The sequence below is a fragment of the Hippocampus zosterae genome, chromosome 9 (genome assembly GCF_025434085.1).
Source record: "Hippocampus zosterae strain Florida chromosome 9, ASM2543408v3, whole genome shotgun sequence".
Taxonomy (NCBI): domain Eukaryota; kingdom Metazoa; phylum Chordata; class Actinopteri; order Syngnathiformes; family Syngnathidae; genus Hippocampus; species Hippocampus zosterae.
Window position 1 is genome coordinate 14,781,730 of NC_067459.1, and position 119,736 is coordinate 14,901,465.

At 42.2% G+C, this 119,736-nt stretch overlaps 6 protein-coding genes across 8 annotated transcripts; 5 read left to right on the top strand and 1 right to left on the bottom strand.

Moving 5' to 3' along the window:
- Window positions 1–1,120: 1,120 nt before the first annotated feature.
- LOC127607304 (testis-expressed protein 264 homolog) lies at window positions 1,121–23,615 on the bottom strand. Its single transcript, XM_052075501.1, has 4 exons — window positions 22,985–23,615; window positions 17,401–17,622; window positions 6,728–6,893; window positions 1,121–2,351 (listed from the first exon to the last, which is right to left on the bottom strand). The coding sequence occupies exons 1-4, from the start codon at window positions 23,237–23,239 to the stop codon at window positions 2,080–2,082; spliced, it is 915 nt and encodes a 304-aa protein (XP_051931461.1). The 5' UTR covers window positions 23,240–23,615; the 3' UTR covers window positions 1,121–2,079.
- Window positions 23,616–25,014: 1,399 nt separating this feature from the next.
- Window positions 25,015–28,533, top strand: brk1 (BRICK1 subunit of SCAR/WAVE actin nucleating complex). The gene is made up of 3 exons (XM_052075522.1): window positions 25,015–25,188; window positions 25,605–25,687; window positions 28,019–28,533. The coding sequence occupies exons 1-3, from the start codon at window positions 25,071–25,073 to the stop codon at window positions 28,043–28,045; spliced, it is 228 nt and encodes a 75-aa protein (XP_051931482.1). The 5' UTR covers window positions 25,015–25,070; the 3' UTR covers window positions 28,046–28,533.
- Window positions 28,534–29,419: 886 nt separating this feature from the next.
- rbm5 (RNA binding motif protein 5) lies at window positions 29,420–37,037 on the top strand. Its single transcript, XM_052075457.1, has 25 exons — window positions 29,420–29,507; window positions 29,748–29,790; window positions 30,311–30,491; window positions 31,494–31,652; window positions 31,740–31,809; window positions 32,213–32,286; window positions 32,894–32,977; window positions 33,241–33,301; window positions 33,626–33,691; window positions 33,779–33,939; window positions 34,035–34,132; window positions 34,215–34,302; window positions 34,375–34,443; window positions 34,600–34,648; window positions 34,733–34,833; window positions 34,908–35,043; window positions 35,130–35,221; window positions 35,315–35,488; window positions 35,578–35,718; window positions 35,794–35,880; window positions 35,957–36,133; window positions 36,222–36,296; window positions 36,407–36,507; window positions 36,595–36,724; window positions 36,842–37,037. The coding sequence occupies exons 1-25, from the start codon at window positions 29,426–29,428 to the stop codon at window positions 36,965–36,967; spliced, it is 2,625 nt and encodes an 874-aa protein (XP_051931417.1). The 5' UTR covers window positions 29,420–29,425; the 3' UTR covers window positions 36,968–37,037.
- A 2,247-nt stretch (window positions 37,038–39,284) lies between these two features.
- Window positions 39,285–66,003, top strand: LOC127607289 (sodium-coupled neutral amino acid transporter 3-like). Of its 2 annotated transcripts, none has more exons than XM_052075477.1 (16): window positions 39,285–39,809; window positions 45,600–45,761; window positions 46,103–46,184; window positions 46,272–46,387; window positions 48,904–48,977; window positions 49,288–49,380; window positions 50,615–50,696; window positions 59,625–59,707; window positions 59,905–59,963; window positions 60,363–60,530; window positions 60,689–60,768; window positions 60,838–60,938; window positions 61,396–61,520; window positions 61,625–61,769; window positions 63,313–63,416; window positions 63,505–66,003. In XM_052075477.1, exons 2-16 carry the CDS (start codon window positions 45,658–45,660, stop codon window positions 63,607–63,609), a joined length of 1,521 nt encoding a protein of 506 aa, XP_051931437.1. In that variant the 5' UTR covers window positions 39,285–39,809; window positions 45,600–45,657; the 3' UTR covers window positions 63,610–66,003. The 2 variants fall into 2 exon arrangements, with proteins under 2 accessions (XP_051931437.1, XP_051931436.1); XM_052075476.1 differs by lacking the exon at window positions 39,285–39,809 and adding an exon at window positions 45,946–45,966 and having other exon boundaries at window positions 45,620–45,761.
- Window positions 66,004–71,733: 5,730 nt separating this feature from the next.
- On the top strand, window positions 71,734–80,758 carry LOC127607296 (serine protease 33-like). 2 transcript variants are annotated; one of them, XM_052075489.1, is made up of 6 exons: window positions 71,734–72,076; window positions 73,572–73,592; window positions 75,519–75,681; window positions 76,736–77,004; window positions 77,493–77,632; window positions 79,308–80,758. In XM_052075489.1, the coding sequence occupies exons 1-6, from the start codon at window positions 71,749–71,751 to the stop codon at window positions 79,578–79,580; spliced, it is 1,194 nt and encodes a 397-aa protein (XP_051931449.1). In that variant the 5' UTR covers window positions 71,734–71,748; the 3' UTR covers window positions 79,581–80,758. The 2 variants fall into 2 exon arrangements, with proteins under 2 accessions (XP_051931449.1, XP_051931451.1); XM_052075491.1 differs by lacking the exon at window positions 73,572–73,592 and having other exon boundaries at window positions 71,928–72,095; window positions 75,517–75,681.
- A 2,927-nt stretch (window positions 80,759–83,685) lies between these two features.
- LOC127607295 (guanine nucleotide-binding protein G(i) subunit alpha-2) lies at window positions 83,686–118,776 on the top strand. The gene is made up of 10 exons (XM_052075488.1): window positions 83,686–83,838; window positions 83,971–84,137; window positions 101,411–101,453; window positions 104,156–104,297; window positions 109,207–109,367; window positions 114,831–114,959; window positions 115,837–115,966; window positions 116,759–116,912; window positions 117,203–117,395; window positions 117,829–118,776. Exons 1-9 carry the CDS (start codon window positions 83,735–83,737, stop codon window positions 117,391–117,393), a joined length of 1,221 nt encoding a protein of 406 aa, XP_051931448.1. The 5' UTR covers window positions 83,686–83,734; the 3' UTR covers window positions 117,394–117,395; window positions 117,829–118,776.
- The last annotated feature ends 960 nt before the right edge of the window (window positions 118,777–119,736 follow it).

Sequence of the window (119,736 nt, forward strand, 5' to 3'; positions counted from 1 at the left end):
CACATATATCACAAGCTGCGGGTCATCAGGTGGTCTTGCAGACTGCTGCTGCCATATTTATTCCGGAGAGGGGAAAAAAGAGCAATCGGACAAGGGATGGGGTGCTGGGGTGGGGGGTGGGGGCGCATTAGGTTAGGTTCTCTTAAACACCAGAACCAAATGTGTACTGGTGATGAAGAGATTGAGTGTGAAATTTCGATCCCTCCAAGACACTTTACGCTCTAAAGTGGATTCTAAAATCAAATATCAATACTTTTGGATACTACATTGGAGGTGATGTACAGCGGTGCCCTGAGACAGGAGTTACATGTGTTCCGGGAACACACTTATAATTTAAAACGAGGGCCCAACAGATTTGGTGGATATTTGTTTGCAATTTTGATATTGGCCAATTTCTTCTTGATTGTTTTTTAATTGTTTTATTTAACACAGTAACATTACAACAGGAGGCAAAGATAATTCATTCATTTGAAATTTTTTTTGTATCCACAAAAAAAATCTGTTGATTTATCTCTGTGTTGATGAATTGTAAAGGCAAATATTCTGCCTGGAATTCAGATCTTTATTGTGGTGAGCGTTCAGGCACAAAAAAAAAAAGATTTCATTTATTGTACACTGTATTTGATTTCATTAATTGGAATTGATCTGTCATCAATCTAAAGAAAGAAAATAGAAAATAAAAATTGCATCCTCCCATCATCACCATCATCTCACATTTTTATTCATTGAAAAATCTTAAATAGAAAATGGATCCCCCCGAAATAAAACCTTGTTGGAATGTTTTTCTTTTTTAAGCCCGAAATTGCTTTCTGTAATGTTGTACTTTATTTAAACACAGTCATGTCTTGAAACAGAATCACCGTTGTGCTGCTCTTTGCTGGAGAGTATGTCGAGGCTTCCTGTGGCTACATCAGCTTTGTGTTCAATTTAAACGGGTCCAGATTTCACAGGAAGTAAATTCAGATAAGATCACTTCAGTATTCCTACATTTTTTTGAGATATTTGGTTGATGTTGTACTGGGAGCCCTTTAAGGTTGGCAAAAATCCGACCATAGCATTACCATCATCATGCCTTTCAGTCTTAAGAGATTCTGGAAAGGAATCATCCATTCACAAAGCATCTTTTTCAAAAAATACATTTATTGGAACCTTTTAAGAGAACTAAAAACAGCACAAGCACTTGCGGGTGCAGGTGTTAAAATGATCAGCGGCCATCAGAAATGACAGAATGTGTAACACAACAAATATTTGAACACGGGTTGACACTAAGACTGGATCACTCAGTTGGCCCTGAATCTTGATTCTTGATACTACAGTATCAATATATTTTGGATAAGTGTACGCTTACAACTTTGAAGGAACAACTTGAAAAAGTTTTTATTTTATTTACTAATTACGTTTTTTGTGCACCAGCATCAAAATAAAGGCATTTGTGCATGAGTTTGAAGTGGAAAATCCCCACCAAAAAAAAAAAAAAAACACCTCAGGGATGACCTACAACAGATATCATAAGACAGGCAGGCCCCTCTCTCGGGTCTGGCGTCAATGACCTCTGATCCCGCTAATGTTCCCACGAAAAGAAGAAAACAGGAGAACGAATGAAAACTGAAGAAGCCACAACCAACGAATGGCCCCTCCGATTTGGGCACATCTATAAATTCCTTAGCGCAATAATAATCAGATTTAGAAATGAGCTTGAGAGGCACAAAGTGGAAAGTCAAAATTATTTTGCTCAACAAAGAGGAGCACTTCTTGAAAAAAAAGCGTGAAAATCTCTCAGCAGGAATCCTTACTGCAAGGATGAAGAGTATATTATCCATGTCATTAGGGTGACAATCGGCCAAAATTATATTGTAATATAATAAATGGTGAAAAAAATGACATTCACACATGAAGATGAGTATTTAAGATTCATGCCTCCAGGAGAAGAGTGGGCTTGTGACTTTGAATCACAGAGAAAGAAAAAAAACTTTAGCGCATCCTGAGAACTTTTTTTTTTCTTAGTTTTGTTTTTGCAGAGGAACCTTTGACACAACATGGTTCAACTGTCTAAGGCTTGAAATCTGCTCGGGTCAAACTTCACTCCTCGCCACCAACAGCACCCAACAAGTGCGGGACACGGTCAAGGCTCACCTGGCTCGAGCCTTTCTTAAACTGATCCCGTTCTTGGTTATTCCGTTTCCAGTCCGTCTCCACGAGCGAGCGGTCCCTGGACGATTTCCCTGTGTGATTTGCGTACCCGTTGTCCCGGATGGACTCGGACCGGGTCGAGGACGCCACCAGTGACGTCTCTCGACTGGCTGACAGGAAAATCCCAGTCCCTGAGCTGCATTCGCTGTTTGAGTCTGCACCTAGAGAGTGGCCATCAAAAACAAGAGGAGGAGATGGGGACAGATGGCGGGCACACTTCCATAAACAAACACGAGGAAAGCGGGGCTTCCAAAATAATCCGAGAGATTCAGACAAAATCTGTTCGCTCCAATTTGAGTTGCATTGCAACTCCACCATTATTTAACCTAAACATTGACTGCGCAGAATGCATTTATGTAACTATGGATGTAAATATTCCGACATTCGCACTACTGGTAAGATGACACTTTCATCTTGTCATTAACATAGCTGAACTGGCTAGTTCAGTTAATTGGCTGTCAATAGCAGAGTCATATTTCGCCGTTACTTCTTTGAAACCGCAGATGGAAAAATTATTCGAGAGAAAAACAATTGGAGGTTAAAATTGATAAGTTACAAGAAAAAGCCTTCGGATGAAAACATGCCACAGAGATGCTATTAAGACACTCTGCAATCATTTGAAACCGTGAAAAAAAGTCCAATATGTAATCATTCAAGTACGGGAATATTTGGCAGCTCTCTGGAGTGATACTGTGGTTGCTCGCCTCGGACGTGTGTGGGAGTTTTGACATGATATTCACCTGGTAAAATGTCGTTTTCCAAAACAAGTTGCTCACCAAAATAATATGACTATTTTCATACTCCTGCATTTACATTTTACACCGCCGAAAATATTCATTCCAAAGCTGTATTAACTCTGCCCCAGTGACATTTTGCATTGCCTCTTGGCTTAACAAGGAAGGTCAAAATTTGCACTTTTTCTCCACTAAGACATTTTACATCCACTAAATGCCTTCTTCTCTTTCATGGGAAATTTATATTACATACAGTATATGACCTTGTGATTGCCACTGTTTTTTTTTTTTCCAGTTTGCCCTTTGCAGGAAAATAAGATCAATTTTACACCTGGTTGTACCAGTCTGCTGCCCTTTTTGGCCTTTTGTGTGGCAGGGTGCGCTTTTCTCAAATCAATATGTCCAAATAAGCAACAAGTCTGTCATTAGCGGCCAACTAAATGAGGAAGATAAACACACAGTATGAACTAACCTTTCGCGTGGAACAAGAAGGGCAAGGCGAGCAAATATCAGCATGCAAACAGCGCAGATCATTAACCGACTTTAGAAAAACTCTCAATTCAAGTTTGAGATAAAGAGGGCCAGGTTGCTCCTTAGTTACATTCTAGCAATTTAGAGGTTTGAATGAGGGTCTGAAAGGTTACCTTTCTAGCCATGTGGCTCAAAGTGTCTTCATATTTTTTTTCATGTTGAACTAATGAGGAATAGTTCACTGTTGTGGGAAAATATGGGTTAAGGTTCGTAAAATGAGTGTACCGTTAAGAACTATTACCGGTATATTAATAGGTCAATGATACACTGAAAATGCATAAACTATTCTTGATAACAGATATTGGTAGTGAACTATAGTGACACAAGGGTATTTTAAATTATAATATTGCATGTAATATAGTATATTTGTAGCTATCTATCTATCTAGCTAGCTAACTAGAGCGATAGAGAGAACATTAGGACCAAACTAAAGAGAGAAATGGATCACAGGTAATGCAATAACCAATTCTAGTGTGAGTAGCATGTTTTCAACCCTATATAACAGATGTTGAATAGCCAAGAACATATGCCGTTGAGGGCGGCCTGGTAGTCCAGTGGTAGCACGTCGGCTTCACAGTGCAGAGGTACCGGGTTCGATTCCAGCTCCGGCCTCCCTCTGTGGAGTTTGCATGTTCTCCCCGGGCCTGCGTGGGTTTTCTCCGGGTGCTCCGGTTTCCTCCCACATTCCAAAAACATGCATGGTAGGCTGATTGGACGCTCTAAATTGTCCCTAGGTGTGAATGTGAGCGTGGATGGTTGTTCGTCTCTGTGTGCCCTGCGATTGGCTGGCAACTGATCCAGGGTGTCCCCCGCCTACTGCCCGAAGACGGCTGGGATAGGCTCCAGCACCCCCCGCGACCCTAGTGAGGATTAAGCGGTCCAGAAAATGGATGGATGGATGGATGGATGGATATGCCGTTGAAAGCTTAAAATAAGCCTTTGAATAATCGACATACCTGTACGTGGATACAAAAGTGTCATCAAAAAGTACAATTAAAGGTAGCTGAGCGTTCTTGATTGATTAAATCTTAATTGATCAACTTACATGTAGAGTGTATGCCCTTGATGAATGCAAGCAAGACAAAAACAAAATGAAAAGGAAAAAAAGCATGCACGTTGCAGGGTAGAAGCGGAATGAGTTATACTTCATGGTATGCCACTGTATAAATGCCAAAATCAAACCGCTAGATGGGATTTGGGTCAGAAATATAAACTGCAGGAGTACTACAGTTTTTTGGTGTGGAAATTAATTCTCTAGGCATTTTTATCCCAAATGCATTGGCTAGACATACACTCCATGAGTCAAAAGTTGGAATACAATTTCTCGTGCTATTGAATGAGATTTTGTCAAAACCTTTGACTGGTGGACTAGCGATTGAAATAATAAACTGAAATACAATATGGAGTGTTCAGTAGAACGTGCCTCAACCTGGGTCGCAAAAAGAACTGAAGAACACAGAATAAATTTCAGGTGTTGTGTGTGCCCCAGAAGATCTGCATATGTTCATGAATTTTCATACAGCAAACAGTCCGAATTAATTTTTGTGCGAACAGACATGGAACACAAAGTGACAGGAGAATTCCTAAGATGCTGTCTAACAGTTCCGGAACTTGCATCTTGCAGTTTGGTTGTATTTTGTTTGTTGCCATGTCATTCTTTTACCCATTTAGGCATCCAAAGCCCCTGATCCCACTGAGAGGCCAACAACTGCGACTGTTGGCGAAGGTAGAAAAATATACGTTCACGTCAGAGTTCGGCAGGTTTCCGAGAGTATTTGAGTTTTTGTTCTTGTGAAAAGAAAAGTACACGCGAACGTGTGGCGACTGTTTGGCAAACATTTTGCAAACATTGCAAGCTTGAACGAACCCTGACGAAAATGCAATGTTCGCTGCCTTCTACAACACTTGCGATTGGTCAGTGCCCTGCGGGACCCAGTTGTCACCGCTTGACAATTAACCACAATTGTGTTTATGACGGCAGCACAGTAGAAATTGTCTTTTCTAATTTAAGCACAAAGCGTTTTTCCACAACAATAAGTACAGTAATTGACCAATCCAATACTAAGTGAAGGCCTTTCTCTTGTGACATCCTCGGGCAAGGTGGCCATATATTGAACAAAACCCACCTCCCCCCAAAATTCAGATGTTCACAGAAGATCTATCGTACGACCTTCCACTTGTGTCGATTTCAAACACAGACTTTATTTTATGGAACTGAAAAAAAATATTCTGCCATTCCTATCACACAGGCTTCGTTTTAAACATTGCATAACAGGATGCGCTTCATACAGCAGCAACTGTGGTAAACACTCCCTCAGAAGCATAGAAGTCTCATGAGGATAAATTAGTGTCAAGTGGAATAGCGTTAAAACACTTGCGCATCTTTTACAGTGAAAGTTCCATATGGCATCCGTCTTGTTGCTGTCGGCCCCTGGGTGAGTGGCAGGACACATTCAGCGGAGACTGTTGTGTCTGCTCTTTTCATTAACACCTGAAAAGGTGTAAATCACAACACGGTGCTGCGCACTTCTCATAAATTAAAACGGATGTGGAAAAACAATGTCAGGGTCATCTAACACGGCTGAATGACATGTGGGCTTTATAATGTAACGATCGACTGACCACCTGGAAAAAACAGGGTTAATTAACCCTTTCAGGGGCCCTGTAACCTGATAACATAAGCTGTCCAATATATTCTAATTTTGAATTTTGAAAGACTTTCTTCATAATTTTTTTTATTTATCCTTTTTAATGGGATGGTAGAATCTCACTCTGAATTTTCTAAACTCCCATTTTGATTCCAGTGTTGTATGGAGTAATGTCACCTGGCCAGGCTGCCATTGTGTGTCAAGTTTTGAAACATTTCCAAAATGATATGTACCGCAACAGTAGTTATGAAATGATAACATGAAATAAAACTGAAATTGGACATACGGCCGTCCCCTGGCATACAGGTTTATTTCATTTGGTGACCAAGCTTGTCACTTACAGCAATCAAATCTCAAATCATATTTGCCAATTGAAATACATGGAAATGCCACTAATCTGTTCCAATCACTGTGTTCCTTCTAATATATGTTTCTTGGGTCACTGGGGGAAGCAGTATAATACAGTCATGCAGCATCAAACAAGAGTTTTCCGACTTAGTAAACCAAGATAATTTAATCAGGTATTGCCGAGGACAAAGGAAAATACAGGTATGTGCACATATGCAATACACAGTGCAAAAACACATTCAAGTCCATTAAGTTCCAAGGTGCAATAGAAAATACCTGAAATTTCCGAATCAGAGTCCAATTCTTCTTGTTCTGGAAGCCTCCTTTCCGCTAGACGGGCTTCCGGAACGTAGAAATCTCCTTGCCGAGCCAACGGAGCCATGAAGTGGATCACATCGTTACTGTAGATCTCGAGGAACGGGTGTGCACACAGCTTCCTGTCCTGTGATGACATCACAATGAAGTTTGTGAACTCAGACAATATAAAACAAGTCAATTTGTCTTATCTTCTTTGAAGCACATGCACCGGTTTTGCTATCAGCACCTGATAGCTTCGGAGTGAGAATTTGCAGCGTAACCTGATATGGTGTTTCCCAAATTTCCAAAGATGCTACTCCTTTTTTTTCTATTTAATTTGAAGCACAGCTTGGACAGATGTGAGGTTTTTTTTTTTTGTCAGCACATTATTCCATCACCCGTGAATTGACAACTGACAATGGAACAGAATTGTAAAATTGCTGCCCTGCAAGAGTTTTTTTTTTCTGTCCCAATCAGCACCTCGTGCTTGGACCATTTCCATCTGGACTGCCTGACACAGTGGCACACCGTGCCTTCCAGTTGGGAGTGCTGAGAGCACGCACCGGCAGTCTGAACAACCGAACGGCACATTTAAGTTTCTGGAGTGGTCCTCCTGTGTGCGTTCGGACATACATGCTGTTTCACTCAGACTGTTGGGAAACTCAAAATGTTGGTCAAATGCTGTTCGGCTATTCAGAGTGCACCTTGGAACGTAACACTCGCGATCAGTGAGGGAACACTGCATCACCGCTGCCATATTCCCATCTTTCCCATTCACGTCAATCAACCAGAGGCTCACATAACAAAACCCCGCTCCGCTTCTCACTGCTCATTAACCTTTCATATGCCGCATTTTTGTTCTTCTGCTCTTGCGACGCTCACTTCCACACTTTCGGCATGAGCTAAACATTTGACAGGGTGCCGCTCCATTGCAACAGGGCAGGGTCATCGATTAACAGCTGAAAGAACATTTGAAGGTCAACCTGCTCAAATGAAAGTTTATTCAGAAATCGAAAAATAAAAAAGAAATAAGCTCAAGCAAACCAGGAAAGCATCTTTTTGATTTACGCATCTACATTATTCTAATAGCTATCACTTTTTTTTGATGAGAGGAAAAGCCTAAAGATATTTAGTCCAAAATATTGTGATACTGACAGTCCCAGTATCAGTGGTTTCGAATGTTACGCCTTTGTTTAAATGTTAAATGCGGGTTTCGCTGCCATCGCTAGTACCCCAGTCTGAGTGTTTGGAGCCATCAATAATTTCGCATGCCCTTCCTAGACTTTCAACCGGCAAGACTGTTCTACGGCTTCTTCCTGAGAGAAAAAAGCATCCTTGCGGGCTGCGCTTATAGTCCACTTTGAATAAAGTAAAAGTCTAGACAGGAAGCTTTTTTTTTTGTGGAACACAACTTCTGGGATTCACATACACACAAAGACACAAAGACAAAACCACACACACACGCACACACACGCGCGCGCAAAGTATATTCTTGCAGGAGACATCTGACTTCTTCTCAAACTCCATCCCATCTTCTTTTTCAGTATCTGTCTCAGCTGTTGACGAGCCTTGCTCGACCATATGCAGCAACATCCATTTCGGTGATTTCAACATGAATGATCAATACCCCCAACAGCCCCAGAAGCTTGTGTATCCAACGTCATGCTTAGAATATGTCTTGCATAATGCATACTGATGTGGTACATGACAGACACAAGCCATCAGAAATTGTTAAACTAAAATAAAAAGAACGCATTAAGGGGAGCTTGCTCGGTAATGCAGTCGGTCCGTTCTCCATTCGTTATTTCTTTTGTTCTGAATAATGGAATTCGGAGAATTTGACGCAACAGAAAGGGAAGCGATGCATCTGAGTTCAAATGAACTGACAAGTAGCATTATTTAAGAGGAGACTGCAGTCTAATAAAAGACTAAATCTTCTCCAATCAACCTCTTTGTCCTCTGCAAAGGCGTCAATCATTTTTACTTTTAAACTTCAGGATGTGGGCTTTGTGAGCCATTTGCAATAAATGTTTCAAATAAAGATAGGTCATATCTATGCATGCATGCATTGAGGTCCTGATCAAAACCAAGGGAGCCGGCTGCCCCATCCCCCGCCCCCCATCATGTTTCATGTAGTCCAATCGCAGTTCAGCTTCGATCTTCTTTAGAATTGACCTAAAATGAATCCCATCTTCAAATAAATTTGTCGTAAAAAGAGCAAGAAGAAAATTAGCAGATAACAGTTTCCTATTCCTGTTCTTTTGAGATGTAGGGTGGGGTGGGGGGGGGGACCTTTTATTCGAGTAAAACTGTTGGCTCGACAAGTAAGAAAAATAAAATGACATGACCAGTTAAAAAAAAAAAAAAAGCAATCCGAAATTAATCACAACAGGAATGCATGTTGCACTGTAATACAAAGTTCAAGAATCTCAATCATGATCCTTGAGCTTTGTTTTGTTTCTTTACAAGGACCGTAGTGACAGGTAATATTTCAGTGATACGATGTGATGATTACAGCACCCAGTCTGTCTTCTGTAAAAATGGTCAATAAAATAGACCACAAATGCAAAAGCATCATATCCAGTGATAGACTTTAGCCCGGCAGCAATGCTTGTCCGACTATAATTGAAGCACCGCAGTCAGCGCCTCATTTAGGCTACATGAATAATTTAAGTGGACTTTCATTATATCCGCTAATTAGTCGTAGATTTGTTTTGTGTGTATGCATTTCCGACCAATTTGATGGGGTTCCCGGCTTCCCGGCAAAAACGCCATTCCAGTTTTGCATAGATTTATTTTTTAATCAAAAATGGCGTAGACGGTTGTTAAAGGTTGCTTTTGACTATTTTTCAGCATCGGATTAATATGAACGGTATATTAATAGCAGCACAAAGGTTTTGGTGGGATGAACCAAAAATAAATTGGAGTGCCCTTGTTTGTTGTCCTGACAGAACGCTTCGCCCGGTTCCACATCATCTTTCACGTGTTTTGAATCATTTTTGGAACACAGCGGTGATCAATGGCAAAACGGAACGTCAAGTTCTGACTACGCAGGGAACTGATGTTTGCGTGAACAAATCTAACTGCGGCTTTTTACATTTGGGAAAACTCTAAAAATTATTTTAGCTTCAGTGGCTATAAAAAGTCAACACATGCCTAGTCAAATGTGGGGCTTTTGTGATAGAAAAAACTAGCTGATGAGCCGCCCTGGTAAGGTGGTGGTTCGCCGCCCTCCGGGCGGCTCATCAGCTAGTTCCTGCGGAAGGCTGGTAAGGTGGGCCTTCGCCCCACAAAAGTGTTGTTGCTTGGTTCAACTTTTTGTTCATCTTCATTGCTTATCGCAAAAATAAAGAGATGTTTAGCTCTTCTAAATAACTAACAATTTCATTGCAATGCTTGTGGGTAGACAACATTTTTTCGCTAAGATGCCCGTGCGATCGTAGTGAGCCACTGCCTGAGCGGCGCAGTGGTGGCGCGCAGCGGCGCCGTGAAGTAGGTACGTTTTGAAAAGGGACAGACGGAAGGACAGACCTCGTGCGGGACGACGCGCAATATATATATATATAGATGGGAAGGGGACTACAGTAATCTTTTCAAAACTGTGGTGGAAAAAAGCCTTGAAGTGACTTGTTTTGGTTCTTTTTTTTTATCTTAAAAGGGTATCTGAACAGGTGTTTATCGACTTTTGACATCCACTGTATATTTAATGTATGTGAAGGCCTTAGCTGAAAATACTTCATTGAGGACTTGTTGTTGGGCCTGTGAATTCAACCGTGTGGAAAATAGGACAGGTAAGATTGATTCCTTGGAGTCATTATCTGTAAAGACTTAACCAATGGCGCCTTGCTGCTCCCTTGCTATGCTACTTCCCGGCTGGTGGCTTGGGACAAAGAGCAAAGGCCAAATAATAAGACCGACAGTGGAATTCTTGACACGCACAACACGTTATGCTTGTACAATTGGGGAGGGGATTGAGGATGGTGCGCTATCGATTTTTGTTGTATTTTCTCCATATACCGCAGGATCGAGGACCACTGGGACCAGTGCGAGGACTTAAAGGCAGAAAAGACGATCGGGTCATGGGAAGAGCATTTCTTTTCAGACTTTACACACAAATTATACTATTCGAACAGATTATACTGCGGCGCAATTAAGGGAATGCATAAGGGAAATCATTCTGGCTGACAAAATGACCGTCACTTCAAATGTCTATAAATGAAGCACTGTTGAGAACAGCTCTCTCTGCTTAGTGCGAGTGTATCATTTTTCCTCGCTAAACGAATGCTTTCAACCATCTACCAATGCACAGTAAATAAGCACCTTAATTACTGAACAAATTTGTCACGCTGCTCAAAGAAACACATTTTTGTAATTGTGCAGCTCTATTGTCCGATTTACTTTTCACTATCATGACCAAAAGACTCCACCGATGAAATGCTGCTTATTTACCGCCTATCTGAAGCACATCCCGAGGGATCTGGTGACCGATAGATGGTCAACAAGAGGAAGAGGATGTGTTTTCTCTTTCCAGGTCCCTCGCCTGGGGGACTACATCTGCATGAGACCCTACAGTGAGTGCGTCACGCTCCCTTGGATAAATAAAAGAAACACTGTTGTGTATTTTTAGAACTCTAAAACCAGATAATTCTGATCTCCCATGGTAAAACATGCCGATACACTTAGCCTATACCGCACATTATGGCTTGACAGTTGATTTCTTTTCCTAGAAAGCCAAGCAAATGCATAATGCATCGTAAAGAAGAAAGGATGTTGTATTAGCGATAACATGAATTGGGTTACATTCACCTCGCGGGACGTGATAACCAATTCAGATTTTTTTTTAAATCCGACCTTTTTAGGAACTCGGTACCATTACATAAATAAACAAATGCTTTATATAACACGAAGGCTACGTGTGCGCAATGTGACAGGCATGCGTACAAAGCACGACGTCGAGTGACATGCTCACCACGACCCCAAAAAAGACACGACGTGGCGCGGTGTTTATCGAATAAAATATGTTCCACCATGAAGGGACTCATCTTTTTATCATCTCACATCGCCAGACTGGCGAGGAGGGAGGATGAATTAGAATTTGGGGAGATGAAGCAACGATCTTCAACCTCCTTCATCCATGGAGACGTCTACTAAAGATGACGTCACGTCATTGCCGCTCGTGATTCATGAAACGTCTGCGTGGCTGAATCTCAACCATCACCGCAAATGTCCGATTTATATACAGTACTTCACGTTACAGGCGGGATTCAATTAAAGTTAAATGTTATGACAACAACCGTTACACAAAACAACTTAGCAGATTCACGTAAAATGTCAGTAGGCTCACCCACCGGTGCGGATCAGGAAATATTTGGCGTTTGATGATGTATGGGTCGGAAATGTGTGGATGAGCGTTCATACTGCAGACTCACAGCATACAAAGTACATCTCTGAATTCTATACACACATGAAAAACTGCTTAATCACGATGTCCAGAAGATAAATTGATCATGCTTTCAGATTCCAGAGGGCATTGCATCTTCTGGACTGTAGAGGGAATAAGTATTCATAGATGACACACAGGTTGTTTTATGGATAAAAATAATTGACAAATAATAATATGCAAACAACAACCCGAGTCAACAAATGCCCTTTTCTCTAGAAAAGGCCAGCATAAAGGAAGGAAAGCCACTGTTACAATCCTACAAGTTTCAATACAATAGAACCCAAGACTGACTATGGGGGTGGGGAATGGAGCACAGGATGTCATCAACATCTAATCAACTATTTAGTTCTTCTACAAATGCCAAAAAGAAAACACCATTACATTTCCATTTACTAAAAGTAAGTTAAACGCCAGTGCCAAGCCATTCTTCACACTCACTGGCTGCAAAGCAGAGTGACACTTGACTTTCAGATCACGGCGAGGCAAACCTCACACCGCCATTCTCTCATCCAAGTACAAATGATGAGACGATCTATGAAGTCTCTGGTCTACATTTCACAGAAAAGCCCTAAAGGTGCAAAAGTGCTGAAGACATGAGTGACAGAACTCACTGCCAGTAAAGTACAATCCTGCTGTCACTCAAGCCGCAATTCTCACTTCGTTGACGTGTTCAGCCATGACAATATGAAAAAGGACTGCCTGAAAGTCAGTGACCTGAATAAAGCAGTTAATTCCTAAGCCTCTTCTTTATCTTCGCAATTTTCTTTATTTCCCCCACTGGAGTCCCAGACACCTTCAACTTCGTTAACAGGACCGCATCCCTGTCACACTTATACTTGAATGGTTTAAGATGGCCTCCTCGATTGCTATTCACAAAATCCCTTGAGGGCACCGCAGCGGGGGAAGTGCTTGGTTCATCCGCCTGCCGTTCGGAGGTTGGCCGTTCACATCCGGCCTTCGTCCGTGCAGTTTGCATTGCTTCTTGCTTTTCCCCAGGCTTGTGTTGGTTTTCTCATTGTAGCTTCCATGATTGTTTCCTCCTATTTGCCAATAACATTCACATTAGCTTCACTGAAGACTCCAAATCATCATTGGATGGGAATGGGAGTGCGAACGGTTGTCTCTGTGTCCCCTGCGATTGGCCGAGACCAATCTAAAAGTCAGCTGGGATCGGCATTTGAACAAGACAACTGTGTAAAGTGTGCAACACCTACAACATACAGAGCAAACCTCAATCTAATGTAAATCTCACTCGTGGCAAGACACAATATCACATCTAAGACAGCAGTCAAGTCGTATCAATGGAGGCAGCTTTAAAAGCGCTTTTAACACACATTTAACTTGATTGATTAGATCGCCGGCAGCACGCAACCATCTCGAAACAAGTCACCTTCTTAACTCGCAATCACACTTGGCAGCATGATCTTGATTCAGAGCGACAGGGTCAAGTTTGAATCGGATCAATCAAATGCAGATGTGACATTTAACACCAACAGTAGAGTCCCAGACGCCTGGAGATGAAAGTCATGTTTGAAGGGGCAAACTCTGTGGAGCCCCCAGTGGGAAGTGTTCGCTCGCAGGCTCCTGATGCAACGTTCTCCATCAAAGAGAGAACACCGACTTGGTTTTGTGGCTTGAAATTTGATTACGGTCCATTTAATTACAAGTACCGGTAGTTAAAAATAAATAAATACATTGGAGAAACGGCAAAATAATTGAAAAAACTGAAAAAAAAAGGTTATTTCAAAGTGGTTCAGTCAGTTAGGGATTGACATAATAAATTAGGTGGAAAAAAATTGTCAATTGTGCGGATTGATCGTCAGTCTTGAGTAATGGTGCTCGCGTTTGTGTGGACATTATTGTCTCCCGAGCATACAACTCCGCCTCTATGTCTTTGTCCAGACTACCAAACCCCATGACCTTCTTTGACCTTTCTCAATTTACATCATAGCCAAATATCTGCATGTTTCATAAGCCCTGAGGACAAGCAGATGCGCCCTGGTTTGCAAGGTTCGCCATAGTGGCAAGACTAACACAAAATTGCAAGAGGCAGCACTTTGTGAGGCTTCGTGAGCATGTTGCCATATGTGTCGGTTGCTAAAAATAAGGACGTTATTGAGGAACAAAGGTAAAAATGCTTTATATTCAGCACAGAGGCTCAGTGCTGGCAATCAGCTTTCGTGCCCTCAAGCAAACAAATGTTCCATAGTCTGCCTTTCTCGAACCTTCACATCTCTGTGAATGTCAGCAATATTATCTTCCCGTTGCAGTCCTCACTGCAGGTCCGAAGACCCGGGCCACTGCGCACCAACAGAATCTCAAGACGCTGCCGCATCCGTGATGAAGCTCAACACTTGAGGGGTAAGGCACAGAAGAAAGACTCTGGGGCTGATCGATGGTCTGACTAGGCAAATATCAGGCCTGACCACAGGGTGGCAAAACAAAGGTGTCTGACCGCGACAAATCATCCTGCCGCGGCGAGCCAAATTTGCTAAATGCTGATGAGCTGCTTTGAAAAGGTCTCACCATTTGGGATATTCAATGTGTCAGACGTCAACTGCATGCTTTATTCACGGGGAACCAGCTCCGAACGGACAGTGTTATTCAATATTCCGGATGATCTGCAGCTCTAGGGGAAGACCTGTCAAGAGTTTGTTAAAGTTTGGGTTTTTGGAATGACAAAAGGCTACAACGAACATAAAAAGTCTACGCCAGGGGTGCCCATTACATCGATCGCGATCGAGCAGTAGATCAAGGACTGGTCCCAAGTCGATCCGAGGCGTGTAGAGGGACCCCCCCCCCCCAGCCCCCCATCCCTCCACAAACATTTGTGTCTCTGTGCATGTTAGTAATGTATTTTTTGTGTGAATGCACACTGCACCCTAATCATTCCATCAGTCTCACTTTGACAAAAAGTGTTTTAAAAAGAAAAGAAAGCAGGTGATCTTTAATCTACGGTGACGTATGACTGCGTCACCGCAAGTTGTTCGCGCTCAGCAGTCTGCAGTTGCAGCTTGTGATCAAAGTTGTTGCGCTATATCTTTTATCGTTACCAACATTCTCATTCAGAGTTTGTTTTGTACAATTCACCGAGGGGACGGGCAAAGAATGGGTATCTGCAGGGCCGAGAGAAGAATTTTAAAACGGTACGCATGAGCTCCGAACGTTAACGGGCTACCTCGGTGCGGCAAAGCCTTCATCGCCAGGCTATTGCTCATCATGGCATGCGTGCGTGCGTATGCGCGCGTGCGCTGTAACGGGTTGATCGCGGGAGGTTGGTTGAACGAAAAGTAGATCTCCGGTCAAAACAGTTTGGGCACCCCTGGTCTACGCCCTCCTGTTGAAATGATGGGTGAAATTATTGTCAGTCGCGAACCGGAAATGACGTTGAAGCTACAGTCTGTACAGAATTTCTATAATGTCATATATGAAAAAATATATTCTATAAACAAACAAACAAACAACATTTGTATCCGAGTACTTCACAGGTTGTGTTCGAGTTCCGACTGAATGGAACAATACCAGTGGAGCAATCCTGGGCAACTACAGTACCGCTCTTGCGTGAGTCACGCACAAAATCTCATGGGTGCACAGGTGGATAGGATGGACTGAAACAGACAGCTGAGCTATGCGAGGGGAAGCAAAGATAACAAATGTGATGCATTTATGTGAAGAAGAAGAAGAAGACCGATGCCCGGTTAGATCATTGGCTGCGTGCGTCGATCTCTTCGCTGGAGGGCAGCCAGCTTTAGGCAGCGTCCGAACAGATGGCGGCGGTAGCCAGACAGGACGCGGCCCAACATTCCTCCGACAGAAGCAGTGCAACTGAAGACAACCTGTGGTGCTGCCACCTGTTTTGAGCCTGCTGCATAATTAAACAATCGCCGGATTCACCACACAAATTAGCGCATGCCAGTGACTCATTTACACGGCATCCCTCAAGCAGCACCTAGTAAGGCCCTTCATCGTCCGGTGCTAAAAAGAATGTTGACTTTCTTTTCCTTTCTTTTGACTGCGCTACCCAAATAATACCTTCACAACTCCTGAGCATACTGGGATATGTGAAAAAGAGTACCGGTATTAAAAATACAGAAACTTCATGAGGTTACATACCGAGGACTTAATTTCCTCGGTTTGACTTCACCTCTAGCAATGATTCATTTTGTCACCCCCACTCACCCTCTTGTTTCATTTCTTTTGTCTGCACCGCTAAAATGAGCCTGTGATTCATCGTGTGTGTGCGTGAGTGTGTGTGTGTGTGTGTGTCTTGTCAAATCTCCACCTGCCAAGAAGTGAAGGAATATATTTTTACAAAATGGAATTTGTAAATGCAGGTGCTTAAGAGCGAAAATCAAAGCCTGAAGGCCTATTTAATTCTGAACTGAAACGCTTGAATTTTTTTAATCATTGTTGACGTTACTAAAAGGATACTCAATCCATTGTACATTGCACACACTAGTTTTTTGGGGCGCTTTTTGGTCCAAACATTTCAAGCTACCGGTAAATATGAAGGAGTGGCGTTCCTTGATTGAATCCCAACAAACATCCAGCTGCATTCTGATGATCTATTTTGTTTACTCCAAAGACCAGAAGGCATTTTTTTTTGCAGCTTGGACATAAGGGCTATGTTGTACGTGTTGGGAGTTTAGTCGTAGAAATTTTTGACTTTCAGAAATCAGCCGTGTGATTGTAGAGTTAACGCTGCAGTTAAGCCCAACATGATTCTTTACCCTAGACATTTTTCCTTAATTGACGGGAATTTTCCATTGTGATCCAACTGGAGCAGACACTAGAAAGTAGCACAAGGATCAGGAATGGGATTGTGAATTTTGACCAATGATAACTTTCCAATCTCAATAAAGACACATTCCACTTTAACACAAGTTTGACAGACACTCAAAAGTAGCACAAGGATCAGGAATCGGATTCTGAATTTTGATGAGTGTGATGCAATGGTAACTTTCCAATCTCAATAAATAGACATTCCACTTGAACACATGTTTGACAATGCTTCAAATATTTTCTCCATCCATACCAAATATATGTGTCCTGTTTCCAAGAGGACCTTTTTTTCCAACCTCGCATTCATATTCTAGATCACATTTCTACTTGCAAGCCTGAGATTCCAGCAATATTTGTAAGGCGATAGAAGGCAGATTGTGTTATGGAGGGGTGCACCACAAAAAAAAAAAAAAAAAAGGCTAAATACCTTGATGTAGCTTTCTAGCCGTGGATAGACCCGTTTTACTCCCAGGGGGATCGAGAAAACGGTCCTGTGGGGGAATGAGGTAGTGACCACGTGTGTGACTTCAGGGAAGGAGAACACTTTAAAGCCAGCTGTCTCGTAGCACTTCAGAAGCTCCTTGTCGGCCTTGTCCTCACCCTCGCTCACAATGCTGCCCACAGCGCAGCGGCATTGCGGTCCGGGCACCTTTGAATGAAATAAACATTGTCGGAAAAGGGGGATTAGTAAAACAGAACATGCACGGGCAAGCATCTATTTTGAAGGGTTGAGTGGCTGACTATATGAATATTTTTGTATCGTCAGCCAGGTGACAAATTTTGAGAGGAAACGCACACGGATTTGGTATTCTGGGCCTTCAGAGGAACCCGATGCCAATTAAGTAGAGGAGGATGGAGGAAGCGAGGAGAGGCAACGCTTTATACAAATGAATTCTCTTGGGGCATCCAAGCATGCCGAGTACCATTTGAAGCACAGAACACTTAAGGTAGAGGGATTTGTGCAGGGAACCTATCGCATTGATGTTCTTCTTGCGCTGTCATAATGCAAACTTTTCGTCCGGCTCAACAGTGTTGCAGAGAACTACAAATTACAGGATAATGACCGTTTTTCGTTTGTTAAACAAAATGTGTTTGTCGTGCAGGTATTTTTTTTTTTGTCCCCTGGCGTTGCCCTCCTCACATTCCACAACAGTATTTTGAAAGGCGCTTATATATAAAATGTATTATTATTAATATACTAGCTGTGACCGATCACCGCAAAGATTTGAGCTATTCATTTTGAGTTTTTGTTTTTGATCAAATTTGGTTAAAAACCAATCCCCAAACCTCTTGCCCCATGTGGACTGGCACTCAGCAGAAATTCTAGTCTGCAGTGGAACCTCGAGGAGTCAAGTCGTACAATTTGGAGTTCAACCAAAGTTTTGCTGGGAAAATAAGTTTGACAAAATTTGTACTTTTATCACACAGATAACGGTCCAGAAATACTCTTTTTCAATTGTATTCTTTGGCGTTCGACTCAGCATGACTTAGATTTGTTCTTGATTTTACTGCTTGGTGCTTTCTACCGCATTTATTACCGATTCGTCTTACTGTTTATTGTGTATGTTAAATCGCCCCATGTACAGCACTTTGTATGCAGCGATGGCTGTTTGAAAGTGCTCTACAAATACTGTTGACTTGACTTGATTTGGGGGGGTGGAGGGGAAAAAGTGTGAATGAGGGGCTGTAAGCATTTTAGGTGCGTTCACTAAATCAGGGGTGATCATATTAGGAGCAATTATGGGAAAAAAATCGAATAATTGTTCCAAATCAATCCAATTGATTCCATGTCACAGGACGCAGGACAAATAATGTGTCAAAAACAGAGTGAAATATTGAGACTGGTCGTTTCAATGTGTTCCATATTCTGCTCACGAATGATCCAACCCTGCACACTCTTGACATCACGGATGGATCTTTTGGGAGTTCACAAGTGGGAACTCTCAGCCAACTGGGTTTATCGATAACCGCAGAACTGCATGTAGAGAATCCAGGAAAAAAAGCAATTGGCTCTTGTTTTGCCTCTGCATTTACTGTGCCTAAGCTGTCGCAATTTTGCCACTAGCGCGACTGCTACCGGTGAAAAAAAAGACAACAGTGTGGGTTCATGTGACAGAACAGCGATGCCAAGTTGGGTTTTAAGTGCAAACTTAATATCAGGAAAAAAAAAACATGATCTTCTATTTAATGATGTTGTGATGTAATCATTGAAAGTGTCTTTTAAAAATAAGACAGGTTGAGGAGCCGAATCAGGTGAGACGCCAAAACGTCCATGGTGAGAATATTATCAAGCCTATTTTCATGACTTTTGTCCAAAATAAACTCTCAACACGCTTCAAAGAAGAGATCAACTGCCACGCAGCCGTAGACAACTCATCTTATATGTCTTTGGTCTCTCCATGGGAGAGTTCAAAGAGCATTTTTTGTTCTTGCTTTTGTTTTTCCATGACATTCCTAAAAATTGCATGAGTCGTCAGTACTTAATTATTTAGACTGATCGACTGCTGATCAAGGCAAGGGTGTACCCCGCCTCTGTCCTAAAAGTCAGCTAGGACGGTCTCCATCTTCGCTGTGACCCTGAACAAGATACATGACCACAACGGATAGATGGACATCTCAAACAAAACGATGACACAAAACAATTCGGCCGAGGATAAATGACTATGAATCCAATGCATCCCAGTGGCATTGAATTAAAATGTTCTTTATGATTTATGGTGAGTGATGCAATGGAAGGGGAAAGGCAACCGTTTCCCTGGCATATCAAATACTTTCACATGGACTTTCTGTCAGGCACAGCGCTAGTGAGATTGTGGACTATTTCATCAGGCTCCACAAAAGACTGCACTAATTCGCATCATCCAACCAACTCGTCCTTCTCAGCCTTCCGTCATCTTATGACCTCAACGCGGCTTGCTGAAACTTTCAAATGTCTCATCTCACCGCCGGCGATTTTAATGAAGACAATGTATGTCAAAACACTGGCCTGAACTAGCTATATGAACGTGGATAGCATGTAAACATCTTTGTCGAGGATGAAGTAAGCCACAGGGCAGAGAAGAGGCAGCATTAGGTCAGGGAAACACCGCTTGAAATTGAAGAGTTGTCAGGGAGGAGGAATTCATGAGCGGGTTCCAGACGATGTGATGGCTTTTTTTCGGGAACAAAAAAAAAGAGACACTCCGGCCCAGTATCCATGGCAACCATCACAGGAACAACTCAAGTCCTTGCTGAAGTTTTTAGTTTCCCCAGAGGAAATAATTAACGGTGGTAAACGTGAGAAAGGGGCACGAGAAGAACAAGTCAGGGGACGAGAGTAGTCATGCAGACACTGTTCCTCTGTCAGCTGCACCTTTTGAAAAATCTTCTCACCGCAAACATCAATAGCAAGTGTCTCCCCGGTTAGACACCAAATAGGAGTGCTCCTATTTGGGAGCACTCTCTGGGGTTCCTGTGTAGGACTGAAACCACCCACAGCCTTGGACACTAATGAGCTGAGATCATTACACCAATTATTTGAACTTAAATCAGGACTTGGCAGACACCGTGCAGTGCCAGCACCGAGTGCTATCCTAATTGTCGGCTTGTGAAAGGAAGATTTAAGATTGGGCAAGGAAGATTTTGTCTGAGCTATTTGAAAGGTGCCATAACTATTAAAAGGCCGCTCAGATCATGGAGGAGGCAATGATTGGCAATCACAATTGCAGTAACATGCTGCAATTTTAAATCTGATTATATATTGTTAAAGTGGCTTTCACAGCAGAGTTCCCTTTTGCTCATGAAGCTTCTTTTAGGGTACAGTAAGACAAAGGCAAGAGGCCCACACTCTTTTCCGGGTATAGTGTTAGTCTAGTTAGGATAAGGGTTAGAGCATGTGTGCCGCCACGAGAAAGGAGTTAAATTTGTTCCTGAACCGCGCTCATTACGACAAAACGCCCATACTGTATAGCTATAATCATCGCTCTCCACTCGTATCGCAAGGCACCACTGTATTCTACATTAAATTTATTCAGGTGCATTTTGGGTAATAGATTGGGGTTCATTTGGGGCTATTTAGATTTTTTTTTCAACATTTCTACACTTTGCTTTTTCTTTTTATAGATGATGATCCGTTGGACGATCTTGTAGAATGCGCATCTTTCCATAACGATGGAACTTCCAGTTCATTGACAGGAGGATATGCAGAATCTGTTTGCCTGTCTATCATTCAACGCTTGTCATTTAGCATTCCAACATAAAGGCATTTCTAAATTTCAAGTTCTGTTTGGATTAAGCCAAATGGAAAATACAGTATGTCTGGTGGATTCACAGGTGGGAAAACACACCACATGAGTTGGAAGACTGCAGAGCGTGTTCAGAATTAGGTATCAGAAGCAGTTCCAACAAATATTATTGCCTGCTGTGCGCAGCTTCAGTGATGTTTGGATAAGCTCTCATGAACAGGAGGTAGGAAAACATCTCAAAACAATTCCACCCCACAACATTTTATATGTAGTGGTCTCGGTGGAGGAAAGCCTACCAGTTTACAACACATGCACAGTGATGAAGCAGAGATGATTTAGATGCTTCAGATGATCTGTCCTATGGGCAACGGGAAGTGACAAATGACCTGGCGTTGTTTAAAACTGTCTCTTGCTTTCAATTTCCTAATATTCTTGATTACAATCATGGTTTAACTGGGGTAAATGAAAATCATAGAATTTCTAGCCATCCATTTTCTACAGTGTTCGTCTCTCTGACGAGGGCCCAACCCATAAGGATTTTTATTTTATTGACAATGACAATTTTTAACTGGAAAAAAATATGATAAGAAACCCTTTTTTAGTCTCGCAATTGAGAAATTCCAGATTACCGATTAATTGGATGATTAATTTAAAAGATATACATTCATTCATTCATTCATCTTCTGTACCGCTTGATCCTCACTAGGGTCGCGGGGGGCGCTGGAGCCCATCCCAGCCGTCTCCGGGCAGTAGGCGGGGGACACCCTGAATCGGTTACCAGCCAATCGCAGGGCACACATAGACGAACAACCATCCACACTCACACTCAAACCTAGGGACAATTTAGAGTGTTCAATCAGCCTGCCATGCATATTTTTGGAATGTGGGAGGAAACCGGAGCACCCGGAGAAAACCCACGCAGGCCCGGGGAGAACATGCAAACTCCACACAGGGAGGCCGGAGCTGGAATCGAACCCGGTACCTCTGCACTGTGAAGCCGACGTGCTAATCACTGGACTACCGGGCCGCCCAAAAGATATACAACGCCCAACAATTAAAATGTTGAAAAAAAGCAGGTGACACTTCTTGACAATGCAAAACAATACACTTTATTTATTTAGCGCTTTCACAACAGCTGCAGTTGTTACAAAGCACGTTACAAAACAGTTCACATACAATAACAAACCATAACATAAAACACGGACAGTCATGCCATTTTAACCCCTTTTCCTGCATATGCTTAGTTGTTTGAAGAAGTTCTAGATGAAAGAGGAAAGAATCCAAGTTTAGGCCACACAACATAAACTCAAGCCAGAAAAGACTGTTTGTAGTCTCCCCAAAGACCTTAATTTATGATGAGGTTTGCTACACGTCCCAGTGGCCGAAACGGAAGCATGTATAGTATTTGGTTCAAATCTGAAATTAAAAACATCTTGTCCAGATATATATAGTTCAGCAACACTCAAATAAAAGCTATATGAGTCACCCATTCCCAAATTGTTAGCTCAGTTCATTATTATGATGAGATGTATATTTCATCCCAATTCTGTCATGCATGAATTCCAATGTATTGTGCTTATTTATTTGAAATTCTGTCCATGGAAATTATTGCCCGACTGTACCTTTCTGCCGCTGTATACTGTCGAGACTAGAGAAATGTGATGTTGCCATCTACCGATGGAATTCGTGTATTACCCGAATATTAACCACCGAAATCCAACACTTCGAGGTGAAGTGCAAATCCAAACATGCCTCATATTGATTATAGCTGGTGCGTGTTTTTCTTACCTTTGTGGGATCATCATAAAATATTCCGATACAAGAGAGCTCAGGTCCGATCCTGTTGGCCTCTTTAAACAGTTCTGCACATTTTTTATACGGTCCTTCCTTAAATTTGTAGACGAACATTAGCTTTCTTATAGGGGAAGATCCAGTTAATATAATGATATCTGACAAGAGTCCGGAGTACAAAAAATAACCTGCTAATATCGAAATAGTGAGGAACAAGCTAACAGCCACACACAGACTAGTCCACTCTGACATGACAGTCGGTGATAATCTTTTACTAGATTTAAGAATCGTCGTGTATTCACAACTAGGACACGGTGTTGGATAAAGCCACAATTGGATGAACGCATGAATTTTCTTTCATCCAATGTGGACTGAAATTGTGATGCATTTAGCGATGAAACCACCTGGTCGCAGGATGAATGAATGAAAGAAACTTCCTGGAATGTACCATTACAGCCAGTAATTGGGGCGCGGGGGTAATAGTTTTTGAACAACAGTTGTTGACGACACCACAAACGAAAATTCGTTTTTCAGATGAATGCCTCATTTTCCATTTTAAACACATTTAACGTTAGGAATAACTTAAATCGTGAAATTCAGCCGAAACGTTCAAACGAGGTACACTGTGACGACTGCGTTTCCTTGTGTCCGTGTCAACAATAAGAGGGAAAGACTAGTATATATTTTTTTATACCGCGCAAGCTGGACCCGCTTTCCACATACAGTACATAACCTATCCCCTTTAAAAAAAAGAATGAATTCCACTCCCGGAATAACAATGGCTACGAGAAATGACTCTCTTGGAAGGAGTACGTCGGAGTGTCCAAAAGAAAACCAAATACGGGAATAACCTGCAAACTCCAGAAGGCCAGAGCCCGTTTTCGAACACACAATTTCAGAGCTGGCAGATGCGTTCAACACTGGACTAATGTATTGCCTACTGCAATGTTATTTCTTAAAACCTCTTTTGTCAGTATCAATAAAGCATTATTCTAAGGCAGCATGTCCAAAGTCCGGCCCGCGGGCCAAATCCGGCCCGCGGTCGAATTTCATCCGGCCCTCGGCCCCTGTCATAAAATCAGTGCCGTCTGGCCCGCAGGTTGGGCGCAATGGAACACGTGTTGCATTGACTGAGGTCTCGTAGACTGGTGAGTGATGTTTCATAGAGTACTGCTTCCCTCTAGTGGCTAAATGAGTAATAGCATTCACTAAATGAGTAATAGCATTTAGAGACTAGAGGGCATCACTCACGAGTTAACAAGACATCACTCCGTGTTTATATTGACTGATATGTCATATTTCAAATGATCCTTGCAGTTGTGGATATGTGTATTGCTTGTTCATTTCCCTGTTGTTCGAGTCAAAGGTTTTGTGACTATTGAAAAGTCATGGTGATACATTTTATGTTTCAAATCAATCAATTTGCACTCAGGAGACTTCTGTTTAAGAAAAAGTCAAGTGAATAAGCAGTTGCATGTGATATACCCGTTTCAAATGAACCAAAAGAAATTCTTAAGATTGTTGAAATTAAAATAAAAATGGAAATGTGAAACAGACTGGCTTACTAAAATTTGTTGAACAATATTGTTGTTCAATGTAAAGAATGTCAGCCAAGGTCGGCCCCCGACATTTTACCACATAAAATCTGGCCCCCTTGGCAAAAAGTTTGGACACCCCTGATGTAAAGAATGTCAGCCAAGGTCGGCCCCCCGACATTTTACCACATAAAATCTGGCCCCCTTGGCAAAAAGTTTGGACACCCCTGTTCTTAAGGAATATGAAAATGTGATTGTTAATTTCAAGTAAAACATACTTGACAGCGGTTTCCGATATACAGTAGTACCTGCAGAATACCACTAGAAAAAAAGTGCAGTACTGTATTCATTGGTTTTATTCAAATCTACATCAAAGACTCTGACATTTTTTAGGATATAAAACTGCGTTTTATTAAGCCTATGTTGTATTTTACAGTTAAATACATAAATTGGCATTTGTCTAGCTTTTGCGTTGAATCTTCAGATCATTTCCGGTTTTACACAGCTGGACGCTAGCTTAACGCAAAGCGAAACTCGACTCGTCCAACATGGCCGGCCAGGAAGATCCAGTGCAGAGAGAAATTCACCAAGATTGGGCCAACCGGGAGTACATCGAAGTCATCACGAGCAGCATCAAGAAAATTACTGACTTCCTTAACTCTTTTGGTAAACATTTTCTTTCTACGGTGTATGATTTAGGTTCGAGTTTTCTGGCGTTTGGCTCGCAGGCTGGCGATGTCCTCCGCAGCCACTCCCAGATAGCATCTAGCTTGTGGGTTTATATTGTTTTCTTCACACAAGGCACAATGATGTCGAGCTGCATTGCAGCCTGATGAATAGTTTGCTTTTTGGACAATTCTCGCATTAAACAATACAGCATCCCCAAACTGGTGGTAATAAATTGCTTTCGAATTGCCTGTTGGTACCGCTGTTTCGCCACAGCTACCATCATATTTTGTTTGGCAAATAGACTGAATATGAACGTTCCATACACGTCTGTTCATGATGTTTAGACGTCTACTCTGGTGGTGAATATATCTTTAGAATACGCTGATGACTATGCGTTAATGTGTCTCTGTTAGACATGTCGTGTCGATCCCGCTTGGCTACCCTCAATGAGAAGTTGACAGCCTTGGAGAGGAGAATCGAATACATTGAAGCAAGAGTAAGTATGACGTGTTGGCGTTTGCGGTCTTGCACACGTGCCTCACACTGTTTACTACACTGGCGACACTGTAAATAAAAACGAATCGTGATTGAGTGAATATTGGAATTCCGGCACGAAGCTGAAAGCAACAGTCGCAGACTTGCCACGTTTTTTTTATTGGCAGCACTACCTCGTCTTTCTTGATTTCACCTTTAAATAAAATAAAATCAGACATACTATCTTTCTTTAATGTCAGACGTACTATTTTTCTTTAAACATGTTTTCATCCCGCCATAATCACAAGTAGCTGTCGTGTATATGCCCAGCCCCAAGGTACTGAAATGATACCCAAAGATCTCATTCGTTATTACTCCTATAATCTTAAAGTAAGGCTGCATTCATCTTCTGAACCGCTCTATCCTCACTAGGGTCGCGGGGGAGCTGGTGCCTATCCCAGCTGTCTCCGGGCAGTGGGCGGGGGACACCCCGAATTGCTTGCCAGCCAATCGCAGGGCGCACAGAGACGAACAACCATGCACGCCCTCACTCACACCTCGGGACAATTTAGAGTCCTCAATCAGTAAGGCTGCATTATATTAGAAAAACATGCAACATGCAGTATGGGTGTTACATTTTGCAATATCAGTGATATTGTCCTGCGATTGGCTAGCCACCACTTCAGAGTGCACTCTGCCTACTCCCCGTAGACAGCTGGGATAGACTCCAGCACGCCAGCGACCCTCGTAAGGATAAGCAGATTAGAAAATGGATGGATGGATGATATTGTCATATTTAACATGTACCTAAAGAAATTACATGTGTATCATCTAACGAAGAAAACAATTTTTTTCATTCAGGAAAAAAATGAAGTTCTTTAGTGTTGGTAAGACCCCCCATCTGATTGGTCAAAATTAGATTTAAGCATGCAATTTCATATTAATTTATTGCACATCTTTTGCATTCTGTGCTGCATGTGCCATTATTACAATGACAATGTTTTTTTCCAACATATTGTGCCTACTATGCATGGGTAGAAAATAAAAGCTCCATCCATCCGAGCCGCTTCAATAACAAAACGGTAGTCTCACAATTTAACAAAGAACAAAAAAACCCCACTTTACAGGCTTTAGTTTTCTTCCTCATAATTGTTTTCTTCTCCATCCAGTGTTCGTGGGTCTAACGATGACAGAACTCGGTCAACTTTGCACTCATAGAACTCTCTCCCCATACAGTGTTTTGGGTGTTTATCCGTGTCAATATGAGCTTTGAGCTCTCCGACCAGCACCTTTTTCGGACACAAAAACATTTTCCTGCGAGCTTTGCACACTGTTCCCTTTATCCTGTTGTTTCAAAGTGGTTAAGTGGTTAACAGCGGATGCTGTTGTCCTCGTTTTATTTCAAGTACAGTGGAACGAACCTCTGTGTGATTCAGCTCTTCCCAAAAAGTCTGTGTGAAACCAACTTGTAAAAAAAAATAGAACTCATATTTCCCCTACGAAATAATGTAAATCTGAGTAATCTGTTCCAGACACCTAAAAAGATTACAAAACTATACATTTGAGAAGATGACTATAGTTTTACATTAAGTGCACCATGTTGAGGCAATTTAAAAGACAAAGAAAATGGAGAAATGAATATTAAACCACCACATTAAAACAATTTAAATTACAAAGAAAAGGAGAAATGAACATTAAACATCACACTTAGATTTATGGATTTCTGACACGAGCAGTTACGATCTCGCCAGTGATCAGCAAACTAGTATCCGTTTAGCATTCCGCTCTGTTCACAGTAGACCCGATAGACAATAGAAGCAAAGACGAACACTAAAACACAAGCCTTTCAACAGCCAGAAACAAAGGGATAAATATAACATGAGGGATGCCTGAGTTCCAGAAAAGGGTGGGTTACTCAAATCAGCATTGCTGTGTGCCATTTTGCACTAGCACTTTACACCAGGTATAATTTCAAGTTCAAGTAAATTTCCCCAGTGTGGGACAAATAAAGGATGTCTTAAGTTCAGGTCAACTTTAACGTCAAATGAGTATACAGTATATAAGTGTGTATTGCACTGTTTGCTTGTAACATGATGAGGTCCCAATAAATATGGCAGCCGTGTATAACCTCGAAGAGTAAACAGTGTCGTATAAGCCCTGAAAAAAAGATAATTTTCCGATGGCAAAACAAACGGAACCTTGAATATTATGTGCACAGTGTGGCCCCGCGAGTATTCAATTTTAGCCTTTTTCTTTTTTGTGTATGTGTGTGCCAGCCGCTAGCGATTTTCTTTTTGTAACTTTTAAATGTGCCATACTCCTGGTATATATTCATATATTTATGTTTTTACAGGTAACAAAAGGCGAGACCTTGACTTAAACATCGCCATGGAAAATTGCACTATCCCAATGCTATCCTTCCATCTCCAAGGAGCCCACTTCTTTTTATTTTTTTTTATTTTTTTTAGTTTGCGTGATGAATTCCACTCTCCTTTTTTGATGCTAATGTTTAAATTGTATCACTAGTTTTGCTGGTTTTATATGATGCCACCACCGTGTGTGTAGTATACAGGAAATGGCCATCTGAGTGTGTTACTTGGGCCTGGTATTTTTAAGAAACAAAATAACCATCAAAAACTTTGCTTATAACATTTTGGGGACTTTGGTACTAGTGTGGTAACAGAAGGTCACGTTGGACCACTTTACATAATGTTGATGATACAATACAGAATTGATGAGTGGGGACCATCCTTTTGTGCCAAGTCTTGTGTGGTCTTGTAATAAGAACTGTGTGTACAGTGCACTCTTTGCTCCTATGTCATTTAAATGCTGTAATAAAATATGAGAAAATCCCAATTGAAAATGAAACCAAGATTGAATTATTTATTTTGGGGGCGCTGGCTCTTGTCATTAATTTGTTTGATTTTTGTAATACAACCCTCCCTATACCTCCATTGCCTACTGTATAATACTTTACAGTTTCATACTGCTGTGAACTTTGGCCAAAATATGCTTTAATATAAAGTGAATAGTATGTGAAAAGTGTTTAATAATCACGAAGACATGTGAACGGTGTTTGTGACAGCTATTTCTGCATGAATTGGATTATAGTTTCCCTTTTTATTTGGTCTGATCAAGATCTAATTTGAGGCTGCTGCCACTTACCGGTAGTTATATTTTTAAACTCCTTACATTTACCCACCCAACCCTCCTCAAAAAAACTTTGTGCTCATTTGAACTCTTCCCTATTAAACAGGCAGTTAAGATTTTTAATTATCAGGAACAGCATACTTGTCTCCCCAGGGAAACAAGTTGTAGGGCACAAACAAAGTTTTATTGACTGGTTTCATGAAATGACTGAACATATTTACATTTCACCTTGGAAATGAAATAGCCTCTGCGATGTCCAAACGTACTTTTGCCCCTGGTTGGGAATCACTGTATACCATGGGATATTTAACGCAAAAAATGTGTGTGTGTGTGTGTTATTTAGAAGCCAATCTCAAAAGATGTGCCCGAATTAAGTCTCTTAAAAACACGTAAACAATATGTCAATTGTAATGTATTTCTGAATAGTATTTGTTATATCTTATCACCTCATCATATAAGGTGAAAATTGAATATAAATTATAACGATGTCTTGGAGGACTTATCCTTCGCCCAAACCTCCTGTAAGGCAAAATCGGGGGGATACTAAATAACTGATGATGCAGTGAAACCCCGATGCATCTTGGGAAGAAGAAAGCGTCGTCGTTCTTTTATGAGAGACGTCCTTCATTGTAGCTGCCTCAACGATTTCGAAAATATACAAATAACTAAGGAGCATTTGCAATACCACACTGGTGAGTCTCTGCACAATGAAAATGTCAACGTGGCGCTGTTCATTTATTCCAGTTCGCCTAGTTAAAATTAAATTCAAATGTTTGAAATCACGGAGCTTCAAATGAGTCCACTTGAGCTGTGTTGTGCGGCCATCGTGTTTGAGCCATTCAGTTGCCCCATTTTGCCTTTGTGAATGCATGTCCTGTGGTTGTTTTTTTTTCTGAACATTTGTATCAGCTTTTTTAATGCTCATTTTCTAGAGGTCGTGTGGAAACAGTCGAGACAGATGGGAGCAGATAAGAGGTGAGTTGCAGCTACATGATCGCAGTTAATTCTTAGGTCTGGGGTCAACAAACTATTGAAACTGAGAGCTGCTTCTGGGACACTGATTAATACGAAGGCCTAACCGTTTTCTACATACTTTTGGAATAGCACTTGCACAGACTATGCTATTAACAGTGGCAGTTGTCAGTATGAGGACCCCGATCCTATCAGCGGTACCTAAACAATGGTCTACATTTATTCAACAAGATGGGAGGCAAAAATATGCGTTTCTTTTTCAAATGATCACTTCTACGAAATTCCGAGGAAATCACAATTTGCGAAATTTTACGAAAAGCTCACCAGTGGCAGAGCTTTTCGTCCTTGAATTTATTTGCGCTGCCTGACGCTGTTCGCCATTGATATGTAGAGCTGAACAGCCATATTTCATAAATAGTCATATTTGAACATCATAAGTGGATCTGGATAAATGGAACAATCTGATTGTAGCGGATGTTATTTTGGCACACTTGACCGGTATTTGCAATCGCCTGTTGAATAGGATAAGTCGGACTGAACGGAGCGGCAGGTATGGATCTGACGCGCCCCGTGAAGCTTCTGATTGGCGCGACAGACGAGAAAGAGATCAAGAACGTGATCGCCGTTGGTCTGATGAGAGACGTGGTGAGCGCAATGAAGGAGAGCGAGATAGAGATCGCCGAGGATCCAGAGACAGTCCAGAGGTGATGACAGTACAGTGATACACTACACTTGTTACATAGGGCTGGTCGGAAATGCGTTGCAGTGGAGCGTAAGCAGATTTAAACAGCAAAATACCAGGCGACTTACTAAGCGACCAGAGAAAACTAAATAAGCATAAAGAAAGATACACAGCCAAATGGAAAGCTGAAATTAAGTTGGACGTTCCACCTACGTCACCTACATTCATCCAAAAACAGGTGCCAGAAATGGCCGTTTCTAAATGCAGAAGCCAGGCTACATTTGTGTTGTTGTGATTTTTATTTGACAGATAAATGAGAAATCGCCCGCTGGTGATGGCGTGAGCGAGGCAATCCAAGAATTATTAAAACAATGTTACAAAATAAATACAAAAAAGTGATCAAAAGAGTTCTCTGGTGAATTAATCTTTATAATGACAATCTGACATACCAGTTAATTTGTATTTTTCCAGAAAAGCACATTTACTTGAATTAGTATGTTAAAATCAACTAATGAATTAAAAAAGCAAGGCATAATAAGAAATACTTGAATTAAGTTATCTCTGTTATATGGAAGACAACTTTTTCAGTTAGGAACTGTAGTTCTCTTTTCACCCCAGGCACCCATTATATTTATTTTTAACCAGACTTTGATTATTGAAATGTGTGGTTTCTTTGGCCTTTTTGAATTGATGGATAGTTTACATTTTATATTGCACTTCAATGTCCAACTGGGTACTGAAGTTGTCTCTATAACTTCTTCATGCATCATATCAGCTGCAAGCTTGTACCTTTTGACTGCATTGTCCCTGTCAAATCAAGTTATTAAATTATTATTTATGTTAAAAAAAATTGTGGTGATGTACTGTGTAGGGTAGCAATTGATATAGTGATGTGAATTTTGGGCACCCAATCCTCGGTAAAACTATGTACGCATGTATATCCCATGATGTTTCACTGTGTGTCACATTCCAATTGTCGAATGATGCGACTGGAACTGATGCATTGGCCTTGTATGTGTTCTAGCCAAGAGAGCGGAAAAGACGCAACAGCGACAGATCGGAAGATGGCTATCACTCTGATGGCGACTACTCGGATCAAGATTACAGAAGAGAACCAGGAGATGAAAAGAGGAGCAAGACCATCATGCTATGGGGTCTTTCCTCTCACGTCACAGAGGAAGATGTGTGTTTATTTTATTTATTTATTTTTTTGGTGTGGAAGGAAGCCTTTTCGGATTGTAATGATCTGACCCTTTTGTGCATCACGCAGATATGTTTTGCCATTGATCAACTGGAGGGTCCCCAGCCTGCCGATGTCAGACTGATGAAAAAGAAGACAGGTGAGACTGGGATACGTGACGGACCTCGACTTTCCTCTAGCCTTTGACCCATAGGGCAAATCTGCTTCCAGTCAGACCCATTTACCCAGAACATGGTTCGATAAGTTCTTGAAAACAAACTCAAATGATGCTTTTCAAGTGTCATCCTTAGGATTCCTGTATAGGTAAGAAGAGCAGTAGGTACAGGTTTGTTACGTAGCCTGGCGTGCGCAAGGGTTTCAGTGGTATTGGGCAATGTTTTCCTTCCTCCTTTTCGTTTTACTGTGGTAAAACTCATAAGGATTGGCCTGTTGTTTACCGAGCAAGGCCTGGGTCGCGAAGCAGTTTGTGGAACAGTTTTTATAATATGCCCATGGACTCTTAACTAACACGCCTCCCGTCTATATTTGAATGCTGTCTCTAGGTATAAGCCGTGGTTTCGCCTTCGTGGACTTTTATCACTTGCAAGATGCTACCCGATGGATGGAGACCAATCAGGTTGCTTCACAATCGCCAAGTCTAGTGTTAATCTTGGAGATCGAGGCAAAATTACCCCAAAGGCAACCTAAATGCTTTGAGCCGAAAGTTTTTTTATGCCCATGATGTGAATTTTTTCCCCCTGGATGATACTGTATTTTGAGGTAGTATATTGTAATACCAGTACTATGCTGCCAATTTCTTTAGACTTGTGAGGCCTTTTTTAAATATACAGTACTCTTAATACACAGTTTACGCTGGCATTACTGATCAGACTTGGATAGCCCCATGCAAAAAAAAACAAACTTTAATCCATGGGGGATTTTTATTTTTTTTTGGTTGTCATTTTGCCAACATTTTTGTGGGGAGCTCATCTGTGGTTTTCCAGAACGCAGTCAGACTTGTCTTTTAGGGTCACGTAATACACTTTACTCCTGCTCACCTCGAGCACTTGGGTCCCAAACACTTAAGATCCTTCTACACATCACATACATCACGTCTGTCTTTAACAAAGGATACATTCCGGGGGTCCCTCCCCCCTCCTCTCCCCTTCCAAAATGGTTGCTCTGTTGAGTTGAGATCAACACACGCCACAAACAATCGGGTAACATTTCTATTCTTCTTTCAGAAACGTCTGGCCATCCAAGGGAAAAATGTGGACATGCACTACAGTCATCCCAGACACAACTACGGCGACTGGCTCTGCAATACTGTAAGTTGATGCGCGGTCTTGAGTTCACTTTGAAAAACTACCACACTCTCCATGCATGAAGATAGGTCATCAAGTTTCATATAGCGCCAGTCCTTTTTGTCTCATTTAGCTGTATATTTTCATAAGTCCGAGAGGCTATGTGGTATCCCAGGTAAGTCGGATGTGCTGCACCAATACAGACTTCAGCTTGTCTCAGGCAGCACTGTGCAGGAGGGCATTGTGCAGGGTGTATAATAAAAATGATGTTGAACGGTTACTTGCAGTGTGGCCTGTACAATTTCCGGAGGCGGCTGAAGTGCTTCAGGTGTTCAGCAGCTAAAGTCGGTAAGTAGTTAAATCAACAGGAGGCCACCGACTCCCCAACAATGCAAGCAGGCTGTGGCAACAATGTTGGGATGCAGCCCAGTGTTTATTTTGGGGACTTCTAGAAGCCGTTTAAGATGGACAATTGTTCCGTCCCGCTTTTACATTTGACTCGGCTCAGATGGGAGGCAGAGCATGCACTTCAGAGAAAATCCCGCTCAATTGGCTGAATTACAAACCTTGGTATTATCTCGAAAGACCTCTGAGAGGGTTTTAGTGATGGTCCTTTGTGTTGACTGACCTAAAAGTCACATTTATGCACCAAGTTTGTCTTTTTCTCCACAGAATGTGAGACGAGCAGTAATGCTGACGTCAATGAATCTCAGCCCGGTGGTGACTTCTGTGGGGACAGTATGGGCGTTTAATTTTACAAATATATTGCACCACTTCATTTGGAACAGAAGGACATGTGTTTGATTTGCTCTTTCTCATTCACAGCAATCATCCTTAGAAATATTGCTCCCCAGAGCACTGTGGAAGGCATCATGACCGTCCTGGCACCATATGCTAATCTTTCACCGAGCAACATTCGCTTAATCAAGGACAAACAGACGGGCCAGAACAGAGGCTTTGCCTTTGTTCAACTGTCTTCTCCTCTGGTAAAACCATTTTCTTTTTTGATGACACTTTCCCTCTCAATGACCATATTGTTGGAATATCAATCAGTACATTTCTACCGTATTTTTGGTCACAGGAGGCCTCTCAGCTGCTAACCATCTTACAAGGACTGCAGCCTGGTCTCAAACTGGATGGGAAAACAATTGGAGTCGATTATGCCAAGAGTGCTCGAAAGTGTGTCCAACTTCCTTGCTATGCGACTGATAAATGGATGTATATTGAGTGGGCGGTAATTGTTCTTTAATTGTAACTCTAGGGACCTGCTACTCCCCGATGGGAATCGTGTCAGTGCCTTTTCTGTTGCTAGCACAGCTATTGCTGCAGCTCAGTGGTCCTCAAGTCAGGTAAAAGCGTTGCCTTTTTTTCTTCCTTTTTAAATCGATCTCTGCAGATTTCTGATTGTGTTTCTTTTCCAGCCACAGCCGAACGTCGAAGGAGTTTCCGAGTACAGCCTCTTGCACGAAGGCTACACTCCAATGTCACAGGTTAGTAGAAGAGAAGAGGTCGCCAGTAGCGAACTGGCTACTGTAAATCCAGTAAATGCATCTCTAGTTCCATCTAGTGGCAGAGCAGCATATGGCCCCAAGAGCCATTTCATCACTTGTAGTGTGATTTACTGACCCTTTTTGCATTCTTTTCAGCCATACTATCATCAAGCCAGCACCTCACAGGAGAATGGGATTCTTGGAGGTATGAAACGCTGAACTTATCATCATCATCATCATGTCTCTCTGCCCTGTAGTAGTTGCCAACATTTTATCGACATAATTACAGCTGCCCCTAATATGAAGCTTGTTCCAACTGCTGCTGGGGTAGTTCTCTCCACTCCCGTGCAAGTCTACCAGCCCCATATAATTGGTCAGCCTGCTATTCAGGTATTGTGGTTGTTTGTACTGCTCATCGAGTGAACAGTGTTCCAGAGGTGAAATGACAAATGCATTGCTTACAGGCATTGCAGCTGGCTCAGCAGTTGGAAGCCAAATCTCAGGCAGGACATTTCCCAGGTGCCGATGCTGTGACTGCTGCCCCGGTAGCGGCTGCGGCCACAGCTACGACCTCGGGACAAAAGACGGACGCCGCCACTGGTATCAACATTTTGCGATTGTTACCATCTTCAGCTGACTACTTTCCTGTTGTTGTTTCGATTGATAATGCCTTTTAATTGACGCAGTTGTTCCGGATACATCGACTTATCAATATGATGAATCATCTGGCTATTATTATGACCCTCAGACTAGCTACTACTACGACCCAAACACGCACGTAAGCAGCACACAATTACAAAAGTGCATCTGTCACGATCAGTGTTGGGTCATTATCTGGCGTTTCTCACTTTGATTGTTTTCCCCTCCTCAGTATTACTACAACTCTCAGACTCAACAATATCTTTATTGGGATGGTGAGAAGCAGACATACGTCCCCGTGTCAGTCGATGCGAATGCTGCCCCGGCTCCACCCGCAGCAAACGCGAAAGAACCCCGTGAAGGCAAGGAGAAAAAGGAAAAGCCCAAGAGCAAAACTGCCCAACAGGTAACATGTTTGTCCTACAGCAGCACAGTGACTGCAATTGGGTTTTTTTTCTGTCAATGTTCTCTTTTGACACAATGATTTGTTTCCAGATTGCCAAAGATATGGAACGCTGGGCTAAAAGTCTTAATAAGCAAAAGGAAAACTTCAGGAGCAGCTTCCAGCCAATCAGTCAAGAGGAAAAGAAGGAGGCTGCTGCTGCTGATGCTGGCTTCACACTTTTTGAGAAGAAGGTACCGCAGTATATTTATTAACTTCTGTTATGTTACTCTTTGCTATTCTCTAAGTGGATATTACTAAATTTTCAGCAAGCCGGTGTACTAGACAGAATCATTCCCGAGATGATAAATATTCCTGAAGAGGACGCGGCCACCAGCTCCTCCAACACTTCCAAGGTTAGTCTTTCTCTCACTTTGGAGTTGATCAAATGAGTGTTTCAATTAGAGTGTAAAAAGTGATTTGTTCTGTTAGTGTGGCCTTGTGGCAGCCTACAGCGGAGACAGTGACCCCGAGGAGGCAGCCGACGGTGGAGAGGGAGGCCAGGACAAGTTGACCGACTGGAAGAAGCTCGCCTGCTTATTGTGTAGGAGGCAGTTTCCCAATAAAGAAGGTTTAATACGTCATCAGCAGCTGTCTGACCTCCACAAGGTAAATTTTATTGATTCATTCATGTATTTATTTACTTACCCTGATTAACAACGTCAACCTATTGCTCACATCACATGTTCCTTCCCAGAAAAACCTGGAAGTTATGCGACGATCCCAAATGAGTGAAGCCGAGCTGGAGGAATTGGAGAGAAGAGAAACTGAGGTTTGCCTTCAGGCTTTTAATGCTTTTAGGTTTTTTTCCAAGTAGCACATTTGCTTCGCTTTATAGCCAATGTTTACAAAAAGACTCATAGTAATTATTTGTGTGTATAGTTGAAGTACAGAGACAGAGCAGCCGAGAGACGAGAAAAATACGGCATCCCTGAACCTCCTGTCCCCAAAAAGAAGAAATTCAGTCAGCCAACACCAGCTGTGTAAGAATTTTTTTTTCATAACTTTTAACACTGTTGTTTACTTGTGCGTTGTAATTACATTCTAATCTGTTTCTTCCTCTCCTGCAGTAACTACGAGCAGCCTACCAAAGATGGCCTCAACAGTGACAATATTGGCAACAAAATGTTGCAAGCTATGGGCTGGAAGGAGGGCAAAGGCCTCGGTCGCAATCAGCAGGGCATCACTGCACCCATTCAGGTGTTTAGGACGGACGGGTTGCTGTGTAGACCATCAACTAGCTATATTGAAATTACAAATAGGGAGATTTTATACTGACACACTTGATTTTGTTCTCCTCCCTTCTCATTCTTGCAGGCCCAGCTAAGAACCAAAGGAGCCGGACTTGGGACTAAAGGCAGCAACTACACCCTCTCTGCATCGGACACGTACAAAGATGCAGTCCGCAAAGCCATGTTTGCTCGCTTTACTGAGCTGGAGTGAACGAGATGAACAGTGAAAGTGCTACAACACCTCCAGCGTCATTACTACTAGCCACCATGTCAAAAAAGAATTTCACATGTAGGCATATTAAATAAGTAAATATAATTTATGTTGTACATATGCACAGTCAAAGTAAATCCTGTACATATTTTCTTTTTCTGTGTGGAATAGGATATTCCTTAGTACATCAGAGATTGTACAGTTTATACAAAAGGTTTTGTCTGTTTACAGCAAATAAACTACATAAAAACCCCGGCTTGTCCCTTAAAAAAGAAATCATCAGTCACACGTTTACCTGGTGTGCAAATTATGTATAATTTAACTGCAGTGAGCATGCCAATTGTACATATCCAAAGGCTCATCTTGGTTTTGAACAGAAAAATAAGCTTCCGCTGCTTTGCTGACAGTCAAAATGAATAGTGTAAATGTATTAGGGTGCTTGTCATGCGCCATAAATGCCTCTGCCTTTGCAATGTCGTGTTGGGTCAAATCCTCAACTCAATTTTCTGGGTATGAATAACCCAGCAATGGCTTAGTCCTGGGTTTGCTATTTCAACTCCCAAATTTTTTGCTGTAGAAACATTTTAGAGTTTCTAAATGATGCACTATACAACAATATGATTAAAAATGCTATTCTTGAGTTCCTAAGCATGTCCACTGAAATATGGGATTGAAAAAAAATTCTGCTCTGGATGTTGAAGTTGTGCTTATTTAGCGTTGGCAGTGAACCTCAAAAGTGGTAAGAGTACCACTGTACTTTTTTTTTTGTGGAATGTGATTCTTTTAACCCTGTCCCCCAAAGTATTAACCATACATCCAGTTTCCGATCTGTCCTCACAAGGGTCGCAGGGGGTATTGGAGCCATTCCCAACCGTGTTCGACAGTAGGGGGACACCAGACAATTGCAGGGCACACAGACACCAAAAGCATCCGCGCTCGCATTCACACCTAGGAACAATTTAGACACGCCTAGGAATAAGTGTTCAATCAGCCTGCCGTGCATGTTTTTGGAATGTGGGAGGAAACTGGAGTACCCAGAGAAAACGTATACAGGCCTGAGAACATCCAAATTCCACACAACTCGAACTCATGACCTCTGCACTGTGAGGTACATGTGCAAACCACTGGCTCACCGGGCCGCCGCCCAAAGTACAATACAGCTAGTATTTCATTTCTCCATCCTCCAAATTTGATGGATGCCCTGTTAAGCCCACCAACTGTACCCCCTGGTTTGAAGCATCGTTAATGGTACTGTTGACCAATTGTGTTTTTTCGTTCGGTCTCACGTTGTCAACATGTGAACAGGATGATCAAGAGGACTGTTTTAAGTATCAATAAGTACCAATTGGAACCAGGAACTATCAATACATTCATGGGTCAAAGCTTATTTTGTGAATATTGCCTTTAAACTCCTTGATCGAAAAAAAAATGCTGCGTTGTTTTCCTAACCCACTTGCTGGGTATCTGTGGATTTTAAACAGCTTGGGTTACTTTACCGAGGTTGGGTTGATTATTTGACCCAGTATAAAAAAGGTGTGTGGATACCCTGATAACCAAAGTCACCAATTCTTGGACTCAACTCTGAAGTAGTTTTTCACCCTTGGTGGATCAACATCTTGACTCAACATATTGGGTCAAATCCTCAACTCAATTTACTGCGTACAGTATAAAACCCCACAGCAATGGCTCAGTTCTGGGTTTGCTATTTCAAACACAATGTGTGTTAGTTTTAACTCAGCTGTCATGTATTGAGTAGATTACGTCCTGGCGTGATGACGTAAGACGAGGATAAGAGGAAGGAAAATGGAACCTTGTTGAGAGTGGCTTGCTCTTAGTTCACCAATTTTTAATGAATTAAGAGAAAGGCGACGCTTAATGTCTTGATTCAATTGGGAGCGCTCAGCCTAATTGAGTATTACAGGAGACACGACACCAGCGGTTTTATGAGTGTTGCTAGAAAACAAAGTTGTCTAATTGAGCTAGTGCATTCAAACATTTCGAGTCAAACTAAGTTCGCTTGTAAAGGTTATCGTCTATTTTATGTTCTTGAAATTTCACCCAAAGGCCCAATATCCCTAACATTTTGTGACTTATGTATGCATTTCGTGACAATTTTGTCTTGCGGTGTGGCGTGAGATCTTTCTCACGTAAAACACGTGTCTCAATAAACCTTGTAAAACAGCCATAAAAACTGCGTCAATTGGATGAAAGCATTCGGGTGTACCTTATGTAATGGTCACTGGGTGTATATACGATTATTATTGGCTGCCCTGAAGACCTCTCGTGGCGGAAATAACCGTTCATTGTTTTCGCGTGCTTGGAAGACGTGAGCCGGAAATGTAACACTGGACTCCACTTAACAAGCTGCTGCGCCTCAATGTGGAGACCAGACCGGCATGATTTACACAACGAGGCAGGGGTAACGATAATGTCTTTTAGGAATGACGTGTTTTACCGTGACGCTGAGCAGGAACACGAGTGTCGTGCTTTACGCACAGGCCTCTCTGTGCGTAAATGGTTTTCCACTTGAGCCACACGAGGAGGCGGCGGTGCTTGTGTGAGAGGCGCTCGTGAGTGTGAGTGGGTGGGTGAGTGGCTTGCAGGGGGGATTGGAGAGCGCAACCAAAGGAGGCGGACCTTCTGCAACCCCCACAGTTTGGGCTGCAACGTGCTTCACAATGCCGACCATTTCTCAAGTATTGCTCGCCGCTATCGAGGCGAGCGACCCTTGTGCGTAAAACTCCCAAACGCATTTTAATATCGACACTGAGGAGGACAAGTTTTTCTCCGTCACGCGCCTGAGGAATTAATCCTGCCAATTTTTACATTTGAATCTTTTTTGGTAAGGCATGTTTCCTCTTTCTTTCTTTCTTTCTTTCTTTCTTTCTTTCTTTCTTTCTTTCTTTCTTTCTTTCTTTCTTTCTTTCTTTCTATTATATTACGGTTTATTATGTTTTAATTGCCCCATTGGTGCACCGCATTGGATTGATCCGGTTGAAGGGACTACTGTAGCTGATAAAAAAATAAGAAACATATTACATATGGAAGAGGCTGAAAATCTTAAGACCTATCGCCACATAACGTGAGCAACAATCTGCTGGGTTCTGTTGGGGCCATTTTTATTTTTGCCGAATAAACATTTTATTCACAACATTACAACACAAGACAAAAATAACTGACCCTCCCAAAAACGTCACATTTTTTTGCAGAATATTCTCTCTGTGTTAAACAAACAGAAAAGAACAAAGTAATATAAACAGTCAAATATTCCGCTTGTATTTGATATCTTTATTATTGCTCATATTAAATGATCAAAAAGGTATTTCATTCATCCGTTATCTGAAATGCTTTATTCTCACTCGGATCTATGATATATTTTGAGCAAAACGCAGAATTGGGATCCTCCTAAAAAAAAAAAAAAATCCAGATTGATGAAAACCCTTTTTTGGGTCATGGCCGGGCATCGTTTTTGACTTTGGCCCCCCATCTAAACACCAACAACCTGTTGTATGGATTTTTTCCTGTTGGGTCCTAGTTGGCAGATAAGCCCGGCTGCGGTCAGCAAACTCTGCACGTTCTCACCAGTTCAAGCAAACGTTGGGCAGGTGTTTGTTGTTTTTTTTTCCATCCGGCAGGGGGTCAGCTGTGCGATCGAGATCCACTTTCACATAATTGGTCCGAAATTTTTTTTTCGTTTTCTACAACTAATGTCTTTCTTTTCATTCATGCCAGTGACAGGTAGAACATTCAAATACTCTTCCACTAGACATCTGTCATGTGGTATTCCACAGGGCTCAATTCTGGGACCTCTGCTGTTCTCACTGTATCTGCTCCCATTGGGTTACATCTTAAGGAAACATGGTATTCCCTTCCATTGCTCTGCAGATGACTGCCAGATCTATGTCCCACTGAGCAAAAAAGACGCCTTCTCATCAAGGCCACTTCTATCCTGTCTGGAAGAAATCAAAACCTGGATGGCACAACATTTTTTGAAATTCAATGAAAAGAAGACAGAGGTGATACTGTTTGGTCCCAGCGGCCCTTGTACATCCCATCCTGTAGACTTGGGCGCCCTGTCTCCTTATATTAAGTCAACAGTCTCAAACTTGGGCCTTAAACTGGACTGGACAGTGATTTCAAACTTGATCGGCAAATTGGTGCCGTTGTTAAATCCAGCTTCTTTCACCTTGTAGAGCTGGCCAAAATAAAACCTCTCCTCTCTTATGAACACTTTGAGACAGTAATTCATGCCTTTGGCACATCCCGGCTCGATTACTGCAATGCCCTTTACTTTGGAGTCAGCCAGTACTCCATTAAGCGCCTTCAGCTGGTCCAGAATGCCACTGCTCGCCTCTTGACTGGTACTCGTAAGAGGGAGCACATAACTCCTACTCGGGCATCCTTTCACTGGCTCCCCATTCATTTTAGGGTTATTTTCAAGATCCTCCTCTTTGTTTTCAAATCTCTGCATAATCTCACGCCACCTTACCTCTCTGAGCTCATCCGCCCCTACACACCTGCCCGGCACCTCAGGTCTGTGGACCAGACATTATTAGAAGTACCAAGGACTAAACTGAGGCTCAGAGGGCATTGAACCTTTTCTGTTGCTGGTCCCTCTCTCTGGCATGACCTCCCACTGAACATTCGGCAAGCCTCCTCGCTGCCCATCTTCAAAACCCTCCTCAAAACTCACTTGTATTCTTTGACATTCGATTCAGCATGACTTAGATTTGTTCTTGGTTTTACTGTTTGGTGCTTTCTACCTTCTTTATTACCGATTTGTTTGACTGTTTCTTGTATATGTTCAATTGCTCCATGTACAGCACTTTGTATGCAGCGATGGCTGTTTGAAAGTGCTCTATAAATACAGTTGAGTTGAGTTCAGTCGACGGCAGTCGGTACATGAAACCCTTCGTAACCAACTCTTGCCATTCTTACAACAAGAATAAATTATGGCTTCTTGTGAGAATATCAGTTAATTTGTTGGTAAATTGAGGCAGTATTATCATAATTTCAGTATTTCTTTTTCTTGTGACATTTTTGTTTGGTGTTGTGCCTTTACATTTTCCGAATGTAAAATCCCCACCTTGGCTTAATAAATGTTGGGAAACACTGCATCAAGACATGCTAGGCTTAAAAGCAGATTGATAGCAAGCCACATCATCTCATTGGAGGAATATAAAAATTTGCACAGCCATGGCAACATCTTGTAAGACTCTCTTCAGAAGAGTGGACTCTGTTTTTAGCTTCAGTTTGCTCTTTCAAGCGTGTGAAAGCCTGATGTGATAGCCTGGTGTTCCAATAATTTAGACCAACATTTTCTACAGTATTAGCCAAGATGAGCATCTGAAAATTTGGTCAACTGTGATATGTGGACTGCTACTGGAAAACAAACTTCTCGTGGTGGTTTTGTCAACAGGCTCAATGACGTTGGACCCACATTCACTAACCTCTTTTGGGAAGAGGCTACTGGCAATGGACTTTGGATCGAAGGGAAAATATTTGCTTGTTCTCTATTTTTTTTTCTTTATGTGGAAAAAAGACTAAGTGGAAATGTACTATTTGGTATTTGTAATTTTGGCACTTCCTTGAAGTCATAGAAATGAGTAGTTTGTTTGAAATGTCAGTTCAGTGCATCTTTGTTTGTCTATGTATAATCAGAGTATTTTATTAATCTATTATATTAAATTACAATCAATACATTTGATTACAAATAAAAAAAACATGGTAGAATCTCTTGGCAATTATAAAGAAATACTCTATTGGTAAGGTGAAAATAATTTTCTTGTGGAAAAAATGTCCACGTTTTTTAAACACTATTCTTTGTTAATGAACATTTTAAATGTTAAAAAAACAGTGGCACTACAATGAAATGCCAAACTGTACAGTTTCTCATAATGCCAAACGCCTTTGAGCTCGCTCGCAGTCTTTTCTCAAGCAGGTCATGCAAGGTGACCTTGGCAAAATAGTTGTAAGTACATACCATTCCTCAGGTCAAAAGTTTGACTTTGAAGTTTGAATGTTCTCCTGGTACCTGCTTGGGGTTTCTCGGGGTACTCTGGTTCCGTCACACATTCCAAAAACATGCATGGCAGGTTAATGGAACACTCTAAATTGTCCATAGGTGCGAGTGTGAGCGCAAATGGTTGTTCGTCCATTTGTGCCCTGCGATTGGCTGGCAACCAGTTGAAGGTTTACCCCACCTATTGCCCGTAGACAGTTAGATGGGCTCAGGCACGCCACGCGACCCTTGTGAGGATAAGCGGCTTGCATAATGGATGGCTGGATGGATGGATCAAATTGAGGTAGAGGTGAGCTGTATTAGTAATGAACAGATGCTCACCACTTTCATGGGGAAAAAGAAAGAGTTAATGATAAGCTTGCATCAAGCTATACAGATTATGAAAAGAACAAAAGACTTGGGGTGCAACACTTGCTGCATTAAAAGATCCTTTTGTGTAGCCGAATTTCACCAAACGTGATAACATTTGTATATAAGTAATGAAATGTAACAATATATCACTGTCCAAAAAAAGTTAATTTTTTTATCTTTTGTACCTTGTCTTATTAACAGTGCACACATTGTCTCAGAGTAAGACACTGTCAATGTTTTTAAGAGAGTTACATTGCATGACTTCATGAAGCAGCCCCATTTTTAGCCTGATACGAATCTGTTCTTGCGTCTTAAAGGTGGCTAACCTTAAGAGTTAGAATTCTTCTGCTTCTATATCAGGGGAATTCAGAAGATACATATTCATGTAAATATTGATTTCAATATAAATGATTAAAGAATCAATTGAACTACATACGTACATCCTACAAAATTGGTGGAATTAATAAAAGGTGCTAAACTTCTGTTTTGGGGATTTTGATAATTCCAAAATAGTCTTATTGCATAATTGCCTCTAAGTAATTTTTGGATCATTTTCTGAAAACAAGAAAAAAAATTCCCACATTGTCATAGTAAGCGAAAAGCAAAAAAATAAAAAACCAAAAACCTTTTTATGGGTCAGGACATTATGCTCGAAATAGTACTCTGTACATCCAAGGTGTTTGGTCTTGAGTAAATTAATTATTTGATCTCCACAATGGTTACATGTGAAATTTTAAAGTCAAACAAGTTAGATTTATATGATCATGTTTTTTCTTTTTTTTTGTAATTTGGTTTTCAGCCTGAAGCGACTTCCTATTTGCCTATCGTCATGTTTCACGTCACAGTCACGGAGAGTTGCTATGCCCAACTTGATTCTGATCACGCACATAAAGATTTTCCATTTTGAATATTGAATAGGTTTAATATTTATGATTCACTGCAAGATCCGAGCAGGTCTGGGAGGGCAAATCACTCCTAAAACACCACACATCACAGGGTTAGAGCTCAAGTTTATCATTTCAGAGACATATGTGAACATGCTACCCGGCTCACAAGCTATAACATTCACAAGAAGTCGGCCATTTTTGTATTGAAGCTACTGTTGCTGGTTCAATGGCTATTGCCAGTTGTACCTGTAAATTGGTTCCTCATTGAGGATTTCGACTATCGAGGTTCCATTGCATGTCCCGATCAGGTTCATATAAAAATGTGCAAGTTTATAAGGGATTGTGAAATTAGCTTACTTGTCCAAACGATGTTGCAAGTCATTTGAGAGCTGCTGTTTTGAGTGGTTTTATTATTAGTACTATTGTTAAACCATTTATTATAAGTTGCACCGGCCGTTGCTCCAGCGTGTGAAACTAGTGCCGCCTCTGAAAATCCACTAGCTTGTGACACGCAGTACGCAAAACACAAGAATCCCCCCCCCCCCCCCCCCCAAAGGCCTTGACCTGAGACGGTGTGATATGTTTGCCTGGCCGAGCTGCGATATTCTGCAAAGAGCGAGCTACTAAATCACAGGAAACATTTTGCCTTCAACTTTTAAGCGAAAGGTTCCTTATGGAACCTTTCAGTGCTGAAAAGCATTATGGGGGTTATTATTTTTTTCTTAATTATCTTGGTAATGGTAAACCGCAAAATTTTAATCGAGGCCACTGGATTCCGCTTGTTTGATGAATTTCTTGTTCTAAGAACAACTTTCAAAAATGGCATGGCCAATTATGGTATCATGCTAACAATATGTGACAAATAAAAGCATCAGTAGGCTTCGCTTACTTTGTGTTGGACATTTCTTGTCAATGTTAAACATGTCTGTCTTATGAAGTCAAAGAAAGTACACTTCACCTATGTTTCTTTCACACAGCAAAATACAGTACAGGCTGTATATTCAGAATTTGGTTTTCACATACAGTATTTGCATATTTTGTGAGGGATCATCACTCCTATTACTCACTGAAAACCTCACCTTTCACTCTTTTTGAGCTCTGGCCAAAGTAATGTAAGAATTAATTTTGCGGCATCTGGCGGCAGTTTGGGATCTAGGATGTATTTGAAATGAGTTGGGGAGTTTCATTTTGACATTGGCGCTTTGCTGCCACATTGTGGCATCTAATCAATTCTAAACCTTTTGAGAGTAGGCATTACTTGCAGATTTTTGGTTTCATATTACAAAGTGGGTGTGAAATGAATAGTCCATCCATTTTATTTGTCCATTGTCCACTTTGCTTAATGTGTAACATGTGTTTCCTTCTCCATTAGAGACACAGAATTTTGCTGACAACAAATAATCCACCGAGCATCCGTGACACCTTTCACGATGGATCAAGCTCAGTCCGAGATGAATATCTTAGCCAATGGCAAAAGTTACAACCTCGGCGATGATGTTGACGTACCAATGAAGACGTCGCTCGATGATGATCAGTGAGTGTTTCTTGTACTTCACAAGCATGTCCAAGTGCATTCCCAAGCGTATTTGTTGCAAGAATTTGTCATTGCTGATGAGCTTCGTAACAGGTTGAGTGAGTGTTGACCTAATGCCTGTTTGCTTTTGTTTTCCATTATCGCATGTTTATTTTATTGCATCAATGGGTGGATCCTTGCACAGAAATGGCACTCAAACAGTCAGGTATGACAGGTTAAGACTGAATTTCAATTTAATTTACTGTTGTTGGCTTGAATGAACCATAAGCTTTAAACTATGTTGGGAATGAAATAAGCGTCTCACATTCACTCTAAATAATTGCCTTCACGTCTCACATTAGATTCGATGACCCCGATGGAGGAATGGAGAATGAGGAATTTTTGCCTGGTGCGGATGGAAAGAAACCGGTCCGATTCACAGATGTGAGAAAACACAAACAACTACGTTCCGAGTTTGTTCATTTGTTATTGTTTTATATATATATTTTTTTCGCTTGTTTGTTGTATCAGTTTGAAGGGAAAACCTCCTTTGGTATGTCCGTCTTCAACCTGGGTAATGCCATTATGGGAAGTGGAATTCTGGGACTGGCTTATGCCATGGCCAACACTGGCATACTCCTCTTCTTGTGAGTAGTACCAAAAATATTCAGTGCCCTATTTAGGATTCATTTCATCTTGACAAAAATCAAGAAAAATCGACGTTCTCTAAACCTGCCAGGCTAACTTCAGCTAGCCATTGCAGGCAGAATGAGTTGACAATTCATCTTAATGGTGAGAAAGGACTCCAGAAAATAGCATACAGACAACCAGTTTAATGGTTGCAGATACTCTCAAGAAGTCGTGTGGAAAAAGTTGTTTTGCATGACACATGGTGATAAACTACACTGGTCAAGAGCAAATTTTCATCAGCGATGGCTTGATAGGAATGTGTTCCTTTGCATATTTTTAATGCTGTTTTCAATAATGTCTATTGTTATCTAGCTCATCAGGTTTTTGAGCTATTTTATAAATGTAATCTATAAAAGCTTGCGCATACGGTTTGTACCATGCATTGTACTGCTATGGTATTTTATTATCATTATTATTATTATTATTGTTATTAAAACCGGATATGCTCGAGAAAAAACTAGGACATATTTGGAATCAGCACAAAGACTTCATCGAGAAAAGTTTACTTGAATCACTGATTGAGAGAATTGGCAAAAAATTTGTTGACCAGTGTTATTTGTAACATGGGTAGTTACAGCATCATATAGTTTTGCTACAGTATGACAAAAGCAGTAATATTAAATACGATTCAAGGCTATAGAGCCCCACACATGAATGGAAATGCCGTTTGTCATAATAAACAAGCGAGTGAACACACCGTTCTCCATTCCTATTTGGTCAGAGGGTCCACCCACATCAGATCCCCTTTCCCAAGCCCTTAAGTCCAGTCAGTATTTCAGGGTGGGTGAAGGCCTTGTAAGCTCTGACTCACGTCAGATAGAAGCTAAACCCTGAGAAAGCGCCAGCATTTACATGTTTGGTGTCTGCGTGTTTTCTCAACGGACAGTTGTTGCTGCTTCACTCACATTACCTACCTACACTTCATTAAGCACACCCGCAGGGTCTCATGAGACTCAGTACAAGAGATCAGCCAAAAATCTGTCATATAAACACAAGAGCACTCAGAGAATGCCGAACTCCGTTAGTTCTATCCCATTGGCTTGTCTCAGGTGAGGCGTGGAATGTAAGTTTGAGGCCAAACATTGAGGTAGTAAAGATTCCATACAGGTTGATTATTATACATCCAAAGAGAGGTTAGGCAAGCTTGCAGTTGTGTCCTGTAGCTCACCCGGCTAAGGCAGACATTAGACTTTTTATCAATCCCACTCCTGCCACTTGATACACCCTGCATTCAAACAAACAGGCAGGCAGACTAAAGGACCAGCGGCTACCAAGGCCACGCCTGACAGCTGCACTGTGCACATGGTAAGAGGACATAAGTGAGTAGATCCAGATGCCACATTAGGACTGCAGGTTGGACTATTTTTGGGGCTGTGGCCTTTCTAGAGTCTGTGAAAGAGCATACATATAGGTGGGTTTATTATAGGACATGATCTCTTCTGAGATGCTGGCAATTGAAACCAATGTGTCTCTCTCCGGCTCAGGTTTAGTGAACCTCTGTTTAGAATAATTCCTTCCCGAGTCCAACTGTCCCCATGATAATAATATTTTTTTATTTATACATTAACAGGCGAGCAGAAATTAACCATTTAATATTTTGAAAACAACAAAATGTTTTGATCTTTAGTCGCAAACGTGTACCTCAGTTTTTCTTTCAAGAAGACATATTACATGTACTATTATTATTATTTAACAATTTAAAACAGTTCTCTGCTGATTCAGTAAAGTTCTCTGATGTGGTTTTATCATAATACACAAATGATACACGGGAATGTTTCTATACCAAGCATCTATAGGCCATCAAATGGAATGAGCAGCTCGTCAGTGTTGCCAATTTTCTAAGACTGTATTTTCCAAGCCCTTGAATGACTAACATTTTTCTGTTCGCTTTTTGTTTTTGAGACTTCAGCCATGTTTTCCTCTCCGTGACCAGACTGCAAATCGATGGCGCTTGTGCGTGGCCCGCACAGGCTAATTTAACCTTCACCACCCACCAGCACTCACAATCAAATTCAGTCAGTTAGAACAATAAACGAACCACTAATGTAATCTGAAATGTCAACACATTCTACTATTTGATTCTAAGTGCAAAACATATGACGGTGGCAGCGAGCTAGCTAGCCAGAGGCTAACATGCGAAGCGAACATGGGAGTCAAAAGTTTTACTCAATGCCCTTTTTTCACAAACAGTTGGACTCAAAAGCATGTCAACAATCACAAATGATCAAATAAATAAATCAGTAAATAAAAAGCTCATCAATACCAGCTGAGAATCATAGCGAACTAACAGCAGCTGAACAAAAATGGGAAGTTGAACAGCAGCACTTCTCTAACATGACATGGAAAGAACTGGTAGCGCTGGACAAAATTAGTCGGACACTATCCTTAGAATTTGAATCTGCTTTCCAACCAGTATATGAATAACTGAAATGGACATGGACAGAATATATAGTTTAATTGCATCATATTGCAGGTTTCTTCTAACTGCAGTGGCTGCCTTGTCATCTTATTCCATTCATCTGCTTCTCAAATCCTCTGGCATCGTGGGTAAGAATATTTTAGCCGGTTGTTTACATCATTGAATATTCAAATGATCATTTCTATTCCCTCCGAAGAATGTTAAACAGCTATTTATAGAATTTTTCAGATGTTGGTTCTTTCACTTTTATTATACCCTCCGAAGCTTATGAGAAGGAGAATGCTTATACTGTAGTGTTTTTTTTTTTTTAAAGTTGGGTATGACAAAGCCCATCATGTTTACCCAAGAAGACTTGTGGGAGAAATGGTCCACGAATTGTAGGCAGTATCTCTGAGATATCAAGTGACAATTTATCAAGTGACAATTTTTTGGTGTCAGGAATTCGGGCTTACGAACAACTGGGCTTCAGGGCCTTTGGCACTCCTGGCAAAATGGCTGCCGGTATTGCAATCACTCTGCAGAACATAGGAGGTGAGTCATATCATAACACACTGGGCGTAGCTTTGGATTAATTGTCAATTAATGACATCATTAGCACTTTTTTTTAGGCACATATCCCATTACGGGCGGTATGGTGGTAGACTGGTTATCACGTACGCCTCACTGTGCAGAGGTGCAGGGTTTGATTCCGACTCCGGCCTTCCTGTTTGAATTTGTATGTTTTCCCCGTGCCTGTGTGGGTTTTCTCTGAGTACTCAGGTATCCTCCCGCATTCCCAAAACATGCATGGCAGGTTAATGGAACACTCTAGTCCAGTGGTTCTTAACCTTGTTAGAAGTACCGAACCCAACCAGTTCATATGCACATTAACCGAACCCTTGATTAGTCATAAATAAAAATCTGATTTTTTTTTTTTTTTTTTTTTTACAAATTCAAGACAGAAAAAAATGCATTCATTAAAAAAAGGGGGAAAAAAAGAAATACAATTTCAAGACTTAATTTTTTTTTAACTACGCACAAAATGAACCAGGCAGTGATGGTCAAGCGGGCGTATCATAACTAATTGACATGTTGACTCGGATGTGCCTTAACCTCCCTGGCAGAGGCTCCGTCGATCCCCTGAGACCGATCCACCGAACCCCTGGGGTTCAATCGAACCCAGGTTAAGAACCTTTGCTCTCGTCTAAATTGTCCCTAGGCGGCGGATGGATGGATAAATGAATAGCTCGATAGATGGATGGATATCGCATCACACACAGTGTTGGAGATGCTCATGCCTATTGCGGAAGGCTATAATTTGCTCAAATTAAGATGAAGGCTACAAAACTGTTAAGACAGTTTTTCGCAGTGCAGGTGGATAATATCGCTCTCAAAGCTCAAGAGTTGAAGCCGCTTTCACTTTATTATTCTTTAGTTATCAGGGGCCTGTTTTGGAGTGTTAAGGAAAGCAGCATTACACAAAGCTGCGGTGGGATAACTTTGTGCTGTATTACTTTTGAGAAATCCAAATCCAATTATTAGAGGAGATTATAAATAAAAACTTTATATACGTGTGAATTACCTTAAATGCGAGATGAATATAATAAATATTGGACTCTTGATAACTGAAATGGTTAGTGGGCCTGATTTAAAACGGAATGGGGCTTTTGGAATGATGAAATAGCGTCATTGACCCTAATATCTACTGTCGCGGATTTCACATTAAGAGTGTGCCAGTTATTACAATGAGGCGCACTCACGGTTGGCTATTTTCTCTCTGTTGCAGCCATGTCCAGCTACTTGTACATTGTGAAGTCCGAGTTACCTCTGGTCATCCAAGCATTCTTGAAGGCTGACCCTAACGCAGAGTGAGTAGCAGCATTAACAGCCCACCACTTGTGACTTCACAGCTTGCCTAGTCAAGGGCCGATCAGCAGGCACTAGAGGGGTGTGATGAAAATGGAAGCTTTTAATTGAACGAGCAGGGGTGGTGGGGCTCGTCTTGCTGTCAGCTCATTTGGTGTAGCCGCAAGGTCAACTTTCAGTCATGCCTAAGTTGCTTTGCATCAGTCCGCACAGCACTGCTCTGGATTCCTTCTGGCTCTTCCAATGTAAAAACAAACATGCTCCAAAAGGAGTGCTGCCACATAGCTTCGGGCCACTCCCATCCTTCACTTCCCCTGTATACTTAAAGCAACAGTACCACAGAATGAGAAGTAAGGATGTACAAGACAGACACAAGTGTTGGGACACCTCCTAATTACACTTACACAATGCAAAAATATGGTTATTTATGTTGGCTGTGAGAGAGGTGGTGGATGATGTCGCGTTCTTTCAGAGCGCTTTCTTAGCGCTTTGACTCTCTCGTCAAGCGCTAACCTGTTTCCTTGTCACAGAAAAGCACCTTATTTGTAATGAAGTCTTCCTGTCCTATGAAATCTTATTGATTTGAAGTTGTACTTTCTGCGACACTGTCCACAAATACCCCCTAAATAAGTCTTACATGTGCAGTGTTTTCTTGAATTTCAAATAAGACGTACAAATTGAAAAAAAGATGGTGTGTTGAATGTATTCAATTTTATTTTGTGAAGTGGTTGCACAAAATGAAATCATCTTGACCCAGCTCATTTTTTTTTCAAGTCGATGTCTATTCTAATCAAAAAATGTGTCTCGATTCAGATGATTAATAAGTAGATGTATAATCTACAGTATGGTAAAGAAAAAAAAATCCTGATCCAGATGATTTTATTTCATGCAACTACTCGACGAAATCAAATTTAAAACTTTCAACAAAATTGTTTTTCAGTTTACAACAACAACAAATTAAATTGCAAATTCTCCCTCTAATTCATCATTAATTTTCTCTGCTGTTGACCAAGGAAATCAGTGGAGACTTTATTTATTTTTAAAATGGATTTTTACAGTACACGAGTGATGCCCTCTTGTGGGAAAGGAGGGCCAAAGTCGCAGATTCCACTTTTCAGCTTTTTATTGAACTTTGATAGAAAAGTAAACACTCGTTAAGCACACTCACATAGGAGCTGCTGTTGACCACAGCTCATGCTCACACAATCGTGACTTGCCATAGTTTGAATTGACCGAATAACCTCCCCAACCTACCAATCCCCTCTTGAAAGCAAACGTCTCACACACTGACTCTTCAATTCACATTCTCTCTCCATTTTATGCTTACATTTTTTTCACTGCTGGATTCACTGTAGGTGAACATGTCAAGTTCATTGAGTTGATTTGAATGAGCTTTCACCAGATACACACAAACAAGTGACAGCAGCAGATGGTAACACGAGGTCTTCATTCCGAGCGCGAGGACATGTCACCTCTGCGCCGCCCCTCATCGAAGGCTCATGTCCGCCTGGCGTGCCTCCCGCTGCTCCAATCTTTGGCATCGAGCAGCCGGTGTGGAATGAGGGGCGGAGGGAGTTGTGTGCGTGTGTTTTTTTTTTTTAAATTTCCAGCCGTGGTTCTTAAAATAGATGCCGATGACTTGAGGCTGACGAACAAAATGACGCCTTCCACTTCAGAAGTAATTAAAATATTATGATATAAATGTATATATAGCAGTACGAGATGCGAACATACTATTAGAGGTAAAAATAAAGTGCATTTTTATGTGATTGGCCACAGAAGGTGAAGTTGAAATCGGGGGTGTGAACTTTCAATTGACTCTTCTGGCTTGGAAGCAAACAAAGTGTCACATTTCACTTGGTTACATAAAGGCCCATTTCAAAAGTGAAATGTAAGAACACGAAAGCGTTGCGTACATGGTTAGGTTTTAAACTGTTCGGCTGTTCTTTATACACGACGACAGTGTGATGATGCAAACTTTTGAAAATGAGCTGACGTTACGTTACATGACATTAATGTCTCCATCTAAATACTGAAAAACAGTATTAAAACTTCTATCGAAATGGTTTCACTAAGACGTGATTGTATATTTGATTTTCTGATTTAAAATGAGGCAGAATGGCTGAATTTGATTTAGAAATACAGAAGGACTCAAGGTTCTGTATTATTAATGTCACGTTGAGCCCGAGGCGATGAGAAATCGCCTCGTGCACAACAGAAAAAAAAGACGAGGTGGATCCCCGGAGAAGCAGACAACGAAAAGATCTTGTGTGAACAAAGGGATTTTAATAAATAACAAAAGGAGCCCGAACAGGGAAAACGGTAACAGAAAGCGCTGGTCAAATAAGAACCAGGAAAGAATATGGAAGATAACCGAAAACGCTCGCGAAACGATAAAGGGCGAGGAACTACCGAGAAAACAATTAGATGACAATATGAAGTACGCGAAGAATTGGGGCCGTAAGGCAATAGGGCAGCGAGAAATGGTCGAACGACGAGAATAGCAAATAGCGAACAATGGCACGGTAAGGAATTCTCCGGCAGTGAGATGACTGCCGGAGTCGCCTAATAAAGGCACGTAATCAGCCCGAAATAACGGGCAGGTGTGCCGAACAGGTGGCGGGAGAACCCGCCACCTGCTGGCGAGCACGCGACGTGACAGTACCCCCCCCTCAACGGACGCCTCCCGGCGGACTACCCGGCTTGGACGGATGAGCAGCGTGGAAGTCGCGCAGAAGGGACGGGTCAAGGATCCAGGAGCGAGGCACCCATTGCCGCTCCTCCGGCCCGTAGCCCTCCCAGTCGACCAGGTACTGGAAGCCCTTGCCCCTGCGCCGAGAGTCCAGGATGGCACGAACCGTGTACACCGGGTCCCCGTCGACCACCCGCGGGGGCGGCGGCGGAGCGGGAGGGGGCGCCAAGGCGCTGGAAGACACAGGCTTGAGCAGGGAGACGTGGAACACGGGGTGGACCTTCATGGAGGCCGGCAGCCGGAGCCTGACCGCGACGGGGCTGATGACGGCCTCGACCTCGAACGGGCCAGCGAATCGGGGCCCCAGTTTGGCAGACGAGCCGGCCAGGCGAAGATCCCTCGTAGCCAACCACACCTTCTCTCCCACCGCATATGAGGGCGCCGGGCGCCGACGACGATCAGCGATCCGCTGGTTCCGGGACGCCGTGCGGGACAACGCAGCCCGGGCCTCCCTCCACACGTGATGGGCCCGCTTAAGGTGGCGCTGCACGGAAGGGACCTCCACCAGCCCCTCCTGGGACGGGAACAGCGGTGGCTGGTAGCCGTAGGCCGTCATGAACGGCGACCTGCCTGTAGCGGAGGAGACGAGAGTGTTGTGGGCGTATTCCACCCAGGGCAGGTGGTCGGCCCAGGATGCCGGACGGTGGAGACAGACACAGCGGAGGGCCGCCCCCAGATCCTGGTTGGCGCGCTCAGCCTGCCCATTGGACTGAGGGTGGTATCCCGAGGTCAGGCTGGCCGTAGCTCCGAGGGACCGGCAGAACCGCTTCCAGACGCGGGACACAAACTGGGGCCCCCGATCCGATACGATGTCCGCCGGAATGCCGTGGAGACGGAAGACGTGCTGGATGAGGAGGTTGGCGGTCTCCAGCGCCGACGGCAACCTGGACAAGGGCACAAAGTGAGCGGCCTTGGAGAAGCGGTCCACGATCGTGAGCACGACCGTCCGGCCCCGGGAAGGCGGTAGGCCCGTGACGAAGTCCACCGCGATGTGAGACCACGGGCGAGGAGGAATGGGCAGCGGTTGGAGCAGTCCCGCCGGGGGCTGATGCGACGACTTGCCGCAGGCGCAGGAGGTGCAGGCCTTGACGAACTCCGTCGTGTCGCGGCGGAGCTCCGGCCACCAGAAACGCTGGGCGACAAGCTGCACAGTCCGGTTCACCCCGGGATGACACGCCACCTTGGATGCGTGTCCCCACTGCAGGACCTCCGAACGGAGGGCAGGAGGCACGAACAGCTTCCCTGCTGGGCACCCCGCCGGCACCTGCACCCCCACCAGGGCGGACAGGATCCGCTGCTCAATCTCCCACTGGACGGCCCCCACTATGCACTGGGTCGGGAGGATGGTCTCCGGGGAACGGTCCCTCCCCGCAGGTTCGTGGAGCCGGGAAAGGGCGTCAGGCTTAGTGTTCTTGGAACCGGGGGAGTAGGTGAGAACGAAGTCGAACCTGGTGAGGAAGAGGGCCCACCGGGCCTGACGGGCGTTAAGTCTCTTCGCGGAGCGGAGGTAGGCGAGGTTCTTATGGTCCGTGTATACGGTAAACGGTTCCTTAGCCCCCTCGAGCCAGTGCCGCCACTCCTGTAATGCGGTGACCACAGCCAACAGTTCCCGGTTGCCCACGTCGTAGTTCGACTCGGCGGCACTGAGTCGACGGGAGAAGAAGGCGCAGGGGTGCAGCTTCTGGTCGACTGGGGAGCGTTGGGACAGCACCGCACCCACCCCTGAATCCGAGGCGTCCACCTCTACGACGAAAGGGCGGTCAGGGTCAGGATGTTGCAACACCGGGGGACTAGTGAACGCCGCCTTAAGACGCGCGAACGCCGCATCCGCGGCAGGGTCCCACTTAAAAGGGATTTTGACCGAGGTAAGGCGGGTTAGGGGAAGCGCCATCTGGCTGTAACCACGGATGAAACGCCTATAGAAGTTGGCGAACCCCAAGAAGCGCTGCAGCTCCTTACGGTTGGACGGGACCGGCCATTCAGTGACCGCACGCGTCTTAATGGGGTCCGCCCGTAGCTTGCCCTGTTCTATAATGAACCCCAGGAAGGAGATGACGGGAACATGGAACTCACACTTTTCTGCCTTGACGAAGAGCCGGTTCTCGAGCAAACGTTGTAGCACCAGCCGAACATGTTGCTGGTGCTCATGCAGAGAACGAGAAAAAATTAAAATGTCGTCAAGATAAACAAAACAGAAGATGTTGATCATGTCCCGGAGCACGTCATTAATGAGGTTCTGGAAGACGGCAGGTGCGTTTGTGAGGCCAAAAGGCATGACGAGATATTCGAAATGGCCCAGGGGGGTCTTAAACGCGGTTTTCCACTCGTCGCCCTCTCGGATGCGAACCAAGTGGTACGCGCTGCGTAAGTCTAATTTTGAGAAGATGGTGGCTGATTGCAATGGGGCGAAGGCGGAGTCCAACAAGGGTAGCGGGTATCTATTTTTAATTGTAATTTCATTTAGTCCACGATAGTCTACGCAGGGTCGTAGGGACTTATCCTTCTTCCCTACGAAGAAGAAACCCGCCCCTAACGGTGAGCGTGATGGTCTGATGAGACCTGCAGCGAGCGAGCTGTTAATATACTCCGTTAACGCCTCACGCTCGGGATGGGATACCTGATACAGACGCGAGGTTGGCAACGGAGCGCCCGCCTGCAGGTCTATCGCGCAATCGTAGGGGCGGTGTGGGGGCAAGGAGCGCGCGCGATCCTCGCTAAAGACCTCCCCAAGATCCCGATAGCACTCCGGCACTCCGTCAAGGCAGATCTCCTCGGGGGGCGTGACGCGTTCGTGCCTCCCGACGGCTGACCGCAGGCAGTGCTGGTAACAATAAGGGCTCCAGCTATCGATAGCGGGGCGCGCCCATGAGATCACCGGGTTATGCGTCTGGAGCCAGGGTAAACCGAGGATGATCGGGGCGTTCCGGGACCGCATAACATAAAAACGACGATGCTCAATATGATTCCCGGATAATGAAAGCTTTAACGGCTCCGTTCGATGCGTTACCACCGCCAGGAGGCGCCCATCCAGATCACGCACCCGCTTCGCCACAACCAACTCCTCTAAAAAGCACCCCAGTTCGGACGCGAGATTAGTGTCCATTAAACAATCATCGGCTCCCGAATCCACCAGGGCCCGAACCCGTCTTGACCGGGACTCGCCGAATACCTCCGCCTCGAGCTCGAGTCTATTAGGATGTCCTGGTCGCTTATCGACTCGCCTAGACTCGGGGGGCGACGCGCGGGGCCGTGACTCACAGTACTCGGGAGGAGCGTGGAAGGACGATCCCGGATGGCTGGTTGCGGCGCGGGGGGATGGTTGGTCGCCGCTAGTTGTAGCACGGTCGCGATGACGGCGCCTTTCTTCCTCCGCACCACCGTCCTTGCCGCCCAGCTGCATCGGCTCGTCCCGGGGGTGATCACCGAACCCACGATGTTCCTCACGGTACGTGGTGCGGCGGGACGGATACCGATCACCTCCACGCTCCCGGCCTCGCTCCCTCAGGCGATTGTCCATAAGGAGGGCGAGGTCGATCAGCTCCTCCAAATCGGTGCTGTGGTCGCGGGTCGCCAGCTCGTCCTTGAGTAATGAGTTCAGGCCACGGCGAAACAGTCCACACAGGGCCCGATCGTCGTAACCGCTCTGCGCGGCCAGGATCCGGAACTCGATGGAGTAGTCAGCGACCGAACGCCTTCCCTGCTGCAGGTCGAGCAGCCGCCCCTCCGCCTCTCTGCCCCGCACGGGATGGTGGAACACCCGACGGAAGGCTGCCACGAAATCCGGATAGGAGGTGCGGAGATTCGGCTTTGCGTCGCTGGTCGCGATTGCCCACGATGCCGCCGGACCTGTCAAGAGACTCATGATATAGGCCACCTTGGCGGCGTCAGTAGCGTAGGCGGACGGCTGTTGGTCAAATATTAGCGAGCAATTGTGTAGGAAGTGTCCACACTGCCCGTGTTCACCCCCGTAGCGAGGGGGGTGTGGAAGCGAGGGCTCCCTCGACATAGGAGGGTACGAGGAGGGAGCCTCCGGGGTGGTAGGACGAAGCCCGGAAGGTGGTCTTCGTTCCTCCACCCGAATAAGGCGAGGTTCGAGATCATCGAACCGATGAGCCAGCATGGAGACCGCGCCGTTGAGTTCCGTAAGGGCTTGGCGGTGCTGACTCACTTGCCGCTCTTGTCGAGCAAGAGCGGACAAGATCTTTTCGGCGTCTGCGGGATCCATGGTGGCCGGAGAATTCTGTCACGTTGAGCCCGAGGCGATGAGAAATCGCCTCGTGCACAACAGAAAAAAAAGACGAGGTGGATCCCCGGAGAAGCAGACAACGAAAAGATCTTGTGTGAACAAAGGGATTTTAATAAATAACAAAAGGAGCCCGAACAGGGAAAACGGTAACAGAAAGCGCTGGTCAAATAAGAACCAGGAAAGAATATGGAAGATAACCGAAAACGCTCGCGAAACGATAAAGGGCGAGGAACTACCGAGAAAACAATTAGATGACAATATGAAGTACGCGAAGAATTGGGGCCGTAAGGCAATAGGGCAGCGAGAAATGGTCGAACGACGAGAATAGCAAATAGCGAACAATGGCACGGTAAGGAATTCTCCGGCAGTGAGATGACTGCCGGAGTCGCCTAATAAAGGCACGTAATCAGCCCGAAATAACGGGCAGGTGTGCCGAACAGGTGGCGGGAGAACCCGCCACCTGCTGGCGAGCACGCGACGTGACAATTAATACATACCAACAATCCTGATTTTAATGATAAACGTGTAAGTCAGAAAAAAAATTGCCAAAACTGCACCTCATCTCAATTTGAATTGTAGAAGTGTAAAAAGAAGTTAACCGGATATGTCATGTAAAATAAAAGAATGTCAACATCAACAGACCAGTACTTTGAGGATAATGAGAGCTCCAATTTAATAAAAACTTGCATGCAAGAAGACAGTTCAAATCTAACCCGATGACTGGTTCTGCCCAGTTTTCCTTAGGTGAGGTCACATATACACACACAGGAACATCAACACAGACATGAACACGGGAGATCACGTTGCTGCATGCACAGATGTCTTGCGTAGTCTCCCAGCAGTATTGATCCAATATTACAGAGAAAGAGAAACATTGTCAGCTTTCTTATCATCACACCAAAACAAAACTTGATATGAGGTTATAATTCCATCAAATAAATGTTATCTGGCTTATATTCTTCGAACAACCTGCAGGAAGTGTCTTGTTCTTTTGATCTGTCAACTGATACACAGTACCTGAGCTTGGCTAAGTTTGATGTGAAAACTGAGCCGCAATGACCTGCTGGGAGGGTTTTAAAAGATGACATGACCTGCAATTGTTGGACTTCAAAAACACACACACACACATACACACTTGGAGCACTTGTCCTGCTACACGAATGCCAACGATCGATGTTTGCACTTTACCATCATTGCCCCTTCGAGATGATATTTGTTAGGTTTGGCATGCCAGTTGAAGAATCTTTTTTCCCATAGTCATTAAACACATCGTTGGGTCCGCACATTGACTGTTGACTGTAAACTGTTCTGAAGGGGTGTCAAAACAATGGGAAAAAATGACTGGAGGTCCATCTCACAAAAGTGTAGGTCAGCCATGACGGACAGACACAAAGCAACATTGGCGATGAAAATTCTGTGCGAACAGGTTTACTTCGGTGCCCCCAAAGTCAAATACCCCAAAACTGGAACAATTTGCAGTTCAACCCAAAATAAAAGGTTTCTGGCGGTACCAGCTCTAGGAAGACATGCCTGCATTATTTCCTATGGTTGAAATTACGATAAGACAATCAGCATTGGGAATTTCTATCTACTCCACATATTGTATATTCCTCAGGTGTTATGTTTTATGAATGCCATCAATGGAGAGTGTCCACATTTAGTAGGTGGTGAGTAGGCAATACAGGATTGAAAGGGGGGCAGTGGCAACCTTGAAATTTCCGATGCAATAAAAGTCATGCACGTTTTAGGGGCTACGTGGCCTGCATTGTATCGTCACGGCAAAACTTCAACGTGTCGGATTTCACCTTTGGGGACTCAAATGAATCAATACGGTTGCACTTGCACAGTCAGCAAAATGATAATTGACATGATATTCAAAACCCATCAGCTCAAATAAGTACACCCCCCTCCCCCCACTCCTGTTCTTAACAGTCTTTGGTACTTGAATGGCAACTACCTGGTCATCATGGTCTCCGCCAGTGTCATTCTGCCCCTGGCCCTGATGAAGCAGCTGGGTAAGTGGACACGCTATCCCCTTCCACATACTGTGTGACTCGAAGTTCATCTATCTACCTACCTACCTACCTACCTACCTACCTACCTACCTACCTACCTACCTACCTACCTACCTACCTACCTACCTACCTACCTACCTACCTACCTACCTACCTACCTACCTATCTATTGCCTCTGTTACTCTGTCTTCTTTCAGGTTACCTTGGCTATACCAGCGGATTTTCTCTCAGCTGCATGGTGTTCTTCCTCACTGCGGTATGTTGACCGAGGAGGGAATGGTTAAGGGAAATTCACAACAAATGTTTGATCCACGAATGGCACACTCCATTTCCTGGTTCAGTTAGAAATGGTCTTGAAAACGGTCTTTTTCAGGATACTGTTCAAATGTTGTCGTAAAATGTCATCGGATGGTTGAAATAGAGATAAAGAGAGACGGGAAGAGTCACAGAAAGGCATAGAAGCGGATGTCCTTGAAGTTAACTTGGAAAGCCTACAATGTGATTCAGGTTGTAACGTTTGTGTGTTCTGTTAACATCGTCGCCAGTGTACTTGTGCGTTTTGCTAAGTTTGGTAGCGCAGCACTTCTTTCTGTCATGATCCCCATTCATGTCTTCACCAAGCAGTGCCTTTTCAAATACCCTTTCTCTTCTACAGGTCATCTACAAGAAGTTCCAAATTCCGTGCCACTTTGAGGAGTTCAACTCGCTCAACACCACGGCCCCCCCCAGCCTGAACGTGTCAAACCACGTTGGCGATCACCTCCTGACTCGCGAAGAGGAAGACGCCCTTTGCGCGCCGCGCATGTTCACCCTCAACTCACAGGTGAGCCAACACACCCGAGATGGAAGCAAGGTTGATGAAGTCATTCTTGGATGGGTTTAGTGTGGAAGAACTTCAATCAAGCAGCTCAGAAATGAACAATTCATATTATTATTCCTTGTTCGCTTCCTGTAGGTGTAATGTATTGTGTGCTTCTCCAGACAGCCTACACCATCCCCATCTTGGCTTTCGCCTTTGTTTGCCACCCTGAGGTCCTCCCCATTTACACTGAGCTCCGCAAGTGAGTTGCTTGTCTCTAAAATGTTAATCATTTTCAAAATTCAAACTACATGGCACTTTTTTCTTGCAGCCCCACTAAAAAGAAGATGCAGAAGGTGTCCAACATCTCCATCTTTGTCATGTACACCATGTACTTTCTGGCAGCTCTCTTTGGCTACCTAACCTTCTATGGTGAGCCCTCATATGTGATTCCAAATCATATCCACACATTGATTGTTTTGTAGTTATTAACGTATACGGTGCTACTTTTATAACGAGAATGTCAAACAAATTTTTGTCATCGGTCACAGATAATGAGTTATAGTTACAGTTCCTCACAGAGGGCCATTTTGAGTGTGAAAGCATACAAATATAATAAAACAAAATGGAAGAATGTTTAATCTCCTCATATTATTACAGATACAGATGTTCAATGAGAGTTCAAGTTACTATAAAATAGGGTCTTAATAACAAAAGTCATTTTTTATTACTTCACAGAAACCTGGCATTTCAACTTGGTGGTTTTTACTTATATACTTACATCAACTGTAAATATAAGATGATGAATAACATGTTTTTAAATATATAAAAAATGTGTATATATGAATATACATGAATATTTACTACATTTCTGAATGTATTCCTGCAGGCAACGTGGAGCCAGAATTGCTTCACACTTACAGCCGCATTGATCCTTACGACACTTTGATCCTGTGCGTGCGTGTGGCTGTCCTCACCGCCGTCACACTCACCGTCCCCATCGTGCTCTTCCCCGTAAGTTTCCACTTTCTTCCGCTTGGAGGCGACCGTACAGCAAAGTAATGTGGCTAATTTCATTTTGCCTGGCCATGTGTGTGTGTATGTGTGTGTGTACACAGGTGCGCAGAGCCATTCAGCAGATGTTGTTCCCCACCAAGGCTTTCAGCTGGCTGCGTCACATCGCCATCGCTCTAGTCCTACTCATTCTAATCAACATGCTGGTCATTTTTGCCCCCAACATTCTGGGCATCTTCGGAATCATCGGTTAGTACATATTATTCAAAGCTATTTCGTACTACAGTACTATAAATGTCGGGTTTCACCTAAGTGTAAGCTCTATACTCACAGGCCACATTAGGTACACCTGCATAATCGCTTTCCCTTTTCTTTAGTGCTTTTCTTTATTAGGCTCACAAGTGAGCGTTAACATGTCCCAAGTGACTCTGGTAAACCTGGATTGGTCACCAGCCACTCACACTGGTACCGACCAATCATGGCTCAGCCTCAGAAAACAGGTAAGCCGTGATTGGTCGTTACCTGAGCCCTGAGCAACTGTAATGTCATTTTCAGTGACGGGTTATGGCAAAATGTCCGCCGCTTGTGATAGCCGATTTCGCGCCATAACCCATATTCCACAAATGCGATATGAATCAAAATGCAGTGTTTAGAATAGTGAAGTGCAGAGAACATATTATTGTGAAAAAAAATAAAAAATAAATTGGGTTGGGGGGTTTACTTCTCTTTTAATATCTTCGCAAAGGTACTCTGTAATGTATAATATACAGCTGTATCTAAATTAGTATCCTAATTTAGGATTATGACTTATTTATTGTGTCTGTGTTTACAGTCTGAACCTACATTTAACATTATTCTACCCGTTCAGTATCCCCACGGTGGAGATCAAAAACGTGACCATTGCATGTTGACAGATAAAAGGGGGAAGGAAAAAAAGTCAGCCAATAGAGTCAATATTACTGTGCCACTTATTTCACGGAATTGGGGTCATCTTTCTTTGGCCAGGTGAAAGTTGAAAGCGTTTCCATTTACATGCTGTACTGCCAAGGACATTTTCAAGGCAGCCGACAGCTTGACAAATACGCAGGGGTACAAACATAGAGGGCCTTTAAACATACATGATATACAGTACTGTACAGCGGATTTAGAAGCTGAGTTACCTGTCAACAACAACACTGGCAGAGAGACGACCTTGAACACACTTTGACCCTTTCGGGTCATCAGCGATAATACAGGCAACATTTGCGTTGTGTTGTGTGCACTGAAGACCACTATTGATGTCCTCACAACACATTTGGAACACTTTTTTTTAAAAAGAGTGGTCAAAAAGGATGTACCAAATTTATAGACTTTACTACAAAAAGACTTGAGGGTTTTCATTAGAGCAGTACTTTTAGGGTGTGCACACTTATCCAACAAGCTTGTTGTTCATTTGCTACTTGTTTTTGTATATGTTCCACTTTTTTCACTTACACTCTCTTGATTATAATTTGTGACTTTTTGTGGAAAATGTTTCACAATTATTTCAAAAATTTCTACGCGAACACACATGAAACAAAATAACAAATTTGTACATTAAGTGATCTACTCGCCACTTCAAAAAAAATGTTTGTTTTAACCCAATCTGCTGAAAATCGACAGCTACCCAGGTAGTGGGCTAGCAAAGCAACCCGGCTATTTTTTTTAGTGCGCACATATCGAGACTGTGTGAGTATTACTAAGAACTTGCTTACATTGCTGAAATAGTGTGCTGCTAATGTTTGTTGCACACGTTTATGCGTCATGTTTCCAGGTGCCACGTCTGCTCCTTGCCTTATTTTCATCTTCCCCGCTGTCTTCTACATCCGCATTGTTCCCAAAGAAAGCGAACCCATGAGCTCTCTTCCCAAGATCCTGGTGAGATCAGTTCGACCTGTTCCACCATGTCGATCATTTTAAGCTTCCAGCGATGCACTGATGTCATTCCGAACTTTTTTTGTTATAGGCCGCCTGCTTTGCCGCCTTGGGTGTCTCTTTCATGATAATGAGTCTCACCTTCATAATAATCGACTGGACGTCGGGAAGTGGCAGTGCCGGCGGGGGCCACTAGAACCTGCGTGAGTGTGTTCAGAGACGGAGGAGCAACGAGAATTAAGAGCTAGCACGTAAACATGGCAAGCAAAATGTCACATTTGTATTGACGGAGCTGAAATAACGTTTTACTGCAATGTTATTTATACACATACATTCACTGGCCACCCGATTAGGCACACCTGAAAATGCGCAGGGATGGGAGGAAAACTACAATGCGTCACATTAACGGAAGTTTTCACACACCCTAGTTGGATCCAGGGCACTTCCCCGCAAATATTATTGTACACATATTTTTAAATGATCACCTCTTTTACTTTTATTATCCTTGCCAATGCAAATATTTTGCCACAGATCTAATTTGACTGTGGCCACTGAGTGTACCAGAGCAGAAATAATGCTCTTTAATTTCAAGAATTAACTCATGCAGCAATCAGCTTTGCGCTGATCTAGCCATGTTACCCACAAACAACGGCAGCCGGTACTGTAAAAACAAACTTTGTATACATTTCTAAAGTGTTTAATTAAAAAAAAAAGAAAAGGCTAAGTTATTCTCTCGCGCTCAAGTCAAGGAAAGACATTCAAACAGTAGTGTCTACTGTCCATTTTATAGAACTGCTGTCTTTTTAAATTCAAAAGAACTGTATTTAACTACTCGTCAAGTTATATGCTCAGAAACATTATGTATGATTTAGTTTTGATTAATCTTAACAAACAAACAAACTAACACACACACATATATATATATATATATATATATTTTTTTTTTTTTTAACTTTAACAACTGCTCATCACTCTATATATATCTATGATTACACAACTACCTGTGACCTTATACTGCATAGACAGTTCTGGACAAATTTCTTTATTACCCGAGCCAAATTTTGAGTTTAATGTGAAATCTTAAAATGTTTAATCTTTTAAGTGGGAGTGATATAAGAAAATGCCAAACGACCCTAAGATGCAAAGAAAAAAAAACCCAAGATGTCCAAAGTTTTTTAGAGTCAACTAATGTCTTCTACGGTAGTTGCTTTACGGTTTGTACTTTTTTTATGCTGTCTACAGACAAACAGATATTGTAGTTGTTCATACTAAGGATGTCCTCGTGAGGATAAGCGGATTAGAAAACTTTTCATTTTTGAGGGAGATCACTTTCTTGTTTCATTTACAGCTCAAAGACGAATTCAACTACCGGTACTATCAAAAAAATGTAATGACTGACGGTCTGAGTCATGGTCTTAACTTTGACTCAAATATCCTACTATTCACAAGATAGTCCCTTTTATGACCTCTAAAATAAGCATTTTGATCTCTCAGATGTGATATGTGATAAATCAGAGACATTTTTTAAGGGAAGGATGAGTGAATGACAAAAGCATCACTTAAGCGAGCACGTGTCTGCTAATAGTCTTGATTTGTTGTTGATGCAGTGGTGTCAGATACATTTCAATCAAAATTCCATTGCTTGTCTCTTGAAGTGAAATCCTTTCCACAATAGAGTGGCTGCCTTTCCAGCAGCCCCTATATTTTGTTCTTCTACTTCTTCCTTTCATAACTTTGCTGCTGGGAATTGGGAATTTCTCCATTGCGAGACTAATAAAGGTGCTCTTATCTTATCATCTGTTCATCTCAAACGTAATTAATTTAGGGTTGTGGATCATGTTATCATTGGGGTGACATCGCGCTAACAACATGCATATACTGTATGGGCTGCTTTTGCTGTTTGGAGTTGTCTTTTTTTTTGTATGTTTGTTTTTGATGAGAATACAGTACAGACAATATAGTTTCAAGTGTAAATGAAGAAAGCAAATGAATGCATATCATTTTTGTAAAGATCTATTTTGCACCCCAAGATATACCGCTTGTGTCCAAAAAGGACTTTATATTCAGATGCCAGATTTTATTTATGTATATCAAATCTATTATTTTTAGCTCTAGCCATTTAGATTCATGCTATGAAGATATTTTCACAAATCAATTTTGAACAACTCAAGGAAATCATTGTCTGTCCCTTACAATGTATTTTCAGTGTTTGAGTTCAGCCCTGTATTGTGGATGAGAGTTCTTTATTTGAAGGGACAAAACCAAAACGACAACAAACTACCTACCGCTTGAAAAAAAAAACAATGCCTTTAGCCTTTGAACACAGAAATGCTACAAGGTCGGTGAATAGAAAATGTCAAACATGCAATTCCTGTTCCTAAATATGTTTTTGTAGCTGACGTTACAATACTCTCGTCTCTGGAAGTGACACATAGTTTCTGAATAGCTTTTGGCGATTGAGACTTGGCTTTATATTGATGATGTGTATACATGTAAACATTTTCTATTTGTGAGGCATACTGCATTTGCCAAATTAAAGTGTAAAGTGTAAATAGCAGGCTTTAGTTTGACAATAAAATATAATGGTTAATTGGGCTGTTTTTGTCCATCACGGCTTGGGTCATCTTTTCAGTCGTGTACTCCAACTTTTTTTATTATTGTTGATGATGATGATGATGATGATGACAATTACTACTACCAGAACTACTATTACAGCACTACTAATACTATAAATTTTCATTTGTTGTCATTTACTCAATACTCTTGAACCCCCAAAAATCAGAACAGTAATTTGAATCTCACTCAGATTAAAAATTATAGTCAATATTTTAACCCTTTCATGCACCCTATAACCTGATAACATGATAAGCTGTTCACTGTAGTAACCACTTCCCCTGAAAGGGTTACATAGAACTACACTTGGTCCATCGTACATTTGAGAACATTTACAGTTATGGGAAATATCTCAGGTACAAAACAAAAGTTGCACAATACAAAAATGTTATGTTTGGACAGAAACTGCTGGTCTCAAATCATTCTAGATTTTTTTTTTAATTACAATGCTCTCAATTTAGTTTTGCCAGTCTTGCCACAGTTACTTTGCAAAAGTTACTTAGTTACTTGAACAAACTTGCTGAAACCACTGCGGTGGTGGTGGTGGTGGAAGAAAAACTACTCATTGAAATCCTGGCATCTCCTTCAAGTTAAAGTAAGTACAGACTGCAAAGTAACATTTTGTGATTTTGAAGAGTAACTCTAGCCTGATGACTAAACTGGGAAAAGTCACACGTTCGATCAATCGTTACTGAAAATGTCCACATCTTAGAGTAACGCATTACCGGCATCACTTAGTTTTGGGTATGTTGCCTCACATTCAGCATACATTGATCTTTATTTAAGACAGGGTAACATTTAGTCCCACAATGGGGAAATTTAGACATGAATACAAACACTCATTTTATTGGCAAAAAATTAATATACTGTATTGTCAACTGAAAGATAAATACGTGGCTTCATTTAATCTTTATGGAAGAGGATTTAAAGTCAGAATTCTGAGATTAAAGTGAGAATCTTGACAACCTTATTTTTTCTTTCTTCATTGGCCCTAATCCTCTTCAGTAAATCTATAATATCGAGTTCAATTTAAAAAAATACTGTAGATGTAAAAGCAAAGTGTGGAATTAATACGAGAGTCGTACTGTAGTGGGCATTTCTAAATGAGAAACGACCGAGATCGGTTTTTTGGCAAAAGTAACCTTGAGTGGTAATCTATGGTTGTCCACTAGATGCCGCTGTTTGTTAACTTCCCGCTCTTTCTTTGAAATAGCCTTCGTCTTCCGTGAGAAACCTGCCTGAAAGATCTACCCAAGTACAGTTATGAAATATTTGTATTTCCTTACCCCATACCGCTGCTACGTTATTGCACTTCAAACGAACGAGTCAAATCATACATTGCTTTATTTTAACGGATAAACAGAAAACTGACCTCGACAAAGTTGATACTCAGAACACAGTTGGCTAGAATTCTGAAAAAGACTGATGTTAAGACATCGATCATTTTCATGTGTATGTGTGTTTCGTGTCATTATTGTTCGACTGGTTCGCATTCCTATTCAATGAGAGCGTCAATTTGATTGAGAATGTGTGTTTAGGCCTTGGGCATAGTCTGCTAATTGCCCAGAGTTGGGATAGGTTAATAGAAAATGAAACCAAGATTGAACATTTAAAAAATGTAAACCATTAACCTGTATGACATAAACTAAAATGAACAAATCGTTACGGGCTGTAAAAAGAAATTACTATCAAATTACTATAATTTACAAATCACTATCAAGTGAACGAACCTGTTCGTTATTTCTTTATCCGCATCTGATCACATCAACCTGCCCTTTTAGTGGATCAGCCAGTCAGATGACCTCTGCCACGAATGTGCTCCCCAGTGTTATGTCATCAGTGTGTGTATATTTAGTTGAGTGTCTTGAATGACCACTTCTTGTGCCTGCGTGTGGTCTCGTGGCCTTGTCACATGACATGTTGCCTGTTGTGGTGAGTCACTGTTTTGGGGTTATTTTAGTTATTGAGTCATGATTCTGCTGCTCAAGTGATGTTTTTATTGTGCCTTTTTGTTCATAAATACATGTTTGAATATAATAATAATAATAATAATAATAATAATACATTTTATATCCTGTCTTGCCTCCCCTGCGCCCCAGCACTTGGGTCCGCCGACCTTGTTTGCCTTCAACTACTGGTTACTCTAAAATGGTTCAATGATTTTGTTGTTTACGATGATACTAGTGCAGCGTGTTATACCGGAGACAAATTCCTTGTGTGTTCTACATACTTGGCCAATAAAGATGATTCTGATTCTGATTCCACCATGACGTACCTTGACTCAAAGACCAATGTGTTCAAATCAAATTTATTATTCAACGAAACACGAGACAAAAGTTTTTTTTTCTTTCAACCATCCCAAGTAGACTTAATGTTTCTTACAACTATATTTAGAGGAGCCTTTTAAATCAAAAGTACTCTTCATTTGAAAAGATTGGGATGAACAACGTGCATCCCCAATATACATCCATCCATTCATCTTCTATATACGGATTAGCCCAAGCCTCACCAACATTGGTCTCCGTAGGCACCAGGTTACCCGTGAGAACGACATAAGTAGTCCCCAGAGCTTGTCATAAAATAGCTCACCAGTGATAGGACATTATGTTTTTTGTTTTTGAGCAATGTTGTCAAGATGCTCATTTTAAAAATGTAAACACTGGCAGAGATGTATGAAAAACGAAAAGTATTGCACAAAATTATTCGACTCATTTTCTAATTATGGTCATACGTCATTAACATACGTGACCAATGTTTAAAATGAATATTATTATTTATTAATAACAACACATATTTTTAAAGGTAATTGGGGCAAATTTGTTGTTTCTAATCAGTATATAAGAAGTAGTTCACACTCCCATAAAGGTCGGCGATCCCTGGCTTACCCTGTTCATTTTCGCAGGGACTGCGGTTCCCTCTACACGGAAATCATGTATTTATTTTTCATCTTTCGGTTTTAGTTTGTCAATAAATGCAATTATGAACGGTTGTTTCCATGTCACCGAGTAAATTGCGTTTGGCTGGCAACGTTCTGGGTTAAACCTGACTTCAGCAACCTTATGTGTTACGAGCAGGAAAGAAAATGCAGGTTTTTTTAATGTTGTTCCTCATTCATTACACACTCGTGAGCAGCTGATAGACAATTCAAAGAAAAAGATAGCTCAATGCTGAATAGGAAACGACAGAGAGCAACGCTTGATTGCACTTGTAAACTTGTCTGACTGCATTTGTGTTTCAGCAGAACTTGCTTCTGTCCAAACACTAAATGCCACTGTTGCATGACGTGGCTGCTTTCCTACTCTTCCTCCTACTATGCTCAAATATTTGGTCCTGTTCTATTCTATCAAATGACTGTATTTATTTCATATTATCTATGATAATAGATTATAGTTAACAAAAACTAATGAAATAACTAAAGCGAAAATTTAAAAAACATTTCCATTAAAGATGTCAAATGTAAAAATGAGTGATTTTTTTTAACTAGCTGAAAGTACATTTTACCTTCATAAAACTCACAAAAACTGATGGTAGCTGATTACATAAATATTATTTGTCAATTAATTTCATTCGTGAGCATTTGGGGTTGATTTTAAAAAATATTTATTTTGGTGGTAGAATTCAGAAGGTTGAACAATTGTTTGGGGTTTTACTTTACACTGTACTCAGCGGCTTTATTGTTTCACTCAACCAATACTCCACATGTGGAAAGAGGCAAAACTAATACTAAAACATAAATAAACAAATCACTTAAAAAATAACTGATAAAATCAAACAAACCCATTCTTAAAACAAATGAAAAGTAACTGAATAGAAAATACAAAAGTCAAAATAAAAACTAACTAGAGTCACACTCACACCTAGGGACAATTTAGAGTGTTAAATCAGCCCACCACGCATGCTTTTCGAATGTGGGAGGAAACCGGAACACCCGGAGAAAACCCACAAAGGCACGGGAGAACATGCAAACTCCATACAGGAAGGCCAGAGCTAGGATCGAACCCACGCCCTCTGCACTGTGATGTCAACACGCGCACCACCGGAACAATGGGCCACCTTTAAAAATAAATACAAATTTTAACCTTTTCTATTCCGGCATCATGGTGAGCGACTGGTTAGCATTCCGGCCTCATATTGCAGAGGCCCAGGGTTCAATTCCGGCTCCAGCCTTCCTGTGTGGTGTTTGCATGTTCTCCATGGTTTTCTCCAGGTACTCATGTTTCCTCCCACATTCCAAAAAACATGCACGTAGGTTAATTGATCACTCTCGATCAGTGGTTCTTAGCCTTTTCAGAGGTACTGAACCGAACCAGTTAATATGCGCATTCATCGAAACAATTTCAAGGGATAAGTATACTTTTGCGCGGCCCGGTACCCAGTGGTTAGCACTTCGGCTTCACAGTGCAGAGGTACCGGGTTCGATTCCAGCTCCGGCCTTCCTGTGTGGAGTTTGCATGTTCTCCCCGGGCCTGCGTGGGTTTTCTCCGGGTGCTCCGGTTTCCTCCCACATTCCAAGAACATGCGTGGCAGGCTTATTGAACACTCTAAATTGTCCCTAGGTGTGAGTGTGAGCGTGGATGGTTGTTCGTCTCTGTGTGCCCTGCGATTGGCTGGCAACCGATTCAGGGTGTCCCCCGCCTACTGCCCGGAGACAGCTGGGATAGGCTCCAGCACCCCCCGTGACCCTAGTGAGGACCAAGCGCTTCGGAAGATGAATGAATGAATGAAACTATACTTTTTTTACGTACTATCAAGACAGTCACACGTTGATTACGAAGCGAACTAAATTTCCCACAGCACTGATTGGACAAGCAATATAATGTGATCATCGGCTGCCAGTGATGGCCAAGTGGGCGTGTCATAACTAATTGGCATGTTGAGTCACGTATGTCCCCCCCATGGCAGAGGCTCCGTCGAACCCCTAGGGTTCAATCGAACCCAGGTTAAGAACCACTGCTCGAGATTGTCCTCAGGTGTGACTATGAATGTGAATGGTTGTTCGTCTGTGTGCCCTGCAATTGGCTGTCAACCATTTCAGGGTGTAGCCCGCATGCCGCCCAAGAACAGCTGGGATAGGCTCCAGCACAGCCGTGACCCTTGTGAGGTGAAGCGGATTAGAAATTTGATTCTTCCGATTCCATTCAAATTCAGTTCAACAACAACAACTCACAGAAACGGTTGCTCCTAGTATTAATTCCTCGAAGTACGAGTTCTTTTCGTGAAGCAAGAAATTCTGGTTTCTGGTAAAGTTGTTCCAAAATTCCTTTCAGTGAGCGTGACGACAGTCATGACGGCTCCACTGTGCTACGACTGCTTAATAAAGTAACAACACTGCCAAAGCTGGTCTTTAAAAAAGTGGGGGCAGGGGTCGTTGCAATTTGAGGGATACATGACATAATTTCATCAAAATATTCTGCCTAATTCGGATGCCTTCCTGATGAGTTTTTATGTGTGTCACATAATTCTGGGAGTTCTTATTTTAAGTACATACTCATAATGTGTAAATATATCTGAATAATCAGGGTTCGGGTTTTCGTTGGGGTAGGTGGGGTGACTTATAATGCCTTGTGAATATTTTTACGGGGGGGAATTGCTTGAAAGAAGGCAAATTCAATTTCACCAAAACTGCCAGGTAAAAAAAATAAAAGTGCCAAATTAGGACATACATAGTTTGGCGTTATCTGAGATATGTAACTTTGGTCAGATCTTATTTTTGCAGTGCGGTATGCGTGTGGACTTTCATGTGTTCAAGTACAGTACGTCATTTTTATCTTTTATCCATTTATCCATTGTTTTCATTGCATTGTGTGAGCGACGGCGGGTTAAGCTGTATTGTCAGCGGCTGAGCGGCACGCAAGGTGTGTACACCTGCTGCTTTCAACTGCAGGTATTAACAAAGATAATTTATTTCCTCATAGGGCGTGTATGTGCTGACACGAAAGGTGTACCAGCTTTGAAACACACTCTTGACTTTCTTGTCTTCTGCCCTCTCTTCATTCGCAACATGGAATTCTGTCGGCTCTGCTTCGTGCTCCTCGCCGTCTTGGTCATTGGTGAGTTCTGCTTTATTTTCTCTTTACTTAAATACATATTTACAGACTGTGTGTTGTGTGTCAATGACATGGTGGCCATTACACTTGAAATGTCAGTGCATTGTCCAACTCAATTTGACTGAATGACACCTTGGACTTGAGAAACAAAGTTGTGACTTTTGTCTTAAGGAAAAAAAAACCCTAAACTAAACTACATTCTTTTTTTTGTGTCAGCCATGAGACAAGACAAGTGCAACTACAATACCTTAAAAGAGAAGTCAACATTATCATGATATATTTTCAGAGCTAATTGATCATTTAACATGTTACTCAATATTATATTCTTTATATGTTCAGTGATGTTCCATCCAACTGCACTGACCTTAACTTTTAAAGTTTTAAAGTTGATCCTCATTATTCCTTACTTTTCACTTGATAATCATCCATCCATTATTAGAACTGCTTATCCTCACGAAGGTCGCGGGATGGGTGGAAACAATTCCAGCCGTCTTTGGGCAGTAGGAGCACCCTGAACTAATTTGCCAATCGCAAGGGTACACAACCAACCATTTGTGCTCACAATCACACCTAGGGGCAATTGAGAGTGTTCAATCAGCCTGCCATGCATGTTTTTGAAATGTGGGAGGAAACTGGAGTACCCGGAGAAAACCCACACAGGCTTAGCGTAAACATACAAACATCACAAAGGAAGGGAATCACATTGTAATTGATATTTATCATTATTAACATGTATGGGAAATTTGTTCCTTAGATCAGGGATGGGCAACCTAATGATGAAGGGTCGGGAGGGAGGGGGGCACAATTTTTCATCAGTGCTACTAGGGGGGCCACATAGGACCACAGACTTCCTAACCAAATGTATGACAAAATGATCTTTTGAATATGGACAAAATATGTGATGTCTGATTGAAACAATTTGAATCATGCACTGAAAAACTTGGTGTGATAAATTTACTGAATTTCATTTTGTCAAGTGGTTGCACGAGTTTAATAGATATGAAGCCCAAGACTTGGTATTTTTCCCACGAAAATCAAGTCACTCAAAATTATATTATTGTATGTGAGTCAAAATCCATTAAAAATCATTGGGCTACTCATGTTGTAGTATAGGACAATGCAAGACCCCATGCAAGTGCAATCAAGCCTTGTCTGCCATCTAGTGGTGAATGGTAATATTGCAACTTAAAACTGTGCATTAGAACCGGATAGGGACAGGGCCAGCACACAAATAGCTAAAAGACAAATTGTATCTTTCTTGGCCTCAAAAAATGTGTTAGCATCAATTTATATGCCAAATTTAAAAATAAGCCAATAATCGTCTTTAAAAATCATTCCGGTGTAGTTGCGTCATTCAAACAAACCAGTTTGGGCTTCTATTATGTATGAGTCACTTCCTGTCGCCTGCATGTTTTTTATCTGTTTTCTATTTGTTATCACGGCTAATCTTTTTGCCCCACCCGCATTCTTGACATTTTTATGATTTTCTGTCCTGCAGGTGGTGCTGGGCAGCCAGACGGTAAATTTCCAGCGGAATTTTCCATTCGACTGCTTTTTAAAACATGAAGCAAAAATGCTTAATCATCACTTGAGTGGGTGTGGGTTTGTGTCAGGTGTACCATACACAAATGTGTGTTTACATGTCCACATGAAGTCAGAGAATGTTAACACAAACCTTGAATTGACATCCTCAATTTTATTTTATTCATGATACTGTAACTCAGAGCAGAAATGACTTCCAGGCACTATAGAGCCATACGCCTCAAATAATCTGAAGTTCGGTGTCGGTCGGCCTTCTGTCTCACTCGGTTGCGTTGAAGGAAAATGGTCGAGGAGAGGTATTCCAGCAAGGATAATGCAATTGAGTGCACTGGACTGCATTCCGTGAATTAGAAATAGGAAGGCTCCTGTGATTAACAATATTGAATGTATTAGTACTACTCAGTGTTGGACAAAGTGCTCACTAATTGTTGTGATTACAAGTTAATTTGGCATAAGGTAATTGTAACTAAATTACTCCAGAATAAATGTAATGATTACATTACTTTAAAAAAACCTTCAAATATGCAGTAGAATTTGGATCAAACATTTATTGGACTTCTGACCACGAGTGGTCCATATACTGTGGGTTCTATTTCAATGTTTTCTGAACTACCAAAGGTTTCCACCATGCTTTTAACTCACTGTAGTGTAACGCAAAAGAAAACGTTCACGCAGCTCGCAAACAATTGGTACACACCCCCTGTTACTTCTGAGTTTTTATAGCAAAATCTTTCCCACAGCAGTGCTTTAAACTCTTTGTACTGTAAATTCAATCAATCAACCTGGGGTGAGTCAGTGATAGATGCTTTATGAGATTAAAGTTCCTAACAATGGAGTTCGACAAACACAAAAGGCCAGTTTTTAACTTGGCGGATCGAGTATCGGTACTCTTGTGTGGCTGTGCTATGCATTGATGCAACACCCACGTACCTACCTGTACTCTGGCCCTAATTAGCTGACCATGAAAGTGAATGTAGCGGCAGAGAGAGGTTAGTGACATAAACTTTTAGGGCACTAAAAGAAGCTTTACTAATGGACACAGATAGCGGACAAATCTTTGAGTAGCATTGAGCATTGAGATATACTGTAGCTTCAATGAGAACATGTATAATCGCATTCTTACCAATGTATTTTGCATCTGGTGCTTCTTCCAGACTAAGTGATCCAACCGTAACCCATGCACTGTGGTGTTTTTGCCGTAGAGACGGGACAAAAATGTGAAAATGCCGCAGACAAATGAATGTATTCAAGTAAGGTGCCTTTAGTGAGTGGCAACGTAAGATGGCTGCTGGTGGCTTCTCTTCTCAGAAGCGGCATTGTTAGTCCATTCCTATATAGCTCTGTGGGGAGCAATATTAAACTAGCACCGGCCGTGTAAATAAACTGATGCTAACCATGACAGCTTGGATGGTAACCTGACTTATTCGTAATGGAGTGTTACTGTCACACTGATTTTTTTTACTATATGTTTTTAAGACACTCAATTTAAAAAAAAATTAAAAGAGGCAATAAATTGTACCTATCAAGGGGAAATGTTGCTAATTCTGTGTGATAATTCTTCAGAATCCTCTCAGCTGCCAATGGTGCCTTTGCGATGCTTCTGTTAACTATAATCTTTAGCCTAGATGTTAGTAAACAAGGGATGGGTATTTCTTTTTAATTCTCTTCATTTGCCATAAGAGACTATTCCAACAGTTGCAGTTGTGGAAAGTTATTAAACCCAAGTTTATGGATCAGCACCAAACTGCGGGGGGTGCTCGCTATGGGTGTGTCCTTGCACACACCGTAGATAATTGACAACTTGTCAGTCACAACAAAAATGTAATTGTGTTAATTGTGATGATGCTAATGCGAAATCTGAATGTGGTGTGTGTGTGTGTGTGTGTGTGTGTGTGTGATACAGTATGTGGCACAGTGATGGTGAACTCCAGGATTGTGGGCGGTGAGACGGCACCCGAGGGGGCCTGGCCCTGGCAGGCGAGCTTACACAGGAATAACTTCCACATATGTGGAGCATCGCTGATCAACAACCAATGGGTGCTGTGTGCCGCTCACTGCTTGCAACGGTGAGGCTCTCTCCACTCGGAATTACATTGAACCCCCCTTCCCCTTCTTTTCCCACGTGATTTAAAACACATTTAACTACGGTACATTTACATTAACTTATTGTATTTAATTGAAAGATGTTTGTTGTTTTTTTTTCTCTTTCTCCTTTCTTCTTTCTACATACATTCTTGCTGCTGGAGGCTGTAAATTTCCCCAGTGTGGGACGAATAAAGGATATCTTATCTTATCTTATTTAACTATACTTTTTAAAGTTCAAGCCATTGTTTGGCCATTTTTTTCTTGTTGCTCTGAGCACTGCATGGTGGCAGTGATCTGAACTCACGAGGAGCGGCAGTGAGCATTTCTTCAAAAATGAGACTACAGGCCTTTTATTGCCACTCACAATTGAATCTTACTGTCAAATTAAACAAAACAAAGAGACTTACGCAGTTTGAATTTAACATGACCACGAAGAGTCAGCTGCCTTAATGCTAATGCTAACATATAGGCCTCTATATTGGTCCGCAGCACAAGTGCGCTCCAGCATAAAATCTGGTGCATCTTGAGTTTCGTACCAGTACAAGCCTTGTTTAGCGTGTTTGGGAATTCGGCAGGCAGCTTTGTGCCCTGCTCGGCGGTTCGGTGTACCCAGAATGCTTCCCTTGACACGCACCCAATGCATCTGACAATTTGGTAGCTGAAAGTAAACTAAACTTAACACCTGCGGGTACCAGGTTGAACTGTGCTAAGATGCGTGCATATGCGAAAATACTAACACTTGTAGCCTGCTCCTTCACACAGATAGACTTCGCTATGTGCTAGGCACGAATATAAAGTAGAGCCTCTAATGAGGAACCGTAACAAACGCTAACGCATAGCATCAACGTGGTAGTGGTGTTGAAGGTAGCATTGTGACTTCTCCATGTATGAACTCGTGTGTCAATATTATACTGCTCCCAGGTGGTCAGTGCAAACACACCAGAAGGAGCAGCAGAATGACCAGTGAAGTGAAGCAAAAAGTATCTCTGTGCAGACTTGTATGATGATGTCACTGAGTTGTGTGTTTGTTAACAGCACCCCCCCCTCCAGCCTGCGGATTTTTCTGGGCCGCCAAACCCAGGAGGGGACCAATGTCAACGAGCAGGCGCGTGATGTGGCGGAAATCATCAACCACGAGGAGTACAACGAGATTACCAACGACAACGATATTGCCCTGATGCGGCTCTCCTCGCCTGTCGAGTTCACCAACTTTATTCGGCCCGTCTGCCTCGCCGCTCCAGGCAGTGTCGTTCCAGCCGGAACCGAAACCTGGGTCACCGGATGGGGCACGATAGGCAGCGATGGTACGTACATCTATTTAACTTGCTCCATATGTTCTGTACCGTATTCTTGACACATGACACAATTCTTTACTTGATACGAGTAGTCGGCAACTCCGTTTGCATCCACGTTTGCAAACTCCCTTTGTTTGATGCGAGGACACCATTAGAGGCCAACAGCAAAGTAATGACAAAGGCACTGATATTCTGCTGACTGTCGAGATGGACTTTTTTGACAGACTTTTAAACAATTTGTGGCTATCTTTTGGGGGGCCCAGCACGAGTGTAATGCAAGGCAGAGGCTAAATGTGCCCATGAGTGGGGTTTTCTTTCTTTTGGAATATTCCTAGACAGGCGAGGTAGAAAGAGGTATTTACGCCATTGTAGGAATGAACTGTCTTGTTTCCTTTTTAAATCCAGCGTGAAATGTGCATGCTGTCTTTGACATTGTAGAAGCAGAAAAAGACATGCTGGAGTAAATTTTTAAAATGACTGCTTTCTTGCCTTATCAGACCCGCTTCCGTCGCCGCAGGCACTACAGGAAGTGACTGTTCCTGTGGTATCCAACAGCAAGTGCAGTGAGTCTTACAGCCTCATCACCAGCAACATGATCTGCGCTGGAACCGAAAATGGGGGCCGGGATTCATGCCAGGTGAAATTGAAATATTCAATACATGATGAATATTTCAGCCTCACAGTATTATTGGACGTTTTGTTCACTTCTTCTTGTGTTTGTTCGTCTCTGTGTATAAATTGAATTGAAAATTATTGAATTGAATTCAACTTTGCTGTCAAATGTGCTGTATGTACGTGTAACATACAGCACAGATGAAATCTCTTCCCTCTCAACATAAAACGAGGAGCCGCTGCGGGTGGCTGCGCCGCCATCAAAAGAAAGGTTAACAAAAATGACAAAATAATACAAGAGTTAGTTTTAGTAATAGTTTACATTTTAAATAAACCAAAAACTACAATCCCAAACCTCTGTAATGTATTTTAATTTCAAATTTCACCTTGAGATAAATAATCCATCCATCCATTTTCCGAACCGCTTCATCCTCACTAGGGTCGCGGGGGGTGCTGGAGCCTATCCCAGTCGTCTTCGGGCAGTAGGCGGGGGACACCCTGAATCAGTTGCCAGCCAATTGCAGGGCACACAGAGACAAACAACCATCCACGCTCACACTCACACCTAGGGACAATTTTAGAGAGTTCAATCAGCCCGCCACGCATGTTTTTTGGAAAGTGGGAGGAAACCGGAGCACCCGGAGAAAACCCACGCAGGCCCGGGGAGAACACGCAAACTCCACACAGGGAGGCCGGAGCTGGAATCGAACCCGGTATCTCTGCACTGTGAAGCCGACGTGCTAACCACTGGACTACCGGGCCGCGAAATAAATAATTTTTTTGGTTATTTATTATTGTTGATTATTTGATTCTGGGCGGCCCAGTGATCCAGTGGTTAGCACGTTAACCACACAGTGCAGAGGTCGCGGGTTCGACCTTCCTGTGTGGAGTTTGTATGTTCTACCCCGGGCCTGTATGGGTTTCCCCCGTGGACTCCAGTTTCCTTCCACATTCCAAAAACATGCGTGGCAGGCTGATTGAACACAATAAATTGTCCCCAGGTGTGAGTGTGAGATTGGATGGTTGTTCGTCTCTGTGTGCCCCGTGATTGGCTGGCAACCGGTTCAGGGTGTGCCCCGTCTACTGCCTGAAGACAGCTGGGATAGGCTCCAGCACCCGACGCGGCCCTTCTGAGAATAAAGTGGAATGGAAAATGGATGAATGGAGGAATTATTTCATTCTGAAAAAAATGCACACTACGCGTGCACAGTGCACACCATATATGTGCCCATGCAGCCGAAGACTCTTTGTAACATCCACAAACAACCCAGGCAAAACTTGACACTAGTTAATACAGTACTATACGTCCCCATTGACTCTGGCTTCGGCGCCATCTTGTGGCCATGTAAATTTCTACAGAAGGGGCACAAAATTGTGAAATTGAGACTTCTGTGAAAGTCTGAGGATAGCTCAAACTTTACCTATCATTTCTGACAGTTTTGATTGACTGTCTTTGTTGATCCGGAACACTTCAATTCAATTCAATGTAGTTGTTAATCACTTAACAACTACATTTCACTTTCTCTGGATGAACTCAAGTGGCTTTCAATCTGGGATCGCAGGGCCTCCTTAGGGTCTGCGACCTGTAACTGGAGCTTCATTGAATATTTGCAATTCATTATCATTATCTTGGAAAAACTTTACCTCGAACATACTCTAAGACTTTGAAAAAATGTTGTCAATTGTGTCACTGTTTGCAGGGGGATTCAGGCGGTCCGTTGGTGAGTAAAAACGCAACTAGGTGGGTCCAACTCGGCGTGGTGAGCTTTGGACGAGGATGCGCATTGCCCGACATCCCAGGAGTCTATGCCCGAGTGTCCCAATATCAAACGTGGATCAGGGATCGCATCACTGGCGACCAGCCGGGCTTCGTGAACTTTACCACATCAGGGGGAGCTACGTTGGTGTTCCTTTCCGCACCTTTCCTGCTCACTCTCCTGCCGACAATCTTCACCTCTCTGGTGCTCATGTGACGAGGACCATCAACATCATGTGAACAGTGGGGGCTACAAATTACATTCCAGGAAGCTAGCTAATGAAGAATTAATTTCGTTTTGTTTTGTTTTTTAAAGCTCTTAAGTTTGCTGTTATTTTTGATGAAGTGATCATGAGCGAACAGTAAAATATGCTTAGATTTGTATTACACTTAGAGATTTTACATGACAAATGGTTTGAAATGTAAGCAGTCACATGCAGGGGCGGTTCTGGATCAATTTCACTGAGGGGGCCGGGCTGGGGCCAGGGGTTTTGATGGGGGGGGGGGGGCACATTCAACCCATGGCTAAAAAGACAGATTTGAAATCTTATTTGACTTTTTATTTCTACAAACTTTGAAATTGTAGTCATAACATTACAGTGATGAGAAAAAAAAGTATTAGGAGGGCTAAAATGTCTGCAAGCGTAATAATACGCCGTGTCCATCTGTTGAGAATATTCAAGCCAAGGGATGATATGGTCCCAGCCTGCGGGGGACAAAAATTGCAAATACACTGAAGCTACATGTTTTACATGCATATAATTATCCAAATTTTAAAAGGCAATGTCTTATATATTGATCCTGATAAATAAAAATTGAAATAAAAAGGGGGACTAAAAAGGTTACAAACACACACACACACACACACACGCACGCACACACACACGTCGTGGTAATTTCCTTCTCAGCGGACTGCTTCTCATTTTCCCGCTCATTTTTAAGTGGTGCAGCGCACTAAAGGGTCCGACGAGAATGTCAAATCAGCACTGTGGTTCCACCATTCGCGTCGGCGACTCGGCGGGACTGCGTAATCTACACTCGTAGGGGGGAGCACGGGGGGGGGGGGCAGAATCAGTGCTACAGGGGCACTGGCCCCCGTTGACCCCCCCAGAACCGCCACTAGTCACATGGCTCAGTATGACAACATCTTTTTTGTTTGCCACAGGTTCACCTCATGTAAAGTTTTGCATTGAATTACATTTAGACGTGAAGTTGTCAATTTGAATTTTGAGCACTGTCGTGAATGATGCAATCTGGGGTCTGAAAGAAACTGTTCTCTTGCACTTTTGTGACATTTGAAGTTATGAATGCGTTTTTTATGATTGCTCTGCAATGTAATGTTTGTATTACTCTACTTGGGGTTGTTTCTCTTTAAGTAAATCATGTTAATATCAATGTGGTGTATTAACCATCATAGATTTTTATGTTGTTTGAACGCATTGACTTCCCGTACTTTGTATTGCCATCTACTGCGCATGTGTTAAATGTTACCTGAATGCTAAGCCTCTTCTCCCACGAGGTTAATGGCGAAACTCGACGGTTGAATACATTATAGAAAACGCGTGTGTGCCTCGTCATTTCAAGACACAACAATCAACATTATTTTTTGTTCTTTTACTGTGGCCGAATAGTGAGAACGAATATTGTACGCAGCCCCGCAAAGTTTTTTTTTCCAAATATCGATAATACCAATGTTGATATTGGTACTGATCCATGTCAATGTTTTGAGATGTTTTAGCTCCTCTGAGGTATGCCAAACATTGTCTTTTTCATCCATGAAATGATGACAGTTATTTTTAGAAAACAGCTTCCGTTCAAGCGGTTCGGAAAATGGATGGATGGATGTCATATGCAATACAACACAATACAATACAATACATGCTGATTTATATAGCACTTTCACAACAGCGGCAGCTGTAACAAAGCGCTTAACAAAACAGTTAACATAAAGTAAAATAATAAACACAACACATAACATAAAACCTCGGACAGTCGTGCAGTCCTAACCACTTTTCCGTCACACGCTTTGTTGTTTGAAGCAGTTTGAGATGAAAGAGGAGAGAATCAAAGCGTCCTTTAACCAGTGGATCAGAGACGTCATGCTCAAAATGTGCACACGTCGGCTACAAGCTAAGTTTCAAAGTCAACAAGAAGTTGTAGCATCCATTGACAAAAAAAGAGATTGGTTCACTTCTCCTGTCCCATGGAAATCCATTTCAATTCCAAGCGGCGACTCTCTGTTCCAAATACGCATCGGCGCTCTGCGCCAACGCTCCTCTCTACACATCCTCAACTTCAGCAGCCATCCATCCAGCCGCACCAACGCCGACTGTCCAACAGCGCCGACACAGCCACTGAACAAAACGGGGTTGTGAAAAACGCTGCCCATTACAGGCGCAAAAAACACGACCACCCCAGGTCTGTCCAGCACCGACAGTCAATGACGCCGACATTCCTCCCAATCAAAATCTGTGCTAGTACAGGCGTGCTGCCGAGAAGGCGCAACCACCAAGCACAGATACTTCTCCTTAGACGAATGTCGTAGCCAGAAAGCGCTGAAAACAGTCCATATCAGGTCCACACGATGAAACAACAAACAACATGTGACAAAACAAAAGACAAAAACACAAAAAAAAGAACAAAAAAGCAAGGATCTTGAAGAGCACTTGCCGAAGGCTGCCTACTCGGGCGCCATCTTGGGGAAAAAAAATTAAAATGAAAATATCGATTTGGGTGGAAGTCTCCAGAAAGAAAGAGCGCAAGAGTCACGATGAACAAGCACCGAGACTTGGTTATTGTATCAATATGCTGCGATGCATTTTACCTCTGCTCCCTTTTTCTACTGCCATCGCTTCACTTGTGTCACCAGTACCCTCTTTTGGTCATTTATTAACATAAAAGTATATTGACTCCATAGGAACACAAACATCTTTGGATTAATGGGGTTGGAGTTTGTTTTATAGTTGTCACAATGGTTTTTCCAACATTCCAGCTGAATTTGCGTTAGATTCTTTTAAATTTTCTTATTTTTATTATTCATTTGTTGAATTGTTTATTTTGTTATCGAGTAAAAAAAAGGGGTTGTTAAATTATTTTCCAGCTATTTTAATGTATGAGAAAACATTGTTTTGTTAAAGGACAGCGGCAGGATTTTTTTTTCTCCTGTTGCCGAAGTTGGGCAAGAGTGATAAATAAAGGGGCTAAGAATATAATTCATCCATCCATTTATTATTCGAACCGCTTCATAAATAAATTTTATAATAGCAAATAAAATGCTGGGGGTGGGGTGCGGGGGTTAACTGAGACTACTTGGCGTGGGACCCGTGTCTATTTAGATTACAGCCTTTCTGTAATGTCCCCAATTACAATAACCTTTTGCGTCTGTGCCAGCACATTTAAAAAAAATCAATAATGTAATTTAAAAAAAATCTATTATCATTACTGGTTTTATAGTGACATCTATTGGTAAAATTTGTTCATGACATCTGATATCTGCTTTCGAGAAGCTGCATGCTCAATACTATTAAAATACCTTTTGGGGTTTAAAACTCCTTTTTAATGCACACTTTGACAGTTGGTCATAATCGTGAGACTTGGAGGGCTATAAAAGAAATATCGGTGATACCGTAGTAGTACCACTGTGTTCAATAATTGGCTAATTTCAAATAGGGTATATTTAAATGAACATTTTCATTTTATTAAATGTTACATGATTCAAAAGAATTTTGTATTGTTTTGCAATAGCCATAATCATCCATCCACTTTCTGATAAACTTATCCTCACAAGGGTCGCGGGGCGCGCTGGAACCTATCCCGGCAATCTACGGGCAGTAAGTGTGGCAACCAGAACTGGTTGCCAGCTAATCACAGGGCACACTTAGACGAACAGCCATTCACGCAATAGTGTTGCATGTTTTTGGAATGTGGGAGGAAACTGGAATACCCGGAGGAAACCCACAATGGCACGGGAGTGCACGCAAACTCAACACAGGAAGGCCGGAGCCAGAATCAAACTATGCACTGTGAAGCGGATGTGCTAAGCAGTCGAACAGCCAACAATGATTTTTTAAAAGTGCTCTCAAATTAAAGATCATTTGAGTAATTGTCTATAAAGAAATTGAAAACATCCAAATCTTATATGCTCAACTATGAATAAGGTGGCTGTCTGATCTTCCGTTTCACATTATAATCTTGTATCCTCAACTATGAATACGGTGCCTGGCTGATGTTTCCGTTTAAAAAAAATCAAATTTGAACACTAAAGTCTACCCATCACAGCTCTCTGTTCACTTTTCTGTTTTTCGTTTCTGCTCTTACTTTTGAGCTTTCTTGGCCACCGTAGCGCGAGGCAAAAAAGCAGACAGGTCGCATATGGGATGGGAGCAGCGGCGATCTGGACTCAGGGGAGAACATTTCAGCTGCTTGGTGGAGGCGAGCAGCACGCGCAGTTCTGATTGTTTGGAAATGGACCACCGGTAACAGCCAACACACATGATCCGGAACCATTTAGGCTCCCATTTATCCGGACATTGACTTTTTTCCCCCCATTGGATTTTTCTCCCCCTCAAATATTTGTAATAGCATTCTGCTGGTTTTTGTTTCTTTAGAGAGCCTTTTTGCCGGGCGAAAGGTTTGGCGCTGCCCTGTCTTGGAGCCATGGGCTGCACGGTGAGTGCCGAGGACAAGGCGGCCGCGGAGAGGTCCAAAATGATCGACAAGAACCTCCGAGAAGACGGAGAGAAGGCGGCCAGAGAAGTCAAGCTGCTGCTTTTAGGCAAGCCTCGGGTTTCTGATCCAACAATTAGGTACAATGTATCCCGATGATCATTTGGCGGGCAACGCAACACTTGCTCGTCACGACATTGGGTATACATGTTCACTCTAATGACGATGTTATTGGTGTAAATGTGTCCTTGCAAAGGTAATGATGCTCGGTTTTGATTGACAGTGTCAGTCTTACTCATTTTGCGCCCACATTATACTCTCATACTGACTGATGGCTCTAATCATTTGCCCCTTCTCTATTGCTCAATCACGGGGATGGGCAACTATTTTGAGAATAAAACGAAATAGAAATTAAGCGTGCATGGAAAAAGGATGTTTTTTTTTCTTTTAATGAAAAAGAATGACTCTTATTTCACAATGTTACGATTCATAATTATATTGATTATAAATCACAAACAAATTCTTTAAAAGAATATATCAAATGTGGTATATTCAAACGTAATTTTAAATTCGACTTAAATAAAGTTTGATACATTTTTTTGTTTTATTTCCAGTAAATCATTTCAACAATTATTTAATGAGGTCATGAAATCAAAACATAAATTCAAATGAATACATAAATAAATACATTTTTATTCAAACATTTTGGTGAAAAACCGTCAAAATGATCAAATTACATAGTTGAATATCAATATAGTCAAATCAATTTCTCTCATTAGTTAAATGTATTATTTGCAATGTGACAAAAAAATTAATTATGATGTATATGCATGTATTTTTTTATTTTACGAAAATGTTTTCATTACTGTGTGCAGTAAATCAATTAACCAGTTACTCAGTAAGATAAACAATTTAAAATATACATGAAAATTAATGAATACATATTCCGTAAAACGAAAAAATGCAGCAAACTTACACGACTCGTTGAAGTAAATGATCCGTGGGCTTAAATAAAGAAAGGCCCGGGCCATATGTAGTCCTTGGACCATACTTTACCCATCACTCGTCTATTGGGTAATCAACATATTCAAAACATCTCGATGTAAGCAGTTTATTTACACATTTCTGCAGAATACAATCACATCGTTATCACACTAGACAGCAATCAAAACTGGCTTGTATCTTCAAATGTTCTTTTGCACCAAATACACTTGACTTAGCTTTGTAACACACCTGCCTGTTTACTTTTGGCTCTGGAAAAGGTCAAACTTACAATAATTAGCGTTATGCTCTAGATGAGTGCAAATTGCATTCACCTCACTCCTCGTTGATCTTATCTTGTACAGCTCCTCATATGCAAAAGTGTGTATACGTGCGTTGCTGAGTGGGAGGATGCATGGTTTTGCGAGAGTGTTGGAGGACGTGTGTCATCTTGCTGTGACAAGCTGTTAACGCAAGCCAGGATGGAGAGCTACAGGATGGCTAGTCAGCTGACAAGTCAATAAGAGAGGCCAGCAAGTGTGTGAATGTGTGTGTGTGTGTGTGTCCTATACCAGGCCCACACCAGCATGTCTGTATGAAATCTTAAATAAGCACCACAAACATATTGTGGACAATTTCAGAACTGATCTGAAGGTGGAGATGTAAAATGATGCCAGACGTTGCTTGCCAGAATGGAGAGACTGTTGTCCCTTTTGCTTCTGTAAAAGCAACACTGGCGTTGAATGATGGGACGACGGCGCTGAAGACCCCGTAAAGTGAAATCACAGTTTTGTTTCTAAATGCATTATACATGTTTGAAGATAATTTCTGAAAAAATTTGCAAAAACCGATGTTGCATTAAACTGTGGAGATTTAGGGCACTAGTTTCATGTCCAGCCCAAGTCTAGCACAAAATGGAGTCTAACTGTGTGCGTGGGTGGAATTTTATTTCTTTCAGTATTCTTGTAGACTGGCACAATTAGAAATGGGTGTTTGCGCCATTGTGGGAGTGAACGCAGCCAACTTGATTCTCGGCCAATTAAATTCCAGATGTCGTGTGGCTGATCCCCGTGTGCATTTGTTTACGCCACCATTCTGGCAGGATATTAGTGATATTGGCAGTCGAAGGATATACATTGGAGAGCAGTGGTCAGGTTTTTTTTTTCATCTCTGTACAATTAATAAATACACGACTCAACAAAGTCTTACTCCATTTCTCAACCACGGTCTCATAAAGTATACACTCTACTGAGAGCGTTGTCCTAAATCTTCCCCTTTGTGAAGAATGTCTTGAAATTGTATGATTTGCCTTCTCGGTGTATGAATAGATAGATGGGTTGCATATTCAAGCCAAGAAAGGGGCCTCAGCTAAAGTTCCAAATCATGTAGCATCTGTGTCGCTCTAGGGAAGGGTCAAGCCAATCTGGCTGCACGTTCATGTTTGACAAGCTACCTTGCTTGAAGGTTGTTTTGCTATTTTCCTGATTTTTAATTATTTGAAGTGAATTGAGGCCAGAACCTACTTGGAATATGTTCATTCAGCAAGGACAACAATCACAATTTGTTAAACTGGAAAGAAAATATCCAAGGGTAACCTTTTTTTTTTCTTAACAGCCAAACATCCACCGCCGCTTATGTGTAAATCCCACCCTGGGCGCAAGAAGATAATAATAGGTTTTCAAAGACATGACTCACATCTCAAGGGGAGACTGTCTGTCCACAAACGATAATAACCACCCACAAACTGACACACTAGACACTTAGGCATGTCTCTCATCAATATCACTAATTCTTTCTAGAAACATTCTTTGTTCTGTACTTAGGCAAGGTGAACTGATTACATCTTCGACTCGGATGTTGACTTTTAGTTTTCTGACGTTGACGTTGTCTCCGCTGGAGTACACACTCGGGCAGTTTTGATTTGATGCACTTAGGCTAAAATGTGACCTGCGCCAAAAGATTTACCGAAGCAATGTTTTACATTGACATGTTTTAATAATATCAGTAAATCCCCTTTTGTCCCTGCCAGCATTGATAAAATGCAGGCAAATCTCCAGCAGTATCGCTACACACTACAAAGCAATTGAATCCTAGCAGGATTTTTAATCGAGTACTTGGCATGTTTCATTTTTTATATTCTTCATTCTCTGGCGTCACGGTTGATGGTTATGTTGTTGAGCCAACAGAAGAGATGCTGGAGCAGAACAGATAAACGGGTTGGCAGTGGAGAAAAATATCTTTAGTCGAAGAGAACAAAAGAACCCGTCATTGAAATTGCGTCGTGTGGCTCTGCTCATTCCACTTGATGCGTTTTTCATGGGTATAGCAGGTACTACAGGCTCTGATGAACAAAGTCAGTACTCAGTATATACATTTAAACCGCTGTTGTTCACTCATTTGTTGAAATGATTCATCATCGCTACTTTATCGTAGTATATTGTAGCACAAGGATGTCAGACTCATTTTTGTCACGGGCCACATTGTAGTTACCTTTTCCCTTGGAGGGCCGTGATGACATGAACCAAAAAAGAATAATGCTCAACGATTAATTTGAATGACTGGAATGAGGGTTTGGTAAAAAGAAAACGCTTACAATAACTCTCCTACTTATTACATAGGAGAGTTTGAAATTTTGGTTCAGATTTTAGCAAGCATCATCAAAGTTGATGTGTTGGATTTGGTTTCGCGGACCACATAAAATGAGGTGGCGGGCCAGATCTGGCCCCGGGGCCTTGAATTTGACACCTGTGTTGTAGCGCACTCGTTGACCAGTAAAAGTGTCAACACTTCTACTAATTGACGAGTAGGTTTACTTTATTTATTTGTTTCCCGTGAAGACGACACTTTATCCGAATGGCTTGCGTCACAATTGTGTTGGATTTCCACCAATGTTACTGGCTTTTTCCCTTAACGACACACCGATCCACGATGGGTTTGTGTCAGTGCCTTTAGGCACCACCTGGAGACCACTTGATTCAAACGTCAAGGGCAAAACAATGACGCTGCAATGCAGAAAACTGGGAAGTCTGAAATGTTCTTGAAAGGCCACTCTAAGTTGAGCTAAAGCATATGATAGACAAATGCAAATATCTATAGACCTTAAGGCTTTGGCGAGAATTTGGACAACCATCAAAGCCATAGTCAGAGCATATTCCAATAGATGCTCTGATTGTTTTCAACTCCTCACTCGTCTCTGATGCAGCACAAGACCAGGTGAAGTACGGATCAGAAACAAACTGGCAAAACATGAAAATTGCATTGCAACTTCAGAGTCAATGAAGTCCCGAGGCCTTCATCTGATCCACTGTTACGTCTAAACGCTTCCTCCTCAGGGTTCTGCCTAATTGGATCCTTCTCCATTTTTCATTTTCCAGTCACACTCCCATTATGGGCGGCATTCATAATTCAAGATGCAGTCTAATATCACCTTATTTTCCTGCTCGGTCTTTTCCATCACACTTCTCTTGTCTTCGATGAAGAGCGTATGAGTGGCAAAGTCTTTTCAGGATGAGTATTCATCAAGATGCTCCCACTTTTGACTCCAATCTATCTGCGTAATTGCATTTGACTCCAAAGTCAGCTTTTGGAAGAGGCACTTGATGAAGTTTGTTTCTGTTGACTTACCAAAAAAAAAGCACTTTTCAGCTTGATGGCGGATTGTGATTAAAAAAATGAGCGTGCCAGATACTTAGAAATCCATTTTATTAGGAAGATTAAAAATAGTGCAACATAAATGGAACGCTATCTGCTGTTATGAAGTAGGGATTTTCATCAGCTGACTCAGAGCAAGACCAAAATACAGTATAAAAAATAATTGGACAGGCATATATATACTGTATATACAGTGTGTGTGTGTATATATATATAAATATATATATACCGTATTGGCCCAAAATTAAGACGGCCCTGATTATAAGACGACCCCCGCTTTTTCAAGACTCAAGTTTGAAAAAAGACTTTGAACACCAAATACATTTTTATACAGAACATAATTACAGTACACGTGAAACAAATAATTATAACAATACTGTATATTTGAGAGAAAAAAGCCTGTTATTTTGCCTCATTCAAATCTTAATATCTGAACATTTAAATAATGTAAACTGAAGTGCAATGGCTTCTGGTTTTTGAAATGTAAATTACATCATAACTTCTCCTCAGCTGCCGGTTAACCTGGCCGATCTTCGACCCATTTTTCTCCAGATTGTCGCTACGTTTCTCCATTTTCTGTTATCTCTTCTATTATTTTCTTCTCTTTTCTTTCTTACCGCTCTTTTTTATTTTTCTTCTTCGTGCTTCTGCTATTTTTATTTTTATTCTTCGTGACAGGGGTTCACTTTGGCGTGGGGAGTTGAGTTCAGCATATGCTTCAATGAAGTCTGGCGCTATCTAGCGTCGTGAATGGGTATAATGTCTAGACCCCGAATATAAGACAAGCCCCACTTTTTCAGTCTTGTTTCAATGCAAAAAACACTGTCTTATCTTAAAACAATTTGTCTTGTCTTAAAACAACCGTCTTATATTCGGGCCAATACGGTATGTATATGTATATATACAGTGTATAAATATATATGCAATATTGATATTCATTACAAAGGCGTGTTTAGACTAATGGAAGTGCGTAGAACATATTAGCGTCAAGACAATTTGGGGATTTGACCTCCTCTTTAATGAGTTGGCCTAATAGCAGCCCAACTGCAACCCCACAGCCTGTTTCTCTTTCATGTGGTTGCCATGGTTATACTTGCTTCATCCTCTTTTTTCCACTGCTTCCATTTTTTAAAATAATAATCAAGGGGGAAAAAACAGCAGGGAAACAGAATACTTGCTGATCAAGCTGATTGGGATCATGTTTTTTTTTCATCCCATTCAAGTTGTTGAGTCCTACATTTCCAAGAGCTGCTCTACATACCGTTAATCATCGCTACAGAAAACCATATCCATGTAAAATCTTCTCATTGCATTTGTTGAACCGAAATTAAAGGGCATTGTTCTGCTCCGATGCATTCATGGGTAAAATGCTAATAAAATCCAATACAAGAGCTCGACGAATTATTATTCGTTCTGACAGGGTAAACAATATTTGTACTGCAGTGGGTTGGCATTTCAGTCTGATTTTCAACATAAAAGCAGATTACTTCTAATGGATGAGAGTGGGGGCAGCCAGGTGATCGACTGGTTCGCCCATCGGGCTCACAGTGCAGAGAAGCAGGGTTCAATTCCGGCTCCGACCTCTTTGTGTGGAGTTTGCATGTTCTCCCCGTGCCTGCGTGGGTTTTTTTCCGGGTACTCGCGCTTCCTCCCACATTCCAAAAACACGTGTGGCAGGCTGATTGAACACTCCAAATTGTGAGTGTGAGCATGAGCAGGTGTGAGTGTGAGCATGAATGGTTGTTCTGTGTGCCCTGCAATTGGCTGGCAACCGGTTGAGGGTTGCCCAAAGACTGCTGGAATAGGCTCTAGCTTCGCCCCGCGACCCTTGTGAGGATAAAGCGGACCGGAAAATGGATGGATGGATGAGAGTCGACTTGAAGGTGTACCTAATAAAGTGTCCAGTTTGTTTCATAACTGTGTTTGCTCACCCTAAGATTCATTTTGAAACAACAATTGTGTCTGAGTGCAATGTTTTTACTGTTGTCAGTGTTAAATAAACCCAATTTTTTTTAAGTCAATAGTGTTGAGGCGTGAAGAGATAAAGAAAGGTGTTTACGAGGGTGACAGTCAATCCACAGCCACACTTGAGGGTACTCCGGTGTCTGCAAGTCTCGACAAATCTTTCAACTGAGAAAAAAACAAAATCATTTTCTACCTCGGTACTTCTTTCACCGCTTCGGCAGAGAGTAGGGAAAGCTGTTAATAACAAATGAGGTCACACCTTCATATAGCAACAATTAAAGATGCTCCACAAGTGCAAGTGGTGCAACAGCCTCGTTTGTCTCCCTAAAGATGAGGCATCAGGTCAGCAGTAATGAAACATCAATTCTTCGTGCTTGGAGAGGCAGTGAGCTTGCCGTGGCCTAAAATGAATCATATCCAATTTTTGAACCCAAGCTCAGAGGCACACTTCACCATTTAATGCATCCAACCAGCTGAAAGATTAAAGCGGCGTCACTGTCGGATGGGATGCCATGGTACGTCGCTCACATTGTAATGGCCATTTATTTATTTATTTTTTAATTTTGTGCCCTGCACATGCCTTTTAGGCAACGTTTTACACTGTTACAGGGGAAAAAATGGAATCATATCCAACACTAGAGTTGCACGCAAGAATTACACTGAAGATGTTTTTTCCCCCCATTTTTTTCATGACCCTTGTTAATGTGTGTGAGAGAGAGAGAGAGAGAGAGAGAGAGAGAGAGAGAGAGAGAGAGCGCATCAGTTTGGATCCTTGAACCACTGTACTTCTAAGCAGACCTGCGCTACGGTGCAACTTCTTTTCCTTCGTGCTGAATCAGTTTTTCAGCCTTCTTAAAGAGCTCGTCAGGTTTTGCCATCGATTAACAATGTTGTACACATTCTGTTGATTAGCGTGATTCATTGGGACTCTCACAAGGGAGAGTGCGTATTGATTCCCAACATAGATGAATAGTGCACGCTTGGCGACTTCTGACGCGTCGCATGACGCACAACACAATTGGGCTGTCCGATGTGAGTCATTTGAGGAGCATGTCACGGATGTCTCATTATACCTGGAGAAAAGAAGAAAGTGAGGCTTTGGATCGATTTGCCGGTGGCATTTGTCACATAATGCTCTTGCATTTGTTAGACCGTCCAGGTGGTTGTTGTTGTTGTTACTATTATTTCTTATGTGCAACAATAATGCAATGCCATATTTGCCTCGGCGCACCGTTGCACCATTTGATTTCAAGAGGATGAGATGGATGTGGTAACTCTTAATCCTTTTTTCCTTATCCTTTTTTTTAAAACATAGAATATCATACATTCATATGGGGGGGGAGGTTAGCTCCGAGTTCTTTAAAAAAAAACTTATCTTCTCTGTTGAACTGTTTAACGCAGGTGTGTCAAACTCATTTTACTCGTGGGCCACATTTTAGTTACTGTTTCACTAGGAGGGCCGTTTATGGCTAAAACCAGATAAAGTAGTCAAGAAAAACTGTTGATTCAGGTATGTTTTAATTTGCTATCATGAGGGGTTTGGTAACAAGAAAATGCTTAGAATATCTCTGATTTCTTACATATGAGAATTTATAATTTTGGTAGATATTTTAGAAAGGATCATGGAAGTTGACATGTTTGATCTGCTTTCGAGAGCCATGTCAAATGATGTGGTGGACCAAATCTGGCCCGCTGGCTTTGAGTTTGACACCTGTGGATTAATGGATGCCAGGAAGATAGAGAGAAAGCCGTGAAGCCCTTTTCTGCCAGATGTGAAAAGAAAGTCTTATCTGTCCGAAATGGTTCCTACTCTTATGATGTCTCTGCTGCCTCTCACTGGGCTCTTTTTTTTGGGGGCGGGGGGGGCACACAATAGGATCAACCTGAGTGCTTATCTACCTTCATTCGCACAATGAATCTATATCTGGTTGTGTTTATTTACTACAATGCGAGGCGGTGACAGGAACCTCTTGCTCAGCAGAGAGAGATCCTCTAGTCACTCAATTGAAATGCCACCCATGGCTTGATTAAGGGCCCTAAAAGACCACTTGCCACCTCTTGCAGTATGCCTCACTTTGATCCAGCAACACCGACATCTTCCAAATGACAAGGATGAGACAAAGAGCGTCGTCTTATGTCTCATGTCTGAAGTTGCCTGTGGTGAGTCATTGCCTTGCTTGGTGAGATGAAGCAGTCAAGAGCAGTGCCGGTGACACCCACCCCACTGGCCACAGGCATGCATTAGAAATCAGTTTAGCCATGCAGAAAGACGGTCCAAATGTATTCACAGGAAACTGACCGTGATGTTACTGTACCGTACGGTCATGAAACACTATTACCTCCAGTATCCGCTGCAGTCTGTACAGCTCAGTGCAAAGCCGCATGGATCAGTGATTGATTATAAGGTTCACGTATCATATGCGTGTCATGTTACAGCTGCTCAGATTGCTGCTTTAATTATGTTCACCGGAGCCTTTTTGAAGATAGTCACCTAAATCTGTCAATTAGCAGCTCCATGCCTACCCTGCACAATGGCGCATATGCTCCAAAGAAGAGCCAATTAATAGATCTCACATTTGGGTTGAATATACTTTACATTGTCCATGCTGGCGGAAGCAGAAAAATGCATGTCATCAGTATTAGGAGATGGATGTATTGTTCTGTTATGTCTTGAGATACGGGACATTATTCTGATTTGAAAGGCATTGCTATCCAGTTTGATCTCTTTTTGGGCCAATATTTCATGGCTTGGTAAGCATGGTGTATCAGTGGTTAGCACATCTGCCCCACAGTTCTGAGGTTCTGGGTTCCAAACTGTGCCCTGGCAATGCTATGTGGAAACTGCATTTTGTTTCCAACATTTTTGGTGAGTTTTCTTCCACAATCCAAAAATGCATGCGAGGTTCATTGAAGATTCCAAATCGCGGATGCACCAATGCCACCTTATTTTTCAGAATTGATCTATTCACATTGGAGTAGTTCCCGAACATCTTATGATTGTCATGAAAAATCCATCCATCCATTTTTTTGAATATCTTATCCTCACTAGGGTCGCAGGCATGCGGGAGCAAATCCCACCCGTCTTCTGATGGTAGGTGGGGTACCACCTCAACTGCTCGTCAGCCAATCACAGGGCACAAATAGACGAACAACCCTTCACATTCACAAATGGACAACACACCACATTTCATAACAAAGAAATACTATTTTACAGAACTAATTGTTTCTTTTATAGACCCACAATTTAAAGATCTCAGTAAAAGCAACCCAGCATTTTTTTTTTGTTTTAGTTCTTACCGCAGTGGCTTTAAGATGCATATTGAGTTGTGGGGTGCAAATGAAGCATTCAGGTCACGTACATCCCATGTACAGCGAACGCTGTTGTGCAAACAGAACAAAGGGATTAAACATTGTGTACACTCAACGCAGTCTGCTTCCATGCGGAGAGCAGCAGTGGAGCTCATCTTCCTCCTTGCACAACTAGTGACCTACTTTAACTTCTCCAGACGCTATAACGTACTATAGCACCCTCAACCATGGACCGCATTTTCTCCTTTTCGGCATATGTTGCCTGCTTGTGCCACCCACCTCCATGGATTACAGAGTATACACAATGTGGATTTTTCTTTTCACTCAAGTGGTAAAACAAATGCATCTCTCACGTGGACTCGGTCAAAAAAAAACACAAAGGGTTATACCCGACAACATCCCATATTGACTCATGTAAATATGCTTAATCCGTTGACGGGCAGGACAAAACAGAAATGTAGGGTTTGATAGAGAATATTGTGAACTGTACTATTCCAACTAGTCCTGATAACAACACTGTCTTTTTTTGACGATGAATCATTTGCATTTCTATAGACAGGTCAGGGCTTCTTCAATCCAGTCATGCAGCAGAATGAGTCATGTCGTCCCTGCGTTGGACCCCACATAATCATTCGTGTGCCTTGTGATGACATTATCACAGCTAAAATGGACCTTCACTCATCCCAAACAAACGTGGTCAGCAGGAGATTGGGTATTGATGATGAACATCAGCACATTTTTTGTCCTGAATGAACACATGTATGAGTCAAGAAATATGGAGGGGGAAACCGTCTGCTATTTATCACTATCCATCCAGCTGTCCATTTTCATTTCGGCTTCTCCTGTTCAGCATCGCTGTGGGGGGTTGGTGACTATTCCAGTTGACTTGAGGCAACAGGCAGACTACACCCTGGGGAGACCGTCTGTCAATCACGTGGTTGACAGGCGCACTGTACGGCAATTGATCCTATGCAGTCGGCTTTAGGTGTGATCAATACACTAGTAATGACAATGTTAATCATCATGCATAGGAATCATCCGCATACAGGAAAAAGCCTGTTTTGTATATATTATATAATATATATAATAGTTTTAAATAAAATATTTTTGTTTGTAAACATAAAATATTTGCACACTTTTAAGGAATTAACATAAAAGATTTACTTATGGACATAAAAATATTGCAATTTCAATGAACATTTTGAAACCTATATGCAGGGAGAACTACTAAAAATATAATGCGAATGATTTTTGTGAAATGTTTCAGAGCAGGGCAGCCCAGCGGTCCAGTGGTCACATCGACCTCACTCCCTGTGCCTGCGTGGGTTTTCTCCGGGTACTCCGGTTTACGCCCACATTCCAAAAACATGCATGGCAGGCTGATTGAACATCATAAATTGTCTCTTGGTGTGAGTGTGAGTGCGGATCGTTGTTTGTTTCTGTGTGCCCTGTGATTGGCTGGCAACCGGTTCAGGGTGTTCCCTGCCTACTGCATGAAGACAGCTGGGATAGGCTCCAGCATGCCCCGCGTCCCTTGTGAGGATAAAGAGGTAATATCAGATTAACATAAACGTTTAGGTCCAATAGGTAAAGCTTACGTTCAAAGAAAGGCAAATGAAATGTGAATTAATACGAAACACTTTGACTTGTAGGCATTTGTGCGTTCACGATGACAACTTTGTCAAAACTATACCAAACCAAAGTGCGGAGTAAGCATGACAGTAAATATAAATCAGAAAACAATTATGCAACCAAAACTGGGGTCATCACTTCACATTTTTGTGGTTCATTTTCCATGAAACAATGATTTGTAAAGACGTGGATTGCACTTGCACTTTTGTCCTCATCTGCTTCTTCTTCCCTCTTGGTTCATTGGCAAATTACAGCTGTTTGCATACCGCCACCTAATGTACAGGAAGCACAAGGCGCTTCCATATCTAGTTAATGGAATCAATCCTGCATGTATTCAGCCCCGCGAACACACACACACACACACACACACACACACACACACACACACACACACACACACACACACACACGCACACTCACGAGACAAACGAGTTGTGTTTCTGCCATTTGTCAGCAAAATGGACTTGCGTCCGGATTGATGAAATGGCCACCTCTGAAAGTTTTAGTAGCAGCAATAAAAGGCTTGGATTTGTATCTGCGCTATATGCACGGCAAAAGATTATACGATGTTTACGGTAACGCAGACAAGCACTGTAATTCCTTTAGTTTGACTCCTTTCAATTTTGACCCGGTCTTTATAAAATTGCATTCAAAACTGGTGGAGAGCCAACCCTGCTGTTGGGAAATAAATCCAACAGACACAAAGATACGTTTACTCCATAAAACAAATCAATTCAGTCTGTGTCCATCAGCAAACACACGGCTTGTTTTGTATTCTGATTTGTTTCATCGACGCCCACTGGAGGTTAACATTTTAAATGGCTGTAAAAGCTCGTTGGTGGCGAGCTGCCGTGACACCATCGTGTTGGGGGGGCAGTGGGCCAGGATTAGATGAATTGTGTCACAGCCATTTGCAGCTGCAAATTGACAGTTGCTGAATGCAGGGATGTGAAGGTAGTGCGGTGTTGTGCCAAAAGGCGATCAATTTATGATGCTGTGACAGCGCATGCCTGCCGTCTTTCACATGTTAGGTGAAGAGGATTGTGGCGAAGCTGGAGATGCGGTGCCTACTGTCAGTGCTTCAGTATGGATTTTTTAATAGCAGCGGGATACGCTCAGATGGTCCACTATAATAAACCTTATTTATTATTAATCAGTAGAGGGTGAGTTTTAAAATGAATCTTGCACCAACAGTCTGTTCAACCTCTCCCAAAAGAGAAGCGTTTGCTTTTCTTGCTGTAAACTCACATTGGTGAGGAGTTTAGAAGTTTGAATGTCATTCCTTTTTCATATTTTTTTTCTCCAACACCGAAGATCTCATATGTCGTACACAAACCTTTTTAGGGAATTATAAGTCATTTAAAAAATGGAAATTTGCTGCAAAAACATTGTTTTAAAAAATTGACACAAACGTTAAAGAACATTCATGTGTACCAACGAGAAAAAAAAAATGTTTATCTTAATACTAACAAACCAATACAGGCTAATAAACTGCATCGGTGTCGTGGTATTAGAACCCTTAAAGCAACGGATATTTGCACACTAATGGTGGTGCAACACATGCAAACATAGAGTACATACTCACAAGTATATATTCTTTATCCTCTGTGAAGAATGACTAATGTAACTGCAGCTTACTGACCTTCATGTATCTTTGCATGTCGGTATTATACTGCCCACAAGTGGCAGAGGTGCCCGCACCAGAAAGAGCAGCGTGCATGCAGCAAACATGCATGCAGCATGGTTGCAAATTTTCTGGAAAACGCCTCCGAAAGAAACGAGTCATTTTTCTTTGTATGCATGAACGTTACTCAAGACAAAGTGTGCTTAGGTAAGTTTGGTGTGGAAGAACATTGACTGTCCCTGACCCCTACCCCATCAAATGCTTTAAGCATCAACCTCCGATTTCTGATTTCTGTTCCGGCATCCAACTTTTGCCATCAAAAGAAAAACAATACACTGTAGTTGGATAACCTTAGATTATTCTTCCCTATCCCGCCAAAAAGCCAGAGGTTAGCTACACAATGTGACGTCTTAAGAAATAAAACGGAGAGTGAGAATTTTGGGTGGTTGTGTCATTGCCGTCCGTCCTCATCTTACACAGCTCAAATTACTACTCCTAAGCCGTGAGGACCGAGAAAGCAAAAAGAAACCACAGAATGATTCTGGCACAGGCTGAAATACTGCTTTTATTTATTGAGGTTATGCGAGAACTGCAAACTGCACTCTACTCATCCTTGCTGCGGTGCAGACAGCATACATCCATTAGGTCTCACTGCAGATTTATCAGTAATAACACAGCCGAACGTGCTGATCATCTGAGGCCGTTTGATGTTCTCTGCTGATGCCGCCGTGTAAATATTTGACCTTCTGATGAAAGTTTGAAAAGTAATTAGGCTTCTGCAACATGTTTAATAACCTGCTCAAAATTGACAACCAAATGTTTGTTTGGAGCGTATTTCTAGGTAATGACAAATATAATATGGCCCACAACACAGATTTAATAATTCTGTACTTTTTTTTGGGAGAAGGAAATTCTTCTGGCCACTGCAGCTTTTAATTTTTTTTATACCGTATAATATAAAAGGTGCAGGTGAGAAATAAATGAGAGAATGTGGATATTTGTGAGTCTCTTGGCCTCAATTCAATGATAGCACTCATTCATTTCGGCAACAGAGACTCTCCGCGCTTTGCTTTTTAGTAACTTAAACATACAAAATTATAAATATAGTTACCCACTGTATTATCTTACATGAGCATGCTGGGGGTTGCATTCCAGGAATGGAAGAATCTCTCTCTGAATTTTCTGTACTGCCGTTTCCATGCTCGTGTTGGATTGAGCAGTAGGATGCTGCTCCACCAACTCGTTCACTTGTCAAATACCGCAGTGTGTTTCTTCTCCAATGCAGTAAAAACACAGCAAAACAAGCATTTCTACATAATCCACCGAGTTTCCAACATTCTATGAATCTACTAATTGATTCTACCTGTTTCTACTTCGACGTTCTGTATCAACTAGTATGTGTCTGTCTGTATGTGTGTGTATTGAATAATGTGAAACAAGCCCTCATGCTCTGCTGAATCTAATTCATGTTAGTTAATCTTTTCACCTCAAGGTAATTTTTGTAGTCCTCTTTTGTTGCAACAATATGAAAAGCTGGAGTTTCCTCCTTGAAGCTGCAGAGCAAAGGTGGTCCCCCTTTCTTCAAAACTATCTTGAGCATGAAGAACAAGGCTGCACTCATCTTTCTCACCAGTGTTCACATGCTTACCTCCCGTTGGGCCTGAAATATTCATGGCCGTGTTTTATTCTGGAATCGGGAAAGTGACCTTCATGCAAGTGTGTCCACAGAGAGATTCTGTGTTCATTTCAACACTAGAATTTGGGTGTTAGTAGTAGGAAAGAAGTCATAGAGCAAGCCAAATGTTTGAACTGTTTTATTGAACTACTGTATTTTTATCATCTTGTCAGTGAATCTGCTGAATGGAGGCAGACAGTGTAGCCTTTTTAAGCCTTGTCATTAATTAAAAAAAATGCAAAAAACGTTTTTAGCTAATTATAAGTAGCTAAGATTTGGAAATGGAAAAAAAGGGAAATTCACTGCAAAAGCATTGTTAAAAAAACATCAAAATAAACATAAAGAACTGTACCAACAGGAAAACCCTGTTTATCTTAAGGCTAACAAAGTGCATCGGTGTCGTGGGATTAGAACCCTTGAAGCAATGGACATTTGAACACTAATGGCGCAGCAACACATGTAAACATAGATTACAATACTCACAGACATACAGTATATATTCTTTATCCTCTACTCTTTCAGGAAAGACTGACAGAGAATTAACCAAATGAGTTGGTCTTTCCGGCAGTCTTATGGGCAGACACTGAAGGCAGCTGATCGGACAGATAAGCCACCGCAGGCTTTACGTTGACACCCGTGCTGCTGCTGCTACTGCAGCTTGGCACGCCACATTGTGTCACTTAGAGGGAGGAGGGAAAAAATGGTGTGACCATGACAAGTGTCGACAATGCAAAGGGAGCTAGTGTTGCTTCTCCTGCTTGCTCAGGCGTCGTCACTCTGGCCTTACGTTTGTTGGCGTCTGGGTCAAGATGGCGTGACGGGGGCAGTGCATGGTGGCGCGCTCCTGACAGTGCTGGGCATGTGCCCACAAGAATTCAGATCAAATATGTCTGCCTCTAATTTCAACGTGGGCTGAATAATTAACTGAAATCAATTCGATGTAGTAATGTAAGTAGAATGTCATTTGCAAATAGCAAAGACTGCAATTAAAAAAAAAAGGTGATAACTACTACTACTACTACTTAACCATCATAATGATAATATATGCACAAGTACAACATCATGCACACATACACTTAAACTTAAATGTTAAATCATACCAATGGATGGTTTTTTTGCATTGAATTATGTATATGGTGATGAGTTAGTTAATAAACCACAGTAAACCCTTCCAATCTGCAGGATTAGAGACGAAGCCTTTCCGTGCATAGCAAGTAGTTGATGCCACCTCCAATTTTTTTTTTATAATTGCTTTAAAATGTATGAAGCTCCTTTAAAGTGAAAATGAATGTCTTGTAAACTTGACACATCACACAGAAGAGTCCCTGACAAATTTAAAATATTAACAAAATCCCAATTATAATAAAGTATCCAAAATGAGGCTTCAAAATCCCGAAAAAACAAGCCAATCTCTCTGCGCTCAGATGCTATGGGCATGTCCGCTTTTGACCACACCCCTTTCACCGGTGGTATGACAACGGGGAACTGGAAAGTGGTTTTGCCAACCTGAAGCCCTGGTCCACTTCCTGGCTGTTGCTCTTTAGTCTTTCTCACCGTGAGATGGGCACACTCGTGGTCGACAATGAGGCGCTCTAAAGCGGCCAAACTTAAAAAACAAAACAAACATTGTCTCCCTTCCTTGCTTTTCTGTCTTTCTGACCACTGCGCACTCAAGGCTGACAATGAGGCACTCTAAAGAGGTCAGGCTCTTGGACTACCCTAAGGGAAGAGTATTGCACATCGCAAGTGTGCCAGATAACTGCTGATGCGAACAAAGGCACTCAAGTTCCTACATAGTGGGTTACGGAGAAACTCTTACCAGATTTCAATGCTTCATTTTTTTTGCCACGTCGCAAAAATCAGGTCAACTAAAACGGTGCTATGTATATCACTCTACAATTCAGTACATACTGTAGATGGCATTCTGTCTTAGATCTGTTACATAGTAATGGCCTCCTTTCTTTTGTGGAGCCACACGAATAATTTTTAGGGATTGTGTTAGAAACAATCTTCATTCAGAACGATATTCAACACTTGACACTTTTGTTTTGCTCCACTTTCTAGGGAGATATTTCTATATACACACTTTTTTTTCTGGAACAACTGCCACAAACTCTTCCCCACAAAGTTGGAAGCATCACTCACTGTTGTACATGTCCATTGCCGTACACTACATGTCCTAACGTTTCACCGTGTCTCCCTTGGCTCCACCTGCTCCACACTTTGTAAAATAGTCTATTTTTACAACAGTCCTTTAAACAAAAACGTTGCCTCTAGTGATGCGGTGAGCCTAATAACATCCCTCTTCCCTCTCGTGAGAAGCAAACACACACTCGTATATGTGCTCTCCATGCGTCTCGCAAAGAACATCAAGAGAGCCGATGACCCAGAGGAGCTCCTGTGATGTCACTAACAGTTCAATGCTCGGCGTGCTTGTTTTCTGGGAGACAGTTTGAACTCTAATCCAACTTTGTTCTTCTCACAAAGATGTTTGAGGGTTTTTCTCTTCTTTTTTTATAAACTCGAATCTTTGATTTTCCAACAGGTGCTGGGGAGTCTGGGAAAAGCACCATCGTAAAGCAGATGAAGTACGTATGATGACAACATTCTCTTTTTCTCTGTCGTCCATGCATATCGTACATAGATAATTTTGTATTGTTAATATGAATGCATCATGGCATTGTTGATTTTTGGGAAGTATTCATTTGAACATTTTCATTGCAGGCTATATCTCGGATCATTTCATGCAAATGAACTGAAACAGCCTCTTTGGCATGAAAACAACACTTTTGAATCACAGTTTGATCAAAGGACTTTAATTGAACCCTAAATATTGCCAAAGATAAATAAAATACAGGTAATAAAATGTGGCATGTGTCGGCTGGAAATTCTAAATTTGCATTGCATCGGGTTCTTTTGTCCAAGAATATAACGCGTTAGCTAATGTGGCTACTTTTTGACTTTATTTTTTTTAGTTTTGCTGTTTTTCTGCTTTCTACCGTTTTTGTCACTCGTTTATTGTGTTATTGTTTGTTGTCCATGTACAGCACTTTGGTTGTTTTAAAGTGCTCTCGAAATACAGTTGAGTTGAGGATGTCTCCAGATATTGCTGCGTTCATCTTCCCCTCAATCCCGGCTAGTCTGCCGGTTCCTCTCGCTGAAAATCATCCCCTCAGCATGTTGCTGCTACTGCCATGCTGACACTGTAGTAATGTTATTGGTCAGATGATGCCTGGCATTCGCGGTACTCACTACGATGGTCCTCTGACCATTCTGACATCCTCACTAAGTAGAAGCTCAATATTTGCAGTAACCATGCAATGTTTGGATAACAGAAATCTGCTCTTGCGTCTTGGGTGGCTTCCTTGGGATGGTGTGGCCTCTGTTGGCTGTACTTGCCTCTTACGACTCAAAGTACAAGAACAGCAGGACGGTGTCGTGCCAGTTCACAGATTCGAATACACGTAGGATCCTAAATGACTTAATTATTCACATTCCTCCAAGCGAACCAGGCATTGGATCCATTTTTTATGAGCTCCGAGGAAAAACAGTCTGTCACTTTTTTTTTTTTGAAGCATGATTTTTAGCACAAACATATAAACAGACGCACGCACGCACACGCACACACACACACACACACACACATCTGTGTCAGATTACTAGAAACAAACATGAATTGATTATATAACACCACACACGGACGGATCCTCCTGACGCCGCTGAGGAAAACGATCCTTTTTCTAAATGTGTCTGCTAAATGACTGCACCACACTTTTCGCTTGAGAGTTAATATGATTACGATCTCGTGCGTTCTTCCTCTACGGGCTGATTCATTCGTTTGAAAGATTCCATTTTAGCATTAGATAGTCAGATTCCTCTTTCAGGTGTGCAGAAATGGCATCGATGAAATCGGGCTCGGTGGAAGGCGGGATCGACAATGGTGCTGAACACGCAGCACGTTCACGTGCTGAATGACGCTCGGTATACATGGGAGCGGATATGCACATCCAATGGCCACAATATTAGGTACACCTAGAGAATTTGTTTTGCATTTATAAAGATACTTTGGAGCTTTGGATTATTTAAGGCATTCAGGGACAGCGGTTACTACAAGTGGACATTGTATTATGTTTTCAGGTTATAGCAGGGGTGTCAAACATACGGCCCGCCGAGGAGGTTCTATCAGGCCTGCAGGATAATTTAAAAGTGAAAAAATGCATAAAAGACACGGAATGAATATTTTTAATAAGGTGCAATTCATGGAGTATCCGCTAGGGGAAACACTGTTTTCAGAGTAGAAGACAACATTGTTTTGACAATCACCCAAAGACATCACCCTGACAGACCCAACACAGCAGACGCCATCAAGGACATGTGAATACTTTATTCTTTACGCATTTACAGCAGAGTATGGTATCATTTTCATGGTTCGGCCCACATCTAACGAGGTCATATGTGGCCCATAATGTGAAATGAGTTTGACGCCCCTGGGTTACAGGGTGCATGAAAAGGTTATAATAATAATAATACATCTTATTCGTAAGCGCCTTTCAAGACACCCAAGGACACTGTACAATTACAAAAAAAACACAAAACAATACGGGTTGAGCAGCGGCAGCCAAAACGCGCCAGCGTTCACTCAACCCGAAAGAGCTTGTCGGGCCGACCCTGACACCAAAGAGGCTATCACAGAACGATTTTTTAAAACTAATATTCTATTTTACAATCCAATAACTTTTTTTCTCGATTTTAATGTATATTGTACGTGTTAAAGTTGGCTCCCGTTTCAGTTGAACGATATCTTGATATAAATGCAGCTCTGTCATGTTTTGAGGTCCTTGCTTCATGGTCCAGAAAATAATAGCGTACAGGTAATGCGATAACGTTAAAGGACATCATGCATAAATTTCACTCATGTTGCTTGTGTCAGGCACAGATTAGTGGCGTAAATCGAAAGCTACATGCATTCAGGCTTTTTAAAAAAAATTTTGTGACTTTTTTTGGCTTGAAAATTCCTCTCTGTTGTAACGTTAAATACTAAAGCATTGTAAATTACAAGCAAATGTTCCGCCTGTAATTCAGATCTTTGGTGCTGTAAGCTTTAAGGCAGGGAGGTCCAAAGTCAGTTCTCGCATGTCACTACCCTGTCTGTTTTATTCATTGTTCTTTTTTTTCCCTTTTCGTTGGCAATCAGAATTTTCTTTCTCGTCCTCACAAAAGCCATATCGCTCGAGCCCTTGTGATAATACAATTAGATGGTCCATCCATTTTGAAATTATCATCTCCATAGGATTATCCACGAAGACGGCTACTCGGAAGACGAGTGTAAGCAATACCGAGCTGTGGTTTACAGTAACACCATACAGTCCATCATGGCCATCGTTAAAGCCATGGTCAGCCTCAAGATAGACTACAGCAACCCTGGCAGAGTGGTAAGATCCCACCCACAAACATAAATTTTTAACAACGTAAACTTTCTCTGCATATTGTGATACACTGTTCCACTGACCAGATTTTCCTCATATGTCCTAATAGACGGCATTTCTTGCTTTGTTGCTTGTCTTGAGGCAACCCCTAACGTCATCTTCCCATCATTAAAAAAAAGGCTAGTAACTTTAATGATCTCAGTTCATAGACGCTATCAGTTGAAGCTGAGAAACAAAACAGCAGCACCAAAGTGCTTGTATCGAATATCGCCAGTTTGTGCATCTTTACCATCCTCAATTAACTTCCTTCATCACCCTCAAGACGCACTCGTTCCAAAGTCACGAAAGACCTGATGTGTTACTGAACAGGAATTAAAAACTGTCTAACCTCATTGCTGATGCAATTTTCAGAACAAAGTTGAGGTATGGCAAATGTCTTTCATGTCATTGTGTTCTTCAAGTTGCATGATCGAGATCAATTAGCTTGAAGAAGATTGACAGCTTTGAACTACAACAAGTTATTTTATGTCAGAATCATTCGCGGGTTGAACTGATTGAATATCTGCAGTGGTCAAAAGATGTATGATACGCAACAATGGGAAAAAGAAAGCCTCTCACATGAGAACGTTTTGCAGTTTCTTCCATGGACTTCACAAAGCATTTTTGTTTTTTTATTTTTATTATTTTTCAAAACTGCTGGCTGGCAATTTGTTTAGCAGAGCATACTGTATTTGATTGCCCAGGTGCTTTCTCGGCATCCATAATGATGACATTGTAATGAGCTCCTTAGAATTCGGGTGGCCAATAATATTCAATGTTTTAATGACTCTCATGAATCTTTTCACTTAGGCCACTTTTTTATAGGTCCAGTTTTACACAACACACAAGCATTTTGCATCCCACAGGAAAAGTTGATTATTGTGGGTGTGGTGGTATACCGATTGCAATGCATCAAGCATTCTATTATTTTCAGAATCGTATCGGTGCCACATGTAAATGCTAAGAAACTATTTCTGTGTGAAAGAGTGCCAAATGCGTTCAGGAAAAAAAATCATTCTCAGACCTCCTCTGAGACTGTTTGAAAGCCCATCTCCCGCTTTGAACGTTCAAGAAGTTTTTTTTTTTCTCGCGGCAACGTATCGGATCAATTTGTACTATCTTAATGATTTTGTGTTTGTGTGACTTTGGACTCGGGCTTCAAATGGACAGCTTAATTAGCCGTGGCATAATTATCACACACTCACTGCAAGCTCACAAGTCCAACTAATTATTATTGAAACGAAGACGCGGAAATGCATTTAAAAAAATATAAAAATAAGCGCCGTTATCAACATCAATAGAGCAGCCTTGCGCATTGTGCAGTGGCCTTTGAAGGTCCCTCGGGTCTTGCTTTAAACCATTAAAAGGATAGTGCATGCGCATGCGTTCTGTAGACTTAAAAGCAAAATGGACCAACTGCACCACTGAAACTTACTCTATCCTGCATGTGGGTATGCTGTTATGCATGATCAATTGCAAACGTGTACAAGGGAACCCATTTCAGTCTTGCATGTCAAAGGGGAGCGAAAACTGGCATGTATGTGAACTATGTCTGGCAAATGGAGATACGATGAGGTACTGACAGGTTGTATATCAAGAAAATCTCTGAATGAAACCATGTACTGTATTATTAGTAGTAGTCACAGTAGTTGTCAGGGGTGTCACACCAATAATGGGGGATGTGGGTGTCTCACCCCCCACCCCACCTGACTTTTTGGACACCCCTACTACTACAGATGCCGCAGTATTATATACTCCAGACTGTCCAGCCTGTGATGCAGTGGTCTGTTTTTTCCCACTATGTCCACCAGAGGATGCTGTAGTGAAGAAAAGATTATTTTTCTTTCAAAAGTAGTACACCAGTGGTCACCAACATGGTGCCCGCGGGCACCAGGTAGCCCGTGAAGACCACTTGAGTAGCCCGCCAGTGCCTGGACATTGTGATTTGCTAGTAGAAATTATGATTTAAAAATGCAAACATTGGCAGTACTGTGAGACATTTCGAAACACGATCAAAGTCTGACAATTTAAATCATCAAGTATTAAAAATAACACATCCTCATATTATTGAAGGTATTTTGGACAAATATGTTATTTCAGACGTGTATCAATTTGGTAGCCCTTCACACAATCGGTACACATGAAGTTGCTCTCACCCTCAAAAATGTTGGTGACACCTGTAGTACACGGTAGAAATTCAAATTTTCTCATAATCCCAAAGTAGGGTTTATGGAGAACCACTTTAGTTTGGTAGTCCAATTTTGAGAATTGTTAAATTGAATATTGTCCGGGCGGCCCGGTAGTCCAGTGGTTAGTACGTCGGCTTCACAGTGGGAGAGGTACCGGGTTCAATTCCAGCTCCGGCCTCCCTGAGTGGAGTTTGCATGTTCTTCCCGGGCCTGCATGGGTTTTCTCCGGGTGCTCCGGTTTCCTCCCACATTCCAGAAACATGCATGGCAGGCTGATTGGACGCTCTAAAATTGTCCCTAGGTGTGAGTGTGGGCGTGGATGGTTGTTCGTCTCTGTGTGCCCTGCGATTGGCTGGCAACTGATTCAGGGTGTCCCCCGCCTACTGCCCGAAGACTGCTGGGATAGGCTCCAGCATCCCCCGCAACCCTAGTGAGGATCAAATCATCAATCATCGGGAAATGGATGGATGGATGGATGAATATTGTCCAAGGGCGGCACGACGGGCGACTGGTTAGCATGTCTGCCTTACAGCGGAGAGGTCGGGGTTTGATTCCAAGCGCCGGCTCTCCTGTGTTGAGTTAGCCTGTTCTCCCTGTGCGTGTGTGGGTTTTCTCCGGGTTTCCTCCCACATTCCAAACACATGCATGGTAAATGAACAGAACTCTGTATCCTGTCCCTAGGTGCGATTGTTAGTGAATGGTTGTTCGTCAAGAGCAGGGGTGTCCAAAGGTAGTCCTCAAGTGCCACTGTCCTGCCTGTTTTCCAGCTCTCCCAGGAGCAACACACCTGATTCAAATAATCAGGATCATTCTCATGCTGCATCAGAGCTCGCTGATGAGTTGATCGTCTGAATCAGATGTGTTGCAGACGGCTGCAATAGGCTCCAGCACTGCGACGACCTTCGTGAGGAAAAGCGGATTAGAAAATGGATGGATAGATGGATGGATGGATTGAAGAATATCGTCGTCCATGTTTAGCTGCTCGCTGCCTCACTCTCGTCTCGCATCTGTCAAATTCAGCAATCTTGCCAAGGAAATGTACTGGATACATAACACATATCGATAGAAAGGCAGACAAGCGAACTAGAATTGAAACTCATTTTATTACCTTACAGTATATTCTTTATGATGCAAGTTAGACTCTCGCCGCGCCTGACCGCACGGCACTGACGCTAGGAACGACTGCTTTTCTGCGTCATGCCAGCCGTTGTGAATAGATGAATGTTCATATCATGCCAGGGTATGCCAGAGATGAGAAAATCCAACTCCGTAGGAAAGAGGTCACAAAGCAATCCATAAAAATGCACATTAGGTTAACTAAATACTCCAAATTGTCCGTGAGTGTGAATATGGTTGTTTGTCCCAACGTCAGCTCGGAAAGCCTCAACCTCTTGTGCGACCCTTGTTAAAACAAGTGCAATAGAAATTGAATAGATGGATGGATTTTGCATTACAGTATGTCCTGAATATCATCCGGTTAAGTATGAAAAGTTATAGTTGGCCTGATTCAAAGGCGCATGACCTAACATATTCATGCTTGCTATCTGAAGTGGAATAACGAGACGGTAAATTAGGAAGCGCGGGTGTAATGGCATGAATTCAAAAGTCATATCGCATATGAATGAATGAACCTATTTATGTGCAAATAGCACAATTGAAGTTCAAAACTAGTCCAATGTTCATCTTTCTTGTCAACTCATATACTATATCCTTTTATCACTTGCAGCTACTGCTCGTCGGTAGAAAAATAAACATTATTTTTCCTCAACAATCCCACTAAAGCCTAATAAATCAATTTAACAGTGCCAGTCATGCTCCATGTACTGTTTCCATGGCAACTTGAGGCTGAGGACTCTGTTGTCCCATACAAGGGAAACAGATTATGAGACTGTAATAACTTAACAGGCTCAATTTAATCAATATTCAATATACTGTAGTAAGGAGTTACGGTTAGAGAAGATGGATGGCTGGATGAAATTCAGTCATGACTGAAACTCATTCAGTGTATAAGTTTAAAGCAACTTTCGTCATTATATAACTACCTCATTATGGGTGGAGGTAATTTATCCATATCATTTTGTTTTGGGAGATTGGCATTTGACATTTTTTAAATCACATTTAAAGGGATGTATCTGATGATCATAGCGCTAAAAGTAACCCAAAAAAAACGTAAAGCATAACCCGTGACCCTAAACCCCTAACGCTAACCCCGTAACCGCTAACCCTAGAACCCAACCCTAACCCTCCAAACCTAACCCCTACTGCTAACCCTAAACCCAACCACAACCCTAACCCTAACCCCTAAACCTAACCCTAGTTCCAACCCCCAACCTTAACTCCCAAGCGTAACCACTAACCCTAAGCCCCAACCTTAACCCTTTCACCCTAACACTAACCGTAACCCAATTCACAGGCCTAGCCCGAACCCCGGACACTAACCCCTTACCATAACCCCTAGCCATAATCCCTAACCCCAAGTCTCTAACCCTAACCGTAACCCCCTAACCCTAACAATAAACCGTAACCCTGACCTCAACCCCCATCAACATGGATCAACAACACATGTGAATGTCGCCATTAGAAAACAGCAACACAACCTGGAAAGATTTCCTCAAATCTAGTAGCATATTCCGTTATTATTCCCCATGCAGAATTTTCATTCGTGTGTCTCTGTGTGGCCCCAACAGGACGACGCCCAGCAGCTCTTCGCTCTGTCTGCCTCCGCCGAGGAGCAGGGCGTCCTACCCGACGACTTGGCCAACGTGATCCTGCGGCTGTGGGCCGACGGCGGCATACAGAGCTGCTTTGCCCGCTCGCGGGAATACCAGCTCAACGATTCTGCGGCATAGTGAGTGGGAATCTGTATGCTTTGCAGGCACGTTTCCAGTCAGGGAAATAATACAGTTCGCTCCTGATACTGCCTCACTTTTTCAGCAGTTCACATGCAGTCTGCTCCAATTCACAACAGTGTCCCACCATGATAAATGTAAATGCAACTTATTGAGTTGATGTCTTTCTTGTCGTTCTTTTTCCTCAATTCGCACAGTGTTCAAAGAGGAAGTGTAGCCATGTTTGTCTGCACTGTGGTGCTTTATTGATGGAATGTTTTGCGCCACGCGCGGGTGGTTATATTTCTTCAGATTTAGCGATGTATCGAGTTGTCCCTCTTTCATATGCTTTGTCTGTCCTGGAAAACCTGCTTTGACCTCCCCGGGGAGCCATAGAGACTGGCAAGATATCATCTGTTACCTGATTATTTAGCCTTCCCTGCGGTTTGATTCTTTAATATGTCAAGCAGATGAGAGCAATCATCTTGCCGGATGGCTGGGAAAAAAAACAGTAAACTATGACAACAAGCCTCGTGATGATGAATCCCTGAGTACTTTCCTTCATTATTGAAAGTGCACATGTTTTGCCACAGCTGCTCGCATGAGATGATAATCCCAACCTTTAGAAAAGTCTCCCTGGGTTCACTATGATGAACTATGATGACCGTTGATTGCAAACCAAGTTGCTACTCGTGGTGACACTCAATTTTGAAAATCAATTCAAATGATTTTTGGCCGATGAATAGACTTAAACAACAAGAGTCAATCAACTGTAATTGAGTTCAGTTAATTTTCCATTAGGCTGCTATTTGCACAAACGCGAGTGCCATTTTAAAAAATATAATACATGCAAGCAATTCAAATGTGGAACTTTAATAATCCTTCATCATGGTGTTAGTGTCACCCTTTTGTTTGTGGACTGCGTTTATACAATGCAAAAGTGTAGCCTAGTTGCACTGCAAGTGTAATTAAAGAAATATCACCTCAAACTCAATTTCGACATTTGAAAGGCTCAAAGTCACAAGTTCATTGAACTCAACTCACTTCGCAACAGGGAGCATTTCAGCAAATATTGAAAAATTAATGTAAAAAAAAGAGACTTCAAGCTGTTTGCCGTGCAAGTTGAAGCTTAATGTCAAACTAAACATAAAACAAAGAGAGTTACTTGTTGTGTATGTAAAACAACCACATCACTGTCAAGGGCTGCTAGCTTTATACAAAAACACAATGTAAAATCCCACAGACGGGATTAAAATAAACAAAACAAAGCAAACCCATCTTTGTGGCCAAGTTATTACTGTTAAAGCAAAAGTTATTGGAATACAAGTGGTGTGACAGCACATGTGCACAGACAATCCAGCAGGCACATATTCATCTTCTGCGACAATAATATTCCGAGTTGTAAACCCCTTCTCCATTTGTGTCTATATGACTGTACTATACTGCCTCACACTGGACAAAACACACACCACAAGAAGCATGGGGATTAATTCAGTTTAATCACTTTAAATTTTTTTTTTTAAAAAACAAATAAAAACGTGTGTTGACCAGCATCCATGTGTGGCATTTTTAAGGGGCAAGAAAGAGCCAGTGTACCATGGCAATGAGTGTATGGAATGTATCCTGGCCAGGAATTCGGACAGTGAGAATAGTTCAGTTTGATCCGTAGTGCTGAAAAAGACTCAGTGTCATGAAAAGTGCCGTTTATATTTTTTCCTCAAATGAATTCAAATGCAAGGCCTGCTAAAAATACAATTTTCTGAGTGAAACAAAGGCTGACTGGGCTAGACAAGCTCCCAGATGGCCATGAGGATGTTGTTAATGATGTAATGCCGCTGTAAGTGAGGTGGGCTGTAAACACAGATGGGCCTTCACTTGCTCACTGACTGACAGCCTGCTGGAGAATGTTTGCATGTTTCCAAGATAAGACACCCCTTTAAGGAGTCTTCATGAGACTCATTCAAAGCCACAAAACGACTTCTTTGGTTGGAGAAGATGCACAGTATATATTTTTTTTTTCGATCACGTCCTTGATTTGGCATAGAAGTAAAGTTTGAAAATCAGAAAAATGAACTGATTTTACTGATTTTAGTGAGTTACGCTCTCACAACTACCCGACACCTTAAAATTAGGCCGGTATCTGTTCATGGTGTGGTTCCTCACCCATCCAAAGTTGTGGGCTGTGCTTTGGCATGGAACATGAATATCAGCGACTTTTTCCAGCTTTGCATACTGCCTAAAATATTCAATTAATGTCCCATTGTCCCCTTAAATACATGAACTCATTGGCAGCAGGTGTGGGTGTTGGAGGGGAAGTCCTCCTCTGCCACCTGATGGAGACACACAAGAACAGGATCATGACATTTTGTCATCCCTTTAACTTTCACTGTAGAACGACACCTATCATCACATTAATAAGTTAATAACGTCTTTTTCAACTATTGTTTAAGTTTCTGTCATGAGGGGTTGGTTCCAAGAAAATGCTTACAATGTCTCTTATTTATTAAATATGAGAATTTAAAATTTTGGTAGAGATTTTAGCAAGCATGATGGAAGTTGACATGTTTGATTTGTTTTCGCGGGCCATAAAAAATAATGTGGCGGGCCAGATCTGGCCCCCGAGCCTTGAGTTTGACACCCGTGCACCAGATAAAAGAGCAAATGGAAATTAAAACCAGAAAATAAAGTGCCCTTGAAGATGTGCTGTTGGAGTTTTGCTTTGCAGTGGACAGATTACTCATTATCATTTTTTGTTAGTGTGAAACGAGTCCAAACGTTGGACATTTTATCTTTTATGCATTCTTTCCTCCTCCATCAAGCCAGTTTATTTCTGCGAGGAGAGGGGCGTTCGTTTGCCGTAGCATTAGTCAGTGGAAAAATGATCACGGCAAAGCATCGAGGTGGAGATTTTGCCTCGGCGTTCTTTTGTAATGGAATTACTTGACTTCTTTTATGAATCATTTCTGTCCTACTTCGCTCTTGCTGTTATCTTGTCAGGTATTTAAAATCAATGTGGAACTTGCTTTGCTGTAGGGCACTTCTGCTTCTAGGTTTGATGAAAAGGAGATGAGGATTATCCCGGGCGTAACTGGTGATCTGATGTGTAATGTTGACAACCTCCGTCATCATGTGTCCAAATCAGTAGTTTGCTTGCTCGGATGTTTGAAAAAGATCCTTGGATAATTTGAACGTGGCTCACGCTGGAAAACAAACTCTTTCCTATTTGAAGGAAGAAGTACATATGACGCATCCACTGCATAGAGGACACATGACCGGCCCCCTCCTGCTTGCACTACTGCAGGAGCTGTAATAACCATCCATCCATTTCCTACACTGCTTATCAGACATCAAGTGTCGGCCTGAACAAGGTCAACCAAATGTGTAGACAAGCGGAGTCAGCGAAACAAATTTCCATCTGGTGGAGTAAAAAATGAATGATATAATATGTTTTCGGACAAGTTCATTTAATCTCAAAACATCCATGAGTCATTTGTAGTCAAACGCACTCCCAACTGGAGTCATCATTTATTGCAGCAGAAGAGAATTTCCTTCATTAAGAGCTGCTGACCTTCAAAAACCACGCTGTCCTTTTTCTGTAAACAGCAGTTTAAAAAAAAGAAAAGAAAAAAATGCACCTTTGGGTGAGTTTTATGGTGTGGTGAGTGAGCATTTTGATTCTTGGTTGAGCAGGTGGCATGCCATCATCTATGGCCTCATCCATCATCTCGTTTCAGGTGCTCCTGTTCAAAAAGAAAACTCCGCTAATTGAACAAGTATCACCTCAAATGCTGGCGGTGTGTTCGGTTTCAACCAGGCAAACAATTTCTTTTTGTCTACGTCCTACCTCTAAACTCACAGCACTCCATGAGCGCCTAGCAGCACAAATGAACCAGCTGCTGTGGGATGGGACTCACCGAAGATGGCTAACCGAAGGGCGAACGATCCTGATCATGAAGGATCCCTCGAAGGGTGCAGCCCCATCCAAATATCGGCCAATAACCTGTTTCTCCTCAACATGGAAGTTCATGTCAGGCATCATTGTGGCTTAGATAAGTGGACACATGGATCAATACATGAACGAAGCACAGAAGGGCATTGGTAGAGGCACCAGAAGAGCCAAACATCAGCTCCTGGTTGACAGAACAGTCGCACAAGACTGCAGGTCCCGGCGTACCAACTTGTGCACAGCCTGGATTGATTACAAGAAAGCCTATGACTCGATGCCACACACATGGATCACTGAATGCTTGGAGCTGTATAAGGTGAACGGGACCCTAAGAGCCTTCCTTGCAAACTCGATGAGGATGTGGAAAACCACACTTGAAGCCAATGGCAAGCCACTTACCCAAATGTCCATCAAATGTGGCATATACCAAGGTGATGCACTCTCCCCACTGCTGTTCTGCATAGGACTGAACCCACTAAGCCAAGTAATCACCAAGACAGGCTATGGATACCGCCTCAGAAATGGAGCTACAATCAGTCACCTCCTCTACATGGATGACATAAAGCTGTATGCTAAGAGTGAAAGGGACATAGATTCCCTGATCCACACAACCAGGATCTACAGCAGCGACATCAGGATGTCATTCGGGCTTGAGAAATGTAGTCGGATGGTGCCTCAGAGAGGAAAGGTAGTCCGCACTGAAGGGCTCTCACTCCCTGAAGGAACAATAGCAGACATTGAGGAGAGCTACAAGTACCTTGATATACCACAAGCCAATGGCAACCTCAAACTGGCAACAAGGAAAGCAGCTACGGCCAAATACCTCCAGCGAGTGAGGCAAGTCCTAAGAAGCCAGCTCAATGGCAAGAATAAGACCCGGGCAATAAACAGCTATGCCCTGCCAGTGATCAGATGCCCTGCAGGAATAATAAGGTGGCCAAAGGAAGAGATTCAGACCACGGACGTTAAGACCCGAACGCTCCTAACCATGCATGGAGGGTTCCATCCCAAATCCAGATCCTGTGGGACTTCCAGATCCAGACTGACAAGATGGTAATGGCGAACCAACCAGATATCGTGATCATAGATAAAGGGCAGAGGAAAGCCGTTGTAGTGGGTGTAGCGGTCCCAAATGATGGAAACATCAGTAAGAAGGAACACGAGAGACTGGAGAAATACCAAGGGCTCAGAGGTAAAGGTACCAAGGTAAAGGTGACAGTCGTGCCTGTGGTGGTCGTAGCACTCGGGGCAGTGACCCCCAAACTAGATGAGTGGTTGCAACAGATCCCAGGAACAACATCGGACATCTCAGTCCAGAAATGTGCAGTGCTGGGAACAGCAAGGATACTGCGCAGAACCCTCAAGCTTCCTGGCCTCTGGTAGAGGACCCGAGCTGAATGAGGGACGGACACCACCCGAGGGGGGGTTTCGTCGCTTTGTTGTTCGGGATCCATTTCCAAAGTTTTGCCATTTGTAAAATAAGCGCCTCGTTTTGAGCGTGTCAAAATATTGATTCCCTTCTCAACTTTCTTTGTAGTTACCTGAATGATCTAGAGAGGATAGCCAAAGCCGATTACATCCCCACCCAGCAGGACGTGCTGCGAACTCGTGTCAAGACCACTGGCATTGTGGAGACTCACTTCACGTTCAAAGAGCTGCACTTCAAGTAAGGCCGCACCGTTGCGGATTTTCCTGCAGTAAAAAATGACCACCAATCCCGCCCACTCACGCTAAAAACGCATCAAAGCGGCGCTCACCTGCTCTGAAACAAAAGCCATCACCAACAGAAAAGTGCTCATTTCGACATGAATCGAACCTTGAAATATGCAACTGCGCCAAATTAAAACGGCAATTGAAAGCTTAATTATTATGATTACCCGGAGAGTAAATACATTTGTTCCACACCCCCACATTACATTTGTCTGTTTCTAAAAACTGATTTTTATGCACGGCAATAAAACACGATGAGATGCAGCCTGAGCACTCGTGCGGGATACTAATGGACCGACACCGCCGCTTACAGAGGATGTATGGACAGCGGTGGTTTATGTGTTCAAACATTTGATAAATGGGCCTGTGCTAACAATTATGGAAGTGCATATAGATGAGAACAATATGTCTCTCAATAGTAGCTCAGTTACACCGTCTGAGTAAACTTGAGTGGTCATTCTCAAGGTTTATGCAACAGTCCAATAAGTGATCTAAAATGTTTTTTTCTTTTGTACTTGTAAATGGTCAAAACAAATTTTCAACCCAGGAGTAGTAGCGGTGATGATAGTAATGTCATTCAAGTACCGGTAAACAACTTTCAGTCTTTTGGTGAAGCATTTCTTCAGTGTCTCTCATTGATGCCGGTCGGATGCTTTTAGACCTCCTTCACTTCCAAAAGCAGGCTCATAAAATGTTAATGTACGTCCAGGGATTACATGTCACCTGAACTTTCTCTCTTTGTGTCTCTTTGTACCACTGGTCTTGGCTTGCCTGCACCTCGTACACACATTAACTCGCTTATGTGTGTCCTCTGCGTCACCTCTGCCTTGCAGGATGTTCGACGTGGGAGGCCAGCGATCCGAGAGGAAGAAGTGGATCCATTGTTTTGAAGGCGTCACGGCCATTATCTTCTGCGTTGCGCTCAGCGCTTACGACTTGGTCCTGGCCGAGGATGAAGAGATGGTGAGGATGGCATGTTCAGTCTGCTGTGGCATGTTCATCTCCACCCATGATGATTTTTCGCTGTTGTTACAAGGCTTTTAACATGTCTTCTTGTAATTGCATAATTCATTTCTCTCCTACTAAGTGAGTGTTCAAATCCAAAGTGGCTTGAACCGTTTGACCCCAATTATTTAAAAAGGTTATGTGTTAAATGCTTCAACATGCCCCAATGCGAGTCCTTGCTTATGAAATATTGAACAATAGCTCCCTCTAGTGGCACACTGAAAAAAAGAATGACTCCAGAAAACTTTTCTGCCCAAAGAGCATAGAATTTTGAGAATTTTGGCGTGATTTCTTTAAAAAAGTGATCAACTAGCCACCTAATTAAGTAAAAAAAACAGATACAGAACCTACACCTATAAAAGTTTAGCATTAAGATTAATGTAACCGTAATCCATAATGCTATTGTGTCTTACATACAGTATTTCTTATGCCTACACATCCCATCATGCACTTAAAGGTTTCACATTGCAACAAGAACACTTTCCACCACCGAGCTCAGGCCTCCACTCAGCCATTGGAAAGGCTGCGGACTCCTAAATTTTGCCATTCAGGGTGTAAGCATTGCTAGCTAGCTAGCTCGCTAACTGCATGTTGTCGTGGTAGATAAGGGGCACGTAATTCTAATTAAATTACAATTGTACCAGATATCTTGGCACACACTGCATATTTTGCCTTGATTTCAGCTACTCTTGGCTCGATTGTAGTTTTCACACGGCAATAGGGATGCTTAATGGATGACCTCTCCCCTAGAATCGCATGCACGAAAGCATGAAGTTGTTCGACTCCATCTGCAACAACAAGTGGTTCACCGAGACTTCCATCATCCTCTTCCTAAACAAGAAGGACCTCTTTGAGGAGAAGATCACCCGTAGCCCCCTTGCCATCTGCTTCCCAGAGTACACAGGTACACGCTGAACTAACATTTATTACCTGAAACCTTTAGCGCTGTAATATCTGAAAAAGTGTCTCTATTTTTTTTTCCACAAATGACCAACATTGAGTGAACCCACTCTAGTCCTTAGTGGCTCAATTACACCTGGCACACTCACAAAACAAAAATGTTTCCCCATTTAAAATATTTAACTTAAATAAAAGTAATGACCGACACTGGTTGATAACCTCTGGGGGGGAAAAAAAATTTGCTTCAACTGATAAACTCCAAAAAAAAGTTCTTGTTTTTTTTTTTCATTCAAGGGGCCAACAAGTTCGATGAAGCAGCCAGTTATATCCAGACCAAATTTGAAGACCTGAACAAAAAGAAGGACACCAAGGAGATCTACACCCACTTCACGTGTGCCACCGACACAAAGAACGTGCAGTTTGTCTTTGACGCCGTCACTGACGTCATCATCAAGAATAACCTGAAGGACTGCGGGCTTTTCTGAAGGTGAGGTGCTTCGCAGCGATATAAAGTCTGTTAAGGTATTTGGTGACACCCCTCCCTCCATACACAGTCACACACGTACACATACTCACCAGGTGGTCAGGTGCGGTCCTTTTGAAACAATACTAAAGATGTTGTTAATAATAATAATGCATTCAATGAATTGATTCTGACAATGATTCATAGATTTTGATGCACACTGTTGTCATATCATAAATATCAAATATGATGCCATTCACCACATTTTTCAGTGAAGCGATCAAATCCACCAAAATCGTGTGACACCACCTGCGCCACAACTTAGACCTGCTTCCTAAGGTTTCATCTACTTTCTGTCACCACATTGAGAAGATCGGAATGAGCATGTAAAGGGTTCATTGTCAGTTCATCGACAGCTAATGGTTTTGTTTTGTTTTGTTTTTCGGTTTTGTGGCAGGATGTCCACACTGCATGAGAAACTACGGCAACCATGTGACGATGACTGCTTTTCTTAATGAAAACCGCGACAGACGTAATCTCTACAAGAGGGGAAACCTTGAAAGAACTTCAACAATTTGTGATTGGCTACCATCGCTGTGTAACGTTGGTCCTGCATACCAATGCATACAAAGTTGTCACACGCCTCCTCTCTCTTTTACTCTTGATAGTCCCCTGAATGAATGTTTGAGCACCCTCGTCGGATGAGAGGAATTTAGCAGCCACTCGTGTGGAAAAATGAGTTGGCGTTCATTGAATTGTTGGAACGCATGTAAAATGCACAAAGAATATTCCTCACCCATCAAGAAGATCTTGTGGTCATTTTGATTTAAGTTGCCATTTTTCTTCACCCTTGACTTTTTTAAGATGTTCATTTTCCCCTTAAGGTCGATTAAAAGATGGTACAAAACAATATTTTATATCACATCAACTCATGTTAACAACTGTTTCAACATGTGCAGAATGTGAGTGGCGGTGTGGGGGGGAAAAATGTCTACGCCATTTTCAATTATCAATGTGATAATTCTCACAGTATTCCCCTGCATGACATTCCATGAATTAGCCTGTACCCACTCACACCCGTTACGTACCACTTGTACGTACACTCAACACAATCTGTGAGGTTGTAAATTATGTCTGTTGATGATCTACTGTAGATTATTGTGTACTCTTTGTTTCACTCCGAGTCTCTCGTTTTGACTTTATGTTTGTGCCTTGATATCTGTTTACGCGTGGATCTTCACATTTGTTCTTCACACTGTTCAATTAGGGCTATTTCTACTCTGTACCCATAGCTTACGATGCATCCAAGCACAGAGGTTGAACGATGATGTAGCGCATCTTGTTTGTTGGTATTTAAAGTACAAATCATTTGGTTAATGTAAATATTAAAAGTTTGGTCCTGTGAGGTTTTATTCTCCTGTCCTTTTGTCCAAAAACGTCATATTTTTAGCAACGCTGACGTGAGAATACAGCGAGGCACCGCATTTAAGATACAGTTTATGAGATTTCCATGTGTAATTGTAAAAAGAAAAACGTAACATTTTTCTAATTTTTGAAGAAGAAAAGGTCAATACATTCAATAGAATGGACTCCAAGTCCCATTTGTTTAGGACATTTAAAAGGGACTGGCACTAATTCAAGGTTATGAAAATGAAAACAATTATTTCAAAGATTGTGTGTACGTACCTAATGTTTTGGCTAGAAAACATGTTTCTTTATCTCTCTTTTAAAAGTATTACTTTATTTGTATTGATTTATTTTTGAGATTATTTCTTTCAAACGCACGATCATTTGTGCCTTTGCCTAAAACACAATTTTAACAGCAACAAACAAGAATTGATTGATTTGAGAGCACTTCATGCAAATGTTTAGACTTGTGTGACGATGCCTATTTCTTGACATGAATGAGTTAATTTCCATCAGTCTCCGGTCTGAATCACATAAGTGCGACCATTCCTCACTTGCAAACGAAATGAGAAGGTGTGCCGTGGTCAAATGGTTTGTATGCAATTCAAAACCGCAATAGATACCAAATAATGCAAAATTTGTATCATAAAGTCACGAGAAGAGGTGTGCAGAGTGTTTGTATTCAAGCACCATTAAAAGAAACCAATGTTTATGATAAGCGATGTCTTGACGCGGCCGCTAGGTGGAGCCTTATGCCGGGGGTGCACTGTCGTTCTTCAACTGGTGCTCGACGACCACGTTTGATTTTTTTTAAACGGACAGTTTGGGCCAGACCATTCATTGCTGAGGGAAAAATAAAATAATTAACGAACAAATAAACAACTGCAGCACGGTGGGTGACTGGTTATGGGTTCAATTCCGGCTTAGCCCTTCCTGTATGGAGTTTGCATGTTCTTCC

Coding starts and splice junctions, on each gene's coding strand:
- LOC127607296 (XM_052075489.1), top strand. CDS start 71,749: ATGCGTGTGGACTTTCATGTGTTCAAGTACAGTACGTCATTTTTATCT. Junction 77,005..77,492: donor GGGCACGATAGGCAGCGATG/GTACGTACATCT, acceptor TTGCCTTATCAG/ACCCGCTTCCGTCGCCGCAG. Junction 77,633..79,307: donor GGGGCCGGGATTCATGCCAG/GTGAAATTGAAA, acceptor CACTGTTTGCAG/GGGGATTCAGGCGGTCCGTT.
- brk1 (XM_052075522.1), top strand. CDS start 25,071: ATGGCCGGCCAGGAAGATCCAGTGCAGAGAGAAATTCACCAAGATTGG. Junction 25,189..25,604: donor TGACTTCCTTAACTCTTTTG/GTAAACATTTTC, acceptor TGTCTCTGTTAG/ACATGTCGTGTCGATCCCGC. Junction 25,688..28,018: donor TCGAATACATTGAAGCAAGA/GTAAGTATGACG, acceptor ATGTTTTTACAG/GTAACAAAAGGCGAGACCTT.
- LOC127607295 (XM_052075488.1), top strand. CDS start 83,735: ATGGGATGGGAGCAGCGGCGATCTGGACTCAGGGGAGAACATTTCAGC. Junction 104,298..109,206: donor ACAGCAACCCTGGCAGAGTG/GTAAGATCCCAC, acceptor TGGCCCCAACAG/GACGACGCCCAGCAGCTCTT. Junction 116,913..117,202: donor CTGCTTCCCAGAGTACACAG/GTACACGCTGAA, acceptor TTTTCATTCAAG/GGGCCAACAAGTTCGATGAA.
- LOC127607304 (XM_052075501.1), bottom strand. CDS start 23,239: ATGTCAGAGTGGACTAGTCTGTGTGTGGCTGTTAGCTTGTTCCTCACT. Junction 17,623..22,984: donor TTTATGATGATCCCACAAAG/GTAAGAAAAACA, acceptor TTTCATTCAAAG/GTGCCCGGACCGCAATGCCG. Junction 6,894..17,400: donor GGCTAGAAAGCTACATCAAG/GTATTTAGCCTT, acceptor ATGTCATCACAG/GACAGGAAGCTGTGTGCACA.
- LOC127607289 (XM_052075476.1), top strand. CDS start 45,658: ATGGATCAAGCTCAGTCCGAGATGAATATCTTAGCCAATGGCAAAAGT. Junction 46,388..48,903: donor ACTGGCATACTCCTCTTCTT/GTGAGTAGTACC, acceptor ATCATATTGCAG/GTTTCTTCTAACTGCAGTGG. Junction 48,978..49,287: donor CAAATCCTCTGGCATCGTGG/GTAAGAATATTT, acceptor TTTTGGTGTCAG/GAATTCGGGCTTACGAACAA.
- rbm5 (XM_052075457.1), top strand. CDS start 29,426: ATGAGAGACGTCCTTCATTGTAGCTGCCTCAACGATTTCGAAAATATA. Junction 34,133..34,214: donor TATGCCAAGAGTGCTCGAAA/GTGTGTCCAACT, acceptor TTGTAACTCTAG/GGACCTGCTACTCCCCGATG. Junction 34,444..34,599: donor GCTACACTCCAATGTCACAG/GTTAGTAGAAGA, acceptor CATTCTTTTCAG/CCATACTATCATCAAGCCAG.